We start from the raw sequence: 121896 nt of genomic DNA, 5'->3' as shown, positions 1-121896 counted from the left end.
TTAATTGTCCTATGTCACTCCATGGGCTTGCTGCTGTGGCACCCTGTGGTACCTTGGGGCACAGTTTGAGAACTGTGGATCTAACACAGAATTATTATTCAGGTTTGAAGACAAAAATTTTGGAGAAAAATCAAGATCACAGTGTCATATTTGGTATTACCATGAATGTTAGAATTGTATAAAGAGTTCAAATTTTTAAAATATTGCTCTCCATGTATCCTTTAAAATGCATGCCTCCTTTTGTGTGTATGTGGCAGTTTTATAACTTCACTTGACAATCAACAGTTAGTTCTCATCCACATTAACTGTTGGTAGATTTCTGAAAGTAGTGACAGGTACATAGGTAACCCATGTGTAGAGCTTGCTTGGTGAATCTTCATTCTCATTGTTTTCTGGACAACCACACCTGGATATAGTGTGAGACATCTCTTATTCCATGGCCCAGACAGCTTTGTTGAACCTGGTGTCAATGCACACATCTGGATTTCCCACCTCCTTTATGGCAACTTTCTGGACCTCTGAGTACCTGAGGGGCACACTTCTTAAAACCCACTCTATGGATGGGCACGTGAATGTTGATGGTGTATTCTCTGGTCACTACCCCGTTGATGGCAGAACGGCCCTTCTTCTTTTTGCCACTATTCTTTGCAGGAGCCATTCTGCCAGGCCCAAGTTGGAAAGAAAGTAAATGCATGTCTTTTATTCTGTTTTGTCTAATTGCTTTGGGATAGACTTCTATTTTACAGATAACAAAACAGAAACATAATCATCTGGCATGAACAGTAAAATGTTAACATCATGGAGGTCAAAGGTAAATGCTTGCATTGAAGGAGTGAGAAGCAAGAACAGTACATGATAAATGTTTCAGCTGATAATAAATGCAATAAAAATATTTTATAACACCAACTGCACAGGGTGAACTCAAGGAACTTTGCAAGTTTAACTGAACCTCTCTTTTAAGCAAATTGATTACTTGAGATTTTGTATGTTCAAACCAGTTTACAAGGAACTTGATTGTTTTACAAAAGAATATTATTTTATATTCCATGGTACATTTAAAGTATGATATGGTTCACTGAAATTAAGATGTATGCCTAACTTCTTTGAACGTATTATTTTATAAAATATCTCTTTGTTGTTTACATTGCATTTTGAGTTTTCTGACTTTTAGGAGGATAGGAAGCAAAATATTCACCTACTAATTGTATATCAAGGGAAAATAAGACAGAGAGAAGCAGTGAGTTTATTAAGCATTGAGCAGTAGGAAATTAGAAGGCATCACTTATTCATCTGAGTTATAAAAAATATGCATGTAACAAATCATGTTTGGTATGTTAGTATCTAACAGCCATAGTTCTTTTCACAATAAGGTGATGACATATAACCGTCAATAAATAAAATCAAAAGTGTCTATTTTACAAGCTCTTGGATTAGTGTTAGTATATGTGACTTAGTCTCAGTTCTATTGACATAGTCAAGGTAATGCCAACATATAATATCCCATGAGTGATGTGATTGAAATAGGCTTACTGACAGACAGATGGAAGGAAAAACTTACTTCTATTTGCCTCCTATAGCCATGATAAAGGGTTTACTTTGATTAGTGTAACTTCAGTTTATATTAAAAGCATGAAGAACCACAAAATCTTCAACTCACTTTGCCTCATTATTTTGATAGCAGATTGGCCAAACAAAGTACAGATCCCAGAGCATTGAGTAAAAACACCTCTGAGACATCATTGCAAAGTTATTCTGCAACCCAGACTGAAATACTGTGATGATACCTTCCTTGGGGCTTCTGTTACTTTAATTATGAAGAGATTACAGAGCTTTGCATTCCATAGTCAGATGCATGTCTCCCCCTTTCTTTTCACTGCTTAGGCAGAGTACCTGGGACTCTTTAAGGTAAAAATAAAGGCATTTCTTTCTCTGGAATTTTGGGGAAAGCAGGGAAAGCCAAGATAATCCCCATAGAGAGGTGGTCTTTTATAGATCTGCATACTAGCTCTATTGTTGTTCAGGTGTCCTGAACAATTGTCTTCAAGATTGTGAGCCATATAGTTCACTATCTAAAGTTCCATTTAACTATCATGATGAATTGGCAAAAAGAGGATGGGGAGGGATGTGAAAGGGTTTGTATAACAAAGAACCGTAAATCATCTCTGGTACAGTGAGCTTTCTGTCATTCAGCCTGTGGGCTTGTCAGGGGAGCTGCAGGGAGAAAGATGAGAGGGAACAGGGTCTTTCAGCTGCAGGGCTACAGCATCCGCCAAAACAGGAGAGCCATTTACTCCCAATGAAATCCTCCCTTAGGTATTATTCGCTTATTCACTTAGGAAAAACCTATCAAGCAAGTGCCAAGTATGTGCAAGACACTTCTAGATGCTCTTGGGGAGGGAAGGGGAAGGAGTACCTAGTTGAGTGAGATGCAGTGCCTACCTGCCTTCCTTACTGTCCCCCCCCCCCGCCCCCCGCCACACACACACAAATAGGACTTTTTTTATTTATTGCCATTAAAAGTCTGAATTTTAAATAGATTCTTGGACAAGAGGCTTATCCGTCAGCTTGTTCAACTTGGCAGCACCCATCTCATCCTCAGTAGCTTTTCAAAATTGCTTTCTTCACTATGAAGCTCCATGAGTTTTCTCAATTCAGACGTGGGCTTCTTCAGCATTTTGCCTTTTCTAACAAGGACATCACGGAGCAGATAAACAGATTGGCAAGCGTTCCTATGCCTTTTCCAAAGCTATCTGGGATCAATTTATTGACCACTTCTTTCAAGTCATTTGTCTGCATCTCTAGGGTCTTTATTACCATCATCCTCTTCCAGATTTGGTGGACTTGTTGATGCTGAGCATAAGAGGTCTTCCAAATCTGATGGTTATATTTTTTTGTAAAACCAACACAGAATAGACGAAGCAAGTAACCATCATGACATCAACATGAGCTTCAACCATGGTCTGCCATTTTTTGACCATGGAGCACATTTTGCCATGGGTAAGATCCCTGCCATGGAAAACAACTAGGCAGTTTTGTCCTGAATATTCTCAGTAATTAGCTTGAGTTTTCTAAATGCAACTTCATCATTCTGTACATCAGCTAGGCTTATGTCAAAAACATGACCCTTGAGTCCATCTGATGTGATTTGGTTCCTTGAGTTCTTGTGACTAGTGTTTTTCCAATATTTCCTATATTGAACATAGCTGGTGCTTTCACATCACACCAGTCTTTCTTAGACAACGGACCAACAACTTTCTTCTTGGCTTCCTTTTAGCCACCTTTGATAAGGTGCTTATTTTGGCCAACAACCATCAGTCTGCTTAGAGAGTTAAAAGGCCTGCCTTACTATTGATTAGACACGTTTATGACAAGGACTCTGCCACTTCTTCAACATCGTTGTTGATCCATTATTAGGATGTTCCTCCTTTTATGAAACAGATGTATTTCCAAGCCTTTCTGGCATTAAAGTAAATTTCCATCAAGTGCCTCTCCTCTACATTCTCGGGAAACTGTCCCTGTTACTTTGGGTTGGAATTAGTTACCTACATTCTTGTAGCCCTCGCGCATGCGCGTGCTGTGACTTCTTCAGTAGGCCTTTTTGAGGCAACTGTCATAGATTCGAACGTGAAAGGGCATGGGCTCTAGAGCCAAACAGCTCAAATTAGAATCCCAGCTTCACTACTTACTAGCTGTGTGTGATCTGGGTTAGTTTCTTAACCTCTCTAAGCCTCAGTTTCCTCCTCTGTAAAGTGGGAATAAAAATAGTTCCAATTTATTAGAACCTCGTGAGGCTTAAATGAGATAAGTTATGACAGCATTTAGAAAAATGCCTGGAATAAGTAAGCGCAGGACTGCTTCGTCATTCCTGTTAGGCGCTTTATAGGTGACCATTTCACAGGTGAGGAAGCTGAAGCTCATAAAGACTGACTTAGGTACACTGGAGGAAGTATGGTACTGCATTTAAGAACTCCGGAGTCATGTATACCTCATGCGTGTTCCTTCTCTGCCATTTATTATCTATATACCCCTGAACAATTAATTTAATTTCTTAGCCTTCATTTATTTATTTGTAATATGAGATGACAATTGCTAAACAGTATCTACCTCACTGCTTAGTATGAGCATCAGTAAGATGATGTGTGTAAAGTGCTTGGCACTCGGAATGCACTCAGAACACTGGAAGCTGCTATGATTACCAAAAGTCTCCCAGTCGACAAGAGGCAGGGCCTGGATTTAAATGCAGTGGTCTGACGCCCACGTGCTTGCCCTTTTCTAATAAATTCACCACCAGCTCCCTTGTTCTCTGAGCTAGAATTCTAAAGAATCAGCAGAGGCAGTCAACAATTGGAAGGCTTGTTTCAAGTCCAAAATATTAGTTTATAGTCACCTTTTGATGATTGGAGTTCTCACAAATATGTACTCACCCATAATCTTGAACTAGCTTTTCTGCTCTCAATCAAAGGAACATACTGCTGCCTTCACCCACGAGGATTTTTCAAAACACGTGCCTTTGAAAGAAATCACCATCCCAGAGAAAGCATTACAGACTTTCCTGCAATGAGGAATAAGATTCACACGCAAGGTTGTGGAGTGAAACCCAAGTGAAAAGGAAAGTTAAAAGCTTGCCTTCTTCCTTCCAGCAAGCCTTGCTTTGGACGACTGCCCCTCCCCAGCCCCAGGAGGGGAGAGAGACCAGCCATAGGGTCAAGGAGTGGTGACCAGGTTAGCAACAAGGGCAACAGTGGGAGCAGACAAAAGAACAGAAAGTGGAAGCGGCTGGCTGAATGCCTGAGCATGTTTCTTTGCTGAAAGAGAATGGCGGGAACAACGAATCAAACTGAGAGAAAGGAGGGTGGAGGGGGAAGAAGACAGCTAATGGATGGGGTGGCCCAGCAGGGGTCAGAGGTCATGAGGGCACTCGGTGAACTAATTGGCCACTCTGTGCATATTCACTTTCTGCTTCTAGTCTACAAGCTAGGCCTTGAGAGAAAGTTCTGGGGTTGAAGCTGGCTTTATGTATTTATTCTCTGAAATCTGAGGCCAGTAGTGGAAGGCAACTGAAACTGAAAAGTGAGACAAGAACTCTCTTTCTTTCTCCTGAAACAGCTGACCAGGGACCACCTTCAGCAAAAGAAAATGCTAAAGACTCCACTTCATTCATTCATTCATTCATTCATGCATTTCATCAGCAGCAGCATCGTCATTATCATCATCATCACCATCACCATGTCCATACGTTAATTGGATGCCCTAGTAAATGTTATACAAGGCACATTCCAGATGGGAAAGGATTATAGGCCTTTGGCTTAGAATGTATAGACTATCAGAGTTAGGTCTGGGCTTTAGGGATCAGCTAGTCCACTTCTCTCCCTTTTTGATCCTCACCTGAGGACATTTTTTCATTGATTTTTAGAGAGAGTGGAAGGGAGGGGAGAGAAGGAGAGAGGTAAAGAGAGAGAGAGAGAAACATCGATGTTAGAGAGACACATGGATTGACTGCCTCCTGCTCGCACCCTGATTGAACCTGCAAGGGAGGTATGTGCCCTTGACTGGAAATTGAACCTGAGACCCTTTGATCTGAGGAAAAACACTCTAACCACTGAGCAAAGATGGCTAGGGTTAGTTCACCTCTCTTATTTCATACTAAAGGAAATGAAGAAAACAATTTCTCAAACTCACAGAGAAAGTAGCAGACAAGGGAGCAGAGCTTAGGTCTTCTCACCCTCAGTTCAGAGATTTTTCCATTACACTCTACTAAACACATTAACTATGAAAATGTGTGCAGACTGGTGTAGTTAACAGCTCAGCCTCTGGGTGAGATAGCCGGGGCTAGAATGTGGGTTTCCAGCTCTGGGCCTTAAGGTAATTCCTTAATCTTTCAAAGCAACATTTTACTAATCTGTAGGGTTGTTGTGTGGATCAAATGAGGTAAATGCATGTAAAGTGAGCACATGCTTCAATAAATTTTAACTATTGTTGCCACTATTGCTATTACTTCAGAGCCCAGTATAGACTGTGCTTACGATGGTAAACATATAACACAATGAATACCAACTCTGTCCTCCCCAATAATCTCCACGGGCAACACATTCCAAGATGAAAACCCTCATTCCCTCTCACTTAAGAGAACCTGTGAAGACAGGAGGGAAATGTTGGAGTCCTGTCTGAACTTTCTACGGACAGAGCTATCCACATCTGGAATGAGCAAAGGGCTTGAACAGGGCCAGGCACATCACTAGCTGTCATTGTTGTTTGTTATTATTCTTGGGAAGGAGGGAGCTTTTTGTCACTGCAGAGGTTCAAGCATAAGACTGGCTTACCTGTTGTAAGGGAGACTCTTGGATCAGGTGGCAGTTCGGAGAATTTTCTTTTTAACTTTTGTGTAGTTGAATAGAACCAGTTTGCCTCACTCTTCCCAGAGTTCTGAAACAGACCATCATGCTGGTACTGTTGTACATGGATTCTGGAGCAGATGGAAATACGAAAGAAATGTAGATCATCTATGAACATTGTGCTCGCCTTCCCTCCAATGGGGCTTTACATTCTGAGCACCATAGGGTCAGAGAGTGGAGACTATAAGCTTCTGCCCCAAATTTAACTTAATATATATATATATATATATATATATATATATATATATATATATTATTGATTTCAGAGAGGAAGGGAGAGGGAAAGAGAGATAGAAACAACAATGATGAGAGAGAATCATTGATCTACTGCTTCCTGTATGCCCCACACTGGGGATTGAGCCCGCAACCCAGGCATGTGCCCTGACTAGGAATCAAACCGTGACCTCTGGCCAGGGTCCAAATTTAACTTTGAAGCTCCCTTCCTGTTCTTTCCAATTTATACAGTCACTCATTCATTCATTCATTCATTCACTCATTCATTCATTATTGTAGTTTGATTTACAGACAAAAAAAATGACACAACTTAAGTGTTCAATTCAATGAGTTTTGATATTGTATACACTCATGGCACCTCCATTCAAAAAAGATATAGAACAGTTTTATCTATCTGTTGTAATGTGTTACCTTTCTCAAGAAGCATATTGCATTTAAAAAGAGATATTCCAGGACAAAGAATGCCTTTGTCCAATTAAGTGACTCTAATAGTGGAATTTTAGGGAGATACCTGTAAAAGACTCCACCTATTTCTGATTTTTTAACAGATTCATAGACTCTCAGACAACTCTTATCTTGTCCAATCTGCAATTTAATATAGTTATCCCTATACTACATCACTGACAGTCCTCCAGCCTTTACCAACTACCAGCGTGGGTTCAGTTCAGAGACAAACTGTTGAATAATTCTTACATGGATCCACAATCTGCCCACTGGTCCAGAGAGCAGTGTTTTCTCCTCTATGTAACACCTCTCATGAATTTATTCTCTTTAGGTCTTCCCTTTCAGACTATTCAGATATTTGCTATTGTCTGAATGACACAGTTCCCAGACTTTTCACTCTCCTGGTTATTACCCTCTTTAGGCTTTCTAGTTGGTCAATGTCCCTCTTGAAAAGTGATGCCCAGACTTTAAGGTCAGGTCTTATTACAAACAAGATGCGTCTCTTTTGTCATGCAATCTAGACACAGTTATTTCCATTGATGCAGTCTAGATTTTTGTCTTTTTAGTAACTATGACGCATTGCTGCTGACTTATGCTAAGATTAGGGTTAACTAAATCCATCTATTTTTTTCATTTCAACTACATTACTTAAAAGGTGTTATTTGTATGTTTGAAAATAGAGAAGAAAAGCCCTGAAGGCAGGAATATATGTGTGTGTGTGTGTGTGTGTGTGTGTATGTATATATATATATATATATATATATATATATATATATATATTCTTGTTAAAGGTCTAAATGGGTGCTGGATACTATAATCTGGAATTGACTTTCAAGTCTCAAAGTGAGGGTCCTTGAAAGTATTAGTAACTCATCATTGACCTGGCAGAAGTTAGCGGAAGGGTAAGTTTTCGGATAGGCTTCTCCATCTCTGGAGCAGGCTGGTTGATTTCATTTACTGCCTCATGCATACACCATTCACACACCAGAGCAAACATGAAAATGTGTTTTCAGAATATAAGTCAAGGGCATAGCTCCTATAGAACTGTGGTGTCTGGGGTCACTGGGATATGCACACACGTGTGTAGGGCACGGACAAGTACACTCACCACACCGCCACATTTGTGATGAGCAGTCCCTGGAAACAAGGGCGCCTTCAGGGGAGCTGCAAGTGCATGGGGTTGTGGTCTCCATTCCCAAGGGTGGCCACTTACTTCCTGCGGGGGTGGGGTGGGGCCTGCCCCCTTGGAACTGAGTCCAGGTGGGGCCAGTCTTTCCAGAGGTGTATCCAGGTGCCTGCAGACATAGTTCCTACCAGGGCTGCTAAACACATCGCCTGGTCTTAGGCTGGCAAGGGAGGCTGGCAGGAATGCCTACCTCACCGCCCCTATGCAGAGGCCTGTGCTCCATTTGTCAGGGATGCTTTCTTAGGTCAAAGGGAAAGCATTGTTGCTGCCCTGTGGCCAGGCAAACAAGCAGCTGGCTTTGAAGTCCCAGCAGGATTTGCTCAGGCTGGAGCTGGGAGACGGAGGAGAGGCTTGCAAGCCTCCCCCGAGCCAGGCTGTGTTTGTTAACCCGGCCAGCCCGCCTAGGCCTGGGGTGTTTGATGTCTCCAGAGAAGTGGGAGGAGGGAGGCTTGCTCTGGGGGCCCCTGAGGGACATCTTTCAACTCCTGCTGAGCCTGCAGTCCCACCCAGGAGCAGAACGCAGCCCAGGCCGAGTCCAGAAAAGCCTGGGACAGGGCTGCAGTGTCAGGAAACACCCCGTGCCCTCCCTTCCAGGTGGCATACCGGGGCGGGGTTTAGGGTAAACTGCAGAGTGTGCTGCTTCCCTTGGACACCTGTTTGTGTTCGGGTGACATCAGGTAGGAATAGATGTCAAGGGCCCTCGCTGGTTTGGCTCAGTGGAGAGAGCCTCGGCCTGTGGACTGAAGGGTCCCAGGCTCCGTTCCGGTCGGACAGGCCCAAGCTGCGGGCTGGATCCCCAGTGGGGGGCGTGCAGGAGGCAGCCAGTCAGTGATTCTCCACCATCATTGTTGTTTCTATCTCTCTCTCCCTCCTCTCTGAAATCATTAAAAATACTTTTTAAAAATACGTGTCAAGGGAAGACTTTTTTTTTAAATTCTTACCCCAAGATATTTTTCCCATTGCTTTTTAGAGAGAGTGGAAAGGAAGGAGGGAAGGAGAGAGAGAGAGAGAGAGAAGAATATTGATGTGAGAGAGACACATTGATTGATTGTCTCCCACAAGAGCCTCAACCAGGGTTGGGGATCAAACCTACAACTCAGGTCCATGCCTTTGACTGGGAATCGAACTCGAACACCTCAATGTATGGGCCGACACTCTAACCACTGCGCAACACCAGCCAGGGCATCAAGGGAAGACTTGAAGGGAGAGAGAGAGGCATCCAAAGGTGGCACTGGTGCTTTAGCAGCCACAGGCCTGAGGTTCCCACTTGCAGAGTCTCCTCCTCCCCTCCTCACCCTCCACCAACTGCTTCCCTGCCTCCAGGCCTCCCTGCCTCACTGCCTCCTGCACACACACCCCTCCCCCACTCCTACCACCTACAACCTAAGCAGTTTGCCTTTCTCCAGGCAGGGATAGCCTGCTGTGTGCCTGACTTGGAAGCTACAGGTGGACCAGAGACACTACCCACCTGTTCTCCCCCCCACCACCCCCCAAGCAATAAAATGCACTGGGTGAGGAGCCCTGGTTGTGGGGGGGAGAAACTTCTAGAAAGCAGAAGCCTGGGTAGGACAATGCTCCCACTGGGCTGGCTCTCTGGGCTTGCCTCACGATATCACTACATTCCAAAGCATGTTTATGACCTTTCGGGCCTGGCCATAGGGAATAAGGCAAGAAATGAAGCATTATAATTAACCAGTTCAATGTTCCATACAATATTAGCCATGAACAACTCCACCCCTCCACCCCTCTCTCACTCTCCCACACGCCTCCCTCTTTCTTTCCTAAATTCCCCATTCTGCTACAACCAAATGTGCACATTTCTACTAGGTTCTCACCGCCACCCCCAGCACTGTTCTCTGGTCTGTCCTTAGCTGCCTACTCCTCCTGCCCCTGACACGTGGCGACCGAGAGAGCCTGTTTACGAGAAGACCTTAACATCTGGAGTTATAAATCCTTCCAGGACAGCCGCTCTATCTCAGCGCTAATGCTTGCGGTGCCAGCAAAAGGAGGCTCACCTGGTTGTGACCCATCCCCTCTTACTCCTTGGAGTTCACTGCTCCTCCTCTGCAAACATGGGACAATGGGCAAATGGAGTTACCTGTCTCAACAGGTGCTAGTCTGGCCTCACTTTCCTACAGGGTGATGGGGAGGTCACCCTTCGGCCCACCCACCCTGGGCATTCCTGTGATTGCGATAGCCCACTGTTGAAGGTGATCCTCCCTTTGGCCTCCCATGACTTCAGCTGTGGGAGGCTGGGTCCACCTCAATGGCTTTAGAAGTCATCACTTTATCTACTAAGTTCACTGGCCAGCAAGCAGGCATCACCTGCATTGTCTGGGAGGGCCTCTGAGTTTTTCTCTGTCCCGCAATGGGCAGTTTCCATACTAGCCTTCCCTACTAAGAACCTTGAGAGGAGCTGTTTCTTATTCATCATTGCATCCCTATGTCCAGCAAACTGCACAGATCATAAATATTTGGCAAGTGACTTAGGCAAATGCCGTCGTACTCATCACCAGCAAATAGTTGTACTTATTGGGGGTGTCTTCTGTGTAGTGGCGCTGCTAAGCGGCAGGAGAACAGACATTAATTAGGCACCATTCCCACTCTCAGGGGCTCGCACTGGAGTCAGGAGACCCAGAGAAGCTGCCCTTGCCAGAAGGTCAGAGGAAGAATGGGAGCTGGATTCCCCAGGGACTTTGCTCAGGTGACCAAAGTTTGCCAAAGAGTAAAGTTACTACAGGTGCCCCCAGACCCTGATGCTCATTCACGGTTCATCTCCGTGTATTCCAGAGTGGAGCTGTCAACTTGCTCTATGTGATTCAGGATCCTGGTCTCAAAAGTGTGAATAAAAATAAAACAATATTGCCCGGCCAGTGTGGCTCAGTCGTTGAGCATCAACCCATAAACCAAGAGGTCCCTGGTTTGATTCCCAGTCAGGCACATGCCTAGGGTTGTGGGCTCGATCCCCAGTGAGGGCCATGGAAGAGGCAGCCAATGGATGTTTCCCTTTCATTAATTTTCCATTTCTCTATCCCACTCCCCTTCCTATCTAAAAAATTCAGTAAAAACATTTTTTTAAAGTAAAACAATATTGTCTCCACTTGGAAGGAATTGCTCAACCCTTTAGCCCTAGAAACAAGGGAAGTGAAACTTGCCCCCACTGACTGGACTAGAGCCGCACCTGTGAGCAGCGACCATGCTGCTTGGTTGGTCTCCCTGTGGATTTGAAGCCAGAGCTGTCACCACCCTCAAGAGAAAGAAAGGCATCTGTCTAGAGCTCAGCTCATCCCAACACATTGAGTGCCTTGTCTGTGCTGAGTGCTGGGCTGGCCACCAGAAATGGAGAAAATAATAACAGGGGTACAGTTCCTCTTCTAGGATGGGGAGAAGGACAGCAAGTTGATCTCTTGGGGTTCAAGAGTCAGCCCAGATGATGTGAGGGGCTGCTGCTTTATCAATGCCATGGTCTCATGGAGGGGACCTTCGCTGCATAGGTGGGGTCTAGAGGCGTGCAGGGACAGTGGGGGCACTGGCAATGGGTGACATTTTCTGCTTGGCTCTTTTCAGCCTGTGCTTCTGAAACCTTTCTACTGAAGGGCCATTATTGGCAGAGAAGAGTGAATTCGCAGTTCTCAAGGGGCCTAGTATTTTAGGTCACCGCAAATAGGAAATTTCTTTGAAGCCCCATATTTTACCTTAAAAATGCACGTGAATCTTGTATTTTCTACCATGATCTATTGATTTGCTTTTATATAAAAAATGCAGTAAAATTATTTGTCTTTCAATAAAATTGATGCTCCAGAAAGACGAATTATTTTTCTGTGGCTCTTGTATCCCCGGTTCACTGTCCTACCTACACCTTAGTTTGAGAAGTATGCCTTTTATTTTTAATCCTAACCCAAGGATATTTTTCCATTGCTTTAAGATAGAATGGAAGGGAGGAGGGGGGGAAAGAGAGAGAGAGAAAGAGAGAAACATCAATGTGAGAGAGACACATCGATTGATTGCCTCCTGTACCAGGTACATGACCTTAACCTGGAATCAAACCCATGACATTTTGGTGCGAAGCTGATGCTCTAACCACTGAGAACACTGGCCTTTTAGAACATCAGATCTGTATACAGGTACCACATCCAGGGGTTCCACCTTAAAGGAGGCTTCTAACATGTTTGCATGGACCACATCCTCATTCCAAAACACTCTTCAGGGTCTGTCCTATGCTGCCTTGGTCACACATGCGTCTAGTCTGACCCTATGGGACCATCCTTCATGTCTAGGCTGATCTTGGTCCCTCCAGTAGGACTTGGATATCAGGTGGCCAGTAACACTATTCCTCAAACACCTAGGGGCAGTGGCTCCAAACCTTCTGTAGTCTCCTTCGCAAGGAAGGGGGCAGGGAAGGGGAAGCAGTAAGCCTGAGATCCTGAGGCAGATTGAAAACTACAATTAAAGTGGGTACTTACTGAACTAGTTATCAAAAGGGTCCTTGGCTAAGTATTGTCCTCGCAACTGCCTTGGTAGGCTTTGGCACCACACCCACCTTGCTTTCCCTGATACACCTGCTCCTTCCTACAAGGAACCTAGGAGCCAAGGTTGCCTACTTGTCTGATGAGGTAGAAGTTAGATGACCTGAAGTCTGTAGTAGGTTTGTTATGGATTCATTATATCAATGGTTTTCATATTTTAAAAGAACTGCAACCCATTCATTGATTCATTCATACATTTGCTTATTCAGTCAACAAATTTTTGAAGAGAACCTACTATGCACCAGGAACTGTATGGGGTACTGGAGATATAGTGTGAGCAAGAATAACCTGGCTTGGGCCTGTTTAGAACTTTCAAGTAGGAGACAGAACTAAACAGATGGCCTTCGGGGAAGCCAATAAAACAAGCTCAGATGGGACAAGCCCAGGGCCTTCTGCAACTGGCTGCTCATGCCCTGGATGTTCTACCAAAAAGCCTAAGTACACAGTTAGTAGGTTCAGAACTAAGTTGGGAGCAATGGTGAATTGCCTGCAACTTCTCATAGAAAGGTAAAAGAAAACATAAAATAAAATTCCCCTCCAAGTTCTCCCTAACTGTCCAGCTGTACCTAGAGACGATGCATCAAACCCTAAGTGTGCAAACACTTGAGAATGAGGAAATGCATGGTTTCATTTAATCCCCACATTTGAGTTGTGACATTAAATGGCATGATTCTCTCCCACTTCGCAGCTACAGAACTCGAGACCTTAGAGAGCTCATTTCTGAAGCTCACCTGGCCAGGAAGGGACTGAGATGGGGTTTACAAAGGAGGTGGGGAAGAGTAGGGCCTGGGGCGTGACTCTTGACTCTACTGAATCGTGCTGGGCTGGAGGCCTCCAGGAACTCGCCAGACAGACCCCCCGTGGTTCTGGAGACTCTGGCCACTGCCCTTTATCTTTCCTCCCCATGACATGTGCAGATCTGATGGCTCTAGTGCTACAAACTCTGGACTCTAGAACTCAGCTAAGAGCTGGTGGGACAATGGAAATGCGGGCTTTGGAATGTACCCAAACAACCCACAGCCCTGTCCCCTCCTGCCCAAAGACTGGCCAATGACCCCTAAACCACTGACTGGATTGTTCTTAAGAAACCTCGTGTGGTTTTGGCAACTGCCTGACAATGGACTGTCACCCTTTTCCACACCTCACCTTTGGAGGATCTTCACCTAAGGCTGTACTGCCAAATAAAGGAAAGTTCAACCAAATTTGGAATAAGTTATACAGCTAATCATGTATAACTTATTAGGTGTCACCTTCCTATGACATTAAGGCCTCCAGGAGAGTCACTGAGAAGTCTGTGAGGTCTGCTAATTCCATTGCGAGTGAAGAATGTGTTTATTCTTCCAAGGAGCAAAGATCCCCCATTCAAAGTGACGTTGCCACATTGTGTAACCAGGAACACGGGTTGTTGCTGATGTAAACAAATGGCGAGAGCCAGCCCGGCTGCCAGGAGCCTGGTCTCCTTTTCCCAGAGGTGTTTCTTATGAATGGTTGTGCCCAGTGAAGCAATTTCCTGCCCTGTAAACTTCTGCCCAGCAAACCACATCTCCTATCTAGTGCTGCCTGGCTCTGGATCATAAAACAATTCTGCAGAGACCAATCAGAACCCGATCAGGAGTCCTTGAATAACAGGAAAATTACCCTCCACCTGCAGACGTAACGACACTTTGCAAACTAGTGGCTTTGCAGTTTGTGAACGTAAATATCACATGCCTTACCCCATGCCTTACTTTTGTTCATCTGAAATGTGGGGCCCACACACTTGATTCTCAGGCCCTGGTTCACTCCTCAGAGGCACTGGCTGGCTAGTGATCCATTACCTTGACCTGAGGACCCTGCAGCCTGGAGAACATATTTCTCTGTGTCAGATCATGATTTACAGAGCCCTGGTAAGAGAAGGTCAGGCAAGGTCTCGGGCATGCAGAAGACAGAAGATTTGGGCTGAAACACTACCAGGAGCTCGTTGATTTGGACACTCACTTTGCATTTTGGGGTCCTTCGGCTTGAAATGTCTCCTCCATTCTCCCCTTACCTCACCCCCCCACCACCCAAGTTGCCTGGCAAACTGTCACTCATTCTTCACAACAGAGTTCAAGTGCCTTCCAAGGAACCTTCTCTGATTTCTACCCAAATAGAATTTCCTCCATTGTCCTACCACTCCATCTTCTAACACCTACACACTGCATTGCAATCACCTATTAATTTATCTGTCTCCCCAGCCAGGCTGGGAACCTCTTCAGGGTCTGCCTCAAAGTCAGTGTGTAAAACAGGTTTGTTGAATGAATGAGTGAATGGGCACCTATTATGTGTCTTAGATGCTTTGTATTTTGAAAATGTACAAAAAATATAGTCAAAGGAATGAAGACCTGGGTTAGGCTGGTAAAGAGAGGCATGATCGGATCTCTTATCCTTGAGAAGTTTGCAATCTGGTCATCTTTCTGTGGATGGGAGGAATATTTGCAGATGAGGCATAGAGATCAAACCCACAGGTAGATAGACATGGTTTTGTGTTGTTGTTGGTATTCTTTTCTGAGTGGCAGCTCAGAAGCCAGCATGGGTTCTGTCTGAGCTGGTCTAACTAACCCTTGCACTACACTAGCCCTGAAACATTATCTAGGACAGCCGTGGGCAAACTACGGCCCGTTTGAAATGAATAAAACTAAAAAAAAAAAGAGACCGTACCCTTTTATGTAATGATGTTTACTTTGAATTTATATTAGTTCACACAAACACTCCATCCATGCTTTTGTTCCAGCCCTCCGGTCCAGTTTAAGAACCCATTGTGGCCCTCGAGTCAAAAAGTTTGCCCACCCCTGGTCTAGGACCTCCATTTTTACCTTTTCCTTTCTCCTTATCCCCATTTATAAAACAGAAATATGTAATAAACAATGAGTCGCTCCTCTCTTTGAAGCATGGCAGGCCCCAGAGCGTGGTGGTGGTGGTAGGTGTACATTCAGGCCATTTTCCAGACATAAAACCAGCAAACTCCATGACATACATACACACAATCAATCATTCAGGAAGTATTAACTGAGTGCCTAAGATATGCCAGGTACTAAATGCTGGGGACAAAACAGTAAACAAGACAGCAAGTCCCTGCTCTCACAGAATTTACATCTAGTTGGAGGAGGACGTTCGGTGATGGTAGAAATGGAGCCATCATGTTCTCTCATGTGGTCATTGAAGAAGACCTGGATGCTAATCACTAACGTTTATTGAGCATTTTCTTATTATGTACCAGGCAAAGGGCTTTATGTACTTTGTTTCTCATTTAATCCCATTTTAAAAACACACAAGGGCACAGGCTCAGAAAGGCTAAGCAGCTTTCCCAAGATCACACAGCGAATAAGTGGTAGAGCCAGGATTTGAACCCAGATTTGCTTGACTCCCTCAGCCTGTGCTCTTAGCCACCACTCGACATGGCAGCAGGAAATATTTACTAGATGAACAAAGGGATGGATGAATGGTTAACCCTAATGACAGCAGCAGCCTATTGTTTTGTTTCCATGAGACAAACATGAGCAACATGTTTAAGTTTTTCAACTACTGAGTCAAGCTTCTCCAAAGTGTGGCTCCTGTTGAGAGTAGATTTCACAAAGATTACGAAACCAACATCTTTCTGGTGACCATCCATGTTTCTTGCACAAGGCAAGGCAACCTACTCACAAAGGTAATGATGACTTGTAATTGGAAAAGTGCTAATAAAGAAATGATCACATTAAGCTCTGTTTTCATGGGGTGTTGTAAAGTCTCTGTATTAGGCTGTATAATGACTCCCCGAAGAGATCGGGTCCTAATCCTTGGAAGCTGTAAATGTCATCTTAAAAGGAAAAAGAGGCTTTTAAAGAAGATGTGATTAAGGAAGATTATCCTAGATAACACAAGTGGACCCTACATGTAATCACATGTATCCTTATGAGGAGGAGGAAGAGGGAGATTTGATACAGAAGAGAAGGCAATGCGACTGTGGAGGCAGGGACTGGAATGATGTGGCCACAAGCCCGGGAACCTGGCGGCCAGCAGAGGCTGGAGGAGGCGAGGAGCAGATCCTCCTCTCTTGCCTCTAGAGGGAGTGCAGCCCTGCCAACCCTTTGTGATACTGATTTTGGACTTCCAGCCTCCACAACTGTGAGAGAATCAAATTCTGTTGTTTTAAGCCACCCAGTTTGTGGAAATTTGTTATAGGGGCTGTAGGAAACAAATACACTCTCTGAACCAGTGGTTCTCAACCTTCTGGCCCTTTAAGTACAGTTCCTCATGTTGTGACCCAACCATAAAATTATTTCTGTTGCTACTTCATAACTGTAATGTTGCTACCGTTATGAATCGTAATGTAAATATCTGATATGCAGGATGGTCCTAGGCGACCCCTGTGAAAGGGTCGTTCGACCGCCGAAGGGGTCGCGACCCACAGGTTGAGAACCGCTGCTCTGAGCTACGGAAGCAGCACAGGGAATAGGTTTTTAACCACGAGCATAGGTGATTCAGAAATATACACTCTTGTGTCTTTTTAGCCTGGATGCCCAAAAGAAATCCTGCCTTGGAAAGCAAGGGTATAGAGATCCCCCTAAAAAAAATGCATCTACCTCCTTCTGCTTCTGTGCCCTTTCTTTGCTTTGTTTTTCTCTCTGGTACCTATCAGTAGCTGGCATGTTTTGTGTACTTGGTTAGTTATTGTTGGTTCCCTCCCAGTTAAATGGAAGCTCCATGGACAAAGTGACATTTTATTTTATTTTATTATTTTTTTTAAAAAAATATATATTTTATTGATTTTTTACAGAGAGGAAGGGAGAGAGATAGAGAGTTAGAAACATCGATGAGAGAGAAACATCGATCAGCTGCCTCCTGCACATCTCCCACTGGGGATGTGCCCGCAACCCAGGTACATGCCCCCGACCGGAATCGAACCTGGGACTTCTCAGTCCGCAGGACGATGCTCTATCCACTGAGCCAAACCGGTTTCAGCCAAAGTGACATTTTAAAAACTGCTTTTCTCCCCATGCCTAGAAGAGTATGTAGCATATGATGAACACTCAATAAACACTTGTTGGAGGAATGATGAAATGTCATCTTACTGTCACCTGGAGAGTCCTGATATCATCTCAGAGATCTGATAATAGCAGACATCACAGCTTCCCTTACTACCAAGATGCTTCCTAAAGTACCACTTTCAAAAATAACTGAGATAGAACCTATGTTCGGGCAATAGTGTTTCTCATTTTCTACAGCATCCATTTCTGCTTCCTACTCTGTTCAGGCCCCAAACCCCAGAATCATCCCTGATGCTTTTCCTTCTTACATCCCACATCTAAACCATCAGGAAATCCTGGTGCCTTAGAATTCTCTACCTTCAAAATAACATCCAGAATCAGATGGCCTCTCATCACCTCCATGCCCCGCCCACAGGCTGGGTGATGGCCATGGGCTTCCTGATGGTGGGTCTCTTTGCTGTCTCTCTTGGCCCCTCCCTACAACTCAGCAGCCAGACGGATCCCTTTAGAGCATAAGTCAGATCTTATCCCTGCTCTGCACAAAACTCTCCGATGGCTCCCCCAGCTCCCTCAGAATAAAACCCAAAGTCCTGACAGCAGCTACGGCAGTCCTTACAAATGGTGACAAGGCCCTGTGCCATATGTCTTCATGCCCCAGCACTGCTCACTTCCCGGACCTTCCATTCTCCCTCACGCAGCTCCAGCTCCTCTGGCCTCCCTGCCTTTCTGTTCCTGTCTCAGGGCCTCTGTCCTGGCTGTTCCCTCTGCCTGGAACGCTCTCCTCCCAGGTGTCCACATGGCTCACTCCCTTGGCAACCCCAGAGTTCTTGGATGCCACTTTCTCAGTGAGCCTTCCTTGGCCACCCTGTTTCAAATGACTGCTCCCACTGCCAGCACCCCTTTGCCCTGTTTTATTTTTCATAGACATTTTTATCACCTGACATGCACACGCGTGTACACACACACACACACACACGTTATTGCCTTTTTCCCTTACTAGAATGTGAATTTCATGAGGGCAAGGGTTTTTATCTATTCAGCTCACTGAGGTATCCTCAGTGTCTAGAACCATGATGTCTGGAACACAGTAGGTGTCAGTAAATATTTCTTAAATAAATAAGTGAATAAACAAAAAACATTATTCTGGACTAGATGATGTTTCCAAAAGCAGAGATACGCAGAAGGTCTTATAGTAACTCAGGAAATCAGGCCTGTTTTCCATAGTGTGGGGTTTTGGGTTTGTCTCTTTTAAAAGATTCGCTTTATCTTTTGATCCTTCTCATAATTGGGAATAATTTAATATAATTGGCTTATTAAGGATGTCTGGAGAATAGGGCACAGGAAAGAAACCCACCGCTTGGGAACATAACAGTGTGCATCTGGTGAAAAAATTAAATATGTGGAAACAGTGAAGAAATATCTGGTGTTTATTTGTATTACATGATCTGTTGCCATAAACATACATATGCAGGAAAGCTGCTCTGACGATTCCTGCTGTTGAGGCTGTCCCCCTCATGTTCGCTCTGCTCCTTGTCCCTAGTGTTTCCTCTATATTCCTGCACATAGCACTTCACATGCACCCAGGAAAAAACGGTCATCGCAGCGCATGTAAAGTCCTGCACACTCCAGAGATTCATTTATAAAATACAGTCAAGTTATAAATCTTAGCTGACAATCTAGTATTTGATGAGAGAGAGAGAGAGAGAGAGAGAGAGAGAGAGGGGCTTTAAGGCATTTGGTTCAGCTAACTGCAATTTCTCATGAATATTCAGCCTGTATGATGTAATTGGGACAGTTTGAAGTGCTAAGACTTGAATATGACATATGCCACAGTGTGGTCCATTATTGGCAATCTCTTATTTTTCCAGAGATTTCAATAGCATTTGTTTGAATTAACTCCTCATGCAAAGGGGACACATAAGTGCCCTGATTTTCCTTGGAAGAAGTTCACCCTTGCTTCTCTCCTCTTGAGCCACACCCTTCCGTGCTCCCGGCACTACTCCTCCACCCATCCTTTGGAGCACACAGCCAGCTTTAGTCCCCAGCTTCCTGGCTCCCCCTGGCCCTCATTGCAAGATCACTACATCCTACTTCCTTCTTTCCCTAAAGAGACAAAGCCTTCCCCTGTCCTCAGACATCCTCTTCCTTCCTCATCCTTGGTTCACTGCTGGGTTTGCTACACATCCCAGAAATGAACAAAATCATTTAACTAATTATTGGCAGTTTTCTTTACCAAGCATCCAATTTGTGATGAGGTTATCTAGAAAGATCAACCAGACCTAGAGGACTACATGAGAAGGCATTTTGGCATGAAAGAATATGAACACCGGCACTCAATGACACACTCGGCAGCTCACTGACACCTCAAACAACCTTATACAGCAGGTGCTATGATTATCACCCAACTTTATGCAGGAGGACAATGAATACCGGTTAGGTGGTGGAGCTGAAGATTCTAACCAAGGCTTTCAGGCTCCAAAATGAATATCAAAGACCTGCCCCCAACTGGGGGCCAAGAGCTCACATTCCCTGGCTGTCTGCATTGTGTTTTTATCCACCTGAACTCAGCAACTAATATTCCAGTTATCTCTGCTTTGGGGGACAATAATCCAGTTTGGCATGGAAAAGTTTAATACATTTTAAGGCAGATTTTTCATTCCTAATTTTATTTCTTATCCATGGATGTTAAAATGAAATCTGCCTTCCCTAAAGCTCATCCTAGAAAATGACAGCCGGTCATGGTGAAAAGGAACTACCTGTCAGTTAACCTGGGCGCAGGGTGTAAAGAGAGACCCTGGAAATGTTGGTCCATAAGGTGCGGAGGAAGGTATGGGGGTTTTCACTTGCAAATGAATCTTCAGAGTGGGTAATACCCACCTGGACCCATACACAGCAGACCTGCTCGTCCTGCTTGGGGACAGTGGAGGAAGGTCCCTGTTTTATTTATTTTTCAATTACAGTTACTATTCAATGTTACATTAGTTTCGGGTGCATAGCATAGTGATTACGTATAACTTATAAAGTGACTCCCCTGATAAGTTCAGTATCCGGCTAGCTAGCCCCATACATCGTTATTATATTATTGACATATTCCCTACACTGTACTTTACATCTTCATGATTATTTCGTAACTACCAATGTGTACTTCTTAATCCCTTCCCCTTTTCACCTATCCCTCCAAGCCCCCTTGCATCTGGCAACCGACAGTTTCTCTGTTTCTATGAGTCTGTTTCTATTTTATTTTGTTCTTTAGATTCCACATATAAGTGAAACCATATGGTATTTGTCTTTTTCTGTCTGACTTATTTCACTTGGCACAATATATTCTAGGTTCATCCATGTTGTCACAAATGGTAAGATTTCATTCTTTTTAGGGCTGAATCATATTCCGTTGTATACATGTACCACAGCTTTATACAATCATCTATTGATGGACATTTAGGTTGCTTCCATATCTTGACTATTGTGAATAACATTACTATGAACATAGGCGTGCATATATCTTTTCAATTTAGTGCTTTGGGTTTCTTCAGGTAAATGCCCAGAAATGGAATTTCTGGGTCATCAGGTGGTTCTATTTTTAATTTTTAAAGGAAACTCCATACTGTTTTTCGTAGTGGCTGCAACAATTGGTCCCTGTTTGATTAGAAGGAAGGTGCTAACCTTCTTGGGAGCTTTCAGTTGATAGGGTCATTTTCTACATGCCTTTGTTTATATAGGATTTGGTCCCTAAAGACCTTCCCAACTCACCCATCCTCCCTCCCACCTCCACCTCTGCCTAGATGAATATAACTTCGATGAATATAACTTTCTGAATTCTCAAAGCCATCACAACAATGCAAGATCTAACATCTATCAAAGCCGATACTTGCTATTCCAGAAACAACATGAGTCCAGAAACAGGGCCTCAATTGAGACTGGTGATTGAGGCTTATATTCCCTTCCTCTTCCTGGAACTCACAGGCCATCTCAACTAGTGACAGGGGGTCTTGGCCTCTCTTGACACATGGTGCTTGGTCTTGGCCTCAGCCATCTCAACCCAACCATGAGTTTGCTCTGGACTACTTCAGCCCAAATTACCTTGTTTAGGGGAGCCAGGAACCAAAGAGGTCAGCATTTCCATATCCATTCGTCCCTGCCCCGGGCACCTTGTAGGTGCTCAGTAAATTTGTCTGGCTCACTGAGAATTGCATCTCCCACTAAATTGGAATTTTTAAAAACCTGTTGCTTGGGGCCTTGCTTACATGTTGACTAGGACATATTCCATTTTAAAACAAGAAACCACAAGAAGTGAGAAATGCTGGTAGATCTATGTTGTACACAAGAGGAGACAGCCAAGAGAGCAGGTCCATTATCCTTCTTCCTGAGTCAACGCTGGATTATTTATGGCAAAGTCCCTGCTGGAAGAGTGTCCAGGCCTTCAGCTTTTCCCCTTTTGGACTATTTGTATCCATTAGCATCTCTACTAGAGAGGGAAACCGGGCAGAAGGCAACACCCACAGGTACCCTCTCCTAGTGATTGACAGCCCTACAGAAGGGAGGAAAAGCTGGAATTAATGTTTAAGCTGTGGCTGAAAAAGTGGCTCACAGGGTTTCCATCTGTTCCTATGACCACAGTCACCAAGAATAGGCTCTATCACTTTACTCCTGTGAATTGCAGAGAAGAAAAAGGTGTTCTCTCCTGCTCTTACTAGATTCCCTCTGATGGATTTGTGGAGTCTGGCTGGGAGAATGAACTCTTCTTACCTTAGCAGTAAAGGCAGCGCAAAGACATGGGGACAGGCAGCAGGGAGCCCAGTGGAGTAAGTGGAAAATTCCAAGGCGGCGAGGCCAGGGGTCCTCTGTAGAATGGCGGCAGGGGAAGTGTCAGAGACAGAAATAAGAAACTCTGGGCAGTGATAAAATAGTTTTAATGGGAGGCTTTCTGAAAGGACAACTTTTTCTTATGCTATCAAACAGCCAGTTTCCCTGCCTTGGGGTTTCTTGGGGGTGCACTGGCTGAACCCTTAGCCCCACCAGACGCTAGGACGTTACTCTGACACTATGTTCGGCCCCCTCTCCAGGGATCCAGAGGTGTGTCTTAACATCAGGAGGCTGGAGTTAGCGGGCAGTCAGTCTAAAATACACAGTGTCCCTGTGCGTGTCCAGGCATGAGAGAGGGGCAAAGGCTGCACTTCCGATGTAGGATATTTCTCCATACGGGAAGGAAAAGGGGGGAAATCACTTTGAAAAATTCAACTCTGACCTTTACAAAGAAAACTAATAGATACTTTAGTATTATATACACGGCAGAGGGGCAAGGAAGTGCAGGGGAAATTGCACTTAATTACAGTAGTTTATAGTTTACACCCATTGGACAAATTTACTTCTTTAAAAGAAATCTCAAGATCAGTTGGGATAGGGGTGGGGGAGGGAGTGCTGATATTTACAGTGTGTTTGGCTCAGTTCAATGTAGCACATGTCCTCCTCTCCTCATTTCAGTAACAGATTCAAGTTTTCACATCAGTTTGTTCGATGAAGGAGCATAATGTAGACACTACGGCTTTCTCTCTTCCTCTTCCGTGGTTTCTTCTCCCACCTCTGGGTCGGACGGGAGGACCTGACATCTTGGGAGAGGCATCATGACAATACTGCATGGAAGGGAAGCTGGGCTTCGGGCTGCGCCTCCTGAGAACGGATTGTCCGAGGTACCGGCAGGATGTCAGGTAAGCAGGGACCTCTTGCAGGTGCTTGTCAGGTCACTGGGCTTTTCCATGACAGCTGCCCGGAGAGTGATGGTGTGGAAAATAGGATCCTTGTTGCTGTGCACAAAGTAAGTGATGTGTGGATATCACCAGGCTTGGAGAGGACACTGCAGAGAGAAAGGACAGAGAGCTCAGCTGTGTGCAATTGGCAGGGACATGGGCCATTAGTTTGGCTTCTGTAGGGGAGTTGAGACCCAACTCGGCCGGCAAAGAGCTGGGAGTGGAGGGCTGAGGACGGAGTGTCTGCTCAGTTCTGGGGTGCTGGTCCTGAAGCACATTTCCTTTAGCAAGACCTGCCAGCCGGCTTTCCCGGCCACTTCAGAAGAGAGAAGTGAATTGCTGCAGACCTTGCAATAGTTGCAACTCGCTGACCTTTATCCTGAGCTTGGGCTCCTCTTTCTGTGAGAGCGGTGTTTATAAAGGGCTCAGTGTGGTTGCAACAGCAGCTGGATGGGCAGCTCTTGCCTCTCATAGAAGTGAGACCTCCAAGAGCAGGGCCCCTGAGAACACTGGTTCCCAAACATGAATATGAGGGCCAGAGATCCTGTTAAAATGGAGTTTCTGACTCAGTGGGCCTAAGAACCTGCATTTCTAATTAGCTCCCAGGTTGTGCTGTGCTGCTGATCTATTTTGAGCAACAAGGTCATAAAGCACATGAGAAAAACAGCACTTACTCCGGTGATTTATCAGGGAAGGAGCGTGGGAAACTACAAAGTGCTCTCTAAGGCTCATTACTATGAGGGCAAGCAACTTAGAGAGTTGGGAAAGAAATCCAAAGGCTGAAGGCTTCTGATGCCAGGCTTCCGGTGGGCTGGGGCGGTGGGGAGAGACCCCAGAACGGACAGGGAAAGCCTGCGAGAGGAGCCACACCCCCACCACCGGGCAGGCTCCTTTCCAGAGCCCTGGGCCTCATTCATTTCAACTGTCGTGGAACATCATTCCTCACCTTTTCCTTCCAAGGAGTCCTTTTTCTGTTTCCCTCTGTCTCCTCCTTCCCTTTCATTGTGTTGGCATCTCAGGGGAAGGTTCTGCCTTTTGGCTTATTCTCTCAAGACTCCCCCTCAATCACACACACACATGCACCTACCATGACCAGTACAGGCCTCCTATCGCATTATCATTTCATTAATCAGTACTTCCAACCATAACCCTCAGTGAGGTTGCCGTTATGTCCATTTTACAGATTAGGAAAGCAGGACTCAAGGAGAGTCGGTGAATTATCCCAGATTTCACAATTATGAGGGACTGGAGCCAGATTCGAACCCATTCTGGGGTTTGAACCCACGTGTTCTTCCTATGATGCGCTGAGGTAAGGAGCCTTCGACTAGCTTTGAGCTCCTGTGGCTCTCTCTGTGCCTCAGTTTCTTCACCTATAAAGCAGAGGCTGCTGAGGGATTAGATGAGCTGATACGCAGGAAGTACTCAGACTGGTGCTCGGTGTAACTGTTCTCATTAAGACTGCTGTACAGGGTGCCTCACCATGCTGCTCTGCGTGTCCTTCAGAGCGGGACGGAGCTGTACATTCATGTGACAAGGCAGGTTTCTGACCCTTTTACATTCTTGAGGCCCTGCTCAGGGTCCTCTGATACCCTTTGCCTGCTCTTCCTCCCGCCACCCACCCCCACTCTCGAGTCTCTTTACTTCCCACTATCAGCCTCTTTCCAATTTTCAGATTTCAGGTGGAGGAGAGAGAAAATGGCTTGTGACCTTGCGGGTTTCAATAGAAGCGCAAACAAGAGGGCAGATAAGGAGACGCCAGCGAGATTCTATGACCTGTCATTAGGGATGGGCTTTCCCAGCTATCAAATGTTTGCTCACATAATAAAATGGTGACAGGGCCCTAAATGTTGTCAAAGGAACTAGAGTTATTTGCCCCCTTCAGAGTCTAAACACAAACATCTGATAAGGGGGCTGCTGTGGCCCCTCAGAGCCGAGGCCCAGCACACGCAGCCCCACGGGGGGCTTTGCCCACAGGATCTCTGAGTGACTACAGAGCCCTCCGTCTGAAAGGGGTGGTGTCTGGGGCGATTGTTCAGGATGGTCTCCTTCTAAGAGGATTTGTTAAGTGATAGCTAGCATTTATCGAGGTCCTACTGTGTGCTGGGCACCAAGCTAAGTAAGGGCTTTATACACATCCCTGCACTGAGTTCTTACATCAGCCCTTTGAGGCAGGTAATTATCATTCATTCCTTTAGCACATGTGAGTGCCTTCTACATGCTTAGTTAGCACTTTTTTGGGCAAGGGGATGCAGCCCTGAACAAGACCCTGTTCACACCCTCACATCATTTTAGGGAGGGCTTTGAACAACAAACAAACAAACAAGCAAATATATATATATATATATATATATATATATATATATATATATATACACATATATATATAAAACTTTAGATGCAGATAAATACTTTGTAGAAAAATAAGGATGGTAAGAAGGTAAGGTGACTTGAGGAAAAGAGAATAATTTAGGGAGGGAGATCAGGGGACTTCTTTGGGGTGGTGACATTTGAGCTGAATGAAATGAGGGAGCAAGCTTGCCAAGGTGCACATGAAGGAGTGTTCCCGACAGAAGGTACCACAAATGCAGAGGCCTGCAGCGGGACCACTTTGGCTCTGGTTCAGCTGCAGCTGAGGGAATGGGAGGAGGGGAAGGCGATGAGAATGGTAGGGTCAGTGACGGGATGGGCTGATCACAAAGGGCTTGGAAGTTTTGGTTGCAATGTGAAGCCATTGGCAAGTTTTGACAGGGGATTAACATGATTGATTTCCTTTTTTAAAGAGATAATTCTGGCTGCTGTGTGCTGAACAGACCATTCCCACAATAGGGGGGCAAGAGTGAAAGTGTGAGTGAGAAGTTAGGAGCCATGGCAGGAGGTCAGTGAGAAATGGGGGGTAGGGGCTGGGCGGGGAGGGGTGCCTTAAACTGATGGGGTGGGAAGTAACCAGATTTAGGATGCATTTTCAAGTATCCCTAGAAGAACTTATTGATGGACTGAATGTAGGATGTGGAGAGAAGACTCAAGGAGACTCTCCAGCATCTCACCTGAACAATTGGTCCCATTCTTGGAAATAGAGAAACCCAAGGAAGAAGCAATTTGGGTACAGAGAAATACGGGCAAAAGGATGAGTTATTTTAGGCAGATTCAATCTGACAGGCTCGTCAGATATATTAGACAAGCACATGTGTAGGCCAAAGTTGCATTGGGTTTGTGAATGGGCACTCAGGGGAGAGATCTGCACTGGAGACAGAGTTATAGAATCCATCGGTGTGTATACTTGATCCAAAGCCACTGGATTCATAAAGATCACCCAGGAGTGAACTAAGCAGAGAATGTAGCCTTGGGGCCCTCCAACAAGGGAATACTGGGAAGATGAGTTGCCTGCTAAGGAACTGTGGTGAGCCATACATGGGGAATGTCCCTAAATCAAGTGAAAAAAGGAAGGAGTGATAGGCTGTGTCAGAGATAGAGATTGAAAAATGATCACTGAGAAAGAAGATGGGCTACATATATACCATGGAATATTACTTAGCCATAAAAAACAACAAAATCTTACCATTTGTGACAACATGGCATTATGCTAAGTGAAATAAGTCAGAGAAAGACAAATATATGATTTCACTTGCCTGTGAAATCACAGACTCTAAAGAACAAACAGAAACGCAGAGATACAAACTGACAGTTATCAGAGGGGAAGGGGGTTGGAAGACTGTATGAAATGGTGAAGGACTGGTAGTTACAAAATAATTATGGGGATGTAATGTATAGCACAGGGAATATAGTCAATAGTATTGTAATAATTATGTATGGGGCCAGGTGGGTACTAGATTTATCAGGAAACTCACTTTATAAATTCAAACCACTACGCTGTATACCTGAAACTAACATAAAATAATACTGAATGACAGCTATAATTGAAAAATAAATTAAAAAGGGACCATTGGATTTGGCAACATGGAGGCATCGGTGAGCTAGACAAGAGGTTTCAGTGGAACGTGAGTACAAAATTCTCTCTTGAGAAGAAAGAATTGGGAGTGAGGAAGTGGAGACAGCGAGTAAAGATAAGTCACTTCTATTACTAACTTAAGTTAGTTTAATTATAGCTTTATTAATTAAACTAAATTATCACAATTCCAATTTCACAGATGAGGGACCTGACGTCTAAAGAGATTCTAAGTAACTTGCGCAGTCTCACAACAGAAAAGCTGGTGCTCTTAACCACAAGGAAGATCATTTCTACCTTCTGAGTCCAGCAACACAGCAATAAATGCCCTTGGCCATTTAAAATCCTCCTTTCTGAGTATGAGAGGCTCTCAGGGTTGACATCCTGGGAAGCCTAGTTTGCCCCAGCTGCCATAGAATGGGCATTCTGAGTTAAGCACTGAGCTAAGTGTTTTACAAGACTTATTGCATTTAGTTATTTCAATGATCCCACAAAAGAGGAATCATCATCTTCATATACAGGTAAGGAAACTGAAGCTCAGAGAGGCTAAGACTTTTCCCTGAGGTCACACAGGTAGAAACTGGTTGAGTCTTGAGCCTGGGTCTGCCTAACTCCCAAGTCAGTGCTCTTAAAAACAAACAAACAAAAAATACACACACACACACACACACACATACACACACACACATATATATGTATATATATTGATTTCAGAGAGAAAGGGAGAGGGAGAGAGATATAGAAACATCAATGGTGAAAGAGAATCATCGATTGCCTCCTGCATGCCCCACAGTGGGAATCAAGCCCACAACCCAGGCGAATGACCACAACTAGGAATTGAACCATGACCTTCTGGTTCATAGGCTGATGCTCAACCACTGAGCCACACTGGGCAGGTCCCAAGTCAGTACTCTTAAACTTCAGACCGTACTGCCTCCCCTCCACTGGAGAAGACTAGCTGGGTGGGGAACAGCTTCAGGGGATTTATGATGAGACTTCCCACCTCCTTCTTGTCAGCACCCATGGCCAGTGACCTCTCTATAAACTAGGAAGTGGAGCAGTGGGTAGAGAAGTTGTGGAAACAGGAGTCAGCTCACAGCCTGCCCACACTTGTTCTAACCGAGGTTGGTGCTTGCTGGGTCTTGTTTCCAGACTGGCAGGGCACTGTTTTGCAGGAGCTCAGGCACAGACTCAGTCAGACAATAACTCGCCAGCACCCAAGGGTTGAGGACGAGAGGGCAGCACAGCTCTGGGAAGCACAGGTGGCAGAAGCTACAGAAGGATTCCCAATGACAAAGTTCTAGCCTGAAGTTCCCGAAGCATGATTCACAAGGCCCCTGGGGCATATTTGTCTTGACAAGAGGAAATACTGGGATGGGACAGATACAAGTTCAAATTCTGGCGTTAGCCTTATATGCTTGCATAATCTTGGGTCATTTTTATGGGTACTTAGAAATGGGTATTGGAAGGCGAGTGTTGTTGAATGGATTTGGAGTGAGAAGACCAAAATCTGGAAGTTCAGCTCCAGATTTATCATCTGTGTGAACGTGGCCAGATCCCTCCCCATCTTTGAACCTCAGATTTTTGCTCTATAAACCAGGCAAAAAAAATATCTACCTTGCAGAATGGGTGGGAGTGTTACTCAGGAAAGGTAAGATGAAAAAGCACCTGCCGTGCTGCTTAGAAATGCTAGTTTTGAGTTCATTCACCCTTTCATTCATATTTACTGAGTATCTACGATGGCCCAAGCATTTAGCTAAGCCCAAAGGGCTTGGGTGCTTTGAGAGGCCCCTGAACTATTTGTATTTTCCTGGGAGGTGGGTGAGGAGGCATCTAGGTGTCAGCAGAAGAATGAGAAGCAGGGATCTGGAGCTTGGGTCCAACAGGTGGGATGGGCTGAGAGATGGTCCTAATCCTGGGAAATGTTATTGTCAGAACCAACGTTGACCACATGTAGACCAAGAAATGAGTTCAATATTTAAAGAGTGGATGGAAGGTGTCTTCTAAAGGATCACAGAAAGGAGATGGAACAGGGAGGGACTATGTACCAGCCACTCTCTTAGGCACTTTTTTGTTTATTTTATAAAGATAATGTTTAAATATATTTTTATTAATTTCAGAGAAGAAAGGAGAGAGAGAGAGAGAGAGAGAGAGAGAGAGAGAGAGAGAGAGAGAGAGAGAGAACGCGCGACAGGTAATGAGAATCAATGATCGGCTGCCTCCTGCACACCCCCTACTGGGGATCAAGCCCGCAACCCGGGCATGTGCCCTTGACCAGAATCGAACCCAGGACCCTTCAGTCTGAAGGCTGATGCTCTATCCACTGAGCCAAATCAGCAGGTTTGGGTAGGAGGGTTTGCCAGTTCTGTGAGATGGGGTGGGATTTCCCCATTAGAGATGAAGAAACTGTTTCACAAGCAGTGAGTTAACTGCCCATGGTCATGTAGCAAGGGGTAGTAGAAAGAGCTGGGATTAGCTCGCATCTGTAGGCTTTTCCTAGCACTTTAGGGTGCCTCTGAAGTAGCATTGCCCTGGCTGTGTCTCTATGATTTGATTATTGAGGTGCACACTAATGGCCCTGTTCAATATGTACGTCAGCATCTGAAAATCTATCTTGTGGTGTTCAACTGTTTAGGCCCCTGGTTGGCAAACTGCGGCTTGCAAGCCACATGCGGCTCTTTGGCCCCTTGAGTGTGGCTCTTCCACAAAATAGCGATTTCTGCGCATGGGCCACGAAGTTTCAATCGCACTGTACGTGCGCGCCCGCATGTGGTATTTTGTGGAAGAGCCACATTCAAGGGACCAAAAAGCCGCAGTTTGTGAGCCACATGTGGCTTGTGAGCCGCAGTTTGCCAACCACTGGGTTAGGCCAATCATTCTCCCAACATATTTGACCAAGGAATCCTCCTGTCCTCATTCTACATGCCCCTGATTCCTAACAATGGTCTTGAAACCCCTTTCAGAAAATACTTTAAAACAAACAAAACAAGCAGATGTGCCACTAGGTCTCTTTTGGAATTCACTTTTGACTCTCTGCCTTTAGAACAGAGTTTGTACAATTTTTCTTCACCCTGGGTTCCTTTACACTCATCCCACTTCATTCTGCTTTCCCCATTCCCTCTTCTTCATTTTGTAGGAAATGGTTGAAATATAATAGCTAAATGCTTGGGCCGTAGTAGATATTCAGCTAAATATGAATGAATGAATGAATTCAAAACTAGCATTTCTACTTTTTACTGCTCTTCCTAGTTGTTAAAGACCACAAGAGCAGAGATTACTGTGGGTATTTTAAGATGGGTATTGGAAGGCAAGTGTAGGAAAGAGTCCAGGATTGAGAGTCAAAGACCAAAGTCCGGAGATCCCGCTCTAGAATTGATCATCAGTGTGACCTTTGGGCAGAACACTCTTCATCTCTGAGTCTTAGTTCATTTCTTTATATTTCTTAGGTTTCAATAAAGAGAAAATGACAAGATGATTTTCATGATAAGTACTATATAGTTTTATCCTTACTAAGTGTAATCATTATCCTCTTCATCCTGAAAGTGAGTCTGTCACCAGACTCCTGAAATGTCTGGGGACCTGGAGATAACTTCATGGTAGTTCTAGAGGGACATGCATACAGCGTCAAGGTTGGCTGGCCACTCTGTCCAGTGAAGGGGAGAAGCCATTTGGGGGCTGGTACAGTGTCTCAGGGAGCATCTTGAAGTATTTTGATTAAGAGACCATTTCCTGAATTCAGAAGACTTGTTTCAACAAGCAAGCATCAAAGTCAACTTGGGAAAGACAGAAATAATTAATCATAGTCCTGTCTAGGGCTGGCCAAGCGGCAGATGGATTGATAAACCTTTCAAAGGGGAAGGTATTCCCAAGCGGGGCTGCTGCGCCTGGCTGCCCCCCTGATTGAGATTTGTGAGCACAGATAAATGTTTTCCCTGCTCAGTACAAAGAGTGGGAAATCGCACAGAGTCGAAGGGCAAGGCAGTGTGTGGGGGGCTGTCCTTTCATCTTCCATTGGGTGAGAGAAGAGTAGTAAAGCAGGTCCCACACACCTCTCCCTTGTCCCCCAACTCCAGAGCCCGGCTGCATGCGTAGGTGGTGTGTGTGTGTGTGTGTGTGTGTGTGTGTGTGTGTACGCCCAAGACATGCCAGGCACTTAATCTGGGTGACCTCATCGAATCCCAGAACAAGTAGGTGTTGAAATTTTAGTTTTAAAGATGAAAAAATAAAGGCTCAGGAAGGTCAAGATCACCAACCAAGTGGTACAACCAGGAACAGAGCCCTCCTGCTTTACAACACTGCAGACCCAGGAGGAGACGGGGCAAAGGGAAGAGCAGAGAACCCTGAGCCCATGAAAGAACCTGCTGGAAGCGCATGGCAGTGGATAAGGTGTGATTCGCAGAGCTCAGATGGAAATAAAGATCATCAACAAGACCAAACCCTGCTGAGAGCCTCTGACATGAAGTTCAAGGTTGTCGTCTGCTTATCTAGTAATCAATAAAGGCTAAACAGTTCCCACGCGGCATGGAGCCCGGCCACTAAAAGGCCTATTGTATTATTCTGGAATTGTCATCTGTGTTCAGACTTCTTGTCCTGTTTTCTAGCTCTCAGTGCCCCATGACAGTCCAGCTGTCCAAGCTCAGCGACAAGCCTCGCTGTTGGTTGTCTTTACTACCCCATCACCTCTATGAGGTCGTGGGAATTAGTCATCAACTGAAACGGTGACTAAACCTCTGGATCCCCCACTTTCAGTGCAGCAGGAAGTTGATTCTAAGGTGTTTTTTAATAAAACACCAAGTGAATGCAGGCCCCTGGACACAACAGGCTGCCTATTAGGGAGTCCGCATGGTTTGGTAGAATTGGGTCATTCTCTAGAGCGGCGGTTCTCAACCTGTGGGTCTCGACCCCTTTTGTATAGCCCAAGGTTGCTGTGGTTTTCAAACACTGTTTTCTTCCCTAGCAGAACTTCAGCATGTGAGAAAGAAAACAGGGGACCTACTCTGTTTACACACAGATGGGCCTAGACCTCTGAACATTCCTTTAAAGACCTCTGGCTGAGGGATAGTATCTGCTTGAGAATTAGGAATCCATGTTTTGATCTTCACTCTGCTATCAATGTATTGGGTGAACTCTAGCTTCCTCATTTGTAAGCCAGAGGACTTCCCACTGTGGGGAAGGGGCTATTTCACTGTAGAGCAGCGGTTCTCAACCTGTGGGTCGCGACCCCTTTGGGGGTTGAATGACCCTTTCACAGGGGTCGCCTAAGACCATCGGAAAACACATATATAATTACATATTATTTTTGTGATTAATCACTATGCTTTAATCATGTTTAATTTGTAACAATGAAAATACATCCTGCATATCAGATATTTACATTACGATTCATAACAGTAGCAAAATTACAGTTATGAAGTAGCAACGAAAATAATTTTATGGTTGGGGGGTCACCACAACATGAGGAACTGTATTAAAGGGTCACGGCATTGGGAAGGTTGAGAACCACTGCTCTAGAGCTTACAACATTCTAGGTCCCGTATGGGTCCTGGACTGGAGAAATCAGCCTCAGGATGCCTGACTTACTACTTACTTTCTCCATCAACTAATTTGTGGGCAATCCTGAGTTCTCCCTGGAAATACCTTTTCCATGGATCACTGGCAATCCACTGGGGAAAGAGTCAATCTCCATGACTAAAGGCCCTGTGGAATCCAGGCTCCAGTGACTTATCGAACTTCAGTCCGCATTTAGAGCTCTTGCTCGGGACACCAGGGGAACAATAAGCCTCTTTAGCTTGTGGCCCCTCTTCTTTGCCCTGTGACTCAGCGATTCCTTTAGCAAGTAGCAGAGAACCTCAGAAGGACCAGCCTTGTGGCTGAGTCCAAACCTGCCACACTCTCCACACATCAATAATCTTAGTCATCCCCCCACCCCCTTTCCCAATGGCATTACCTGTTTACTAGAAGACATGTTGGTGAGCGTACTGATGCTGCTGGTATCTGTGACCACCATCGCAGATGGAAACCGGGAGGTGTGGGAATACTGGGGAGGTTCCTGCTTGTGTGTGTACACTGGAGAGAGAGAGAGAGAGAGAAGAGAGTGAAGACAAAAGCAAGGCGCCGATCACTCAGGCGTATGCACATCCCACACTATCCTTAACCAAGTTCCTTAGCCTCTGTTTCCTACTGGTAGAATGGGAATGAGATCTGTTATAGGATTAGAAGAGATCATATTTAAAGCACTTTGCACCCAATAAATAAACAGCCTTGCACAGTGCCTAATATGTAATGGTGGAAGGCACTTCTGTGAGATGCCTGAGTGCCACCAAGGGACCCTTAGGCATATGTGGTACATCTGGGGTTTTAAGTCAAAAAAGTTCTAAGTAGCTGGAAAACTGCCAGAACTCAAGCACCAGGTTTCATGCTAGCGGTCAGAGATTAATTAAAAACTGTAATTAGACATGGGCATAACTGACATAATGCTGGGCTTTCCAGTTTGCACTAAATGCCTTCTGACACTGAGTCACACACTCAACAACACCTCTTATGACACTCCAGAAATAGGAAGGATAGACAAAAGGAGGCTAGAATCTAATAAAACCTCCAGGAACATGTGGCTCCCTTTTTAGTACTTGTTCACCACGTCTGGAACCTTTTGATTCACACTAGTTGCGACTCCGTAAGATTTATGTAAATTCTAGGCCATGTGACCAACTAATGAAAGCATGTGGATGCTTGGCCTTGAGGGAGGGACCAGCCTGTTCTACCAAGGAGTCCTCTGAGTAGGGAACAGGGGTGAAGGTCACTGCCTGCTGCCTCGGCTTGCCCTCCCTGTGGAGGGAGGCTGGTTGTTTCCTGGGCTGGAGCCCCACAGGCGATGTCCTCACAGTCAGCCAGGCCAGCTGAGCCTCAGCAGTTCATAGGTCACTGGTGATCACTCTCTGACTGTCCCACCCACCCAGGAAGCCACAGAGGACGCCTGCCCAGGTGACAGGGCAGGGGCAAGTGGGGAGCATATTGCCAGGCCCTGAGAAGAAGGGAACTAGGGCACATGTGCTCCCAGACTCTGCTACAGGCTGTGGCAGATGTTTTCAAAGCCACAAAAATGTGATTGGAATGTGAGATGGTGCTTAGAAACCAGCTCCACAGGCCTGAGGGGGGAATAGAGCCCGGAGGATAGAAGGCCAACTTGACTGTCTCCCTCAGGTCCGCAGCTCTGCCTGAGGCAGTCAGGGGAGAAACTGAAGTCCTCTTCCTTATTCCTGCCTCCTCCTATGACGGAGTCCCTTAGTGAACGGTCACTTGTGTTTCTATAACTCTTGATGCTTACCAAACACAGTTCATAACCATTTTTATCACCACAATCACTCTACACACATATTACTTCCATTTTATGGGTGAAGAAATTGCGGTTCAGAGTGGCTAAGTGACATACCAATGGCCATATACCTGGTATGTCTCAGAGCCAAGATTTAAATCTAGGTCTGTCTGACTCCAAGACCACCACTCGATTCCAGAGACTTCTCTGATGTTCCTGTGGGGTCATGCCTGAAGCAGGGAAGCCATCCTTTCCATGATTTCTCCCAAAATTAGCAAGCCAGCGGCTATACCCTAATCTGACCAGAGGACGGGGAGCCCGGGGCTCAGGATAGGGGTGGGGAGAGCTATAGGGGCTGGAAGTAGGTGGGAAATGAGTGGCTGAAAGGTAGACGTAGGGTAGGTGTAGAAATTGGAGATGGGAAATAGCCAGGAGGTGGGGGTAGGGGGCGGGGCGGGGTAGACACACTAACATTCCTGGTCCAGGAAGGCGTGCAGGCGGTATTTTCCACCTCTACTCATGGTTTGTGATGCTTGGAGTGCAAACTGGAAGGCATGGCGACTCTAGGAGATTCTTCAACTCCAGGGAAGGCAAATAGGATGCAAATTATATGCCAACTATAATCATTCGGGAATGGCTGCTTGGATTTCCAGGTTGAAAAGGCTAACTTGGAGCTCATTGGGAAAGGTGCTGAGGTTGACTGGTGGGTGCCCGAGTGGGAAACCGGGGCACGTGTTCCACACCATCCCTGCTCTCTCTCTCCCACTCCCTCACAGGCTTCAGCTGGCCTCTTCAGACCCTCCCCGGGCTCCTGAGGGTGGAGCAGAGGAATCGAAAAGGCACAGCACCACGCAAGGGTTATGCTTCAAAAACTGTCTTGGTGGATCATAGGTAGGACAAAGGGAGCAAACCGACAAACTTCAGAGAAAGTTCAGAGCCAGCGAGGGAAGGGGCTGGCTGCTGAGGGCGCTCTGTGTTCCGCCCCAACCCTCCCGGGTCCTTACTGTGTGAGCTCTGCAGCTGAGTCACAGCCGCCATGAAGGGCTGCTGGGCCATGTGGCTGCCTGGGCTCTGCTGCATGAGGGGCTGCTGGTGGGGGCTGTGCAGCTGCTGGGAGAACTGCACCGGCTGCAGGGCTGCCAGGCTGCCGGCCACACTGTTGATGACGGGGACGCTCTGTGCTTGGGAGGTGTTGAGACCTGTGGGAGGAAGAGGGAAAGATCAGAGGTGGCTTCAGGGATGAGGAGAGGTAAATGGATGGCAAAGGCCATCCACTGAGCCCCTGCTATGTGTCAGGCACTGGACTCAGCTGGTGACACAGAGACTGCATAGGAAGCAGTTTTATAGGTCCATTTTCCAGACAACAACATGGAGGCTTAAAGAGATTAAGGGACTTGCTCAAATTCTACAGTGAGTTGTAGATGAAAATGGGCTTTAAACAGATCTGACTGAGGCTGGAGAGTCTCCCAGTGATATGACCTCCCACACTTCCCTTCCTTGAGGTTGCCAGGGCCCTGGGGAAGCTGACCCTACTTGCTCACTCAATCCATGCCTGCCTCTGGGAGACTTTCCGCCCTGGTGATGCCCTCAGGGCAGAGTTAAAGGCAGCCACTCTGAAGAACAGGTTATTGCCCAGATCTGTCTGTCCAGCAGAGGGCAGGAGTGTGCAGGGACCCACATTTTGGTGTACACACACACACACACACACACACACACACACACCCCACCACCACCACCTCTGCAGTCCTGGGAGTCTGAAGACACTCATTTAGTAGCTTTGTGTCAAGACCCTGGGAGAGGCTAGGTGCTCATTCTCTTGACTGTAGCAAAGAGGAGGGAAACCCCTAGAACTTAGCCAGTCTATGAAGTGGGCATATCTTATCTGGTAACCAAGGCTTGTGGCATCACAAGGAGCAGATACTGGGAGGAGGAAACAGTAAAGTGAAGGTTGGCGGTTGTAGTGGGTCTTGCCATTTTCCTGATCTGGGGGCATGAGAACCTCTGGGGTTCTGTACTGTTTATATCCTGAGGCCTCTCTAGAACTGGGGTGGGCACTTCAAAGATTGGGTCCATGGTACCCACCTGCCATCTGTTCCCTGCACAAGACTCTGGGGAAGGCAACTGAGATGTTTGGGAGTGGGGACAAGAGCATCAGAGGAAAGACACCCAACCTCTTTCCTAGACCTGCCAATGTTCCTTTGACCTTGCCTTCTGGGAAGTGGGAGGAAGGGGAAGGGGAGAATAAAATGAAGAAGGAAATCCAGGAAAAGGTCTCTTTTAGTAAATGAGGATGGGACACCTAGAGAGCCTTTCCTGAAATGGATCGTTTCATAAGCAGGTCTGTGGGAAGTCCTCCATGGAGATAGCACAAAGACCTCAACAATTGCCTACTCAGAGCTTTAGCTGATATTGTTATCAGGAACATAAAAGGTGAGTGAAGGGGGAATAAGCCCCCTCCTGGCTCTCCTGGGTGGGACCTGGGGTGGGGTCCTCAGATCATCCTCAGAATAGCACTATCTCCAATTCCCCACAGGGGCTCAGCGTCTCCCCAAGCCAATGTCTCACCTGATATCCTGGTATTCTGTTTCCCTCTCCTACCTTCCACTGATGGGCTCAGTCTCCTAAGAAGTCCCATAGATTTGCTGTTTCCCAAGAGCCCATTGTTGCTGCCTGTTGGGAAATCTCTGCCCAGAAAAGCAAATTATCCTGTGTAGAGTGGATGACATTTGAGGGCATGGTTCTGAAACCTGCCTGTGCTTTAGAATCATCTGGGTGAGCTTATGAAATAGACATTCCTAGGCCCCACCCACGGCTTAATGAGCTAGAACCTTTAGAGGTGAGGCCCAAGGATCTTACTTTTAACGCAGTCTGTGACCCTGATGTGCCTCAATTCCAGGACTGAGAGCCACTGATGTCATTCTAGCTCCCATGAAGTGTGACTCTTTCTTGGCCTTTTCATCTGTTTTCTGGGCACTAATTCCTGCTTAAGAAGCCTGGTGTCCAGGCCAGTAGATGAGTACAGGAGGAGGAATCGGCACTGCCAAGTAATTTGTTAATACATCTCCATGGCCTCAGTGGTCCCAAGGCAGGGCCCACATACTCAACAGGACATGAGCTGGCTAAAAGAGGGTGCTTGCAGCTAATTCTTCATCCTGACACTCCACAGATAGGACTACTGTGTTTCATCCATGTTTTCCGGTTCACCATTCTTCATGCTCCATTCCACTCCAAGTACACACACACACACACACACACACACACACACACACACACACAGACATCCTACGGTCAATGAACACTCTGATGTTGCCATGCTGCGGTAGGAGATTAAGATTAACAATATTGTGAGAAGGGAGAGAAACCTGGGTGAAGAAAATCAGGAGGAACTAAATGGAAAAATATGGAGCAGCCACAGAGAAAATTTTAGTTTAGATAGAGCCCAAGAAAATATATAACTGTGTGTGTCAGCCAAAGCTTGACATGGGAAAAATGAAGGTAAGTAGGATGGTTTGTGTATCTTTTTGGCTGTAGAACCAAACAGGTGGGATCTCTTACCCATGGGCCTTTTAATCAAATCGTCTAGAAAGCAAGTGAGCTGGTTTCAGGTAGCCTATCTCACTCTCAATGGCATTAGTATGGTTACCATATTTCTGGAGAGGGCCCAGTGAAAAGGCAGTAAGTGTAAACTAATTTATTATATTTTAAGTCCTCTAAGGGCTTTCTCCATTCCCATTTCCCTCGGCAAAAATAAATGTGGAGCCCTAACCGGTTTGGCTCAGTGAATAGAGCGTCGGTCTGCGGACTCAAGGGTCCCAGATTCGATTCCGGTCAAGGGCATGTACCTTGGTTGCGGGCACATCCCCAGTGGGGAGTGTGCAGGAGGCAGCTGATCGATGTTTCTCTCTCATTGATGTCTCTAACTCTCTATCCCTCTCCCTTCCTCTCTGTAAAAAATCAATAAAATATATTTTTTAAAAAATGTAGAGTATACAAATTTCTGAGCAGCTAAGGATAAGGTGAGAGCCTAGGCCTGTTCTGCCCTTAAAAAGCATATGAAGTCATTCTCTTCAGAAGCGACCCAAGTTGCTATCCTGGCTAATGCTGGTTTCGGGAGAGTGGAGGGAAGGAGAGGATAAGGCAGGAGAGGTGGTCAACTTGGGTACTTGTCACAAGGGAGGCCATGAGTCCAATGGGGAAGTCCCGGAAAGAAAGATGAGCAATGTGCCACCCCTAGATCTCTCCCGAGACTTCTCAGGAATACTTTCCAGAGTCACAAGGATGACTTGGCCTGAGCTGTCATTATGCAGCTGAAAATACACTCAACACTAATCAAGGTTAAAACTCCGAGAGAGGCATTCATGGATACAGCCTGCGTCAGCCCTCCCATGAGCCTTCTGGAGCTGGAAGGACCTGACCCATCTCCCCATCTTCAAGACATGGGCGTCAACAACCTATTTCTCCTTAAAGCCCCGGAGATGCTATGACTATTTCCCTTAGAGTTCCCTCTCACTGCATTTTCACGTTGGGCCAAAGAGGTCTCATCTGATCACACAAATTTCGTTTAGAAAGAAGCCCATCATGTCTTGCTCCATCTTCACTGACACAAACATTAGACAACCTCCTGGAGAACCTCCCACATCCTCAGGGATAGAACGAACACTAGACAAAAGTATAAACTACAGTATTATACATACCCATGCCTTATAGACGATAAGTATGTCTGTGCACACTGTCATTGATCAGCAACCCATTTTACAGATTAGGAAACTGAACCTCATAAAGATTCAATGATTGGAAACAGGATGCACAGCTGATAAGCTGTGACCAAGATTCAACTCCATCGCATAATTTTTTTTTCTTGTTTTAGGCTAAACAATCCAAATATCGTCAAGGAGAGAGATGAAAAACTAAACCAGGTGACTCAATCCTACAAGTGGTGGGTGAGTTTGAAGGGGGTCTTCGTTAGTCCTTTCTTATCAGGTTGACTCACTTCCCATGCTACTTCTCTGTGCCCCCAAGTTTACTGATCAAGAACAAGGCTTACTTTGTGCAATGGCCATGACTCCAGAGAGGGGTGTCATGATGAGGTTTTGAGATTGCTGGGGGTTATGGTGGGACAGGCTGTGGATATTCGTCAAGGTGCTGACGGGGGGCAAACCACCTCCTGAGACCGAGATCTGCTGGAAAGAGAAAACAAGAGTAGCATAAGTGGAACTGAAACTGCAAAAAGCAGTGTCCAAAATGACACCACTCAGCAATTCCTTAGCACGACTAATTAAGGATGAATTCATTCAGTCACTCATTCACTCAGTCACAGTTAAAAAGCACCTACTGGCAGGTAGGAACTGTTCTAAGTGCTGAAGATAGAGCAGTAAATAAAATACGCAACAATCCCTTCCCTTATGGTGCTTCCATCTGTTGACTATCTTACAGTTACCAGCCTGCCTTACTAATTCTTCTGCTCATGGATATTATATGATTGTCTCTTGCTCACTTTGGAAGTACCCTCCGTCCTGCTCTATGCCTTCTATATAACTGGTGCTAAAGACACATGATTGCTAAAAATAATAACCGAAGAAATGTCCTGGGATTCCCCAGTGAGAGCAGGTTGGGGACCAGGCAGGAGCTCAGGGAAGCTCTCACTGACTACAGGCTCTGCCAAGCACTGCTCATATATTAACTCACAAACCTCACCATAGTCCCATGAGGTAGATAGTCCTGCCATTCCCATTTCACTGATGGAAAAACTGAGGCTCAGCATAGATATGCATATTGCTTAAGATTCAACAACTAGTAAATGGTACATCTGGCATGTAAGCTTGGGACTGTCAGACTCTAGAACTCAAGTTCTTACCTTTTATACAGAATTTTCCCCACCCCTGTACCTATTACCAAGGGTTCGGGAAGATCAGGTATTATTGAGCTTCTCTACTTTTTCAAATCTCCACTGTGCATTAGAATTTTTTTTGTCAAGTAGCTGATATTGTAATGACAAAGCTACTAAATAAGCTGTGGGCCTCAGGTATGCCCATTCTGTGTTACATCACATTCTAGTGACAGATTAGTAAGAAAAAGCTGATGACATTTATGTGTTTACTTCATACATGGCCACTCTGAATGTTTTTCTTGACAATTGATTCCTTTTATTTATTCCTAAAAGTGTCTTTTCCATTTTGATTTTCTTCATTTTTCCAGGTGTATAATGGTATCGTAAGCATATAATGCTGATAGGGTCTCTTCTGTGCTAGTACTATTATGTGTACATGTCATACTGCATTGGTTGGTATTAAATAATAACAGTTGTAATAGATGTGCTTGCTGTGATTCTGATGTTATCAGAAATGCTTCCAATTTTTCACCATTAATTATAAGGAACTATCAGTTACATACACACACACACACACACACACACACACACTTTTTTTCATGACAAGCCAGTTTACCATTTATAGTTTTAACATAAGTTTTAAAATTATTAAGACAGGACATGCCCCCTCTCATTCTGAATTAATCCAGACATTCTGGATGGCATCAGGAACCCTGAGAGGTGTTTTAGGGTTAGGATACACACATCAGATGTAGTCTAGTTTTTCTTCTATCTCTTGTTACCCAGAACTGCTCAGAGTATAGGTCTCCCACCAGCACCGAGGTAAGATACTATCTCCCTCCTCCCCTGCCCTTCCGATCAGCCCCATAGCTTCCAAGGTTAATTTGAAAAAGAAAGAAAGAAAAAACCAAACAGGTTTGTGTTTTCAAAATGAGCATCAAGAAGTGAGTTAGGGGTCATGTGACCAAGAAGGAATTCCAGCCACATCAAACAAGAGAAAACCAGCCTGTTCGCTGGACTTGTTTTTCAAAATGTCAGAGTCATTAAAAAAAAAAAAAGTCAGTAATGTGCCTTCAGACTTCCCTTGGGTAATGTAGTCCTTCAGAAAAAGTCAAAGAAGTGACGGTAATCTCTGCCAGTTCAGTGCTTGGGTTTAGTGGTGAAAGAGAAACGTGGGTGCCAGTGACACCAACAACGTAAACGTGGATGGCTTTAGAGTTCATAAAGTGCTGTCACTGACTGTCCTCGATAGATAATGACACCAAGAGGGAAGGCATTATGATGACTGCCCCAATGTTCCAGATTAAGAAATTGATCTTCAGCCCTGACCGGTTTTGCTCAGTGGATAGAGCATCGGCCTGCGGACTGAAGGGTCCCAGGTTCGATTCCCGTCAAGGGCGTGTACCTCGGTTACGGGCACAAACGCACAACCCCAGTGGGAGGTGTGCAGGAGGCAGCTGATCGATGTTTCTCTCTCATCAATGTTTCTAGCTCTCTATCCCTCTTCCTTCCTCTCTGTAAAAAATCAATGAAATACATATGTTTTAAAAAAAGAAAGTGATCTTCAAAGAATTGAGAAACTAGTCTATGTCATTTGACTAGTAAGCGAGGAAGTCAGAATCCAAACCCAGTTTTGCTGGAGTTTAAATCCCACCCACTTACTATGTCTGGGTAACCTTGGTCAAATTCCTTCCCACTCTAAAATGTAACCATTATTTTCTTTCTTTTTTAGAGTGGTAGGGACGGGGAGAGATACAGAGAGAAGCATTGATGTGAGAGAGACACATTGATTGGTTGCCTCCCATGCGTACCCCGACCAGGGCTGGGACGAAGCCTGCAACCGTGGTACATGCCCTTGACCGGAATCAAACCCAGGACCCTTCAGTCCTCAGGCCCACACTCTATCCACTGAGCCAAACCAGCTAGGGTGGCAACCATTATTTTTTATTTGCCTCCAAAACTGATGGAAGCCAGGGGGCTGCTGAGGATATCAGTCATGATCCTTACATGATAATTCACAGAACTTGAATTAATGCTGCCAAGTGCAGTCCTTTCACTATGCTAACTGCTTTACCTGCCTACAACCTATGAGGTCGGCATTATTCTCCCTACTTTGCACACAAGGAAACTGAAGTTAGAGAAGGTAAGAAATGTGCCCAAGCGGTAGAGTTGGCATTGAAAGCAGCTACCTGACTCTGAGGCCTGAGCTTTTCACCATTAGGTCACACTGCTTTGATGCTGCGAAAATATCCAGTACATGCTTTTAAAAAAACAAGGTTCAACATGCACAGACTGCAACCCTAGCCCTGGCCAGCTCTTTGTCAACGCATGCCATCTGGGCAGGGGTGGGGGACAGAGAGTGCAAACCAAAGCGCAAATGGATCAGCATTATTTCCAAAACCAGTATCTGGGGGAAGATTTCAAATGCAAGTCCTCCTGAAAGCACACATTCCTTGTACAGGCCTTGTCCTCAAAGAACAGCAGAGCGATAAACCATCCTCACACCCATTACCCCTCATTTTACCCCTCACTTTACAGATGAGGAAACTGAAGTTAAGCAATGCCCACCCTATTGCTGATAAATAACAGAGCCCAAGTCTTGGACACACTGGTCCCCTCGCCTGTATTATTGTTAACCATAGTACCCTCCTGCCTTGGTGGACCAAGATCTGTTAGACATTAACAGGACACGGACTCTTGAATTAAGGTTTCCAGTAATAGTGACATAACATATGAGCCAGGGTGTTGGAGACTGGTGAAAAGCTGATTCCTGCAAACAAGCTTCCAGGTGTTTGCTAACGCTGAGGTGTACTGTCTTGGCCAATCGTCAACCCAAGAATACACTGCCCATCAGGGCACTGTCAAGCAGAACAGCAAAAAGAAAGCGTGTCTGCAGGCTGCCCTTGGAGTAGCCTGGCCTGGGTGAGGCGGTCTGCCCCTTAGGAGATCGAGGGGGAGGGCTCAAAGGGAAACTCCTAGGGAAGCATCCACTGAGAAGTCGAGACCTCTTCCACAAGGTCCTTTCTCCAAGGAAGCCTGGGCCATCCCTACTTGTCTGGGTCTCAAAGTGACTCTTGAGAACTCATAAGGACCTGTCTGTGCCTCTCACAAGGTAGCCGAGACAAACTGCTCTTCATGGAGAAGGTGAATGGAAAAGGGAGGGCAAGGAGGCCGCAAAATGCCTCCCCCAGGAGCCCCCTTTCATGTATTTTGCAGAGGCCCTGCCAGGGAGATCAGCTCAGGTAGGTGCCCTGAAACTAGAGTGGACCAGGCCAGTTCTCTCCTCAGAAACTACACTTTGTTTTCCCTCCGGGGAGCTGGGGACTCAATCACCTGTGACTCACCATTCCTGTGTTGCCCATACAGCACACACGTCAAGGTCTAAAATGGCATCTGCTCCCTGTCCCTTCCCCCCGCTCCGGCCTCCACCACCTCTGGGTCAGACACCTTGAGGGAATGCATGCAGCTCCACCATGAGCATAGAAGCCAGGAACCTGTGTGGGCGATTCCCCCCCCCCCCCCAAACACAGAGCATGACCAAAGACTAAAGTTTTCCATTCCTACCCTTTCAGATGTCGTAATGCCTGTGTTTGCTCATGGGCTGCTCTCCTCTGTAATTGTGCTGCTAGAGGATTCGAACCTTGAAAATTCAAACTCAAACAGTCCATACCTCACCAAGTGTGCTCAACTTACATCTGGGCATGGACTGTGGTAATGGATATAGAAAACGTCATTCAAAGAGAATAACACTGACGTTAACAATAACAATACTGTCACTTTTTTTTTCTTTAAATATGTTTTTATTGATTTCAGAGAGGAGGGGAGAGGGAGAGAAATAGAAACATCAATGATGAGAGAGAATCATTGATCAGCTGGCTCTTGCATGGCCCCTATTGGGGATCGAGCCTGCAACCCGGGCATGTGCCCTGACCGGGAATGGAACTGTGACCTCCCTGGTCATAGGTCAACGCTCAACCACTAAGCCTCACTGGCTGGGCAACACTGTCACTTATTGAGTATTTACCTCACCACACACTGTGCTGAGTACTTCCCATGTTACCACCTTTGTCTCCTCAATGACCCTATTGTTATTACCCCCATTTTATAGATGACAAAGAGACCTGGAGTAGCTCAGTAACCTACTCAAGGCTACAGCTATTAAGTGCTGGAACTGGGATTTGAACCTGGGTCATTGTAACTTCAAAGGCGGTGCATCTCACCCATCCTGTAAGCACTGCCCCACCCCATCTGCCATTTTGTGCCACAATTGTCACTAGCATGCCATCCAATGTCCTTCAAAATCCCTGTTCAAGAAGGCTCTCCCCACCTGCCACCCACTAAATCCTGACTTAATTACTCTCCTTGCCAGCACCAGGGGGTGGTGAAGAGAAAAAGTGAGGCCCTCTCTGGGTCAGAAAAACTGGCTTTGGAGGCCTTGGTTGGGGGTGGTGGTGAATGAACATTTTATCAACACAAATGTCATTGGCAGCCCCAAAACAAACAGTGTCCCACCCGGTTCGCTCCTTTATGAGGCATTCAATCAATAAAATGAGAGCAGAGCTCTGTCAGATTTATTGGCTGGGTTCAAACCGAACACCTCTTCCACCCGCCAAAGGCTGGGTCACCCATTCTACCTTTCCATTCCGACTCTGGGCAGCCCCCATCTTCCCCAGTAGGGCTACAATGGTTCATTGTTTGAGGCAGGCCTTGTGAGAAGTTGTGTTTGTTTTGCCTCTTATCTTATCAGCTCCAGAGCTACAATGGCCCAGGTGTACTCACCATTTTACCATCAGGTGAGAGGAGATTGTGGCCTGGGTCCAAGCTGGCTGGAGAGACTTGCTGTAAAACAGACTGGCTGGTCACCATGGCGCTGTTGCCATGGTGACTGATTGTAGAGGAGGAAGTGACCTCATTGTTTCCCTGTTGGTTGTAGCGTACTCCTGCAAAACAAGGCAGACCCAACAGTGAACATTAGTGCCACCAGGGCCCCAGAATACTAACTCCACCCCTCCTCTTGTTTTCAAGAGTGGATGACAAGAAAACAAAATTGCCTTCTCCTCCCCTGTCTACCCACAAGAAATACTGGCAGTCTTTTTCTAGGGGAAAGGCCTTTATTGAGTTTTGCAATGTAAGCTCCATGAGGGCAGGACATTTTTATCTGTTTTGTTTGTTCATTGCTGCATCTCCAGTGCCTTGGCACTTGGTAGCCACTCAATAAATACATGTTAAATGAATGAATGAATCCTGTTTGTTGCTGCATTAGCATAGTTCTTTTAGGATTTGGGGTTTTCTTCTTCCTGGCTGGAATATTTCTTTTATTCTTCAAAATGCCTTATAAAAATGTTTTCCTGGCATCTCTCGGCTATGTGTGGTTGCAAAGTATGAGCTAACACATTTTACAAAGAGGCACTCGCCCAATGACCCTTGAAAGAGCCATAGCAAAATGCATTAGTCTCTGTGCACCACTGTTTTGGCTGAGTCCAAAAGGCCTGGGGGTCACAGGCAAAGCAGGACAGGGATGGGGCTGCAGCTAGGAGTCCTTGGCTCTGGGACTCACATTCCTTTGATGGGGTCCCATTTGGCTGATTTTCAGGGCACAGGGGAAGGCTGAGAGGTGGGGCAGGCAGCACACATAGGTGGGATGTAGATGCTTAGTAAGCACTGTAGTTTGGTCTGCAAGGGAGGGGAGAACCAAGCATGTTTATAACCTCACTGCCCTGACCCACCCTCTTGCTCAGGAAAGGGAAGATGCTGGGTAGAGAGACCAGACAACCGAAGGAAACAGAAGCTGGGCAAAGAACCTGGGTAAGTTTGCAGAATCAAAGTCCTGCTTGATGTGACCACCAGACAGCCAAAGACAAAGCTGGCGTAGTGGGCAACTCATCCTAAGCTCAAAGTTTAGAAAGAGAGTGTTGTGTTTTGTTTTGTTTTTGCTTTGGATTTGTCAAAAAAGGACTGGGGGACCCTGTTCTGCAAGGGAGGCAGATTGGATGTTCTAGGCATGAACTCATTTGGAGAGGTGGGCCAACTATTTGGCTGTACTTCTCTTTTTGCCCAGTTTCCCATGCAAAGATGAAACATCACTTTTTAAAGTATATTAATTCTGCTGGTCTGTTTCCCCCCTGCCCTGCTCCTTCCCAAGGAGGCTACAAAGTCCCCCCAGAAGCCAGGCAAGCGGTCATAACTGCAGCCTCCAATTCACTTAGACAAAGCTTGCCAAGAGGAGACCCAAGCCAGTTTTTCTTGGATCCCCTAAAGGACACTACCCAAGGCTGATATGGCCTAAAGCTTATGAGGGCTGGGAGAAGACAAATAAGTGCTAATGCAGGGCTCTAACCCTCAAGAGCAACTTGTTTGACTATCAAGTGGTTGAATGGATGCTCTATGGGCTTCTACTATTGGTTGTTTTCTCCATCCTTTGATTCAAGGGGCTCTTAATGGGGGTGGTGTTGATAGTGGGGCAGCACTAGCAATCGGTAGCTACTGGTCTGGGCCATTATATTTTTGGGGAATTAGGAGCCATGAAGTTAAAAGAAAGGAAGGCTTCTACATCTCCAAATCAACACCCCCTGCCTAGTCCTGTCTGTCTTCCTTTGCGATGATCTGCAACCCCCTGCTTTCCTATTTATCACCCTCTACTTTGTCCCACTGGGTTAAATTAGGCCCTTTTTCTCCGCTCACATTAGCTCATAGTATTGTTATATGGAAGAAGAAAGACCTGAAGCTTGTGAGCTCAGAAGTCAGAGCTATGTTCAATGGAAAAGAGGGAAGCAGATTTCAAATCAATGAAAGGAATAATTTTCTAACAAGGAGGGGCAGTGGGGATGCTGTGGGCTATGGAGCTAGACTAACTCAGGTTCAGATCTTGATGTTGCTCTTAACAGATGTGTAATTTCAGGAATTTTTTTCTCTGTGCCTTAGTTTCCTCTTATAAAATGGAGAGAATGCTTTCCTATTTTTATATTAGAGATAACATCTAGAAAGCTCCTAGCACAATGCTAAATAAATGGCAACCACTAAGGGAGATGCTGGGGGGAGGGTGCTGGTATAGGAATAGACCCCAATATATGTGCCCAAGACTCAAGAATTCTAGACAACGTAAGGCAGGTTCTAAGCACTGAATGGAACAACCTTTCCATGGAGAATAGTTTCCAGAGCATCCAAACCTGGTAGACCACTGAGGCCCTCTGGTTCTCTCCTCTTGGAGGAACTGGACTTCGCCTGGTCTTTCTCCTGCTTTCTCTGACTCCCTGACTAGCTATTTACCTCCCCAAGATGCTCTGCTCCTGAGAGAGTGGTGATAACGTTGGGAGTCAGGTGTGTTTTCACCCCCAGCCTGTCCCCATCATCGATTCAGTCTCAAGTCAAACAGACTCTGGTTTTAGCCTATTTAATTTGGCTGGAGGAAGAGGGCCAGCCCTCTGATGATCAAATATGGGTCACTGGGAGGCTTCTCCCCTACCACAGGCTACATAATTATTTATTTAAAAATAATTAACCAAAGATATGCACAGGAAACAAAAGCCTTCTTTACAAGAGAGTCTGGCAGGAGAGAGTCAAGAGCCATTTGTATAGCCCAAGGTTGCTGTGGTTTTCAAACACTGTTTTCTTCCCTAGCAGAACTTCAGCATGTGAGAAAGAAAACAGGGGACCTACTCTGTTTACACACGGATGGGCCTAGACCTCTGAACATTCCTTTAAAGACCTCTGGCTGAGGGATAGTATCTGCTTGAGAATTAGGAATCCATGTTTTGATCTTCACTCTGCTATCAATGTATTGGGTGAACTCTAGCTTCCTCATTTGTAAGCCAGAGGACTTCCCACTGTGGGGAAGGGGCTATTTCACTGTAAAGAACCTGTTCTCAACCTGTGGGTCGCGACCCCTTTGGGGGTCGAACGACCCTTTCACAGGGGTCGCCTAAGACCATCGGAAAACACATACATATTGTTTTTGTGATTAATCACTATGCTTTAATTATGTTCAATTTGTAACAATGAAAATACATCCTGCATATCAGATATTTACATTACGATTCATAACAGTAGCAAAATTACAGTTATGAAGTAGCAACGAAAATAATTTTATGGTTGGGGGGTCACCACAACATGAGGAACTGTATTAAAGGGTCGTGGCATTAGGAAGGTTGAGAACCACTGCTGTAGAGTGTGGTGGGAGCTAGACATGAGGCCATTCATCAGCTCCGCATTTACCTGTAACCCTTCCCACTGGTGCTTTTCTCACCAGGAATTTGGTAATCACTCTGGACCCTGAGAGGGTGACTGTAATCAGCCAAGTGCCATAAAGGGGTGGGGGGTGGCAGTGAAGGGTGTATCACAAGGTATCTGCTGGTGCTCTTATTAAAGGAAGGAGAGGCCAGGTGCTTGTGTATTTCACAAACTCAGAAGAGGGCTTGAGATGAGAATGAAAGCAGAAGTCTCAGGGGCCAGGCAACCTGGGTTTAAATCTTGGCTCTACCACCTAATAGCTGTGTGACCTAGGGGAAGTTACTTAACCTCCCTGAACTTCGGTTTCGTTATTGCTAATATCCACCCCTTAGCTTTTTGGGAAGAAGACGGAGGAGTTAATGGATGTCAAAGAACCCAGACCATGCTTGGCACCTAGCAGTTGCTCAAGACCAGGGGTCCTCAAACTACGGCCCGCGGGCCACATGCAGCCCGCCGAAAACATTTATCCGGCCCGCCGAAAACATTTATCCGGCCCATCGGGTGTTTTTGCCGCCGCTGTGTGCATAGGAATTTGTTCATAGTTCTTTTTTTAAACTACAGTCCGGCCCTCCAACGGTCTGAGGGACAGTGAACTGGCCCCCTGTTTAAAAAGTTTGAGGACCCCTGCTCAAGACACATCAGTTCCTCCTCCTTTGGAACTATGTTTCTCTAAAAGACATTTTTAGAAAGGCTGATTTGAGCACAAGCCAGGCTCTGTGTTAAGAAGTGAAATGACACCTTCCCTTTTCCTTCACCATTGTAAGCTCTGAAAATAAATATGCTATGTGGGCTCTGGTTTAATATTAACTGGCCAAAGATGCCAGCTTAATAGCCCCAGAGGTCCCATAGGAGAAATGACAAGGCCAGGAGGTGGCCATATACCTTCCACTCACTTCCTGGCTCAAGTCACTAATTGAGCACGTCCCCTTCACTGGCCCTATGAACCACAGCAGGTGTGTCCAGCAGCAGAAGTTATCTCAGCTGGAATCTAAAGACATCCCACAGGCCCCCGTTGAGGTTGTGTACTTTCACGTGTTCCTAGTCCACAGCATCATGGATGATGATGCTATTCCTGAATTCCTGGAAGCATGCGGGACAGAGACAAATCACTTGTTTTTTCACATGGACCTGCCATTCCTCACACAGGCCCTGCCATCTCCTGCCTCTGTGCCTTTGCTTATGCTATTCCTCCTGCCTGGAAAGCTCTTCCCTTCTTTTCTATGTCACATCCTGTAAGAGGGATAAATGTCACCCCCTCTGGGAAGCTTCCCTTTACTCATCCGGGTAGTTATCTGCTCCGTTCTTTGTATTTTGAATGTAGTAGAGACTCTTAATGCTCTGATGATATCTTTACTTCTCTTTCCCTCTTAAAGGAAGAGATGGCTTTTACTCATTATTGCATCTTCAGAACCTGCCAGAAGGCCTGAAATTGGGACTATTTATTGAATGAACCTTCAGGTACTTTGAATATTCATGCCCCACAACAAGGAAGCATTCCTCTGGCAGAAAGAGAAAATACAGTCGGTTCTGCAGTGAAGTTTGTACTGAAAGTGTGGATTTCTTTCAGGTCTACTGATATATTAGGGAATTATTTGAATGCAACATGAATTTTGCATTTGAAGAATTCAGACATCTCTACCCAGCTGAATGGAGCTATACAGGAATACATTAAACACACTTGTGTGCATAAATGTGCACACACACACCCAAAAAACATCTACTGCCTACCATCAGTTCACTGCATGTGCCATAAGCTGCATCTGTCCACATCTGGAGTCACAACTTTCCTTCCGATTTTCCATCACCTTTAGCTCACCAATTCACAGTAGCTCACAAGTTGCAACCCTTCTGACACCCACATCCATAGGCAAACTTCGGGACTTTTTCAAGACAAAGTGCCATATTTATGATTTCACAGCATTTATGTAGTCCTTAATCACTAAACAGGTGTAAAACCCTGCTGATGTTTTTATTAGATTCTTATCTGTTTAAAAGGTGTCACTGACGGAGTTTTTGAGTATTGTGCCCTCCATCCCATTTTTTTCCTATAAGCCCTGTGGTTTTTATGGTGTGACTTTGCATGGTGGCTTTTATGATGTATATGCTGGGTTCTATAGAACTGGCTGTGCACCTGTGTTCAAAGACACACACCAACTGCCTTACAGAGAGGAGCTGCTCAGTGTGTAATTAACCACAGAGGTTGTCCAGAAAACTGTGCTCGGGGACTTCGAACCACAGCTTATAGAGCCCTGGGTATCTAACCCAGCTCCCTAGGAGCTTCAAAAAGCAGCTGAGACTCCAATGCCACAATTCCAGAAATCCACAGGGCACCAGTGGCTAGACTCTAGACACTTTGAACTAATTCTTTCTATCTCTCTGCTTTGACTCTGGGCCTGTCAGCTTTAGGGCCTTGGCATTTTTGTCTATAAAGTGGCCATAGAGACCTTCCTTCTTCAGAAGCCAGAAGAATGAATGAATAAAGGAAGGTTAGAAAAGCACCGGGTTTTCCTGGGCGAGAAAAATGCTAGACAAACAGGAGAGTAATGTCAGGCCGGAAAGCATGACCAGAATTGCTCAGTGAGAAGAAGAGGGGAGCTGGGGCCTCCTGGGCAATGACAGGCTCAGCTTGCCCCAACGTGGTCTCCGGCGCTGAAGCCCGGGGTCCCTTTCACTGGGGTCTGTGAGCTGCACCCAGAATTTGGTGGGATGCCTTTCACCCTTGACATTTCAGAGCCAATCTCCCATCCCTGATAATGCAGGAATGTTCCTCCGGCTGGTGGACCTCTGCCAGCAGGAGCGAGCGTCCCAGCCACCAACAGAGTAAACATTACTCAACTGGCCAGGGCTCTGTCACACACATTCTTCCCCTGTGTTCCTAACCTCATGCAGAGCGCAGCCCAACCCTGTTGGGTCTAAAAACTGGGAATTAAACTCCAGCAGGAGGGATCATGCAAAGGAGAAAGCTCTTCCAAAAGGGAACAACTGTGTCCATCAATTATGGGTAGACAGAGCTGTCTTTCCTAAAAGGGTTGGGGAGGGGACCCAGAGGAACCAGCCAGTCTTGATGGGCCCAGCACTGTGTCCTTAGAAATCCACTCCCTCTTTTTGCAAAGAAGAACCACTTTCTTGAGGAGAGAGGCAGAGACAGGAACGACTCCGTCTGGTGAACTTCTGAGACACACATTTGGAATGAAAGAATGTGAACCATTCCCGGGCTCGAGACTGAAACGCCAGAAATGAAAGCTCTCAAATGAGTTAGCATTGCTGCCTCAGTTTCCTCATTGATAAGACAAGACTATTGCCAGCTCTTGTTAATATGGCTGCCTCTGCAGGAATAAAGAATGTGTGCAAAAAGTTTAAAAATCTGAAATTCCTGGGAGGAAAAAGCTGATGCAAGATGAAAGTAATTTAAACACTGGGCTGGCTTCAATTCCAGATGTCTTTCTACCTGAGGTGGCTTAGTTGGGAGCCCAATTCATAAGAGGAGAAACACAGACAGGCCTACAGAGATGGTAAACATTCTTGAACTCAAGGAGGAAAAGTGGAGTGATACTTAAGGGAAGCCCACAAACTGGTTTTCTTATAAAAATCAAAGCAAATGTAACCAAGAAAAGAAAAAAAAAAAGTCTTCCATCAAAAGCATCTTGGCTGAGAACAGAAGCGAATGTACACAGTGCACCTGTGGGAAGGTGGAAGGGACACAACGCCGCCTGTCCTCCCCGCCAGCTCCACCAGCCACCACGAACGTCAGAGGGTTTGCAATGGACACTTCAGCCTAGAGACCCAGGCTTCCAGGGAGAGAAGCCAGGCTGGCCTTTAAGAACTTGAGAAGGCCTCACGTATGGGAGTGTTTTACACCGTCTGCTTCTCAGCGTGTCACAGGTAGGTGCTCATGTGACTGGGTGGAGAGCAGAGGTTCGAAGAGGAGGAGGTGATTTTCACTACCTCTCGCTAAGGGTCTCCCACAAGTCAGTGGTACTTGGCAGCCGACCCTTCTCCCTCTTCCCCACAAGCCCCAAATTGACTCCAGATATGTTGAGACATCTATAGTTCAAAATAGTTTGAAACTATTTTATTTGTTTACTTTTTTCTTGGCAGCTGTATCTCTCATTGGAATGAATATAAGTCCAATGAGGGCAGGGCCTCTCAGCACCTTGCACAGAGCCTAGCCTGTGATAGGCTCTCGGAAGTATTTGTTGAATGAGTAAGTGATGGATGAATGGCCTACACTTCAACTCTAAGGGCTCCACCCTCCCTTCATCTGTAGTCTGAGTTGAGCAGCGGAGAACTGATAGGGGTACCTTTATCCTCTTATTCTCTTGGCTTTTCTGAGGTTAGGGAGAGGCATGCGTTTTTAAGGAGGAAGCGGGGCGGGGAAGAGAGAAGGAGAAAGCAAGATTAAAATCTAATCACAATGAAGAAGTAGTATGGACACATTTGTGCAATTTCATGAAGATGGGAGGTGGGTGTGCTGAGGAGTAAGTGTGACACAGCAGGACTTCCTTTTTACACCTGCGTTTTGGACGCAGTGCTTTATGTAGTGTAAAAAGGAGCTGATGGGATGTCTTCGAGGACCTCACCCATTCTCTACTTCTTGGGGCCTACTCATAGCACCCATTAGTTACCTAGGATGCTGTCAGGGGCAGGGGAATGGGTGCTTCCATGAGTGCAGCTTTACCTTTTCTAAACGTTTTAGGCTACAGGTGGGGACCTCAAATTTAGGCTCATCATGTTAGAATCCAGTCTTAGGTCCCCTGGGTTGATTTGGGGATAAGGATCATCAATTAATGAGTGACTTAAATGCCCTTTTCTCCAAAGGAATCTAGAGTAAAACTACGAAGGGTTAACGGTGGCCATCGTTAGGCCTATGGCTGTGGGGACAAACAGAGCCCTGCTATAGCCCGGCTCCTCGGGTCTCTTTTCCAAGAGGCTGCCTTTGCAGGCAGGGGCAATGTGGCTGCAACAAAGGCCCTGGGCTTGGCTGATGAGGAGAATGATGATGCTTCTTGTGGGTCTGGGCAACAGGGGGGAAGGTTATAAAGCCATCAGCAGACTGAGCCACTGGGTGTCCACACAAAAGTTAGGTCCTATAAACAGACATCTGTATTGTGACTAAAGGGCTAATAAAATTGCCTTAGAAAAGAGACGTTTTCCACTGCGGCCTATTCATAAGCAGGACACTACTGGGAAGTGACACTGAGAGAGAAGATCCTTTGAGGTCTGGCAAGTGTCAGAGCTGCCTTGTTAAGGGGGTTTGCCTGGCCAGACCCCGACCTCTTCATCACTGTTGGTGAGGGCAGTGCCATCAGCATCATTATCATCATCATCATCACCATCATCATGACAGACGGCCACTGATCACCAGCTCATGGATGCTGGGCCCAGGGAGCACCAGGTGCTGGGCACTGCGACTCTGAAGGTGGATGACTACTGACTTCCACTGAGGAGGAGCACCAGTGAAGTGCTCAGGGAGCACCCCAGAGAACTGGTAGCTGCCTAGAGCTGGGCAGTTTCCTTTCTGTTTTTCTAAATGACTCTGATTTGCAAAAAGTCCAGTCCCTTTTCTAAACCTCAGTTTGCTCAATAGAAACTCAGGAAGAGCTGTTCTAGCTCTTTTCTTGTCCAAGAGATTATAAAAGGAACTAATCTAGTAGAACATAAAACTAACTAGAAGAGCTAAACTAGTAGACTATCTAAACTAGTAAAACATTAGGGAGAAAAAATAACAAATATGTTCTTCAAAAACTTCCTGGTAGCATTTAATGGTGAGGGTTTTTTGTTGTTGTTGTTGTTGTTGTTTTTTTAGAACCATATACTTTGATTAAGCAGAATTAATGGAGGTAGAGCAAATGACATTGTTCTTGGAAAAAGAAAAATATGCTTTAAATAATAAATGCTCAGTTTAACTCTAAAATTGAATAACAGGTTGTAAAACAGGGGATTCAGGTATTAAGCTTCTGGACAGAAAGCCCACTATAATATAGAGCTCCATCCCACAAATATATAAAATGTCCACCATGTTCCAGGCACAGGGCCATGGAGGGGGGACACAGTGGTGAAGAAAGCGAGTTCCCACTTGCGTGTGAACGTGATTGCCCACAATTCTATCACATGGAATGCATACGTACTGAGCTAGATTTTCAGAGACTTCGGGGACTATCTTCCTCACAGTGAGAATAAGAGTTACTTTTTCTTTGATGGGTAGGAATGCAAACCCTTGCAGTAGGATTCTCAAGGAGGAGGAGGAGAAGGCCCCACCTTGAGACAAATTAAGCACCTATTTTGTGCCCATCATGCAAACTGATGTTACATAAATAGATGTTGTTCAGAGGTTTTCCACTCTTGCTGAGCAAGAGCTCACTGAACTTCACTGCCAATCCCAATCGACAGGAAGAGGCACCTGCAGTAGGCAGGGCCAAAAGGCATGGGCAGGCAAGCTGCCACTCAAAGGCCCTCAAAGTGTTAACTTCCAGCGGTTATAGGTGTCCCGTTTATACCCATTATAAATCTGTTTATTGTGACCGGCCCCACCCAATCTTCTGGTGCTGTAAAGCTCTATTGGTCCCTAATAAAGGTGGAAGGCCTCTAACAGCACACAATTCCTGAAATGGAGAAGGAGCAAGGGAGAGCAGGAGGGAGAGAAACAGATGAGGAGCTTAACAATAAAATATCACAATGGCAAACCTCCCTCTGTTAATTCAAGCAGCAGAGTCCTGGCCCCAAGACCTGAGGCTCCACACAATCTCCAAATAAGAACCTGTCCGAGCTTAAAGGTCTAACACCCTTATTTGCCAGAATCCCTGAGATGTTGTGATTTGCTCAAGGTCACCCCTGCTCCTCAGTGACTCGGGTCTCCTGAATCCTAGTTCAGAGCCCCTCATCCCAGCTGCCTAGTGCAGAAAGGGGCCATCAGAATGACTGCCAACCCCTTCAGAACTCTCTTGCTCCATCAAGCCCAGGGATGTACAGCCCTGACTCTACATCTAAATCTCTTAGGGAGTTTGTTGAAACCTCACATGCCTGACCCTCTTCCCCAAATTCTGATTCTCAAATGTGTGAGTGGGGGCGCCATGGATATTTTTAATGAGCTCCCCAGATGCCTTTTACTAGTATGTGGCCTCGGAAGGAGATTTGAGAACCACTCGGGCTTCATTGTTTCTGATGTCGCAAATACCAAGCAGGGTTCATGAAAAGGGAAACGTCCAGGGGAGAAATTGCAAACCATACCCTGGTCAAGAACCCAGGGAGATCTAAGCTCTTCCTCCTCTCAATGCCCTGAGGGGTCCTGAGTCAACCCAATCACACCTTCCTTGCCAGGCACTGTACTTGGCTCTGGGGGTGGCTTACCATATTTAAGCCTTACAACAGCCCTCAGGAGGTAGATATTGTGACCCCCATTTTACAGATAAAGAAACGGAGGCCTAAAAAGATTAAGTCACTTGTTTGACACCATGCCACCAGATAGTGACAGAACCACACATCAAGCCCAAGCCTGTTTTGGGCGCTACACATTGCTACCTGGACATACCCGTCTGAGTGTAGCCCTGACATGAGACTGCCTGTAACCACCTTGCCTTGGGGGACGCAGGCATCCTTTGGGGAAGTCATGAAACACTAAAGACTGAATGGTGTTCTTTCAACTTGGGAAGGACATGCCCAGTACTTGTACTGAGAAACTTGACTCTTGAACTCCTGAACGCATGAGAGAGACTGCGCCTCATTATTGGACTCCAGTGGCTGAACTCATAGGTGTGCTTCTGTGGGGGCTGCTGCAGCCAGGGCAGAGGCGGTGGGAAGGCGTCTGAAGCAGACACATACATGTTCATGGGTTGACTGGAGTGACTTCCAGAAAGTCAGTCCTCAGGAATTCTGTGTTCCTGTGTTCATTGCCTATGTTCACTGCGGGGATTGCATCCACCCTCCCCTTCTTACCGCTCTTTGCCTGACACGTGGGGGAGCTTCCCTCTTAAGAACAAAGGCCGTTAAGTTTTTCAGATTTGGCCTCCCCTAGGAAAGTACCACACCCCACCACACCCCCAATTTGCAGTTACCGAGGCTAAATAAGAACACGCAGGGTACACACACCTCCTTTAATTAAAGGAGAGAAAAATGCCCTATTAGGTATAGGAAACTGAGGATCATCTTATGAACCTGACCTCCTGCTACATGTTCACGAGCCCTGGTCCCCCACCACAATCCTCTGCGCCTCCCAGCTTTCTCGCACTGGTTCGTGTATTCGCCCGAAATGCCTAGGCGCTGGAAATGCCATCTGGATGTCACAGCGCAGTCCTTCTTGGAAGCATGAGAAACTGCCTCGTGCTCAATGTGCTACAGGAGCCAGCCCGAGTCTGCTGCAAGCACCAAGGTTAGAAATACTCAAATTCTCTAAAAATTAGGGTTGAAAGAAACCTCGAAGAGGAAAAGAGGAAACAACAAAAAACAAAAACGAGTAAAAACTAACCAGGCTCTGCAAGGAATGGTAATAGCCACCATTTATGAAAGTCCAGGATGCTTTACCTATATTCTCACTAAATCCTTCCAGTATCTGCATGAATGGGTGTCCCCACTGGACACATTGAGAAACTGAGGCTCAGAGATCCCAGAGACTTGGGATCACACAGCTAGTTAAGTGGTCAAGTTGAGGTTGGAATTCAGACCTGCTTCTGGATTCTATAGCCCATGATTTGGTGGCTATGCCCACTGGATTTACAAAAAGATACCCTGGAGAGTATCTTCAGTGTGTGTTAAACATTGGGGTTGTTGGTGGTGGGGCATCTATGGTTCGGCCTGCACACTGGGATTTTTAGAAGCTCCACAGTTGACTCTAAAGTGCAGTAAGGTGTAGGAACCCTTGTCCTAGAACATGGGTCAGCAAACTGGGTTCACAGGCCAAAGCAGCCTGTTTTTATATGATCCATGAACTCAGAATAGTTTTTATATTTTTAAATGGTTGGGGAAAATCAAAAGAAGATTTTGTGTTATGTGAAAATTCTAAAAAATTTCAAATTTCAGTTTCTGTAAATAAAGTTTACTTGGAAAACAGCTGTGTGCATTCATTTGCATATGCTCCATGGCTGGTTTTACTCTATAAAGAGACAGTATGGCCTGAAAAACCTGAAATATTGCCCTAGCCAGTTTTCTCAGTGGTTAGAACATCAGCCCTCGGACCGAAGGGTTGCAGGTTCAATTCCAGTCAAGGGCACATACCTTGGTTGCAGGCTCAATCCCCGGCCTGGTAGGAGTGTGTGTGGGAGGCAACCAATCAATGTGTCTCTCGTACATCAATGTTTCTCTCTCCCTCTCCCTTCCCCTCTATCTAAAAATTAATGGAAAAAAATATCCTCAGGTGAGGATTAACAACAACAACAAAAAAACAACAACCTAAAATATTTACTATCTGGCTTTTTACAAAAAAAAATAGTTTGTCAACCGCTATACTAGAGTTCTTATGAACAGCTAGGATGATAACCACAACTAAATGCTTCATTTTATTTTATTTTGGGGCTATGTTTCATTCATTCATTCATACACACACACACACACACACACACACACACACACACATTTTTTCCTTCTCCATTTGTGCTTGTTCTTCTTGAAAAGTGGGCAGAGGCATAAGGCCCGATCTTATGCCTTCCCATCAAGCGATTAGCTGCAAAGACCCTTGCACAAATTTCTGCCTCTCTTTGCACCTTCAGTGTTTAATTCTCTCCAAGTTCCTGTCCGTTCCCATCAAACCTTCAACAAACAGATTCCAAGGGCACTTCTCCCATTACCTGCAGGCCAGGGCTCTGCGCTCACAGGCAGCTTCCTTCCTGCTGAGCTAACTGGAGGCAACAAGGAGTCCTTGAATCCTCGAAGGGTCCTTCAGGAGGATGAGGCATGGCCAACAGGCTGCTGACAGTGATAGGACTCCAGTATCTCCTGGCCCCTTTGTGCAGAGGGTGGCGCCCCGCCAGCCCAGCCTCAGGCTTTCTTTGTATGCAGGCCAGGGTTGGTCCCCTATCGGGGAAGGTTGCTGGCTGAATGCTCTGAAGGCCAGGCCCCTTAATCTCATTAATATCCTGATTGTCTTCCCCAATCTAGTGGCAGCCCATGAAGGTGATACGGCAAGATAAAACCACCTTCAAATTTAACAGATAAAATGGCAGTCAGATAAAGTCCTGAGGAAGGAGACTACCTGGGGCCTTGTCCACCACTGAACTCCAAGTCAGTACAAACCGACGTTTCAAGACATGATTTGTGTCTCTTCTGAACTGAAATAATCTGCTACTTAGGGACAAAGGGGCTTATTTACTATGGGGACGTCTGCTGCCCAGATGAATATTTTTACAACTGCCCTCATAAACCCCTCCCCTTGTCTGCTGCGCAGGGAGGGGGTGGGGCTCCAGAGGTGAGCTGGGGTGCCTGCGGTCTAAGAAGTCCCATTAAGTTGTTAAGACATTTAGTGCCCCAGACAGTGCTGACTGCAAGGGCAGTTCAAATCCCCACCCAGATGGGGATGGGGTCCTGAAAGAGAGGGCTTTGTTTCTTCCCTGGGCGGGCACGGATCCACCTCGGTCAGGGGCAACAGCTGGGGGGGGGGTGGGGACGGGACTGTGTAGCAGTAAACTAGCCAGATTGAGAGACCCCCACCGTAACCCCACCTCCTTGGCCATGCTCTCCCAAAGCCTCTTTGTCATTCAGGGGGGAGCAGTGAGAAAGTGGGAGAAGGGACCGTGTGCCGAGTGTGTGTGTGTGCTGGTTTTCGTGACTGAAAAGTTCTTAGCACCTGTATAAAGCAGAGAGATGGACAGGGCCTGACAACTCAAAACCTGTCTCTGCCACTTCCTAACTATATAAACTTGGGCAAATCACTTAGATTCTAAACATCTTACCTTCCTTGGTTGTAAAATGGGGCTAAGGACACAGATGGTTTCTACCCATCAAGGTTGTTGTCGAAGATTCTGCATGTATGTAGGTGCTCAGCCCAGAGCCTGGTACCCAAAAAGTACTCCATCAATAGCTGTTATGATGATTCACTTTCGTTACAACCCTGCCACTGGGCACTTGTGAGATTTCCTTGGGTCCTGTGGACTTCGGCATCAAAGAAAACGATAGCAACCATACAGACATCCTAGCCCAGAGTTAGGTTTGTCTGGGACCCAGGGTTAGAGTCCTACCGATGAGTTGGGAGATGTGAAAGGAGATAGGGAGGAGGCAGGATGCTCTGGTTTTCAAGCTCTGATCTGACCATCAGGACAATCAAGCCCACTGGGCTTGGAGAGAGAGGAATAGAGTACAGAGGGAGGGAGGAGTAAGCAGCCGCAAAATAGAACATGTCCTCTTAGTGAAGACGCATGGGCCAGGTTAGCTGAAAGTTATCCTGGAAGGGCTTCTGCTCAGCCTTGTGCCTCCCTTTCTTTCCAGGAGAGTGAGCCCTGATTTCCATCTGGAAAGGTGACATAAGAATGAAGACAGTCTGTGTGTGGCGTGAATGAAGGCTGATGAAGACCTGCCCCTCCCTTGCTGTCGCAAGGCAGCGGGGTGAGTCTGCTGAGGGTGGTGGGGTGAGTTTGCTGAAGGTGGCCAGGTGAGTCTGCTGCAGACTGGAGCAAAGGGTACAGCAAGCAAGGCCACCACAGATCACGCAGCCAGATCCTATGGCTTGGTCCAAGGCTAGCCCAGCTTCCATCCCGTGCCAACTTCCTCCTCCTCCTCAAGCCGATCAATACAAGCACCAGTCTCCAACCAGTCCTTTTCCTTGCCGCAGCCCTGCTCTCTGACCTTTTGGGGGCCTTTCTCTTGATTCCACTCCAGAATGGAGGTAGGGGCCATCACTCCGGGCCCGCTCAATGGCCTCAGAATGGGCTGTCATGGGGCCTATAACCAGGGACAGCTCCTGCTGGCAAGAGTTGGAATGGGGGGTGGGGGTGCAGATAAAGGCTTTCCAGGCTGAAGATAAATGGCCGCCTGCAGCCTGCTACAGTAACTTCAGGCCCCCAAGAAGAGCAAACAAAGGGTGCCCCTGTGACACTCCCTGGAAAGATGAAGGCCCATCAGCGGCAGCCAGGCTGGTTCAAAGCCCCAACTTAATTGTCAATTAAGCATGCATAAGGGACACAAAGCCATGACAACCCGGGACTGCATGCTGGTGTGTGATTGTAAAGCCGGGAGGGGCTAGCTGAAAACAGCTGATTCTGCTGACAGTGTGTTTGTAGGGCACCTTGTAACCAATCAGCCGCTGACAGAGGCAAAGTGCTCCTCCTGCCACTCCTATTGTGCAGGACATTCCAGGACCAGGGTCACCCCGTGGTCATCGTGGGCAAGTGGGCCACAACGCGCTAAGCGTGGCTGAGAGGGAAGGGGCTCCGTTAGCGGAGGGATGCCCTCCGTTCCAGGAAGAGGCTGCAAGGGAAAGATTTGTCTCTAAGGTGCCTCCAGTCCTCCTGGCTCAGATGCTGGTGTTTGGAGGGGAAGGAAGGAGGAGATGTGGGGGGTGGGGGTGGGGGGGTGCTGGGGCCTTGTCTTCACAGCTCAGCCTTAGAGGTTGCTAGTGCTGACGCTGGATGCTGGTTTCTCCTCAGACACCACAGTAGTTTGTATTCTGCATCCAGTTACAGTTTGGACCTGGTTAGAGACCAAGAGACCTTACCTTGGTCGTGGGGACTGTGATGAGAAGGAAATACATGGGGCTCTGCGGACCAAAGCCTTCCCTGAGCACTGGGCTACAGCCTGCTGTCGGCCTGGCCCCAGGTGCTTTCCCGAGGAGCCGGTCACAGCTCGTGTGCCACCCGCCCTGGCAGCCTGAGAGGGGGCCACTGGAACTGATCCCCACTTCCTGCACCCCAGGCACCAGCCCAGGCCCCGGACACATCTCACTGCCTCTCAGCAATAAGGCCCCAGTGTGTGAAATTTAAAAGGAAATAGCTTTCTGCTGCCTATCATTTTTCCCCACTGTTTAGTCGTCTGTAATGATAATGACAATGACAGTAGTTATGGTTTATTGGGAAAGATAGTATTTATACATTTTTTCATTTAACCTGCACAAGGACCCTAGGAGGTAGGTACTATCTCTCCATTTTACAGACAGTAAACTCAGGCTCAAAGAAGTTACGTGAACTGGCCACGTGGTAGTTATGGGAATTAACCTGGTTGATTAGAACCAGGATTTAAAACCAAGTCCAGAGAATCCAGTCCCTGGGTGTGAACAAGGACTAGCTTAATCAACCCGCAGTGAAAATTAAGGCAGAGGGAAAGGCAGACAGTACAAGAGAACAGCATCCCACGGTTCTGGCTCTACAAATAGCAATCTGTCTCTAGAAAAATGCATGAACCCCCAAAGATGACCTCAATTCCAAGCTAGTTCTGGGGGACTCCACCGTGGCATGATGCCTGCCAACTAGATAATAAGCTCGCAAGGGCAGGGACATGTGACTTCCTCATCACTAGCATGGTGTTGGGACTTGGTACGTGCTCAGAGCACACCTGTGCTGTGGAAAACACGGCATGGGAATCAGCAGCCTCAGTTTCCTTCTTCAACATCCCTCCCAGGTCTAATATCCCATGATTTTTTAAAAGGCCAAGGCTTCTGGGGACCCCCGAAAATCCACTTCCGTAGGATGCACCTTCTCAGACTGACCAGAGAGAGGGGTGTCTGGGCCCTGCCTAGCCTCCAGGACCTGCTGCTGTCTCTCCAGCCCAGCTCCCGGGGCCTCCCGTCAATACACAGAACGCCTAAGCTAACGACTCCGTGGTGACCTCACCACAACCCCAGCTTGTCAGAAAGCTGCTGGGCCTTTGTTTGGCTTGCAGGCTCCCTGACTTTGGTGTGGAGATCACAAGTCCCAGAACAATAGCCATTGTCTTCTCAATAATGCCCCTTGCCCCAGCCACGCCCCCTGCAGCTCCCAGCTCCAGCTCCATGGATCACTGCGGACAGCAAGTGCTCTAGTGCTGCTCGGTGCCAGCCACAAGCCATTTGCCCTGTCCTCTGAACCCTGCTTTGAATGCCCATAAAGGGGCTAAGTTACTCTGCAATCAGGCCAGTGTTGGTCTGGGGGCTGCACTGCCTCTCCAGAGTAACCAATCTTTCTCCCCATGTGGCTGAGCCCTTCCTTCTGTGGGATCTGGGTCCAGAGAAGTTCTGAGCCCTGGCCTGGGCTTTACACTGGACAGTTGCTGGCTCCCAGAGACCCCTGAAGAGGTCATGCTATGGGAGGGTACAGTGTGAAACAAATGCTTGGATACCACCCAGCTGGTTGCTCTGGGCCTGCACCCCCCAACCCCCCCCCCCACACACACACACACACACAACACTTAGGTCAGCTCCAGATCTCTAGCCTCTCCCAGCAGAAGGGCAACCAGCAGGCAAGGGGAGGAATAGGCTTCAGAACCACTCCCAGGTTAGAAATGGTGCCTGACTCTCCTTTCACAAGTCCTACCCCAGAGCAGGCAGGGGACCATCACACACTTTGTCTATGCAACCATCAAACCAGCCTCAATAAGCACACCTATCCCAGGAAGCCAGCTTTCCTGCAGGAACGAAGCCCCAGGGGGAAATACTCACCCCAGCCTATGCCTGATGCAACACTCAGCATATAGGGGTGCTTTCCCACAATAAGGATGTGGGATTCCATCCTGACAAGCCCATACCCCACAGCACAGGCATCCTAACCCAGGCCAGGGCCTGGCACACAGACACACACAGTAGGAACTCAGTTGGTTTATGCCAACTCATCACTGCAAATATTTCAAGTGACTCCACCCTAACTCTGGCAGAACACAGAACCAAGAAGCAGAGGCTTCCCATAGAGTGGCCCTTCCCCAGAGGTCCCTGGGCTCCTCTTGCTGGAGCTGGACAGAGCCCTGACAGGCTATGGAAGGCAACCTTTCTGCCTGCGGTTTGCACCTAGCACACCAATAAGGTAGGCTTCTCGGTCCAATCTGATGGTGGAACTGACCTGCTGAGTCAACAGCCACAGAGGAAGAGGAAAGGGACCAAAGAAGAATGGGGCAAAGGGCTCTCTGGAGGCTGACCAAGGACTCAGAGGAACCCTGACCACAGCCACACACTCTTCACAAGAATATTCTGGCAACAGGAAGGGCTGGCTGTTGGGCCATCCCAAAGCATTTTTTCCTCTGAAAAATCTTGAGCCAGTTGAGACCCTGGGGAGAAGCAGACTGATCGGATGGCCGAGGCCGTAGGGTCCAGGGCGTGCCTACCTGACAGCTTGTTGGGAGGAGAGGCACTGGGCTGGTGGTGGGGGGAGCCGTGGGAGAGCAGGGGGTTCAGGCTGTGCGTCTGGTTGGAGCTGTAGGCATCCATGGCCAGCTTCTGCCGGAACGCTTCCTCTTTCCTGCGGTTTGCAAACCAGTTGTAGACACGGACCTCAGTGACCAGGTTGGAGCCCAGGCCGTGGGCTTTGGAGGGGGAGACGCCTCGCTGCAAACATTCTGCCCTGAGAATGGATAGAGGGGAGATGGTGAGCGAGGGTGGCCAGGGGCGGCTGGCTCTGCTTGGCCCCAAACACATAACCCCAATGGTTTCGGTTAGGAGTGTGAAGAGGCCAAGCAGAGAGCAGAAGCCTGGGAAAAAAACCTGCCCAGAGAAAAAGTTGCCCATGTAGTTCTCCGCTGAGATGGCTGGAATGGGCTGAACACAGGTACCAAACAAGCTCTGTTGCCTGGAAGCCAGGGCTTAGCCTCTGATGAGGCTCCAGAAAGAAGAGAAGAGAGCAAGATGGGGACAGGCAACAAAGCTAAGTGGGTTTCTTGACCCCTCCTCATATTGCTACTCTTCCCGCCCTACCAAAGGCCAAGTCCTCCACTGGCTATCTGAGTCCCTTCATAGCACTCTAAAGGAATTCTGGTCTTTTGGGGTTTGGACACCCCAAACGAGTGCCAGGGAAGCCAGACCCCTTATTTTCCCTACAGAAGTCTCCCCCAAAGAGCAGGTTTGAGAGAGATTCTTAGACATCACTGGATGCTGTCAGGGGGACAGAGCGCAGCCTGAGGACTCTGTGACATGCATAGCTAACCGCTCTGCCTTCCTATTTTCTGGCCTGACCTCCCTCGCCACATCCTTCCACCATCAGAGCCAGTCCAGCCAAAGACAGAGAGAGCCCAGAGCCAAGAACAGAATGTTTAAAAAGTCACTGTTGGACGCCTGGCCAGTGTTGCTCAGAGGTTGAGCGTCAACCTATGAAACAGGAGGCCGCAGTTTGATTCCTGATCAGGGTTGTGGGCCTGATCCCCAGTGGGAGCATGCAAGAGGCAGCCAATCGATGATTCTCTCATCATTAATGTTTCTATCTATCTCTCCCTCTCCCTTCCTCTCTGAAATCAATTAAAAAAATTCTCTTTCAAAGTCACTGTTGGAGTCAGGGAGGAGGGAGGCAGGAATGAAACAAAAAGATATCTCAAGGATATCTAATAGTTTTCTTTAAAAGTATACGTAGTTGTTAAGATACAAAAAGAACTCTAAGCAGTATGGGTACAGTGCACTGAACAGATCCAAGTTTCCTTTGGCGCCAATGGATTTACAACTGGTTGAGGATAGAGTCAGTCTGGGACTCCCGGATAGTTTTTCCCTGGTCTATACGAAGGTCAGACACACAAGTCCCATTTCGCTGGCATCGTATTTTAGACCAGCACTCTCCAGACTATCCTCCCTGGAATAACAGTTCACAAAGGGGGTCCCCAGGAGAAAAGATTCCATGGTTCACAACCAATTCAACAAAGCTAAGTGGGTTTCTCGACTAAAGGACCTTTATGACTCCCTACGAAGAAGTATGCATATGCTATTCCTCCAATTTATTTATTTAGGGACTCGAAATTCCGTGGAACGTGCTTTGGGAGACCCTATTTGAGCCACATGTGTCTGGGCAACCAGTGTCTCAATGTCCCAGGACCCAGGGAATGGATCTCAGGTCCGTGTGTTTGCCCGCCGGCTCGAGGGAGCTTCCGGTGGTGTTACCTGTTGCACTCCTCCACTAAGGCCTCCCTCTCTTCCTTGCTGGGGTTCTTTTGCCGATCGTAGGCCTGGTACAAGATTTGCTGGGATGCGGGCCCCCACTTGAACCGGTTGCGACGCATCTTCTTGTTGGGGGGCTCAGAGCAGGCATCATCGGACTGCCCAGGCCCCTGGCTCTGTTGGCTGAACTCTGGAAAGAGAAACAGCAGCTGATCCTGACTGCTTTTGTCTGTGATATTTCCAGAACTCTGGACTGTCTGGTTGAATTCTGAAAAAAGAGAAAGGAGTAGATTTGATAGGGTCTATAGCCTTCACTTGGCAGACAGACAGACGAACAAAAACATTTTTATTCCTCTCCCCTGAGCTTCGCGGCCTGCCGTTATTGTATGCGAGGATACAAAAGGGAAGCTCCAGAGAGGCCCCTCATGGCCCACCTCAGTTCACGCCACCAAAGCCCCCCCTTTCCTTTCTTTGAAGGAGCTCAAAGGGGGTCAAGAATTGCTTTATAAGAGCAATTTATTATTACTTTTCCCCATTGGTTCACTGGCCTCAGACATGAAGCAACCCTCTGTATCCTGAACTCTTGTATCTTGATGTCAAGGGGATGAACTCAACCAAGTCTCAGGTCTAGGAGGAAACTGCTCAAACTACAGTTAGACAAACAGCTCTCCCCACCACTCCTCTCTCCTCATATGCCCTAGGCATCTACATTATGACATTATGCTCTTAGGAAAACCTCAAACTTTTGACCACAGCTTCAAAATAAACATAACCAAAGCTTCGTATTGGAAAGAGAAAAGTTCTTTAAGAATCAGATCACTTCAAAGGCAATGGAGTGTTGAGGGGGGCGGGGGTGGACACCTAGGGGTCTATTTATGAGGGAAAGGTCTTACAGACACATCCACACGTTTGAAAGATGGCAAATGCAGAAGACAACAAACACAGGACTCTTCTAGGAACGGCATTAATGAGTTGGAGAAAGAGAAATGCAGATGGAATGATGCTCCCTGTCTGTCTAGGTCCCAGGATTCAGGCATATCCTGACCCTCAACACATTTTGGTTGAAAGAACGAAAGAAAGATGGCAGCTTGCTCAGTGGTGATACCCTAGCCTTGTGGTTTAAGTGAGATCTGATATTTACTTATGGGAGGAGAGAGCTTGTTGTTCTCTTCCTTACATCTGCATGAAGCAGTGCTCATCGGGGTGACTGATTCCATTTTCCAGATGAATAAGCATAGAGGCCAAGCACTCTGCTGAGCCAGGACACGTAACAGATTCATTTCCTAACTCCTGGTCCCCATGTTCTGGACCTTGATGTTTTTCTCTCTTGGTTCCTGAAGTCACACCCATGGCTCTCAGAGACAACTAGATCCAAAATCCTCAAGGTTCAAAGTCAGGCCACTACTTAATGCTTGCACCCCTTCTACCACACCCTACCAAGTGGTCCTCCATCGATACACCTCCAGCAAGGGGGAACTTAACCACACCAATCTAGGGATTAATTTCCACTTTGGTGCATCACAAGGAGCAGTGGGCCCCGAATGCCCCTGGATTCAGGACCCCAGCTGCAGGTGGTACTGGGCTCTGCTTAACTAACTGCTGACTGGCCAAGTCAATGAGCAGTCTCCCAGGTTGATGGACTGAACGCGTCACTGGGGCCTTTTATTTGGGTCCCACCCACTTTTGACGATTCTCAGGCCATTTTGGGCTCTGTTTTCACTGGTCCCCAACAATTCCTTGAGATACCTAGGAGAGTTTTTGCCCAATTTGCTGGCAGGAAGTCACTGACTCAATGGGTCAATGTAGAACCAGCCCCAGCCAAGTTACGTAAGTCCCTGGTCCCTCAGCTTCCCCATCTGTGGAATGGGACTAGGTGAAAACCTAAGGGGCTCTAAATATCTTAGAACAGCGGTTCTCAACCTGTGGGTGACAACTCCTTTGGCGACTCCTTTCACAGGGGTCGCCTAAGACCATCCTGTATATCAGGTATTTACATTACGATTCATAACAGTAGCAACATTACAGTTATGAAGTAGCAACGAAAATAATTTTATGGTTGGGTCACAACATGAGGAACTGTATTTAAAGGGCTAGAAGGCTGAGAACCACTGTCTTAGAACATGTACCCCTAGTCAGGATGATGATGATGACCCCAGTTCCTATGGAAGCTATACTTTTCAAAGTGCTTTCACACCTCCTATGTCATTTGGTCTTCACAGCAGCAATCTAAATACAGTCACTTTAGGGACGATTTCGTCAGAGGAGCAGAGAGAAGGTCTCTGCTCAGTGGGGGTCTGCCTCAGTGTCCTCTCTCCTCTCTGTGGCCCTGTGGAATCACCATGAATAGCAGCCCAAGCCAGTAAGGCTAAGCCTAAGGACCCAGGTCAACTTGAGGTTCTTCACTTGATGTGAATGGATGTAATAACAGTTAACATTTATTGAACCCTTTCTATGGTGTTGAGCCAAGTTCTCTAAATGTGTCCCTTCATCTAATTCTCACAACCTCTCCATGCAACAAGTATTGCTACCTCAATTTTATAGATGAGGAAAGCGAGGTTCAGGCTGATTAAATGACCTGCCCAAAGTCACATGGATGTGGGGCAGAAGCCAGGATGTGAACTCAACCTGTAGCCCCTAAGGCTCATAACCATCAGCCTTTGCATCACTTCTCACTAAAAACAAAACACAAATACAAAACCTCCAAATCTGACTCAGGTGGAGGTAACAAAACTGAATCCTGGGGTTTTGTCTGTGGTGGATGTGAAACACATTCACAACCACCCTTGGTGTGGGGACTGCCTGTCTGTCAGCTGTCCTCTGAGAAGGCAGCAGCCAGCATGGTGCTCAGAACTCAGGTTCAGCCAGGCTGACTTGCCTGTAGGTGCTCAATAATATCCAGGCTCTGTTTACGTCAGAGCCTTGGCCCTAACCTCTCTCAATTTTTGAAGAACGAGATTCTCCTAGGTTCTCCAGCCACCACCAACTCTCCACTTCTTTCCAGATTAATGGGGGGGGGGGGGGGGGGACGGGGACCATGAGGCAATAAGAAGAGAAAGAAAATGTTCACTGCTAATAGAAATAAATTTAAAGAAGTTGGGTGCAGTAAATTCTTTATAGGCTTAGAGGCCGGCTTGGACAAGGAGATTTCTACATGCATAGAAGGGCCCATGAATATTACCATTTATTGTTTTTGGTTTTCAAGAAAATTTGTAATCAAGTTATAGCTTTTTAAAATTATCCTACCTCCTTTCCTTCCTCCCACCCCATTCACACTGTCCCACTTTTATTTATCTCACTTCCTAATTTTTATCTGTCAGACTTTGGTTCAAATGTCACCTCCTCCAGAAAGCCCTCCATGATGTCTCCAGCCAGTTTAGTAATTCCTCTGATGTCCCTTGTAATACCTTTATAACAGCCTTTAGAAAGCAGTTGTAATTATTTATTCAAACATTTCATCCCTTCATTAGGTTGTAAGTCTCTGGAGAAAAGGCCCTGTGTATCTCACAGCCCAGCACAGTGCTTGGCATCTAACAGGAGCTCATATAATATTTTCAGTATAAATAAATGTTTCTGAAGCTCTTAAGCTTTATGTCTCATTTGACTTTGAACAACAACAATTTAAAAACTCCCTTGCACCACTATCATACATTTTTGTAAAATGTCACTTCTCAAGGATCTTGAGAAATTTCTAGGACTTCTTGTCTTTTTAGAAGCTCCCAGTTGGCCTCTTCTTTCTGAGGGAACTCCCATTGAACACAGGGAGGCAGCTCAAGCTAAAGATATTGCATGGGGCCTGGCTCCTGATAATGGACTTTCAGGAATTACAGAGTTGCTTCAGGTCAGAAACCCAAAATTTCCCCAAACTAGTCACCACGGATGATGGATCAACCCAGAGCCCCTTCCCCGACACAGCAAGACGCTCTCACTTTACTGCTTCTAATCTATCCATTTAATGCTTCCAACAGAAGAGCAAATGACCACAATATAAGATGAATGTCTAAAAAACCTGTCCTTCCATCATGAAGGCCTTTCCTGCCCCCAGACACTGAGACAATAAATACTGAACCAATCACTCTGGAGCAGTGTATGACAGAAAACAAGAATGATTTTTACAAGTGGCCGTCCAGCTAGAGGGGGATAAAACTAACCCAGAAAGTGATGGAAACTAATATCCTGACAAAGACAGAGAAACTCACAGCCCAGGGGACAGTGTGGGGAAGACTGAAAACTCATACAAAATTTTCCTAGGAAAAGGGTAAGATCAAAATAATTAAAGTATTGCTTTGGCCAGTGTGGCTCAGTTGGTTGAGCACTGTCCCATGCACCGAAACATCACTGGTTTGATTCCTGGTCAGGGCACATGCCCAGGTTGGGGGCTCAATACATGGTCATGCGGGAGGCAGCCAATTAATGTTTTCCACATTGATGTTTCTCTCTCTCTTCTTTCCTCTCTCTCTAAAAATCAATAAAAATATATTTTAAAAAATAAAGTATAATGTAATAGTATACTTTTCCTAAAATAAAAACAGTATGTTATTCATACTCGGGCCATTCAAATGAAGTTCAAACTTCCTTAGACTTCAGAACAAAAATCTCTCAGTATTATTGTGTGAAAGAAATCTTGGGGCAGAGAGGACATTTGGGAATGAGAATGACAAGAATTGATTGGTCAGAGTTCCAAAGGCAGACACTTCTACTGAGTCCTGCCTTAGTGAGAAGCAGCTTCTTCATTAGACAGGCTCACAAGCTGAGGTCCCCAAACGACCAATTTTAGTAAATGTGAGTAGCACCTTAAATTGCTTCAGAACTCAGTAACTACCCTCACACCCACCAAAACAAAAAAACAACAACAAAAAAACATGATCAGATTCTGAATGTATATATATATATATATATATTTTCTATTTTTGAAAATATTTTCCCAGAGGGGAGAGAAATAACAATAAGTGATCAATATGATTGATTGATTATGAAATGTCTTCCTTGGGAACTTTAATCTGTGTCAAGGGGAGGCGCTTTGCTTACTTTGAGGATAATATTCCTCTGTTGCCCTCTTGGTTTCAAAGAGAAAGATGTTGGAAGCAGGGGCCAAAAATTTCAAGGTAAATTGCACACACGGAAGGACTTGTCAAAACACCTGGCTCGGCAGTAAAGGAACCATGGAAGAAGAAAATGCCATAGCACAGGCTAATCCATCAAACAGCAACGAGGACGGCCAAATCCACCTGCTAGCTTCATGTATGTAGCCATGCTATGAAGGCTTTCTTGATGAGGTGAAAACCCAGGTATCCCACAGGGGTCAGAGTTAGGGCAGAGGTCACTCCAGGTTGAGGCAGAAGCCGAATTAAAGCACTTACGTCGGAGGATCTCCCGCTGCTTTCGGACGTACCAGGTGTACAGGGCGGCGCGCTTCTGGGTCTTCATAGGAGTGCCCTTGTTGAGATGCTGTGAGAGGTGTGACTGGTTCAGACCCGTGACATCGACCACCTCCCTCTGGGGGATGTTGTGTTGCTGCATGTAGCCCTTGATCATCTTGGCAGCCCTCCAGGGGTCCTCACTAGACAGATACACAAATGGTTAGGGTGCTGGTGGAAGATGTCTGGGGAGAAATATTCTCTTTCTATGGGTTTTACCTAAACTCTGTGCAATACCCTGATCTTCACCTATTTCTTCACCTGTCCAAGCTACATCCTTGGGAAAGAGGTGAGGCCAAAATAGAACCTATATCGTACTACATGAGAGCTCCTATACAGTGCCCTCCATCCCTTTCTTCTTCGATTAGGAGGGGGAAGATGAAGGTGACTTCTTGTCTTCAGGAATGGGGAAGCACGGCCAGTGACCAGCACTCGTTAGGCAGAAAGAAAAGAGCCTATTTTATTTTGGTTTCCTTCATTTGCCTGGAATGTGACAGACTTAAAGACAGGAGCCCCATTAGAAAGTGGACATGCCACTGGCTTGGGGCTGGGCAGACCGATCCTACCAGGACAGGGGGTAGCATCAGTTTCTCAGTTTACCTAGACCTCTCCCACATGATTTTCCTTCTGAATGGGTGTCTCAGTTTCTTGTCTTATAAAATAGGAGTAAAACATACATGTCCACCTCCTGAGATGCAAGGAGGACCTCTTAGCCAGATAGTAAATGGTATTCCAATTTTTTGAAAAGTGTTAAGAAGTAAAATAAGGTTCTCCCTGGGACTGAAAAATCACTCCATTGAGGCAAACAGGTAAAGTTAAAAAATAAATTTCACCACAGCCACACCTCCCAAATAAAACCTAATGGGGACAGATAAATAATTTTGATTTCTGAATAAGGTATTACCTATCCCCAATGCCTTGTTTTCCTGTATTCCTACCTTTCTGCCCTAACAGGGTAAGAATATATGAAAGGCAAATTTTCTCCTAAATTTCAAGCTTCAAAATATAAGAATTTGCTTATATTTTTCATTTCTCATAAACAGTGAGAAATGGGGTACAAAAGGCTTCTTTAAAACAATTGGCTGATGCCTTTGAATTTTATTTATTCAAAATAGTTTCAATTTTGTCAATATCTTTTCTTGCTTGTTGAATAGGTGACTTAAAACTGAGATAGCATTTAAAACAAACAATTAAATAATGTATAGTATAGAAAAAAGTGTTAAAGAAGCAATATATCCACATACACTATTTAATGCAGCTACATATTTAACTTTAAAAAATCAACATCCCTTTACTGTATGTTGATATATATAGTAGCCTGATAGAACATGAAAAAAAAATGAAGGGAAAAATTAGTTTCAGATAAAACAATAAAAAACGGTGGTAGAGATCAAAACAGATATGGTGTTGCAGATTAAATAACCAATTTGTTTCTAAATGGTGCCTATAATATGTCAAATAAAATAAATTTTGTTTAATGAATTAAAAATCTAGTAATTAAATTGGTACAGTTTGTAAGCATTCGAACAACAGGTTATTTTAGCAGTTCTTTGATATTAAATTCGCGAGAACAGATTTTTTGAGAATTGCAAGCTTTTCAGATTAATTAAATATAAGTCAATGACTTTCTCAAGAATTAAAAAGGTTGCTTCCAACTAATACAACATAATAAAGCAACAACAAGGACAAAAAGAAATGAGAAAATGCAAGTACAGTTTCAAACATGGAGAATTCACCTCCAGTACGAGAAAAAGACTGTAACATTTTGGACATACGTGTATCAGAGATAATTTTAAGGCTTATTTCTGGTGAGTATTTCCACAGATATTTTTAGGGCAGAAAAACACTTTCAGCAGATAGGAATAATAATGGCTAAAGTTAGGAAAAGCATCTGCTTCCGTTAATATCGCTTTAACAGAGTCTTTGGTTATTGTTGTTTTGCTTAAATTTCTTGACCTGTGTTAACTTTGTGTGCCTAAGAAACCTAGTGAAACAGTGTAATGTCCTGAGATCTAAAGGTTCTGTGGGAAGAGTGAATGAGCTCAACAACTGGGAAGATTTAAAAAAACAAAAGCCCACGAAAACCCCATGAACTGCCGCAAACCTGTAAGCCCACTGAAGGACTAGAGCCGGGGGTAAGATGGCGTAGTTACACCTTTACAGCTTTCTGCCCCCGGGATTTACAGATATCCACTGGGAAGAGCTCAGAGAACTGGTTCCTTTTTCAACATTTGGAAATATTCCGGGCTCCTGCGCCCCGTAAGTCCACGGCTCCGGAGAAGCGCGCGCGGCCATTGTGCTCGCGGCGGCGCAGGTGTCAAACGCCCGCCCGGGGCGCGGGCACAGCCGCCCGGCGCGCTCCTCTCCAAACAATACCCGCCCGGCCGCGAGCGGCGACGCCCCGGGCCCGCACCGCCTCGCTCCGGCTCCTCAGCAAGTGGCCAGCTTTCCCGACGCCGGGGCGCCGGCGGCACGATCCCCGACCCTTCCTTTCTCGCCTCTCTCGTCCAGAAGGTATCCGGTGCGGTGCGTGCAGGAGCTCCAAAAAGTGACTTTTCCTGTTCTTTTCTTCCCGCCTTACGGGAACGGCGTGAGCCAAAAGGGGAGTGCTTGAGCCTGGTGCTCAGAACCGACTGTGCAAGTGCCATGGGAACCGTTAGCAAGTTCTTGAAAAATTACTTTAATCAAGTCCGACAACTCCCGAGCTGGGGGAGGGAAGGCAGCGCAGCTTGGGGCGGGGAGAGAAACCTGGGGTCTGTCCTGGGCCTGCGCCCCGGCGAGGGTTTTAGGACCCCCAGGCTCGCTCCCCACCCGCGGGAGCCGGGGCTCGGCGGACGGCGGCGCAGGCGTCGGCCGCGCGGGGGCTTGGCCTGAGCGCCCCGCAGCGCCGTGCAGCCCCGCGCCCGCGTTTGGATTTCCTTCCCTCTCTCCGCCGCGTTTACAACTTCACCAATGAATAACCCGCCTCTCTTTTCAACCTAATCGCGACTCTTTGTGTATCTTTCTGTTGATGATTTATAGAAATAAATTAATAACGCCCTAACTCCACGTGCTGCCGTTTGTGTTACCTCTGTGCTGCGTCCAGCCCCGCGTCGGGCTGGGTGCGGAGGGGCGCCCCGGGTCGCCCAGGACTCCCCAGATTTGCCCAGAGCCCGGCTAGAAGGTGGGAGTCTGCGGCCGGGCGGATAGGCCCAGGCCCCGCAGGCCCGGCTGGCGGGCGGCGGGAGCTCCGTCAACCCGCCAGGCCCTGGTCCACCTCCAGGCCGCCAGGCGCCCCAGTCACTCCTTCCGACCCGTCTCACCTTCCTGCACCCGAACCCTCGGAGGCGGGAGAGGAACCGCCACTGCACCGGGGGAAAACAAGGGAAGAACCTCAAACCCATGCCTTGTAGCAAAGTCCTTTTGGAAGAAAAATCTAGACGTCCCCCTGATTGTTTTGGCTGGAGAGTAAACCGCCGGGTCCCCAGGTAGCAAATTCAAATGCAAGGTCACCTCCCACCCCAAACTGCCGCTGCGGGCGCGCGACCGAGGCTGCCTGAGCCCAGGACGGGACTTTGGCCCCGGCCCTGCCTGGAAACCGCGGCGCTGAGGAGTCCGAGGCCACGCGAGGGGCTCGGTGCTGGAGCCAAGTGGCCGGAGGGACGCGCACTCTAAGGGAACTGCTCGGCCCCTTCAATAATTAGTCACCAGCTGTCAACGCCTCAAGCCGGTCTACGAGGCCCAGCAAACGACCCCGAACAGGGAGACGGACCGCCGGCCAGCCGCCCGAGTGCCCCGGGGACGCCGGGATGTCACCGGCGAGATCCAGAAACGCCCTCCTTTCTCGGGTTGCGACCAGGTCCGCTGCGACCTGGGGTTTGGGCCGCACTTGCCTCTCGCTCCTTTGCTTAAATACGTGCACTCTCCTTTGCCCAGTGCGGGTCCCCCCTGGCCCTACAACAAGACAAACCTTTTCCTTTGCAAATCTACACCTGTTTGGGGGATTCCGGATCGCCCTGGGGCCTAGCAAGGGCGCTGCCGATGGGAGTGGGAGTGCAGACGGGAGAACTCGCCCCCCAGGTCCCGGCCCGGGTGCAGCCGGTCCCTCTGCGAAGTGCTGCGGGGCACTGTGCCGTAGGCCGGCCCGCGTTTTCCTGGACCGAGAGGAGGCGGCCAGGAGAAATGCGTGGCCTGCGACTCGTGGGGCCCGAGCCGCTGCTCCTGGGGAACCGCGGCTGTCACTGCACCCACTCGCACCTTCGGTTGCGCGGGCAACCCTTAGGCTGAGGGCTCCGCCGCTGGGTTCCCACAGGCCCAGCTCCAGCTCTGCCGGGAGGGCCCCTCGCCCCGGACACTGGCCCGAGCCGGGCGATAGGAAGCCCCAGGCTCCGGGCCGGCCGGGGAGAGGCTGGGAGGGGTCCAGGTGTTGGGTAGAGAAGCCGAGCAGCCCCGGGGACTTCTCCGGTGGGAAGTAGGCAGCGCGCGGGTGGTCGGGCGCAGGGCGGCTCAGACGCCAGGGCTCGGGCGCATTCTCCCCACCTGGTCCGCACCTACCTGAGCATCCGGTCCACCTCCGCCCGCTGCTCCACCGCCTCCTCGGTGTTGAGCGCTTGCAGCTCCTTGAGGATGGGAGGGGTGTCATAGTCGTCCCCGTCCTCGGAGCCCTCGTCCCCGGACAGGCGGCCCTTGGCGTGGCCGTTCGTTAAAGTATGGAAGACCGGCTTGGTGTCGGGTTCGGCCCCGCTCCCGGGGGACAAGGGCAGGGTCTCCAGCTTCACCCCGAAGCTCGGGGAGGGCAGCAGTTCCTCCAAGGCCTGGACCAGCACCTCCTTGGTGACGCCGGAGCTCAGCAGGGCGCTCAGGAGTTCTTGCTGCAGCGACGTGAGCTTGGACACCATTTTCCAAGGACAGAAAAGGAAGGGGGGGATGTAGGTGCGAGAGAAGAGGGTGGTGGGGAGTTTCACAAACGAACCCCAAGTCCAGGAAGCCCCCCACCCTTCAGCCTCCAGACACCTGTTACTCCCCGGGGTCCCGGAGTCTCCTCCGAGAAGTCAGAAAACTTCTAACTGGCCATGATCACCACCATTAGGCCATATAAGATATGCAAATCAGCGGGGAGGCCGGCTTTCGGCAAGATGCAAATGACGGTGGGGAGGGGGAAAACCGAGAGCGCGAGAGCCCGAGGGGCAGACGTGGGGAGCCGGGGACCCGGGCGGGAGCGGGGCTGGCCGGGCCCATTGTGCTCCCGCTGGGGGGCCGAGGGCCTTCTTGTACTGGTTCTGTTTATCAGCCAAACTTTAGGCGACCTTTGGACTTGGGAAGCCAGGAGTGTGCGGCCCGGCGTGGAAGGCTCCGGGCTTTCCCACCGGCCGCGGGGCCGGCTCTAGTCTGGAGAGAAGAAACTGCGCCTCGGGGGCCCAGGTGAGAGCCGGAGGACCTTGGGGTGTTCTTGGAGCTAGGTCTCGGAGATGGAGGCGGAGGGGAGAGGAGGGTCCCTCCGAGGCGTCCGAACCAACGCAGGTGGAGGGCCGGGTGGGGGGATGAGCGCAGCGACCTCGTTTAGTTGCGCTCTGCCGTCCCCCCGCCCTCCCCCAGCCCCCCAGCCGGCTCAGCTCGGCGGTGAGATTTGCAGAAATGTCGCCTCTGAGCGAAGGCGAGCGGGAAGGAGGCGCAGGCTAATGTATGGCCGGGGATAGTAGCCAAAGCTCTTGCCCCAGCACCCAGCACCCGGGCCGCCCCAGCGCCAGGCCTGGCCCGGCTGTGCGGGGAGCTGGACGCTTGGGCCTCGCGCTGCAGTTTAAACCCAGAATATCAAAGCGCCTCCGCTTTCCGGGTAAACTTAGGATTGAGGGGGGACCTCCTTTCTAGCAGTGAAAGCAAGGCGCGGCCTGCATGCAGTGGTGGACAGTGGGCGGCCGCGCGTCCCACCGGGACCCGCTGCCTTCTGGTTTATTCACAGCTGCGGGACACGAGCGGCCCCTGGTCTAGGCCGCACTCTGCAGACGCAGGGAGACCGCACACGTTGAGAAGGCGTCCAAGAGGGAAATTCGTTTCGTTTCGTTTCGTTTCGTTTTGTTTTTCCCACCCCGGTCTGGGCCAGGAAGGAGGCCGGGAATCTTTTGGCACCATAGAAACTTCACCTGCATCTCCCTGGGGCGTGGGCAGGGCAGGAAGGACGCCCACGGGCGCCCATGAAGACAGTGCAGGAGAAAGAGGGGGGGAACGAGTTGTTTTTTTTATTTTTTTATTTTTAGGGTCGACTCATCACAGACCCATAGTTTCTGGGGCAGAGAACATCCCTTTCCGCTCTCTAAGCCTCAGTTTCATCTGTAAAGTACGGATCCCTGCAGTGCAGGGGTGGGGGCTTGTGTGCATTGAAGGGGACTCCCTGGAAAACCCCTGGGGTCTGATGATACTTGGCGGTCTGGGGAGGCAGGAAGCCAGTTCCCAGTAGGAAAATCTCTGCAGGCTCAGGGTTCTCCAAGTCCAGCAGATCCAGCGCTCGGGTTGGAGGGACTAAGAGATGAGGAACAAAAATTCAGACCCCTCAGGGAGTTAGCAAAGCTGCTTCTAAGCAAATTCGCCTCTACCTTCCCCACTTTTAACAGGTAATTAGGAGGAAGTTGGGGTTAGTTTCAGGAAGAGAAGAATTTCAATGTGGGGGAGGAAAGCTCTCAATCTGCTAAATTCAGAGTCAAATCTAGGTGTAGGAAGGCGGATCCTCCCAGAGTCACTGATCCAAGTCAGGCTGCTGAGGAACTAGGGCTGTCGCTTTTCAATACGGAATCTGCTACACTTGTGCTCGGAGCGGGAAAGAAGGGGTGGCGGGGAGGGGTTGTGTGCATGGAGCCCTGGGGGAAGTTTGCACTATCTCAGACTCTCCCCGAGAAAGGGTAGGTAATAAGTTCATGGAAATGAGGTTCCTTCATTTCACCTTATTGTCTTTGGTTTGTTGTGACATATGGGAGGTCCTGGCCCCTCACCATTCGGGCCCCTGGGAGAACATTCTCTGCCTACCCAGCTCCCCTCAGCCAAGATAATGAAGTGTTGAGAGTAAATGTCCCTGGAGAACGGCTCTTTGTCTCTGTTCTCCCACTTGCTATCATGATGGGAGCAGTCAAGTGTGATGAAGATCAGTTTCTGTGTTGAGCTGGAAAGACCCATTAAAAAACCAGCCATCACGTCCCTTTTAACCACAGAACTTGGATTTGTAGTTCCAACTGCTCTGTGCCCAGTCTGACTCGAGCTCCTTTCTCTCTCCAAATCCAGGTGGCGGCAAACCCGTTCTTCCCCCCTACCCCAAGCAAACTGTGTGGACATACGGGAAGTTTCACGAAGCAGAGGGGAAGCTTCCTGTGAGTGTCCAGGTAGTCTTGCAGGAGATGTATTTCTACCCAGCAATTTCCGGGCACCCCCTGCCCAGATGGACCTTGTGTATGCCACCTAGTGCGAGATGAGCGCTCACAAAGTAACTGCAACTACAGGTCTGTGAACAGATCCAATACCTACTCCTTCATATGGAAATTTTAAAAGAAAAGCGTAACCATCCCAGCAGATAGTCCTACAGGATGTGAGTCAAAAAATGCTGGCTAAATGAATTGTCTCATTAAATCCTTTGGTTAAACTTCCCCCAAACAGAAGAAATAAGAGTACAGTGGAAATACTCTTTGTTTATGCTTCACATAGGATAAGGTGGCGATGGACTGATAGAGCAGCCCCGTTTTAAAGATGGGAAAATAAGACATAGGACATTTTAAGGAGTTGTTAATGTAAAGGCTGAGTGGTTATTTCTGGATGATGCCATAAAGGTCATTTTTGTTTCCTTATTTGTACTTCTCAGTTTTCCGAGTTGTCAGCATGGAAGTTGTGGAATACCTTTCCTAGACACAAAAGGGTATATTCTATGTGATTCCATTTATACGAAGTTAACAAGCAGGAAGAATTAATCCATTGGGATTGAAGTTAAAATCGATGTTACTTCTGGGTATTCGTAGAGATGGATGGGTCATGAGGGAGCTTTCTGGTGTGCTAGAAAAGTCCCATATCGTGATTGGGATGGTGGGTACATCATCAGGCTATACATTTAGGGTTTGTGCAGGTTGCTATAAGCTATAACTTAGTAAAGAGTAAGTTAAAGCAATAATTCCAAAGTGTAAAATGTAAAGAGTGGATGGAAGTCACCTTCTTACTCTATCCCAGCTGTTGACTGTTGACATGTGACCCTCCAGCTTCTTTTCCATTTACCATATATAATCTATCACCATTAAAACCTACAGACCGATATATTCCAGGGGTTGGCAAACCTGTTCTATGAAGTGCCGGATAGTAACATATTTTAGGCTTTGTGTGCCATACAGTCTTTTGCACAAGTACTTAACTCTGCTGTTATAGATAATACATACATGACTGTGTGTGGCTGTATTTCAATAAAACTCTATAAAAACAATGGGCTGAAGACCTTGTATGCATATATGCATAATCCATGAACCCAGACAGTGGGGTGGTAAGGGCCTGGGGCAGGGAGCTGGGGTGGACTGGAAGGGGACAATGGGGGGATAAAGGGGACATATGTAATACTTTCAACAATAAAGATTAATAAAAAAAACAATGGACTGGCTGGATGTGACCCATGGGCCCCAGCTTGTCAGCAGTTGGGTAAAGCACCCATGTAGGTAGAAATAGATGTGAAACAGCCCGAGAGGCATCTCACTTCGCTCCTCTAAGTTTGGGATGAGGAAGCAGATCCCGGGAAGAGAAATTACTTTCCTAAGAGATACAGCAGCATGCACTAGGGAAATCCTGGCTTTGGAGTCAAATAGACCAGCTGCTTTCCGGAAGGGTGTGTGTGGGGGCCGGGTTGGGGCGGGGTGGGGGGCGGCGGGGGGCGGGGGGGGGAAGAGGGCGGTGGCTTTGGGCAGGTGACTTACTTTCTTTCAGTTTTCACATGATCACCAAACGTCAATGGTGATAATAATGGAATTGATACCTCACTGGGTTACTTGAAGAATTAAATTAGGTAACACAGAACACCTTGAACGGGGTTGGCACAGGCAGGACTTGGTTTCATAGGTGCTTCCTCAGACATAGCATGTGGCTCAGGGGCTCCCTGCCTTCCTCCACTCCTACTCGTCCTAAATGCACAGCTTCTCGGGTAAGTTCCCTACAAACACGACCAAGTGTCTACTATGGGTGAAGCCTTTTGCGGAGAACTGCGAGGTAGTAACAGATGGACACGGGAAGATCTCCAATCCCATCAACCCCGGCACTCAGCTTCCCTTCTAGACATCCCTCCAGCTCTGCGCTTTTGTTTCCCTACCGGACATTTTCGGGGAAACTCCTAAGCGTAGAGGAGATTTCCCTCATTTTGATTCAACAACTCACATCCTTCTGCTGGGTCATTTTTAGAAATAGGGTGTTTCCAGTAGTTTGTAAGAGATTAAATTAAAAATTAGCGACCTAGTATGCTATTAAACTAATAAATACTACACCTAGCAGAGAGAGCCTTCACTCCAGAGCAATAATCTATTCCCCTTTCTTTTATTACACCCATTAAAAGTGAGGCTGGCAGGCGGCCCAGCACACAGCAGGTGCTCCATAAATGTTTATTGAATAAACAATATGGGCTAGGCTATGGTGTTTAGAGAGGGGAAAAAAGCAATGCCCTTTACTAAAATTTCTTAGAATCTGTTTTCAGATTAATATTCAAATACATATTAATGAGATGCCCTTGCTACTCGTTCTCCTTTATTTCTCCTCACAAATCTATGAGGTAGACCATCTCTCTGCATTCATGGTGAGGAAACGGAGGCTCCAAGAGGGTAAGGATTGGCCCAGGGGCCCACAAACAGAAATGGAACCTTGGACTTGAACTATGGATTGCCTAATCCCATGCTAAGTGTCTCCCGTCAGCTCTTTCCCATCTTCCGAGCCCTCTACCCACTTCAGCAGAGCGGGAGCACCTAGAAACACCCGGAACAGTCTCAGCACAGAGAGAGATCTTGTGATTGTGTGTGTGTGGTGAGAGGGAGACCAAAGTCTTCCTAAGGAGATACCTGCCACATAAAGAACTATCATGTTTGCTCAGTGTTTTATGGTGTGCAAAGATCTTTCTCCTTTTGTTTGATCCTCAAAATAGTCCTGCAAAGAAGGGAAGGCAGGCATTAGTACTCACGTTTCACGGATGAAGAAACTGAGGCTCAGAGAAAAAAAATGACCCCCTGAAGATGCCAGAATCACCATCTATTGTCCCAAGTCATCTGAATTTAGACTCCACTGTCTTCTTTACAAGACTGTGTTTGTATAATGACAAGATTAGTGCAAAATGCTGCCCAGGAGCAGATACAAGACCTAGGAATAAGACACGATGAGAGGCCCGCATTTCTCCGTCCAGTGCCATGCTTCTGTGATGGAAAAGCGTGGAAGGGTGTCGGCAAAGGCTTTGGGTCCAATCTATGAGTCAGGAACTGCTGCCTACTTGGTATTACCCTGGGTCTTGCCCACTTATGTCTCCTCTCCTCTCATTCTAGTTCTTAATGGTAGAGCACAACCAGGGAGGACCCTGGCCCTGCTCTGCCAGCTTGTGTCTGCTCAGGAGTGCTGTCCACAACATGCACCTTGGGCATCCAGGTGGCCACTAGGCTTCACGCTAAGGGGTGGTATCCTTTAGTGCCCTGGTAAGTAGACAAAGACCCTGCTTCCGGGCCTGGGGGTGAAGAGCCATCAGGGGTGCTGAGTCAATGTAGTAAACATTTATTGAGCACCCACTATGGGCTGGGCACTGCAGGAGGTATCCAGCCCTGCTGGGGTGAACAAGATCCAATTTCTGCTGTAAAGGAGTTGGTTACATAGTGGGAGAGACAGACACGGATGCTCTTAACTTCTATTGCTAGATAGAATGGAACAGGCTTTACACTAAGTGCTGTGCTGATTGCTGTACAGGAAGCCTCTCGTTTCCTCCTCATAACAGTCTCAGGAGACAATGTCATTATTCTTATTACTCGTTTTCTCAACTGATACTCAGAGAGCTTGGCTTGCAGAGAGCCTGCTGTTGCTCACACCCAGCTGAGATTCCAAAGCAGCTCTGTCTGGCCTCAGACATTTCCTGTACCAGCCAGGAGGCAGCGGCAACACGGGGATCAGTGTGTGGCTCAGAGTCGGGCTCATGTAGGTTTGAAATTTGTCGCTGCCGCTGCCTAGGCGTGACCTTGGGCAAGTTTCCGCTCTGAACCTCAGTTTCTTCAACTGTAAAAAGGAAAACGGTGTAGAAATTGGCAGGAAAGAGAATAAATGTAAACAACTGGCACAATTAATAAGCAGCAACAGATGCTAGTCATAATAGGAGCAACAGCCAAGTTCTGTGGGGGCTCAGAGCCCTGGAAGGGTAAGATTTTGACAACAAAACACCAGAGAGCATTTCAGGCAGAAAGAGGAGCTGAGCAAAGCTTAAAGGTCAAACCAGATCCCACAACTTCTCCGAAAACTTGCTTTAAGATTTATGATCTGCAGCAGGAAGCTTTCCTGATTAATCCTTTCCCTTCTAATCATCTCATCTCCACCCACCCAGCCCCCAGCCCTGTAACCTGGGATCCGCAAGGTCTCACTTCTTCAGGAATACTCCAGCTAACCCCAGGTTAAGTTCAGTGCTTCTCAATGGAGGGTGGTTGGGGCCCCTAGGCGAGATTTGGTAATGTGTGGCATCCTGAAATACTAATAATTTTGCCTTTGAACTTCTGTTTTGTAAGTGAAATCTGATGGGACAATGGAGCATGCCCCAGGGACTTGGTGCCTCAGCTCACATCCCACCCTGCATGGGCAAGGCCCAGAATACGTTCATCTATTCATCCACAGGCATCTATTCAAGCGCTTACTAAATGTGAAGTGCTGGGGATTTAAAGGCATAATTCCTACCCTCAAGGAGTTCTGTCTGGCCAGGGAGCCAGAGAGTTTGAACTCCACTTAATAAAGCATCACAGTTGCTGAGAAATGAGCTCCCAGAAGACGAAGGATTACAAAGAAGAGAGAAGACCCCACAACGCCTTTTCTAAGGAACTCTCCTTAAGCCAGTTTGGTGTAACTCAGTCATTTGCAGCCCTTAGCTTGTTTGCTTACCAAGTAAGTACGTTTCTGGGTCAAGCACTATTCCGGATACTGGAGACACAGCAGGGAGTAAAACAGAGGGTCCTGTCCTCATAGAGCTGCCACTCTAGCGAGGGGGCAGAGGCCATGAAACCAGTCAGTGAGCACATACGTAGTACTTCAGTGAGGGCAACCTACGGGGGAAAATCCAAGGGCGGGGGGATATAGGAGGGTGTGTGGGAGGCACTATTGTGAGTGAGGGGTCTTCCGAGGGAAGACTTTTCAAATAAGTGACATAGACCCGGAAATCAAACGTGGTGTAGTTTCTCTGCAGTGACAACACTTCTTGGGGTGTCAAGCCTCCACCCTCCTCACTGCTCAGGCGCTACATGCACCCCCCAAATCCCCTGGGAGTGCAGTCAAAGGCACTGACCATAGATAGCAATGAAAAAACGTTATTCAGAGTTTAAGGGGCTTTTCTTTAAAGCAGAAATTGGTCAATGCTCCTCTCAGTAAAAAATAGTTTGAGCACCTCGATCCCATTATTTCCTGACTCCATGTGCTACTGTATTAAATAGTTTAGGCTTGCCCTGATCGGTTTGGCTCAGTGGATAGAGCGTTGGCCTGGGGACTGAAGGGTCCTGGGTTCAATTCCGGTCAAGGGCATGCGCCTTGGTTGTGGGCACATCCCCAGTAGGGGGTGTGCAGGAGGCAGCTGATCGATGTTTCTCTCTCATCGATGTTTCTGACTCTCTGTCCCTCTCCCTTCCTCTCTGTAAAAAAATCAATAAAATATATTTTTAAAAAATAGTTTAGGCTTATTATAAAGCCAACAGGAAAATACAAAGGCCATGGAGTTAACATCAATATAAAAATAAGCGCTAATATTTTCAGCCTATACCCACAACGTATCACCTTGTACACTTCACTTTGGGACCCCTGTTTGGATGCATGAAAGTACTACTGCATTTTATTTTATTTTATTTTATTATTTTATTTTATTATTTTATTTTATTATTTTATTTTATTTATTTATTTATTTTATTTTATTTTATTTTATTATTTTATTTTATTTTATTTATTTAATTTAATTTAATTTAATTTTATTATTTTATTTTATTTATTTTATTTTATCATTTTATTTTATTTTATTTTATTTTATTTTATCTTATCTATCTTATCTTATCTTATCTTATCTTATCTTATTTTATTTTAAAGTGAAAACCTGGCTAGAGGTCGCCAACTATCTGCCTCTTGGGATTCTTTTTAAAGATTCGAATAAAGAGGAAATTGATTGAAGGTATAGAATGAGAGAAAGGAAAATAGGAGAAAAGGAAACGGGGAAATGAGAAAAAGAGATAAGATAAATAACATTTTAAAAGGAAAAGAAGAAAAAGAAGAGAGAGAAAAGGAGTGGGGGGAGAGAGAGAGAGGGAGGAAGAGAGAGAGAGAGAGAGAGAGAGAGAGAGAGAGAGAGAGAGAGAGATGTTCTCCAGATGCCACTGGATAGAGGCAGTGAGGAAGTTCTCTGCCCGCCTTTGCCCAGACCTCACAGTCGGGTAAGAATGTTCTGTCACAGTCCGTAGGCTGGACCTTGGCCTCTGCAGACACTCAGAGTCAGTGGCTAATGAAGTGGATATTATTTTCTGGTCCATGTCTCTTACCCTGTGGCCGGTTCCCCTCTGCGGCCCTCACCTAGCAGGGGTGTCAGGAGTGATGTGGAGGCTGATTTTCCCATCACTGTCCCGCACACCTCATTAACTTCCCCTTGCAGCTGGAGATGACCATTATGGGTTAGAAAAGCCGGCGGGCTCTTCAGAGAGCTGAGCAATGCACAGTTTCCCAGAAGTTTCTGACCCAGGAGTTTTTTCCTTGTAGGACAAGGGGGGATGCGCTTCTGATTTAACCACCACCAGAAGCAAGTCGTGTTTGAAGCCCCCAGAGAAGCCTGAATACGCTTTTCTTTTTAGAGACTTGCTTTAAAAACAGAGGAATGAGCCCAGGTGCTTAAAGTAGAACTAATCGAAGGATGCAGAAAGACTGTGCAAAATGGCACCAAACGAAAATTCAAGCCATGCTTATTCAACGAAATGCTCTTATTTCAAATTTGATCTAGCCCTGGGCCAGGAGGCCTGCAATATTTGCTGCATGGATGAACAAAGGAACGGTGACTTTTCACAGTAATCATGTGACAATATCAGGTGTCTTCATGTGACTGAGGAGACGAAGGCTCAAGAAGTTAGGTGTCCAAGGTCACGCCGTGAGTAAGCAGGTGGCAAAGTCCCGTGTTCCACTGTCATTGGGGCACTGCTTCCAGGAAGCCCTTTTTTTTTAAAAAATATATTTTATTGATTTTTTACAGAGAGGAAGGGAGAGAGATAGAGAGTTAGAAACATCAATGAGAGAGAAACATCGATCAGCTGCCTCCTGCACATCTCCTACTGGGGATATGCCCGCAACCCAGGTACATGCCCTCGACCGGAATCGAACCTGGGACCTTTCAGTCCGCAGGCCGACGCTCTATCCACTGAGCCAAACCGGTTTTGGCCAGGAAGCCCTTTTGTTACCTTTGGGAAAAAGTGTCACTTGCCTAGATGCTCTGGTAAAGTCATTCCTTGAATTCATGTATGTTGAATACCTATAAGACGACAGATGTGGTGTGGGGCCCGGGGTGGAGTGGAGTATAAAGCTGCCAATCCTGCCCCTACCCTCCGAGATCGCACAGCCCGACAGGTGCTCCTGGACAACCACCTTGACTCACAAGTCCATTGTTTGCACTATTGTCTTCAACGTCTCATTACTAATATTTTTCTACTCTATCTGAGCATTCACATAAAAAAAAGACTTTTATTTTTAAATTACAAAACTAACAAACATCACCAAATGACCCATCAGTTCCACTTCTGGGTGTACACCCAAAAGAATTAAAAGCAGGTCTCAAAGTGATACTTATACACCCATGTCTATAGCAGCATTATTCACAAGAGCCAGCAGGTAGAAGCAACCCAAGCGTTCATCAATGGATAAGTGGATAAGCAAAACTGTGATATAGACACAGATGGAGCATTATTCAGCCTTAAGAAGGAAAGTCTGACACATGCTACACTATGAATGAACCCTGAGGACACTATGCGAAGAAAGTGAAATAAGCCAGTTACCCAAAAACAAATACTGTATGATTCCATTTATATGAGATACTGAGAGCAGTCAAATTTGTTGAGACAGGAAGTAGAATGATGGTGGTCAGGGGTGTAGGCAGGTGAGGAAGTGGGGAAATGGGAGTTTGGTTATTAAATGAAATGTTCTAATACATGCAATTTCAGTTTTGCAAGATGAAAAAGTTCTGGAGAAAGATGGTGATGATGATTACACAACAGTGTGAATATATTTAATACTACTGAATGGTACACTTAAAAATGGCTAAGATGGGCCGAGGTTTGGCTCAGTGGTTGAGCATGGACCTATGAGGTCACGGGGTCAGGGCACATGCCTGAGTTACAGGCTCAATGCCCAGTAGGGGGCATGCAGGAGGCAGCCGATCAATTATTCTCTCTCATCGTTTCATCATTGTTTCTATCTCTTTCCCTTTCCCTTCCTCTCTGAAATCAATAAAAATATTTTTATTATTAATAAAAATATATATTTTAAATGGCTAAGATGGTAAATTTATATTTGTTTTACCATAATTTACAAACCCAAATAAACATGTAAAAAATGCAAGCAATCTGAACTATATAAAGTAAAAACAGAGTCTCCCTTCTCACCTTACTACCTGATTCCGAATCCCCAGCTCCCTCTCTTTCTCCAAGCAATCGCTCTTCATTTGTCTGTTTCCTTTATGTACACTTACACAGAGGTGTGTGTGTGTGTGTGTGTGTGTGTGTGTGTGTCTACACTTTCAAAAACCAAATCAAAACCTGATTCCTTCTTAACTGTTTTCTGCTCCTCAAGGGCAGCCAAGAGGAGCATTTAAGCACATGGCAGTGAGGACTGATTGCTGGGTCTGCATTTCCATTCCAGCCCTGAATGAGTGTGATGATGGGCTAGTGACTTAACCTTTCTAATCTCAGTTTCCTCACTTGACAGTGGGTACACTATTACTGTTAGGACTTCATAAAAAGAAGAGTGGCAGATGCTTGGCACATAGGAAACATACAGTAAGGTTGACTGCAGTTGTTCATTGGAAGTTGCTCCCATGACTTGGGCTCTGCAAACCATAAGGGCACAAGGAAGTTTGCGGAGGCGGCGGGGCAGGGGCGAGGGGGGGGGGGGCAGCTCGAGACCTCGTAGGAGGTGCTATAGGCAGACTTGCAATGTGTGTATCATGTTTCCACAGAGGGTCTAGCTAAGAACAAGGTATTATCTTTATCTTTCCAGCAATCAACAACAGCTATTATAATATAGACATCCTTTTCAAAATAATAGGTCCCCAGAGTGAAAATTTATAATGTAAACTTTCAGGAAGAGGTGGCAGAGCAGAATCCAGAAAATATGTTAAGAATCGGGGCACAAGGATAAGGTAATTATCAGAAGATACCGAGTTGGTAGAATATGAGCAGCACTTAAAGCCAAGAGACCAGACTTCCAGTTTTACCTTATAGATATATATGACCTTGAGTCATGCATACTATAAATTCTTTGAACGTCATTTTCCTTGCCCAGAAAGTGGGCATCATATTACATATTACATAGGGTCACTGTGAAGATTAAACTGAAGTGGTATGCAGCAGGGCTTTGCCAACCAGAAAGCTCTAAGCAGGTGCAAATGATTACTACTGACTTTTTACCAATGGATTCATACTAATGCCCTGCTACAAGGCCTATGCAGTACTGGAATTATTTTTTAAGAAAAGAAATAACTTTCTTCTTGGGAATAGTTAATCATTATAAAAAAATTAAGGCAAAGTGAGAAAGCGCATGTTTCCTTCATCTCAACTACTGTTGATACTTTTAAATCCTTATTTATTTAGTTAAAGGTTTATCAATATATTGAGTGAAAAAAGATTTGGAACATATTCATAGTGTGATTCTATTTATCATATATGTATTACCGCCACTCAACTATTAGTAAGAATGAACATACAAGATACTACCTTCAGATCATATGATCTTTTAGGGTTTTTATAATCCTGATATCTTACCAATTGTTTCTAATGAGCCTTCATGTATTTAAACTGGAATAGTGTACTAGTTAGGACTTAAATTCTAGATGGGTAAAAATGGAGATAATATAGTATCAATTCAAAGTTTTAGTGAAGATTAAATTAGATCATTTACAGTGAGGTCACAGAGTGAGCCTTCAATAAATGTTATTTGCCATTTTTGTAAGAATAATAATAATAATAATAACACATTGAAGTTATTTGGTTCCCTGCTTTGGTCAAAGGACTTGTTTACTGATTACCAGTGGATAGTTGATCTGATTAACCTGTGATTATTTGAGATAAAGAAAGTAGACCATTTTAGAAAGTAGGATTCTCAATTTACAAGGTTCGAAGGTAGAACAGAAGTAAGGGTGATTATACAAAGACTCTTTGGTGATGGGGGTGATATGTGGTGATGGGTAGGTAGTCAGGCTAAGCGATGGTCCTGGGATTTCTAACCTGTGGTTACCCATGGTGGCTTCGTTAGTCTAAACTGTAACTACTATTATTGCTGATATTTCATGCGACTTGCTCTCCATCTTCCTGTCCAAACCTTCTATAGTGCTCCTGCCAGATTTGCTAATATGAGAGGAAATGGTACATTTTTCCTTTGCCAATGATGGGAAACTCATTATATGAACCATCTCATAATTCCAGAGCAAAATTCCCCCCATCTAATAGAATTCTAAAGTCTTTCCCCTATACCTGTCAGATAAAAGGGTTATTCAAATGTTGAACATGCAACTCTTGGACAAAACAAGAGGCATATGGTGTTTTGAAGTGTAAAAGTTACTTTTTAAAACAGTATTTTCTACCATGGGAAATTTCTTCTGTATCGTGGAAAAACCATTAACACACACACACACACACACACACACACACACACACACACCGCCTCCCTCTCCCAGTTTTCAGTGAATGGCATCAATAACAATTGTGACTTTAACCACAACAAAAACGTGTCACTTTTTAGGTGGTCTTTGAGGTTTTCTTTCTAAAAACGGTTTTGAGGAGCCAAGTTTTGGTTTTGGTTTTGTTCTTGGATCACTGCTGACTGACGAAGGACTTCGGGCTGTTTACATGGGAGGGCTTTAGATATGGTTATTTGTGTGGCATTGTATCAAGGCCTTCAAATATTTGCCGGGAGGTTTGGTGGAAAATGTCTAGACCAGTGCAAACACTGCAGGCCCCGGAGAAATCCAACAGGCTCAAAGGACCGCTCAAGGTCCCCTGCTCCTATCATCTCTACAAGGAAACCCTCTGAATCTCTGTCAGGCTGGATGGGCCCACTGAAGAGGCTTATGTGGATCTAAGTCAGCGAAAGGATCCAGATTCCACCCACACCAGTTCCAGTTCTTCCACAAATGGGAGAGGTATGGCCCTGGGTCACTTTGGTGAGTCACTGGCCCTCTCTGGGCTCTGGCTTCTCTAGTTTGAAAAGCAGGTGATGATCTCTAAGTTCCTTTTCTTTGATCCTACCTGTCTATTACATACCTCTTGGGTGTAGTCGTTGGATCAGGCTAGCAGTGGAAGACAGAAAGAAAAATAAGATAAGGTCTCTCATCTCCAGAAAGTTTGAATGGATGTTTAATCTCTTTCAGTATTTCTCAGCTTCTAGCAGTCCATTGGAGGCTCATAATCAGAGTATCCACAGGGTAGCCATAGGCACATAGTAAATCATTACGTTATGATGCACAATGAAATAATATTGTCTCTTTCCAAACTCTGTGGCCACCCTGAATTTTTATACAGGTGACCACACATTCAGAAGGCCAACCTACAGATAAATAAACCCACAGCAGCAGTTACTTTTATGTGTAACAATAGCCATCAGAGGTCGAACGCCCACTTTGTACCAAGCTCTCTGACAGATGCTTTAAAAATGTTTTCTCGAGAATTTTCATGACAACCTTGCAAAGTAGCCAGCATCATCTCCGTTTTACACACAAGAGAATGAAGGCTTTGAGAGGTCAAGAAACGTGTCCAACATCCTGTTTACAGTAAGAGGCTCTAAAGCCAGCTGTTTTTGGTTCCAGAGTGTGGTCTTGCACTGCGCCTCTGCCTCTAGGTGTAATGTTTTGCATTTTACAAAGCACACAGAGACATCCCAATTTTGAAGATGAGTAGGTGAAAGCACACAAAAGCCCTTGGCTAGAGAGAGTGGCAAATGTAGACTCGAAACCAGATGTTCTTACTAAAAAAAAAGCAACAAAAAAGAGAGGGCTTTCCCCACCTCGCAGCACTGCTTGTGCAGCGTGCCCTGGATGACAGTTTTGTAGGATTTTTTGAAACCCCACCCCACCCCAGGTGGGACAAGCACTCCACACGTCTTCCTCCTTTCCTATTGTTTATATGCAGCTTCCGATTTCTGTCCTCAAATCTGCTTTTCCTGCCATCTCGCCCAATCCATAAATGGCAATTTCATGGTTCTCCCTGTTCATATCCCCAAACAAGAACCCATCCTTTTCTTGTAAACCTGTATCTAATCATTCTTCAACAATTAGGTTGCTTCTTCCTTCAAAATAAAGCCAGAAGTTGACCACTTGTTGGCACCCCAATCAGCATCCTCTTAGTCACGCCAGCCATCTTCCCTTATTGTCTGATCTGGTCCCTGGGTTTCTGCCCTTGCTCTATGGTTTAATCTTTATACAGCAACCAGGGGGATTTTGTTAAGTCAAAAGTCAGATCATGTTCTTCTCTGCTGATAAATACCCCAGCAGCATCCCATCTCACTCAGAGAAAAGCTTGGGCCAAGGCTCTCCTTGTTGTACCTGACACATTCGTGCCTCCGGACCTTGGCACTTGCTGTTTGCCTGCCATGGGAAATCTTCTCCAGATATCTGTGCAGCTTGCTCTTCATCTCCCTCAACTTGTCATCTCAGTGAGGCGTTTCCTGCCTACCTTTATTAAAATCATATCCCATCCCCTACTTGATAGTCTCTAGCCCCAAACCTTTGCTTTTTTCTTCTTCAAAGCTGACAGGCTATGTATTGAACCAATTAATTCTGTTTACTGGTATTGTCTGTCTTCTCAATTAGATATAAGACCCAAGAAAGCAGAAATTTTTTTTCAGGGGAGGGCAGGGGGGGCAGGGGGAAGGTCTGGTTCATTCACTGCTACAATGCCAGCATCTAGAACAATGCCTGGCATTTAGTAGGTCTCCATTAATTTTTTTTTGAATGAGTAAATGAATGAAACTTCCCTGGCCCCTAACAGGTATTTGAATTTCAGCTCTGTTAGGCCTCATCTTTTCATACTCTGCAGAGCAGACCATTTTTATCTCGGTCACATGGCCATCTTCCGAGGTAGGGTTCTTTCTTTCTTTCTTTTTTTTTTTTTTAAATATATTTTATTGATTTTCCACAGAGAGGAAGGGAGAGAGATAGAGAATCAGAAACATTGATGAGAGAGAAACATCAATCAGCCGCCTCCTGCACATCCCCCACCAGGGATGTGCCTGCAACCCAGGTACATGCCCCTGACCGGAATCGAACCTGGGACCCCTCAGTCCGCAGGCCGACGCTCTATCCATTGAGCCAAACCGGTTTCGGCACTGAGGTAGGGTTCTTTCATCCCTGCCTCTCCACCTGAGCCCAGCTCCCACTGAAGAAGCTCTCCAAAGAGGCCTGGGTGGTGTGTCACAGTCGTGATGGTCACTTCTGACCAAATCGTGCATTCTGTGAATTTAATGAGGAACATTCACTTAGGTGTCATCCCAGACTGCTCCATGAGACACTGCCTTTATGTACAATACTTTCATTTTTAGGAGTCATCTTGCTGCTGAAGGTCAACCTTTCAGCTTATTGAATATGAATTATTCAAATGTGTCTGGTCGTAGGGGAAATGTTCAGCCAGCAATGAAACGAGGGTGAATCGGGGCAAGAGAGAGAGCCCATATTAATGTCCTTCTTTTTTTCTCTTCTCTAATAGGGTAAATGCTCTTGAATGAGCCACTGTGTTTCTGAGTTGAAGAGAGGGAAGGAGCACCAGAGGAGAGGCAAGATTATTTGTTTTGTAATTTGCAAAAAGAAAAAAAAAAAAAGGAGTCACATATCAAAGTTACTGCTTGAGATATTTCATGATAGAATTGCCATTTAAAATTTCTTTAGGGGTAATGTTGCTGATTAAAAACAAAACATGCACTTTCGTTTTGCGAAGGAGGAAACAGCCACAGGGAGAGGGGTCATGGTTTCCCAAGGGCAACAGCCACCAAGCCAATTCCACCCTCAGATCAAGGGACAGCCCTGTTTGCCTCCATCCACTGAAGTGTCCCCACACTGTCTCTGGAGGGGTATGTCCTCATGAAAGTGACCCACCTCTGAGAGAAAGAAAAAGAAGTACAAGGCCTCTACTTACGCAAGCCCCCAACCGTGTTGGGTCGGGGGTCAGAGAAGCGTAGGCAGCACTGGTCCTAGGAGGTAACTACAGCCAACTTGGTGGTCAGTTGTACATGGGGAAGCAGAGGTGCAGAGCGGACGTGTGGCTCTGCCTGGCCCGGGGGAGCTGCTGACTGGAAAGGAGAACTCCCCCACTTGGAGTCTCCACGGAGCTATGTCCAGGGCCTCAGATTACTTTAGTGACCTGCGGGTCTCATACGCCCATTTTCCAGATGAGGAAACGGAGACCAGGAAGGCCGGAAGAGCACTGAGGCTGAGGAGAACTTAGGAGGCCAGAGAAGACATTTAAAAGCAGCCTCCACCCCTTCGGGTCCCGTGGAAGTTACTTAAGCAGGACTTTCAGCTTTTTCCATCTTCCCTTCCTTCCGTGTCAGAGTAACTTACCCATCGATTTTGTCTCATCCCTGAGGAAATGGCCTTGTGAACTTGAAAAACAAATGCCTAAATCCACTGAACCACGTTAGCGTCTTGTACTGTCCTTTCCGTTCCCTGCCAGTGTCTCTGTCCGGAATCAGGGTCAGTTTGGTCAGAGTGGGGGGAAGAAGTACTTTGGACTCCCCCAGAGCCAGTCTCCTCAAAGTAGGCTATCCCAGTGCCCATGGTACAGAGCAGGTGCCTAACAAATGATCATTGGAATGAATGCCACTGGAAAACTTGCAAGTTACCAACTTTACAATTGACCAGTGAACGAGCTTATTGATCACCATGTCCAGATTTATACTTGGAATTGTACAAGAATCAAGAGACATATGTGTGTTTCTAGTCTTACCCTTGGGGGCCTTAAAATCTCACTGGAAGTCAGTTCTATCACACGTGACACCAATTTAGCAAAATAGACCAGCAAGACAGTTCCTGTGTAAGACCATATGACACCGATAGGCTTGTGGGAGTGCATTTAATCATGCCAACAGAACCGTAATGAGAGTAGGGATAGTAGTTACATTCTTTGAGCAATGACTGTAGTTACCACTGGGCACAGGCAAAGCACTTAACAGAGATTGTCTCATTAAATCTGCACAACAATCCCACCAGGTTGGTACTAATATTATCGCCTTGCCCAAGGTCACACAGCTATAGTGTAGAGCCAGAGTGTGAACTCAGGTTCGTCTCCAGAGCCACGTGCTTTGTGATGCTACCTAGAACCCCTCCTACCCCACTCCAGGCCTCTAGGTATACATGGTTTCTTTAAATACAACTCTGATACTATTCAGGCGCTCTCTCCTCATCCTCTGGCCGCCATGTCTGGTTCAGACCAGTGGTTCTCAAAGGCATATAGCAGGGTCCAAATGAGTGAGAAAGAAAGGGGAACTGCTTAACCCTGTGGCCCATTTACTTGCACCCCGGCGGGGAGTAGGAGCGTGAGTGAACCTTGTCCCAGCATTAGCAGTCAGGTGGAACAGGCTGAGCACCATGTTCCCTGGCACCTGCTGGTGCTGTTCCCGCGCTGCCTGTGCCCTTCCTGCTCTCCCGGGTTTAACCTTGCTCTCCGGAAGCCTGTGTCAAATGCTAGGAAGCAACTGGCCTCTAAAGCTCGGGGAGCCAGCTCTCCTTGATTGACTAGGCGCCTCCTGGTTCCTCAGGCTACTCCTAGCTCCTCATCCGGTTATTTTGCCCTGGGGGGTGGGGAGATTTCCGACATCGTGGGTGCTGAATCACTGCTCCACCTTGTGGTTGTGTCTGGGAATTGCAGTGCTCCTGTTCTGTTAACCGGGGCATAAAGGACAACTGGGTCCCAGCGCATAGGCGCTGGGTTTCAATGACACCCTTCTCCCACCCCCGTACTCACTCAGCCTCCCAGTTTAACATAAACTGGACAAGCCCATTTGACCCCCTCAAATTACTATCTTGGCTTTGGGTACATGGCAATTAAAATCACCCTGATACTACTGCTACTGCTAATACCACTGTCACCACTATTAGTACTGCTATTGCTGCTATAGCTATTACCACTATTACTATCACTGCTGCTATTGCTACCTCTACTCTTACTACTGCTACTACTATCACCATTGCAGCTACTACTACTATTCATCACACCACCACTATTACCGTGACTGCTCTACTACCACTATTAATACCACCACTATTACCGTGACTGCTCTACTACCACTATTAATACCACCACTATTACCGTGACTGCTCTACTACCACTATTAATACCACCACTATTACTGTTACTGCTCTACTACCACTATTAATACCACCACCATTACTGTTACTGCTCTACTACCACTATTAATACCACCACTATTACTGACTATAATTACTGCTTCTGTTGCTGTTGCTTCTACCAAAGACTTGCTGCGTGCTTGGATCCTGGTATTTTAAATTGTTTCACTTAATTCTCACATCAACCCTTGAAGTAGGAAATATCCCCATTTTACAGATAACTACCCCTTGGAGAGTCCCATGAATTGTCAGAATCCTCACAGCTGGTAAGAGGCAAGTCAGGCAATGAACAGCAGAGCCCACGTGTTTAACCACTGGGCTAAATGATCTTCCAGTGTAAGGAGGTGAATTGGGCTCTGGCGTCAGGGAGACCTGGGTTAGACTCCTCACCAAGCTGGGTAACAAGGCAAGTTAGTCTTATCTGTGAAATGGGGCTTCCACTTGTATGTATATGGTTCTTTGAGGATTAAATGAGAGGATGTATATAAAACACAAAACAGAAGCTGCACATAATCTATCCTGACTCCCAGGGAGCCTAACAGACTTATCTTGCGTCCCTCCTCCCACCGCTAACAATAGGCCCTTGGCAAACGTTTGTAGGATGACTCACTCTCCGCTCAGGCCATACAAACTACTGGTTAATCATTTGTTCATTCATTCATCCATTTATCACACAATTATTGAGCACCAACTATATGCCAGGTACAGTGCTCGGGCCACAGGGGATAAAAAGGTGAGAAAGCAGATGTGGTCACTGCTGGAATGTTCTGGGTGCAGACAGGGTATGCCAAGAACAGTGTAGACAGGCAAGGCAGGTAGCATCCAATGAGTTTAGAAAGAGAGGTGAACCAAGGACACCAATGACTAGGCACAACGAAGATTAAGATAAATATTTTATGAGGTTGGCGAATACATAGCCAAAAGGGAGAGAATGCCCATCACAGGAAAGAGAAATCCGATTGGTGGGTGGATCAGGCAAAGCTTGGTAGCCTCACTGTGAAGGCAAAGGAAGTGGTCAAAGGTAGCAGCCTGGAGGGGCATCCATGTAATCAGTGCCTGATCACAGCAGCTTCACTGAGGAGGAGGAGACCTGGATAGTAGAGGTTCCTCTAGAGTCAGCAAGGGACAGACCGTTAACCAAGCAAAAACACTCTCACTATATGCCAGGCACTGTGCTAGACTCCAACCCTCACCACCTGCACATGGGCCCCCATTTCACAGATGAGAAAAGTGAGGCTCACAGACATTCCGTGACTCATTCAAGTTACTGAACATGGATGTCAGGATGCAAACCTGGGTCCATTTCATTCCAAAGGCCACACTCTTTTCCATCACAGGCCACAGTGCCTCTTTCTTTCACCAAAAAGGCAAGAAGCCCCATGAGCTGTTGCTCAGATCTGACCACCCAGAGGAAGGGCTCGATGCAGCATTTCCTGTAAACGAAAGAGAAGGCAGTGTCCTCAATATAAAGGATGCAAGGTGTGCGTGTGTGTGTGTGTGTGTGTGTGTGTGTGTGTGTGTGTGTGTTTAACCTCTTTAAAGCTTCAGTTTTCTCCTCCATAAAATAGAAGATAAACCAATAGGATCTCCCACAGGAGTAAATCAGTTAATACAAGAGGAGCTCCATCAAATGCACATATATGCTACTTAATTGATGCCTATTAGTGCTCAGCCTTTTGTAACTAGAAGGGCCTAGGACAGTGATGGCGAACCTTTTGAGCTCGGCGTGTCAGCATTTTGAAAAACCCTAACTTAAACTCTAGTGCTGTGTCATATATAGAAATTTCTTGATATTTGCAACCATAGTAAAACAAAGATTTATATTTTTGATATTTATTTTATATATTTAAATGCCATTTAACAGAGAAAAATCAACCAAAAAAAAATGAGTTCGCGTGTCACCTCTGACACGCGTGTCATAGGTTCACCATCACTGGCCTAGGACAATGCCAAGGCATCCTCGGTGCTTGGGGTGCTAAGATGCTTCTTTTTTCCAGGGCCTGACAAAGTCCTGGCCACTGTACCACTCACTACAAATCAAGTGGGTGTTTCATGCGCTTATGCATTTTTATAAGGTTCTATTTTTGCAGTTTCATGTAATGCTCCAGTGCCACTAGACACGTCAGCTCCTGACCTTTCAGCCGGCGAGGCACTTCCCATAAACAGAGCCATAAAAGCCCACTGGTTTTCTCCTGGCACCCGAGTTTGGTGCTCTCCCTCTCTCCTTCGCCATTTGAAGAGTGATGTCATATTCCAATAGCCTCTCACCTCTACTGAGAAAGACCTGCCCGTGATTCCCTTTTGAGCGCCCAGCAGCTCCCGGGGGGAAGCTGTGGTTTCAGCAAGGTGCTGGCATCATGAAACCGAGAGAGAAGTGGCCGGGTAGTTCAGTTACTCAAAGGTAGGAGAGAGAGAGGAAAAACACCCACGTGCATTTATTAAGCACATGTCTGTGGCCCTGTCGGTGCTTTTTTTTTTTCAGGCTTGCTGTTAAGACTTCGGCATAACAACATGAAGGAAATACAAATAGAATACAGCACCCACCCAAACGCTAGCCCGACTGTTTCCCTCTGTGACTGCTTCCAGTGCTTACACATATTTTAATGAAAATTATCATCACGCTGCACATTGGTGTTGGAATCCTCTTCCCCTTCGTGTTATTTCAAGAAAGGCCTTTTCCGCGTTGCTTATTGTGGAAGCCATCTCATGCCGGCTCATTCCCGAGACTCGCTACCGCAGTATCTGGGTCCCAAGCAACCCTAGCGGGTGAGTGGAACAGTCCCTAAACCTGTGGTTCAAGCCTTGGCTCTGCCATGTACCGGCCATGTGACCGTGTTTTGGCTACTCTGAGCGTCAGTGTCCACAGCCGTGACAGTGAGGCTTAGGGGCATGTCAAGACCTGCCAGGGAAATCCTTCAACAAGTGGTAGCTGTCGTTAGAGATGTGCTGTTGTTGAGCTGGGGGATCAGACAGTTCTAAATAACACCACAATGGGTAGCTTTTGCAAACGGTCTTCTCCTTTGGAGTTCTCTGCTGGGGAAGAGCCGTAGGAGTGAGGTTGTTTGGCCTAAGACTGTTGGCATTTTTGTGGCTTTTCATAAATGCTAACTTACCTTCTAGAAAGCTGGCAGCCAGTCACTGAGTTGTTGGCCACGGGACTTGTATGTGATCCAAAGCCAGCAGCAAAGGACGGTGTGGGGACTGGTAATGTCAGTAATGCAATTCAGCAAGAAGCAAGTTCTCTAGGAACCAAGATAAGCCAAGACAGTAAGGAAGTAATGGAAATTAGGTTGGGCATAGTTGAGACCAATCGCGGGTAGATATTTACCACCCAGGTACGGCATATGCTCCAGTACGGCTCAAGTATCTGATGTTAAAATGTGACTCTTGACAAATTTATTTCTGGCTAAAAACCTAAAACGAAATTTCTGCTTGAGTTTCACATTGATGGTTAAGGCTCTTCCTCTAATCACTGTGTCTCTAGTTCTTTTCTTAGAGTTTATAAAACTGTTCAACACAAGTTGCCCCACTCATGTATTCCAAATTTTTATAATACATCAAAGCCATTGCTTTGCTGGTTTTATATTCGCTCAGCCAAACAGTAAACCTCAGGGCACAAGTGCTGTTTTCCCACTTGGAGGAACACATGGACCTTGAGGTTCAGGTCCATGATACAGTTTTCATGGATACTTTATGATTTATACCACACCTCTTCAGTAGGGCGTGGACAGCACTGAACTGAGAATTGCTTGATCTGGGCTCAGGGACTGGTTCTCTCAGTGCCATATGGGGCAAATCCCTTTCCCGTCCCCAAATCCTGATGCCTCCCTCCATGGAGCCCTCCTGCTGTGGTGGGTGTGTTAGTGATGAGTGATGGGAATACAGCCCTTAATAGATTATTTTTTATTTCTAAGTGTTAAGATGATCTCACTCCTCAAGTTCAAGGGCATGGTTTCCTTGGTTCTGCCCAGCCCATTATCCACCTATAGGTCCTATGGCCCCCAGTGGGAACTCCTGTAGAAATTCACGCCTTTAAGTCGAAGATGTTGAAATAGATAATACTGAAGGTCTCCATTGAGAGTTTATTTTTTTTTAAAAAAGAAAAAGATTTAGTGAATGTTGAAGTTAACCCAGGAAAATCACTTGGGCATAAAAAAGTACAATAGGTCAATATTTATCTTCTTAAGTGTGATTTACAGATGAGAACTGGAAACAAAACAAGTGTCCAGTGATAGGGGATGGTTAAGTAAATTGTGGTGCATTCACATCATGAAAATGCTCTTGTGGCTGTTAAATTGAGTTTGAAATAAGATGGAAAAAGACCTCTGGGATAATGTTCAATAATAAAATCAAGTATGATGACAAACAAACAAACAAAATAACACCTGCAAGGATATAAACAAAGTACCCATAATGCTTTTCTCTGGATATTCAGATTTTGGGTGATTTTATTTAGTCAACTTTTCTATATTTTATAAAATTGTATGTAATTTATTTCTGGTGTTGTTTTTTTTTATAATCAGAAAAATATTTTTTATTTGAGCTTTGTAAATTTTTTGAAACTAACCCAAAAGTCAGAATACCCAAAAGTTGAAAACTTTCTAGGTAAGGTGAGAACAGCCAATTAGGACAGTAAAATAAATACGTGAATGAGAAAAACGGGCAACGTTTCCCCCTTCTGACCTACATGAAACCACTCAGCAAGAGCTCTTATTCTGAGTCAGAGACCGTGGGTTCAAATCCCAGTCGAATTCTGGCTGAATGACCTTTAGCATAATTAGTATTTCCAACTCTCAATTTCTTCTTTTATAAAATGTACCTCTCCAGATGGCTGTAAGATCCGATGGCTGTGGAACGCTTCTGTAAATGATAGGTGTCATATGCAAGGTCAGTAACTGGGAAAAGGAGAAAAGGAGCCCTACTCTGCTCTCCTTCGTAAGGAAAATAGCAGAGCTTTTCAACCCTGGCCCATTCATGGGTCATAAAATCAATGTATTGGTTCACCAACAAAAATCTACTTTTTAAAGAATATAACTGACAATGCCAGCGTGTATTGCAGAGTAGCGTTATTGTTTTATGAAATATACCTACCAAGTTATGATGTGAAACACGTATATTTCTTCCTGGCCCAAAGGACCTAAAATGGCTGGATAGGGCTAGAGAGTCTGTCTGTTGCTTTGAGGTCAATACCTCTGGGGAGACCAGAAGAGCACGGGCTCCCTTCTCTGGGTCAATGCATGAAACTCAACAAAACTGGTGTTTGATGGCTTGTGAGTCTGCTTCAGGAGGAGAGGGGACGTTAAAGAGGGAGATGGTTTATTCCCCTGCGTGATGTTATAATACGTACATTTGTATCATGCTCTGCCATTTGTAAACAGTTTAGTGTGCAGAATCCATCCCTCCTTCCTTCTTTCCAAAAAAATATTTATTAGGCACCCACCATTATAAACTGAATTGTATTCCCCCCAAATTCATATGCTGAGCCCTAACCACCATATGACTGACTGTATTTGGAGCTAGGCCTTTAAGATTAAAGGAGGTCATAAGAATGGGCCCCCTAATCCAATAGGACCGGTGTCCTTATTAGAAAAGGATGAGACACCAGGGATCTGTGCACCCAGAGAAAGGGCCGTGTGAAGAGAAGGGGCGATGGCTGCCATCTACAAGCCAAAGAGAGAGGCCTCAGGAGAAACCAAACCCGTTGACACCTTGACCTTGCACTTCCAGCCTCCCGAATTGTGAGCAAATAAATTTCTGTTGCTTAAGCCCTCCGTCTGTGCTATTTTGTTATAGAAGCCCTACACCTACTGCGTGCTGGGTGCCGTCCAAGGTCCTGGGGGATCCAGAGATGAAAAGATCAGCTTCCCATCTTCCTGGAGACAGGTAAACAAGGAACCACTGACAATGCAATATGGTAATTGCACTATAATGCTGAGTGCAGCTCAGAGTCCAAAGGGGCTCAGAGGTCGCTGCCTCTCAGGCTTCCCAAGGGAGTCAGGGCCGCATTCCAGAGGAGGAGATTCCAGAGCCTTCATGGATAAGCTTCATTCCTCCTATCTTCGGACACTGCCAATAACAGGCCTTAGATGGAAGCACAAGTCCTGTTTTCTGATCTCTGATTCCTAATGCCCTGTAACCGACGAGTCTCTGATTGTAGGTACATCTGTGACTCCTACACAGAAACTGCAGTGGTCTTAAAGGGACATTTAGAGGGGACCGACGAGGATCTAATAGGGACATTCGGGGGTAACAGAGCTCCTTGAATGTGGGGCAGGTGCAGAGGTGAGAGAGACAGAGCTCACAGAGACATGGCCCCTCAAGGAATTCACCCTCCCCCTTCCACTCACAGGCAAAGCTAACATCCCATTACAAATCTTTATTCTCCACACAGGAAGGGTCTGCAAGCTCTCTCTGTAAAGGGCAAAATGGTAAATATTCTTGGCTTTCAGCACCATATAGTCTGTGCAACTACTGGACTCTGCCACTGAAATGCAAACGCAGCCAAAGGTAACATATAAACAAGTGAAGGTGGCTGTAGACCAACAAAATGTTGTTTATGGACACTGAAATTTGAATTTCATATAACTTTCACGTCATAAAATGCTGTTTTTCCTTTCTTTCCTTTTTTTTAATTATTCAGAAATGTACAACCATCCTCAACTAGTGGGATATACTAAACAGTGGGCTAACTTATAGGGTTTGGTGCTCTTCCCCCCCACCCCTCTCCAAGTTAATCCAGGGAATCCTAATAGTATCAAAAAGAAAGTTAAGGATGGTCGAGTTTGCATCACAGCTTTTGAGCTTTCATAAATCGGTTCTGAAGTTCTCTGTGACAGGATGCCAAGGCTATTTTATACAAGAATTCATCTCTGCATTTTATTTTATTTTTATTTATTTATTTTTAAAATATATTTTATTGATTTTTTACAGAGAGGAAGGGAGAGGAATAGAGAGCCAGAAACAACGATGAGAGAGAAACATCGATCAGCTGCCTCCTGCATATCCCCCACTGGGGATGTGCCCGCAACCAAGGTACATTCCCCTGACCGGAATCGAACCCGGGACCCTTCAGACCGCAGGCCGACACTCTATCCACTGAGCCAAACCGGTGCTGGCCATCTCTGCATTTTAATAAATGCATTTAAAATACCCTCGGGGTATTTGCGCGGTGACTTGGGGCATCCCTTCCCCTTGGTGGGCCTTGGTTTCCTCATTAGTAAACTAGGGGGTTGATTTATGCAACTGCTCAGGTCCCTTCCTCTCTGAAATCCCATGTGCTTCTGAAAGTGTCCCCCTCCCCTCACCACCGCCACCCATGCGAATGTTGAAGGTTGTTACAGCACCTCTCTGCTCTGCCTCTGCCCACACACTTGGGCCTGTGGACTTTGTGACACTCTGCTGTTTAGCTGCTTTTCCCCTGTTAATCTTTAAGAAAAGAAGGATCAAATATACAGAATTGGAGAGCTGGGCCCTTTGCATCTTTCTTTGCAACAAATTGTGGGTGGCCCTTCAAGGAACTCCCTCCCTTATCTTCGTCCTCTTTCCCAGCATATTTTGAAGTCATTTGGAGAACTTGCTGTCAGATTTGACTTGCACCCCAATAGGGGGCAATGCACACAGCTCTGGGCTAGCTCAGGGGGCCCCATCTCAGTTTCTCTTGCAGGAAGTGACTATAGCCTGAGGGCGCTACACACTGTTTACAGGCCACATTAATTACCAGGGAAAGAAAAATGCCCAGGGCAATGTACTTAGTAGATGAGATTATTACTGGAAGGAGGATTTCCCCCCTTCCTTAAGAAGAGACCAACAGGCCCTAACCGGTTTGGCTCAGTGGATGGAGCGCTGGCCTGCGGACTGAAGGGTCTCAGGTTCGATTCTGGTCAAGGCATGTACCTTGGTTGCGGGCACATCCCCAGTAGGAGGTGTGCAGGAGGCAGCTGATCGATGTTTCTAACTCTCTATCCCTCTCCCTTCCTCTCTGTAAAAAAAAAATCAATACAATATATTTTTTTAAAAAGAAGAAAAGACCAACAGGTCCGTTGAGTCAGAGTAGCATAGAACACCAGTACAGACATGAAAACTAGCAGGCAGATGGCCAACCCTCATCATCCCCATTTCCCCCTCTTCCCAACATCCTACTAAGAATTCAGGCCTTCACAGCCTGTCTAGGACAGTTTCTAAAAAGCAGGTGGGCTCAGGGGAACCAGAGAGGTTACAAGGTAATCTGACTAAATGACCTGGTCTAGTTTTGGCCCCAAATGCTGCAGGGGTACCTGGGGTGCTGGAGAGGACAGGGTCACTGGGCTCATGAGAGAGCACCACCTGAAGGAAGCTGCCTTGCTATAGTTTTGCCTGAAGTCTCAGAATAAAGTATTGTTGGCATTAGTCACTAGAGAGGGAAATGACTGTCCTGCAAGGAAATACATTAAAGTTCGTTTTCTGTGGTTAACCAGGCAAATGATTGGTTCTTCTTTTTCCCATGCACCTAGAATACCATGTACGGACAGCCACATCTTAACCATAACCGCACAGTATTTCCCTGTAGCCCCTGGGCTCTGAGCTTTGAGGTTCTGTGTCTTTTCTTAAACTTTGTTGCTCTTTTCCAGCTCGTCACTTCCAAACCCCATGACCCGTGTACACAGTGCGGTGTCTGCCTTGTATTGGACCCTTGCTAGTGAAAGGCTGGTCTGTGGGCCAGCAGCGCTGACATCATCGGGGAGCTGGTTAGAAATGCAGAACTCAGGCCCCACCCCAGGCCTCCTCAACCAGGATCTGCATTTTCAGAAAGCTCCCTGGGTGACTTGTGGTACATTCAAGTCCCAGCAGCCCTAAATTAGAGAACAGTTGTTTGCTGAGGGTGAACAGTGGCAGGTGCCCCAAAGGAAGTGCAGAGGAGGGGCCCTGGGGCTTCTGAGAAAGAGGAGGCCCTCCCGTGCTTATTCTAAAGTTCTGCCCGCCCATGGCTCCGAAGGAAAAATGAATTTCGTGATGGGGAAGGGCTGCTGGAGACCCTCGTGCACTCTACAAACTGCCGTGGAGTAAGGCCCACAAAAGCTGCAGGGTGGTCACTATTCTGGGGGAAGGGACATTGCGTGGGAGAAATGGCAATGATTCTAAGTAGGTAAATAAAGGAAAATAAAGTTAAAATTGAAAATACGTGGAAAAAAATCACAGAAAATATTCTATTTCTCATGCGTGCTCTGTATCATCCAGACTGTTAGTATGGGATGGGGGTGGTGGTCGGGGGGGGGGGGGGAGGGTAGGGGGGTGGGGGACCAGGCTGCATCCAGTCGGTCTCTGCGTCCTCAGCCTGTGGCACAGTGAGGCTCCACAGCCAGAGCTCAATAAACTTGTGTAGGACTGACCCAACCGGCGGTGATTTTCACCCAAGACAAGCACACCCTGGGGGTGGAGGAACTGCAGCCTGCTCTTGGCAGTTCCAAGGCAGCAGGAACAAAACCTTACAATGCCTTACCCTGTCTTCTTCATTCTAGAAAGTGTTTCCTTCCGTTGTTCAAGCACGAATGAGAATTTTTTTTGAGGACCAGGTTTCCATCCCCCTCTAATAAAACCTCGGAAGAACTTACCAGAGAGGCTCCTTGACGTTTGACTGTTAGCACTGTTGGGAATAAACTACGATACACAGAACTTTTGTTTGTAAAGCTCTTTCGGTATTCTAATATTCTGCAAGTTAGGTCAATACACTCATGCCAATTTGAACAAGAAAGCTAGGCACTGTTGCCAAATGTAACTGGGAGGGGGGCCTTAGTTTATGTGCTAAAATACGTGTCCCCTGGAGTCACTGGGTCCTGTGTCTATTTCCACAGAGAGAGAAAGAGAGAGATTGAAAAATGAATAGGGTTTCAAAATTTCTATTTCTGGTGTGAAGCTTCTCCTTTGAGTACATTGAAATTATCGATTTTAGAACCTGAAGGAACATTCATTCATTCAGTCAGTCATTCATTCTCTCATCAGAAAGAAATATGTGGAGACTTCTGGTAAATGAGACTGATTGGGCTTGTTTCTCTACAAATTCATAGAAAATGTGGATTAAGGAGAAAAAAAAATTAACAAATACAATGTTGAGCTTGTAAGAAAAAGAGAGAGAAGGGTTCAAAACTAGAGTTGAAAGTAAGTTCTGAGACCATGAGGCCAACATGGGTTTCAGATTCAGACATAAGCTTTAGGGGCTAGAGGTACGTTTCAGTACTAAATGAAGGCACAGAAGAGAAGCTGAGGTCAGGGAGAGGTGAAGAGGAAGGGTGAATTATACAGGCTCCCCTGTACACAAATGGGAACTGCTCACCACCCTAGAAAATTTATAAGGAGTCTGATACCCACCTGGGACTATGGGTGGGAAAATAGACATCCATGAGACGCTGTAAACCCAAGATTATGTCATGTGTCAGTGTAGAGTTTGAGATTATAATAGCCAGGATGAGAACCACTTCAAAACAGTAAAATCCAAGGGCCCTGAGAGGCATGTGTGAAACTTCACAAAAGATAATCCCTGCTGAAGGTGAGCCCACAATAAAAAGTTCCAACTATACAAAAAATGAAGCACCATGAGGGTGAGTTAACAGAGACAACAAAGTAGGAGAATTACCATCCACAAAACTGCAGATAATAGAACATTCTGAAAGAGATTATAAATACAGGGGTGGGCAAAAGTAGCCTTACAGTTGTTCATATGGGAATACATGCAGGTGATTACAACAGCTTTATTAACTCTGTGTTTTGCATATTCACAACTGTAAATCTACTTTTCTCACCCCATATGTGCATTTAGAATATTTAAAGAGACAATAGGTCAAGAATGGGATACTGAAAAATAAATAAATTGTGAAAACGTGGAATTTTTTTAAATAAAAAAAAATATAGTTGCTGAAACCGGTTTGGCTCAGTGGATAGAGCGTCGGCCTGTGGACTGGGGGGTCCTGGGTTCGATTCCGGTCAAGGGCATGTGCCTGGGTTGCGGGCGCGTTCCCGGTGGGAGATGTGCAGGAGGCAGCTGATCAATGTTTCTGACTCTCTATCTCTCTCCCTTCCTCTCTGTAAAAGATCAATAAAATACATTTTTTTAAAAATATAGTCATTGAAACCTAAAATATAATGGATTGGTAGATGACAGGATAGTTGCTAGTGAAGAGAGAATTAGTGACATGAAATATGCATCTAAGGAAGTCACCCAAAAGGAAACATGGAGAAGAAAAGAGACAGGAAATAAAGAATGGGAAAGTCCAACCGACTTATAATAGGGATTCTAAACGATAGTCTAGAGAAAATGTAGAAACGGCAATAATCAAGACATCCTGGTTTCCAAACTTGAAAAAAGATATGAGTACTCCGGTTAAAGGGGTATACTGGTTCCTATGCAGGATAAATAAAAACAAGTATAAACTTAGACACATCAGCATAATGAAGCCACAGAAATTATACAGAGCAAAACCAAACCAAAACAAAACACACAAAACCCGCCAAAACATGAAAAGCTACCAGAGGGAAATAAAAACACAGCTTCCTACACATGAATGTCAGTTAAACTGAAACAAGACCTCTCATCGGCAACCAAAGGTGACAGAACACAGTGGAAATAATCTTCAAAGTGTGAAGGAAGAATAGCCATGAGTGTTGAAATTCATACCTAATGTATTATTCAGGAGAGACAGCAAAACAATGATATTTTCAGGCAAAGACAGAGAGACTTTTATCTGTCAGTGAAAGGACTACTAAAAGATGCACTTCAAGAAAGAGAACTGAGCCCACATAGAAAAAGTGGCACAGCAAGAAGCAGCATGAGCTAAAATAAATTCAGTATATACGTAAGTACTATATCTCACTACTCATTGGCTATAACATTTTTTTTAAATATTTTTTATTGATTAAGATATTACATATGTGTACCCTCTACCCCCCTCCCCCCGCTCATCCCCTCACCTCCCCGTTGTCCGTGTCCATTGGTTAGGCCTATATGCTTGCATATAAGTCCTTTGGTTGATCTTTCCCCCTTGCCCCCACCCTCCCCTACCTTCCCTCCAAGGCCCGACAGTCCAATCAAAGCCTCTCCGTCTCTGGATCAGTCCTTGTTCATCAGTTTATGTTGTTCATTATATTCCACAAATAAGTGAGATCTTGTGGTATTTATCCGCTCTCCAGTTCCATCCATGCTGTGGCAAATGGTAAGAGTTCCTTTTTCTTCTTCCTCTTCTTAAAGAATACCTTTCAGCATTTCATATAATGCTGGTTTGGTGGTGATGAACTCATTTAGCTTTTTCTTATCCGTGAAGCTCTTTATCTGACCTTCCATTCTGAATGATAGCTTTGCTGGATAAAGTAATCTTGGTTGCAGGTTCTTGCTATTCATCTCTTTGAATATTTCTTGCCACTCTCTTCTGGCCTGCATGGTTTCTGTTGAGAAATCAGCTGACAGTCGGATGGGTACTCCCTTGTAGGTAACTGACTGTCTTTCTCTTGCTGCTTTTAAGATTCTCTCTTTATCTTTTGCTCTTGGCATTTTAATTATGATGTGTCTTGGTGTGGTCCTCTTTGGATTCCTTTTGTTTGGGGTTCTCTGCGCTTCCTGGACTTGTAGGTCCATTTCTTTCACCAGGTGGGGGAAGTTTTCTGTCATTATTTCTTCAAAAAGGTTTTCAATATCTTGGTCTCTCTCATCTTCTGGCACCCCTATAATTCTGATGTTGGTACGCTTGAAGTTGTCCCAGAGGTTCCTTACACTATCTTCGTATTTTTTGAATCTCTTTTCTTTCTTCTTTTTCGGTTGGGTATTTTTTGTTTCTTTGCATTTCAAATCTTTGACTTGATTCTTGGGATCCTCTTGTCTGCTGTTGGATCTCTGTAAATTATTCTTTATTTCAGTCAGTGTATGCTTAATTTCTAGTTGGTCCTTTTTCATGACCTCCATGATCTCACTATACTCCTTGAGGGATTTATTAAATTTATCGGCGGTTTCCATAAAATTCTTGAAAAACCTTATAAACGTGGCCTTGAACTCTATATCCAGTCGTCTGGCCTCCTCCGTTTCTGCCAATTGTGACCTGTTTCTTTGTCTCCGCATTTTGGCTGCTTCCCTGTGTTGATAGAGTGGCCCTGCACGCCAGGTGTCCTGTAGGGCCCAGTAGCTCAGCCTCCCCAGTTACCTGGGGTGGACACTCTTGGTGCACTCTTGGTGCCTTGGTTGTTGTAGGATCACTGGGAGGAATTGACCTCCAGTCCAATTGGCTGTGGGAAGCAGCTGTGTCTGAAGTGGGAGAATGGTCCCCCTCTGACCACTGGGTACAGTGGCTCCTGGTTCTAAGGAGGTGCTAATTCAGCCTCTGCCTGAGGCCACAGAGCAGGAACCACGAAGAGGCTCAGCTGTGAAGCAATGCAAGCCGCTGCGGGGCCTTGGGCCTTCCCTTGGAAGCTCCGGGTCTGCTTGGCTGGGCTGTAGTTAGGTACATTCACATGCAAAAGCCTCTGCTGCAGCCTGGGTGGGGCGGGGTCTCAGGGAGTCAAAAGGGGCGGAGAAAGACGCTATGGCTGATTCTCCCTGCCCGGAGTCAGGCGTCTCAGTGTCCCGGTAATGGCTGCAAGCACCTCTGAGGGAAATCCGCCCTCAAGTTCACCCGCTGCCGCCTGAGAGAGCAGCCTCTCCCCGTATGTGTCCTGGGTCCCCAGAGACTTCCCAGAACTGGAGTTCAGAGCAGTCGGGAGCTTGTGATTCAAAAAGACAGCCGCGTCCTCAGGTGCCACCCCCATTCCGCGTGCGTGCGCGCGCGCGCGCGCGAGCTGCCGCCGCCGCCGCCGCAGCCGCTGCCGCCGCCGCCGCCGTACCTCTGCACTCAGCCTCCGCAGCTCCTCTGGCTCTCAGCGTGCTTTTCTTTTCTTCTAGTTGTAGAAATTACACTCAGCCAGCCTTCTTGTTGTTTTGGACGATGTTTGCTCCGTCCTTTGGGATAATTTTCAATTGTTGTGTGGGGCGACTATTTCCCGGTGTTTATCTATGCCGCCATCTTGGTTTCTCCGGCTATAACATTTTTACAAAGAGTAATTTTTGTAGGTTTAAAAATAAAATAAGGTACCAAGATACAATAGGGATTTGGGGAGGACAAAGTAAAGTGCTCTAAGGTTTTCATATTTGGGGGGAGAAAGGTTAGACATATTGGTTAACATTATAGTCATTAAAACAAGAATTTACGTTAAAACTAGAGGCCCGGTGCACAAATTTGTGCATGGGTGGGGTCCCTCAGCCTGGCCTGCACCCTCTTCCAATCTAGAACCCCTTGGGGGATGTTTGATAGCTGGTTTTGGCCCGATCCCCACAGGCCCGATCCAGACAGGAGGGAGCCCAATCCTCTGCATTGAGCATCTGCCCCTGGTAGTCAGTGCATGTCACAGCAACCGGTCAACCAGTTGTTTGGTCATTCGGTCATTTGGTCATTTGGTCACTTAGGCTTTTATATATATATATAGATGTTAAGGGTTTCCACTAAAAGAATGTGAAACTTGCAAACCAAACAAAGGAAAAAATAGAAAAATAGAGTCAATTTATAAAATGAAGGGAAGCAGAGAGTGCTATGGGGCGAGGGCCACCTAACTCAGCCTGTTGCTGGGGGAAGGCTTCCTGAAGATGACGCCCCTTGGGCTGCGTCCTGGAGGAGAGCAAGAAGGCAACGGGGAGAGAAAGGGTGTGCCAGGCAAAGGTACTGGCACATACAACGGCATGGAAATGTGAGAAAACATGGCATGTTCTGGTCCAAACTTCTGGTGCCCAGAAAAGGTAAGGACACAATCACGAGGTCACCCAGCTAATTAGTAACAGAACCAGATTTGTACCCAAGACTCTCACGTCCTTTTACACCCCCTTTCTACTGTACCACAGTGCCTTAGGTTTGTAGCAGGAAGTTGGGTAACTGCATGTGGGTGAGACTCCAGCCGACTTTGACAATGAGCTGCATCTGGGTGTGGGGGCCGGATCTGGCCCTGGCCTACCCTGGGCGGGAGCCGAGCCAGGAACTTGGCAGTTTCCAGGGCTGAGCAGTGCAGCTCACCCCAAGGAAGCCATGGCACTGATGCCCAGTTCAATCATTAACTCCAAGTTCACAGGGCTGGAGCTGACCTGCACAGATCTGGGTCTCCAGGGAGCTAAAAGATAGCTCTTGAGACAGGAAGGAACCCAAGTTTAGAATGGGGTCTTTTGTCCCCGAGTGGCTCTACACACACTCTGGGCTCAGGAACTTGCTGTTCCTCTCGATTTTGTTGGAGTTACCCATCATCTTTTTAGCTCCATTTCAGGCTTTCCTTTCAGTGTTCATGGTAGTGCGTACTTTCCTCTGCCACAGCCCTTACCCTGCATGGTAAGTTGTGACTCATTCACCTGCCCCACTAAACTGGAGGGCAGGACTCAATCCTTTATCTCAGCACCCTCAGTGCCTGGCACAGCCTGGCACATAGTAGGTCCTCATTAAATATTTGCTGACTGGTTGAATAAGTGAGACCCTAACTCTGGCTACAGGTATGTGTTTCTTTTCTTTTTAATGAAAGGAAAATGGAGGGTGATTATGCATTAAAAGTTCAAGAGAGGTTCACAAACATCTCTTAAAATATCATAGAGCCACGATGAGGCCCACTGGTCTGAAAGAGAGGGAAAGTTCTGAAGGAGTTCAGTCTTCTCCCCCTTATCCCTTACGGTTTGAATCACTGCAGAGCATACTTAAGGTTGCTTTGGCATTCTTGGGAGAGGGATGCTATTCACGCATGAGGTGGCATTTTATTGAGGAAACAAAAGCCCCGCAGAGGGCAAATTCCACCAGCGTAATAAAAGTAACTGCTCCTTATCGTGTCTGAAAACCGCAGCCTGCAGTTGGAGAGGCTGCATTCGCAGCAGCCTTACCAAGCCCTGAGCATGCGACTTTCAAGGGACCTCGGGAGCCCATGGAAGAGAAGTCCCCCTGGAAGGCGAGGGGCAGGTGGCAGCACCGTTTCTGTTTCTTTCCGGTGAACCCGATTTTCCTCATCTGTAAAGTGCAGGCAGCCGTCTCTTCTTCACAAGGCACTTGTCAGGAGTCATTGCAATGACGGCGTAAAGACCTTGGTACCTAGAAGATGCTCAGTCATGGCGCAAATATCTTCTCCCTCTCTTGAAAGTCAGGCTCCTGAACCTATGTAGAACCCGAGATGTGGAAGTAAATTCTGCCCTCAGAGGCCACGTGACTGGTGCCCAGCGATTCAGCAGTGGAGTCTGAAAGGAAAAGAATCACGCTGCTGAGTACTGGTTTTCAGGTGTAAACATTTGCCTACAGTGTTGCTATAGCCGGCACTGGAGGATGCTGGGAGAAACCTCTCTTGCAGGAACAGTCTCTCTCCTGGAAAAGCCAGCTTGCCTGGTTGGAGCTGAGCCAGAAAGGCTGGCTGTCACCGTAGCAAACCCACCGTCCTGGATCCCCTGGGAACACGGGCCAACATCAGAGAGCTTCCTCCTGGGCCGGCCTCTGGGTTCTGGTCCATTTGCTGGTTGGTGGCATATAATACCACCAGTCGGAATTCACCTCTCCACCACCTGTAAGTTCTCAGAGCCTGTCAATTCTTTAAAATTCTAGCACGCAGGGATTGCCATGCCAGGAGATTAAGCTAATTCTGGAAAGACCCCAGGCCCGGATCCCTGCAGCTTCCCACTGGCCCTTGGTCCCAGCACGGATGGGAGCAAATCGCCTTTGCAGGGGATTAGAAGACGCTGAGCTGCTCAGGGTGCCTGACTTCTTCCCCCTTTCGCCTTCCACTTCTGTCCCTTTGCACAAAGAACTGAGATGAAACAAGACGTAAATTGCCGAGGGGGATCCTTTCCTGGGGCAAATTTCCTGTCTTTGCTTATGGGCACGGAGACCCTGAGGGGGGAGGCCAGTTGCAGGGCACTCTCCCAGAACCAGCCCTGGGTGGCAGGTGCAGGCGGCATCCACTCTTTCATGGGGGTGGGGTGGAGGAGGACAATGAAAGACTGTAGACGATCCCAAGGGCTGTCCCTATTCCTCCACTCTGCCCCAGCCCGAAACTGTCAGTCTCCACTGAGAGAGAGAGAGAGAGAGAGAGAGAGAGAGAGAGAGAGAGAGAGAAGAGGGGGTGGGGAGAAAGCGACGGAGGGGGGAAATCAAAGAAAATTGCAAAAGTCAATGGCCTGGAACCAGAGGCAGCCTCAGCAACTGCAGTGTGACTTTGATTCCCCTATCATAACCCTGAATTAAAAATTCAGGCAATTATCTGCATGGCTTCCTTCTGATTAGAATGAGCCGGAGTCTCATTAATGCAGCAGCACAGAGGAAAGCCATTAGGGTCTGTGAAATGGAATGTTTCTCTGAGAACAGGTTCCGCTTGATGTAGAATACCCAGCAAAAAGAAATTTCACACATTTTTGAGCTCAGAGTCACAGGACAGCTCCCTGCTTCAGGGCTGCAGACCCCGCCACTGTGGTCTTGTCCCCTCTCAGCTGGCTCTGGGTGAAAGCCACCTTTGTTTCCCGGTCTCGCTGGCACCTCCACCTACTGGAGTTGTGTGGAGGGAGGGGGAGGGAGTTGAGAGGCCTGAAGGGACTTCCTGGCTGCTCCCTTTGCTTGGTCCTCAGACCCCAGTCGGCCTGCTGCCCCATCTCAGTCCTTGAGCCGTGAGGAACGCCGGACTTCTTGGGAACCCACTGCCCTCCTTCCTTAGGGCTAGAAGCAGGTTTGATGGAGACAGTGAAGGTCTGAGACTCCAGAAAAGATAAAAGTACCTTCGTCTCCCCAATAGTCTTGGTACTTTCCTGACCCATGTGGTCCCTTGGGCATCTCAGGGGGTCCAAGCAGGACCTGGTGGAGCTGAGCTAGCCGTGAGGGCTTGTGCATAGGAGGCCCGAAGCAGACCACTCTCCCAGAAGTTGGAGGGAAGGAGGGCACCCTCTATTCATCCCTTATGCTAAAAGCGCGGAGCTTTTATAAATGCAAATCAATTGCCCGTCCCTCAGTGAGTGGACATCCCTACAGTATTGGCATCCGGAAGCCCTCATGCAGCTTTCTCCTTCAAATGAGTGTGGGCTGCTTCAAGGGGAGCCCAAGAGCAGCTCTCCAAACAGTCACCCTTGCAGCGCTAACAACTTCATCTCCTGGGAGAATTGGGCTTGACCCAGAAGCATCATCTGGATTTTCTTCAGGCCAGTGGGCGGGACTTTGGTTCCCCCATTTTGGACACCTGGCATTCTTCTAACACAGGGATTCTCGATGCCAAACATTGACCTGTGGGGTATGTGACATAAAGAGCCTCTTTAAGAGGAACGCCAGTCTTACATGGTGAGAACGGGAAAAGACGAAAAGGTTTTTGTAGAAAGGGAACTAGTTCCCGTCAATAGGATGCCAACCAGAAACACGCTTTCCTTCTAACTGTCTGAGCAAGCCACGCTCTTCTCCGGGCACATCTGTTAAGTATTCAGTGTTAAGAGCCAGGGCTGTCTGTGCAGAGCTGTAAACAGGAGACTGTAACCAGGATAATGGAGTCAATATAGAACTGATGTAATTCGTGTCAATGGCGCCCCCTACTGTACACGAGGGAAACCAGGCGACCAGTGGTAATTCAGGTGTTCAAAATGTTTTCAGACTCATCCCACGCTGGAAGGGTACATTCCTGGTCACCAGGGAGTTTTTTATAAAGCATGTCTTCAAATATTGCAGACAGTTTTATGGGTGAAGGCTCCTGGAGTTTACCTCACCCTCCAACACAAACAAGATGCCTGGTGATTCAACCCTGTTCTTCGTAGGCTCTGAGCGCCGGGCTTTGTAACACTGCAGTCTCACTGGGCCAACATTCAACAAAGTCAAATGCAGTTGAAAATGACTTGTGACTACAGATGATCCCCAGGCGAAGAGCTGACCTAAAGGCACCTGAAGCCTCGTGTGGGTGGAGGCTCCCCGTCTGGTATGAGAACTGGCCAAAGGTCAGGACTGGGGGCCTTCTCCAGAGGTAAGCTACTCCACCAGACCCACAGCGGGGGGCCCTCTTTCTGTCCTTGGAAATGATCGGACGTCAGCTTTAGTGTCATCCACTGTATTTCTCAGTATTTTAAACACAGACTCTTCCCACTCAGATCATTCCTTTCTTCCCAAGATAACTCGGTTCCTACCATTGTCACTTGTCACTCCTCACTCACTCAGCAAATAATTCGTGAACAACCACTACGTGCGAGACACTATTCTAGGAACTAGAGCTGCAGCGGCTGAGTATGTGAAACAGAGGAATCTCTGCTCTCATGCGACATACAGTCTAGTTGGGGATACAGACAATTACGGAAGGCAGATGAGTGTGTCAGCGATGTAACTGCTGTGAACAAACAGAGCTGGGGAAGGGGGCAGAGAGGGAGGGACGGCTACTTCTTACGGGCGGTCTCTCTGAAAGGCAGCCTGGAAAAGCTCTGTGCTCCACCCTGGCAACCTAGCTTCCTTCCCTCCTTCAAAACTGGGGTTGCCTCTTCCTTTGAGCACCTCAATGAACGTTCCTCCCATCGACACTGCCGTTAGCTCCTCTCTGCTGCAGCTTTTTCGTTCTTGGATAGTCATACAGTTATATCTTTGATTATAACCTCCTGGAGAATAAGGGTTCTGTCTTCTGTTTCTTCAGCTTGCTAGCAGAGCAGGGGGTGGGGAGGTGGGGAGGAGAAACATTAACGCATCTGTTCATCTAATTCCCACCAAAATGCCTGCAGACTCTGTGTTATTGTCCCCATTTTACAAACAAGGAAGCGAGTCTTATTGTATCCACGGACACACGCCTGCCAAGTGGTGGAACCGGGATTTCAGCCTGATCTGTTGGCATCGTGGCCTGTACTCTTCCCACTCCTGAGCAGAGTGAGTGCTCATGAAGTGTTGTCAGTGAGTAATGAGTACAAGGAAGCGGTGAGCTCTATTTCTTAGAGAACAGCCATTCAACAGACGTGATTAAACTCCCCTCGTCTGCTGGATTATAAATCCTTTCTTTGCTACTAACCAGGTGGCCACAGGTACTTCACCTTACCTTCCTGGGGCTCCCAACCCTTCTCCGTAAACGGAGGTTGACCAGACCAGCTCCCAGGTCTGACATTCTAAGGAATCGATTCTTCTGCAAAGGATGGGGAAGGGCCGAGGGGGAGGAGAACTGGGGACATCACTGCACCAAATCTGATTTTTTTTTTTAAATTAAGAGACAGAGAACAAAACACAACAGTGTGTTCATTCAATTAAAATTCAACATCTACTGAATACCTACTATGTGCTGAGAACACAGAAATAACCTTTTGAAACATTGTCTTTACCCTGTGATATGTGTAAAGGGAAAGACAAATAGCACAAGAAATTACTACACTAAGAACGGCTAACATTTTACAGGACACTCACTCTTTGCCAGAAATTGTTCTGAGCCCTTGAAACCTTTTACCTCATTTTAATCTTCCCAACCATCTATGAGGTAGGAGCTATTATTATTCCTATGGATGTCATTATTCCTATGGATGTGTGTCAAAGAGGCATTGTGAATGTTAATAATGCATGAAAGTGTTCGTTCACAGGGCCTGAGTTTGAAACCAGGCTTCACTCCTTTCCAGTTTGTGGGAGATGGGGGCAAAAGGATCTTCTCTAAGTCTATTATAATATTTACATAAGATGACCATACAGGGACAGATCCCCCCCACATGGGGCCTGACACTTTCATAATTTGACAATCTCTTCAAGAAAAAAAGAATGCTGCCCTAGCCAGTTTGGTTCAGTGGACAGAGCGTCGGCCTGTGGACTAAAGGGTCCCGGGTTCGATTCTGGCCAAGGGCACATGCCGGGTTCTGGGCTCGATTTCCTTCCACCCCCAGTGGGGGGTGCACAGGAGGCAGCCAATCAATGATTCTCTCTCATCATTGATGTTTCTCTCTCCCTTCCTTTCTGAAATCAAATATATATATTATATATACTATATATATATATATTAAAGAATGCAAAATTACAATTATAAGTTAGGTTGGGAAACAGACACAGAGAGGTTGGAAGATTTGCCAAAGTTACTTGGCTGATAAGTGACAAAGCCAGGACTCCAATCTAGGTCTTTCCTTCTGAGTCTAGTGTTCTTTCCATTGCATCATCACAAGGGCTGTGTTTCTGTCCCTGGGGCCCTGGAGGGGCTACTGAAGATGGAGGATGATGTAATCAAGGATGGGAAACCCCTGCTTTTGCCTGAGGCAATGGAGCAGGAGGGTGAGTATTGTCTCCATGTTTCTCCCATTTCCTAAGCACATAGCATATGCCAACATGACCATCTACTTAGATTTAGAAATGAAAAAAAATAAAAATCATTTACAAGCAGACAAATACCCCAAATATCACAAAATCAGAAAAAAAGACAATTCAAAAAAATGGACTACCTAAACAGAACTCTTAAAAATACCTTCTTACCCACATGTTTACTGCATACTTTTTGATCACTCCTCAACATGACAGGGATTTTGTGATATTTTCCATAGTCAGGAGAGAAAGATAATTCAGTCTTTCCTTAGCATGGTTGATTAAAATTTGGTGTGCATTATTGAGAGTGTTATTCAGCTTCACGAGTCATTATTCACCAAGTCAGGCACTTTTTCGAGGTTGTTGTCAAATTTGGAAAACCTCTAACAGGTTTCTACCATACATGAGCTCAGGGCATCTCAGGTGTTACTGGGTAATGAATTGATGGCATCCGTTACCCTTGGAGGCTCTGCATAAGGGAGGGCGCCAAGCTTCAGCTTCCCTCCCGGAAGCAGGTATGTGTGCGGCACAGGGCCTGGCATGTACTAAGTGCTCAGGAAATGGGAGAAACGTGGAGAGAACCCTCACCCTCCTGCTCCATTGCCCCAGGCAAAGTCAGGGACTTCCCATCCGTGATTACATCTTCCTCCATCACAGGTAGTCCCTCCAGGGCCCCTCAGAAGTCAGGGACAAAAACACACCCCTTGTGATGATGCAATGGAAAGGACACTGGACTCCGAAGGAAAAGACCGGGGTTGGGGTCCTGGCTTTGTCACTTATCAGCCAAGTAACTTTGGCAAATCATCCAACCTCTCTGTGTCTGTTTCCCAACCTCTGGGACTGGCGTAGGTGTGCCAGCCTCCTGGGTTATAGAGATGAATGGTAGGGTAGAAGTAAAAGAGCTTTGTAAATTGTACAGCAGTTTTACCAAAGTGTTTTTATTTTGGTGCCTGGAAGTTACCAGGAATCAGTTTGGACACTATCTCAGGATCTATGAACATTTTAACTTCTGTGCTCTCTGTGGCCTAAAGGATTGGAAATTCAAATTGGACTTATAATCAAATTTGGCATAAAGAACAGGACAGCAACAGTGTCAACTCTTTCCACAAAAAGGTATTCTGTTCCAGCTATTGTCATAATTTGTGCTAGAAAGACGCATTCAAAGATAGACAAGCACAATCCTGGCCCTTTAGATAGATAGGTCGGGCAGGAGGATGGGTCATGCCTGCTAAGTTTACAGCCCAGGCCGTCCTGTGCCTCAGTGTCTCCTTCTGCCTTGGGTAGTCAGCCTGCCAAGGGGAGTGTGCTGACAAGCGAAGGCAAGCCTGTGGGCCTGGGGGAACCCTTGGGCAGGTGTCTGACAGAGCCATCAGAGGGCTGCACGGAGCCCCATGGGGGCGGCTGTTCTCCTTGGGGAATGTTCACGAAGCTTTGAAGTGCCGCCAGGGCAAGGGAGGCGGCCCCATCCTGGAGGTACGGTCACTTGTAATTTACTCCTCCACGTGGGCTCTGGAGCGCCAGCCTCATAAACACGTCCCCCACTCAGCCCTGCCCTGTGTAAGGGAAGACTGACAGAAGAAGGGGGGTGCGAGGGGAGGAACCGCTAAATTAAGAAGGTCCCTGGGAGTGACTGGCCTACAGACACGACTGAGTCCCCTGAGTTTCTCTCTTTAAAGTATAAATATTTCCAACTAACATCACAGACTCCCTCATCATAAAATCAATAAAACCACAGGGAAAATGACCTCCCGCTTGACTGCCCCAGAAACATCTCAGACGGAGTCATTTCCCCTCCCGCAGAAGCAACTGTGCTGGGGCTTGGGATTTTAAATCCAGGCCCCGCTGCTGAGCATTTGGGTGGGCTGCTACGTGTCTGCCTCGTTTTACTTGCTACATTCTGTGATGGCTTCTGTGCAACGCCTGCCACATGAGACTTTTTCCTGGAGTTACACCTGGGTTCAAGCCCAGCTCTTCTGATTACTGGCTGGTTGTCTGGAAAAGTGGAGTTTCTCCATCCGTTTCCTCATCTAGGAAAAGGAGGATCATAGTGCAAGGTTGGCCTGCCCTACTGGCAGGTGACAAGATCATGGGATCTGTCCAGGCAAATGCTTTGTAAACCACACGGCTCTTGATAAATAACAAGTTTTATTATGAAGAGATAAAAGCACCAATCCTGCTAATGTTCCTGTTAGAACTTCAGCTGTGAGAGAACCCAACTCAAACTGGCTTAAACCTCATGGAGACCGTTTGACTTATGCAACTGGAAAGGGCTGAGGTGGGACTGATTCAGGTGAAGGACTAGATTCTAACAATGTCAGTGAGGGCCAGTCCCTCCTCATCTCCCACAGTGACTCCAGGTCTCACATCCTAACAAGCACATGTATCAGGTTTCAGTGGCTCTCTTTATGCATCCCGGGGGTCAGATATGCTGATTGGCAGAACAGAATCAAGGCCCATCTCCAGACCTGGGGCAGAATCAGGATGCCAAACAAACCATATTTGGAGGAGATGTGTTATCAGAAGGAGAGGTGAGTGGATGCCGAATTGCACAAACAACATCTCTTCAGTACAGTCCACCCCCTTTAACCACCCAATACCCACACTCACCTATATCTCCATAAATATGCCTGCAAAAGTACCCACCCTCTACATCAATACAGTCAACCTCCTTTCCCAGAAGAGACAAGCCACAATTTCACCCAGTCTGGGTGCTATTTAGCCCTCAGCTGTGAAGCTCTGGCTGTCCTGTGTGGTCCAGCTCATCTGAGTAGTAAACTTAATCACGCTGATGCACTCAGTCAGTAGGAATGGAGGGAGAACAGGGTAATTGCAGAGAAAGCACAGGAAACAACTCTCCATGGTCACCAGTCCATAGGCCAGAGCCCATGTCATAGTTTACCAGAAACCTCACGGCCATCCTGCCTGGCAGCAAGCGTACAGCTTCCCCAGCTCTGCCCTCTGGAGGCTCCCCTTGCCCTTTGCTCTCTGAGCCTCTGCTTTCTCTGCAGGAGAATCTCTCCTGTGGACTGTATGATGTGTGCATGGAGGAAGACCGCCCTCTTCCAGTGTTAGCAGCTCTCTTCCTGCTGCTGTGAGCGTGGGGGTCTGGAAATCACTCTCATAGAGCATTGTGGGCCAGATTTGAGGTTTCTTTGCCAAAATGCTATCCTTAAAAAGTTATGGAGACAGAGGTTGGGGTGGTGGAGCCACAAGCCAAGGAGCCCCTGAAGGTACCAGAAGCTGAAAGAGGAAAGAGCTCTTCGAGAAAGCACAATCCTGTGAACACCTTGATTTTGGACTTCTGGCCTCCAGGACAATGAGGGAATAATTTTCTGTTGTTACACACACACACACACACGCATACACACACACACACACACACACACACACGGTTAATGGGTTGCAATAACATGAATGGATCTTGAGAGTATCATATTAAGGGAAATAAGCCAGACAGAAAAGGACAAGAACCATATGATTTCACTCATATGTGGGATATAAAACAAAAAGCAATAAATGAACCAAATAAACTCATAGATACAGACAAAAGGTATGATAGTTATCATAGGGGAAGGGGGATGGAGGGATTATGAATAGAATAAAGGGGGTCAAATATATGGTGATGGGCGGAGACTAGACTTTGTGTGATAAGCACACAGTGAACCATACAGATGATGTATTATAAGCTGTACTCCTGAATATTATGTTATTCACCAACGTTACGCCAATAAATTTAATTTTTTAAAAAGTTAATGGGGCCGAAACCGGTTTGGCTCAGTGGATAGAGCGTCGGCCTGCGGACTGAAAGGTCCCAGGTTCGATTCCGGTCAAGGGCATGTACCTGGGTTGCGGGCACATCCCCGGTAGGAGATGTGCAGGAGGCAGCTGATCGATGTTTCTCTCTCATCGATGTTTCTAACTCTCTATCTCTCTCCCTTCCTCTCTGTAAAAAATCAATAAAATATATTTAAAAAAAAAAAGTTAGTGGGATTCTGGTTTATTTGCTTCTGGCTACCACCAGATTCTTCTAGTAACAAGAATCAGAGATCTTGGCTATCTTCTTTGCCTGTTTTTCTACTGGGGTGTTTTCCTTTTTTCTTATTAAATATGGAAGTTCTTGAACTGTTTTAAAAATGAGTCCTTTGTGTACTGTCTATTACAACTATCTTTTCTCACTTGCCTTTTTACTCTCTTAATGGTATCTTTTGATGAACAGAAGTTGTGAATTTTAATCTAGTCCACTTTATTGTTTTATTTTAATGGCTACACATTTTTGTGTTCTGTTTAAGACAGACATCCTCCAAGGTCATGAAAGCATTTGTTCTATTCTAGAATATTTGTTAGTTTTTCTTTTATGTTTGGATTTATAGGGCGCCTGAATAAATGTTATGTATCGGATGAGGCAGAGATTGGAGATTCATTTTGTTCCCCCATTGGGATAGCCAAGTTAAAATTAATAAGATTGTGAATGTGCCCCTTTCTGAAACATTCCCACAGAACCCTACATAGAATGAACTGATCAATTATTTTATGTTAATTCAATAAACACATTTGCACATCTCATATTTGCTAGTTTTGCTAAGTTGGAAAGAGAGCTGACATCTGAGCTCAAACGTGAGGGGGGGAAACAGCCATGAGGGGGCTGGGGAAGAAAATTCCAGGAAGAGGAAACGAGTAGGTAGGTAAAACCTTGACGTGTTCCAGGAGCAGCAAGAAGGCCAGTGCAGCTGAAGTACAATGTGCAACATGATCCTACGAACGTGAGATCGCGCAGAGGTCCTCAAACTTTTTAAACAGGTGGCCAGTTCACTGTCCCTCAGACATTCCACACATGCGCACTGCGGGCCCTGGAGGAGTCGGCTGCTAAGTAGGACAGGCAGCAATGGCAAAAACAGCCGGCGGGCGGGATAAATGTTTTCGGCAGGCCGCATGTGGCCCGCGGGCTGTAGTTTGAGGACGCCTGGATCAAAGGGAAGAGACTCAGACTGGTATCACCACAGACAATGGAGCGCTGCCTGCAAATTCCAAGGGGAGACATTTTTCAACCCAGAATTCTCTCTATCAATAGTGAGGACAGAATAAAGACAGTACAAGCTGACAAGAACTCGGAACTTTTACCTATAAAGCAACTTGTCTTAGGATTTGTACATGGCGATCTACTCCCACGGGTGGGGACAGGAAGAGGAAGACAGGAGCCTCCGCGGGAAGACAGGAAGGCAGGGGCCACTGCGAGGGCAGTCATCTTCACTGGGAACACGGGGGCAGGTTTGGAGGAGTTTGGAGGATGTTGAGCTTCTCTGTGTGCCCTTTCCCATCCATTTCCACAATGCTACTCAAGTAAACTTGGCCCAGTTTTAGATCACTCCCCTCATTTAAAATCCTTTAATGGCTCTGAAAAAGTTTCAGATTAAAATCCAATTTTCATCTTGATATCAAAGGCGCTATGTTAGTGACTTCTGCCCATCTCTCACCACTCCAGATGGCCACTCCACCCAGACTCCTTAAAGCTATTCAGCTGTTTGCCACCTTGGAGCCTGTGTATCTGCTGCTCTCTCTCACCAAGGAAATCCTTCTTCCTCTCCTTTCCAGAGTAGATTCCTCCATGTTTTTCAAACTCTGTTATCTTGGGGAAACCCTCCTTGACAATCTTGTGCTCTCCTCCTACCCACCACTGGTTTAAGTCCC

The 121896-nt window shown here is 46.5% G+C and overlaps 1 protein-coding gene, 1 long non-coding RNA gene and 2 pseudogenes across 7 annotated transcripts; 1 reads left to right on the top strand and 3 right to left on the bottom strand.

The window, feature by feature from the left end:
* Positions 1 to 285: 285 nt before the first annotated feature.
* On the bottom strand, positions 286 to 664 carry LOC308532347 (large ribosomal subunit protein eL31-like; annotated as a pseudogene). The gene has a single exon. The product of its transcript is annotated as a large ribosomal subunit protein eL31-like (transcript).
* Positions 665 to 2500: 1836 nt separating this feature from the next.
* LOC308531705 (small ribosomal subunit protein eS1-like) lies at positions 2501 to 3312 on the bottom strand (annotated as a pseudogene). The gene has a single exon. The product of its transcript is annotated as a small ribosomal subunit protein eS1-like (transcript).
* A 3068-nt stretch (positions 3313 to 6380) lies between these two features.
* HNF1B (HNF1 homeobox B) lies at positions 6381 to 76196 on the bottom strand (the record flags this gene model as incomplete). 4 transcript variants are annotated; one of them, XM_081108772.1, is made up of 9 exons in its annotated part: positions 75724 to 76196; positions 71134 to 71333; positions 65780 to 66044; positions 64027 to 64262; positions 45376 to 45536; positions 39814 to 39946; positions 35774 to 35968; positions 33405 to 33523; positions 6381 to 6463 (listed from the first exon to the last, which is right to left on the bottom strand). In XM_081108772.1, exons 1-9 carry the CDS (start codon positions 76065 to 76067, stop codon positions 6437 to 6439), a joined length of 1680 nt encoding a protein of 559 aa, XP_080964898.1. In that variant the 5' UTR covers positions 76068 to 76196. The 4 variants fall into 4 exon arrangements, with proteins under 4 accessions (XP_080964898.1, XP_080964899.1, XP_080964900.1 ...); XM_081108773.1 differs by lacking the exon at positions 6381 to 6463 and adding an exon at positions 22664 to 23621 and having other exon boundaries at positions 39814 to 39949; XM_081108774.1 differs by lacking the exon at positions 6381 to 6463 and adding an exon at positions 22664 to 23621.
* Positions 76197 to 76336: 140 nt separating this feature from the next.
* Positions 76337 to 79763, top strand: LOC308531703. Its single transcript, XR_013996938.1, has 3 exons — positions 76337 to 76590; positions 78439 to 78653; positions 79010 to 79763. It is a non-coding gene; the product is annotated as an uncharacterized lncRNA (long non-coding RNA).
* Positions 79764 to 121896: the final 42133 nt, after the last annotated feature.

This window comes from Myotis nattereri, assembly GCF_964212035.1.
Source record: "Myotis nattereri genome assembly, chromosome: 16".
Lineage (NCBI taxonomy): Eukaryota > Metazoa > Chordata > Mammalia > Chiroptera > Vespertilionidae > Myotis > Myotis nattereri.
The sequence above is the reverse complement of the archived record's forward strand: the minus strand, read 5'-3'. Positions and strand labels throughout refer to the sequence as shown.